Consider the following 121,896-nt stretch of genomic DNA (forward strand, 5'->3'; position numbering starts at 1 on the left):
TCTCGACGGCTGTTTTTTTGCCGTCGGATTCTGTTCCCCCAATAAAAAAAAAACATCTGTCAGAATCCGTTCCCCCACTCCCATTATTAGAGGTGTTGATGTAGTGGCCTAAAAAATGCTTATTTTATTTTGTATGGGGATGAAGCTTACCTGGGACCAGTCTAAAGAAATATATTTAGGAGTGTTTTACTTTTATTATGATAGGAAAATATGGGATTAAAAAAAGACCACGAGCCAGGACTTGAACTTGTTTCACCTAAAAATCCCCAGTTTTATACGTCAGTGAATTGACCACTAGGCTATGGGGGACTAAAAATTAGCAGCTTTTTGATAGATATTAGAAGATCCTCCTTGTGGTAAAAATACAGGGGGAACGGATCTCGACGGCTGTTTTTTTGCCGTCGGATTCTGTTCCCCCAATAAAAAAAAACATCTGTCGGAATCCGTTCCCCCACTCCCATTATTAGAGGTGTTGATGTAGTGGCCTAAAAAATGCTTATTTTATTTTGTGTGGGGATGAAGCTTACCTGGGACCAGTCTAAAGAAATATATTGAGGAGTTTTTTACTTTTATTATGATAGGAAAATATGGGATTAAAAAAAGTCCACGAGCAGGGACTTGAACTTGTTTCACCTAAAAATCACCAGCTTTAAATGTCAGTGAATTGACCACTAGGCTATGGGGAACTGATAATTAGCAGCTTTTTGATAGATATTAGAAGATCCTCCTTGTGGTAAAAATACAGGGGGAATGGATCTCGACGGCTGTTTTTTTTGCCGTCGGATTCTGTTCCCCCAATAAAAAAAAACATCTGTCAGAATCCGTTCCCCCACTCCCATTATTAGAGGTGTTGATGTAGTGGCCTAAAAAAATGCTTATTTTATTTTGTGTGGGGATGAAGCTTACCTGGGATCAGTCTAAAGAAATATATTTAGGAGTTTTTGACTTTTATTATGATAGGAAAATATGGGATTAAAAAGAGACCACAAGCCAGGACTTGAACTTTAGTCACCTAATATCATCTGCTCTTGAAGTCAGTGCATTGACCACTAGGCTGTGGGGGCCTTTTTAATTAACTGCACTTTGATAGATATTAGAATATCCTCTTGTGTAAGAAATACAGGGGGAAAAGAATCCGACGGCAAAAAAACAGATGTCGGAATCCGTTACCCCACTCCCATTATGAGAGGTGTTGATGTAGTGGCTTAAAAAAAAGGCTTACTGTGTTTTGTGTGTGGATGGAGGTTTACTGTCATCGTTTACATTTAAGTATTTGGCAGATTTTTGATACAGAGCGATGTAGATTGAATTTCATGGAACACATTTTGTATTCTTGTCAGATTTCAATTTACCTGGGAATTGAACCTATGACCTTGGCATTAGAAGCACCAATGCTCTACTGTTTGAGCTACAGGAAAGCTATTTAAATAAGTGCATCAGTTTAAGGAATAATTTTTTGGAGTTTTTGCTGTTTATTATGATAGCAGAGTACAGGATCAAGAAAAATCACAAACTGGGATTTGAACTTGTGTCACCCAAAGCCCTAGAGTGCTTAAAACCGGTGTAATGCCCACTAGGCTATAGGGATCGATATATCAGCAGCAGTTTAATATATTTAGAGATATGTTTAGGAGTTTTTGACTTTTATTATGATAGGAAAATATGAGATTAAAAAAAGTCCACGAGCCCAGGACTTGAACTTGTTTCACCTAAAGATCACCAGCTTTACATGTCAGTGAATTGACCACTAGGCTATGGGGGACTAAGAATTAGTTGCAGTTTGATAGATATTAGAAGATACTCCTTGTGGTAAAAATACAGGGGGAACGGATCTCGACGGCTGTTTTTTTGCCGTCGGATTCTGTTCCCCCAATAAAAAAAAACATCTGTCGGAATCCGTTCCCCCACTCCCATTATTAGAGGTGTTGATGTAGTGGCCTAAAAAATGCTTATTTTATTTTGTGTGGGGATGAAGCTTACCTGGGATCAGTCTAAAGAAATATATTTTGGAGTTTTTGACTTTTATTATGATAGGAAAATATGGGATTAAAAAAAGTCCACGAGCCCGGGACTTGAACTTGTTTCACCTAAAAATCACCAGGTTTACATGTCAGTGAATTGACCACTAGGCTATGGGGGACTAAGAATTAGCTGCAGTTTGATAGATATTAGAAGATACTCCTTGTGTAAAAAATACAGGGGGAACGGATCTCGACGGCTGTTTTTTTGCCGTCGGATTCTGTTCCCCCTATTAAAAAAAACATCTGTCGGAATCCGTTCCCCCACTCCCATTATGAGATGTGTTTATGTAGTGGCGTTTAAAAATACATATTTAATTTTGTGTGGGGATGGAGCTAACCTGGTACCAGTCTATAGAAATATATTTAAAAGTTTTTTACTTTTATTATGATAGGAAAATATGGGATTTAAAAAAAGTCCACGAGCCAGGACTTGAACTTGTGTGACCTAAAAATCACCAACTCTATTTGTCATTGAAATGACCACTAGGCTATGTGGCCCTAAGAATTAGCTGCAGTTTGATAGATATTAGAAGATCCTCCTTGTGTAAAAATTACAGGGGGAACGGATTTCGACGGCTGTTTTTTTGCCGTCGGATTCTGTTCCCCCTTAAAAAAAAAACATCTGTCGGAATCCATTCCCCAACTCCCATTATTAGAGGTGTTGATGTAGTGGACTAAAAGATGCTTATTTTATTTTGTGTGGGGATGAAGCTTACCTGGGATCAGTCTAAAAAATATATTTAGGAGTTTTTGACTTTTATTATGATAGGAAAATATGGGATTAAAAGAAGTCCGCGAGCTCGGGACTTGAACTTGTTTCACCTAAAAATCACCAGCTTTACATGTCAGTGAATTGACCACTAGGCTATGGGGGACTAAGAATTAACAGCTTTTTGATAGATATTAGAAGATCCTCCTTGTGGTAAAAATACAGGGGGAACGGATCTCGACGGCTGTTTTTTTGCCGTCGGATTCTGTTCCCCCTTAAAAAAAAAACATCTGTCGGAATCCATTCCCCAACTCCCATTATGAGATTTGTTGATGTAGTGGCGTTTAAAAAAACATATTTTATTTTGTGTGGGGATGGAGCTAACCTGGTACCAGTCTATAGAAATATATTAAAAATTTTTTTACTTTTATTATGATAGGAAAATATGGGATTTTAAAAAAGTCCATGAGCCCGGGACTTGAACTTGTTTCACCTAAAAATCACCAGCTTTACATGTCAGTGAATTGACCACTAGGCTATAGGGGACTAAGAATTAGCTGCAGTTTGATAGATATTAGAAGATACTCCTTGTGGTAAAAATACAGGGGGAACGGATCTCGACGGCTGTTTTTTTGCCGTCGGATTCTGTTCCCCCTATTAAAAAAACATCTGTCGGAATCCGTTCCCCCACTCCCATTATTAGAGGTGTTGATGTAGTGGCGTTTAAAAATACATATTTAATTTTTTGTGGGGATGGAGCTAACCTGGTACCAGTCTATAGAAATATATTTAAAAGTTTTTTACTTTTATTATGATAGGAAAATATGGGATTTAAAAAAAGTCCACGAGCCGGGACTTGAACTTGTGTCACCTAAAAATCACCAATTCTATATGTAAGTGAATTGACCACTAGGCTATGGGGAACTGATAATTAGCAGCTTTTTGATATATATTAGAAGATACTCCTTGTGGTAAAAATACAGGGGGAACGGATCTCGACGGCTGTTTTTTTGCCGTCGGATTCTGTTCCCCCAATAAAAAAAAACATCTGTCAGAATCCGTTCCCCCAATCCCATTATTAGAGGTGTTGATGTAGTGGCCTAAAAAATGCTTATTTTATTTTGTATGGGGATGAAGCTTACCTGGGACCAGTCTAAAGAAATATATTTAAGAGTGTTTTACTTTTATTATGATAGGAAAATATGGGATTAAAATACGACCACGAGCCAGGACTTGAACTTGTTTCACCTAAAAATCCCCAGCTTTATACGTCAGTGAATTGACCACTAGGCTATGGGGAACTGATAATTAGCAGCTTTTTGATAGATATTAGAAGATCCTTCTTGTGGTAAAAATACAGGGGGAACGGATCTCGACGGCTGTTTTTTTGCCGTCGGATTCTGTTCCCCCAATAAAAAAAACATCTGTCGGAATCCGTTCCCCCACTCCCATTATTAGAGGTGTTGATGTAGTGGCCTAAAAAATGCTTATTTTATTTTGTGTGGGGATGAAGCTTACCTGGGATCAGTCTAAAGAAATATATTTAGGAGTTTTTGACTTTTATTATGATAGGAAAATATGGGATTAAAAAAAGTCCACGAGCCCGGGACTTGAACTTGTTTCACCTAAAAATCACCAGCTTTACATGTCAGTGAATTGACCACTAGGCTATGGGGGACTAAGAATTAGCTGCAGTTTGATAGATATTAGAAGATACTCATTGTGGTAAAAATACAGGGGGAACGGATCTCGACGGCTGTTTTTTTGCCGTCGGATTCTGTTCCCCCATTAAAAAAAAACATCTGTCGGAATCCGTTCCCCCACTCCCATTATTAGAGGTGTTGATGTAGTGGCCTAAAAAATGCTTATTTTATTTTGTGTGGGGATGAAGCTTACCTGGGATCAGTCTAAAGAAATATATTTAGGAGTTTTTGACTTTTATTATGATAGGAAAATATGGGATTGAAAAAAGACCACAAGCCAGGACTTGAACTTTAGTCACCTAATATCATCTGCTCTTGAAGTCAGTGCACTGACCACTAGGCTGTGGGGGCCTTTTAATTAACTGCACTTTGATAGATATTAGAATATCCTCTTGTGTAAGAAATAAAGGGGGAAAAGAATCCGACGGCAAAAAAACAGATATCGGAATCCGTTACCCCACTCCCATTATGAGAGGTGTTGATGTAGTGGCTTAAAAAAAAGGCTTACTGTGTTTTGTGTGTGGATGGAGGTTTACTGTCATCGTTTACATTTAAGTATTTGGCAGATTTTTGATACAGAGCGATATAGATTGAATTTCATGGTACACATTTTGTATTCTTGTCAGATTTCGCTTTCCCTGGGAATCGAACCTATGACCTTGGCATTGGAAGCACCAATGCTCTACTGTTTGAGCTACAGGAAAGCTATTTAAATAAGTGTATCAGTTTAAGGAATAATTTTTTGGAGTTTTTGCTGTTTATTATGATAGCAGAGTACAGGATCAAGAAAAATCACAAACTGGGATTTGAACTTGTGTCACCCAAAGCCCTAGAGTGCTTAAAACCGGTGTAATGCCCACTAGGCTATAGGGATCGATATTTATCAGCAGCAGTTTAATATATTTAGAGATATGTTTAGGAGTTTTTGACTTTTATTATGATAGGAAAATATGGGATTAAAAAAAGTCCTCGAGCCCGGGACTTGAACTTGTTTCACCTAAACATCACCAGCTTTACATGTCAGTGAATTGACCACTAGGCTATGGGGGACTAAGAATTACCAGCTTTTTGATAGATATTAGAAAATCCTCCTTGTGGTAAAAATACAGGGGGAACGGATCTCGACGGCTGTTTTTTTGCCGTTGGATTCTGTTCCCCCTTTAAAAAAACACATCTGTCGGAATCCATTCCCCAACTCCCATTATGAAATGTGTTGATGTAGTGGCGTTTAAAAATACATATTTTATTTTGTGTGGGGATGGAGCTAACCTGGTACCAGTCTATAGAAATATATTTAAAAGTTTTTAACTTTTATTATGATAGGAAAATATGGGATTAAAAAAAGTCCACGAGCCGGGACTTGAACTTGTTTCACCTAAAAATCCCCAGCTTTATATGTCAGTGAATTGACCACTAGGCTATGGGGAACTGATAATTAGCAGCTTTTTGATAGATATTAGAAGATCCTCCTTGTGGTAAAAATACAGGGGGAACGGATCTCGACGGCTGTTTTTTTGCCGTCGGATTCTGTTCCCCCTATAAAAAAAAACATCTGTCGGAATCCGTTCCCCCACTCCCATTATTACAGGTGTTGATGTAGTGGCCTAAAAGATGCTTATTTTATTTTGTGTGGGGATGAAGCTTACCTGGGATCAGTCTAAAGAAATATATTTAGGAGTTTTTGACTTTTATTATGATAGGAAAATATGGGATTAAAAGAAGTCCACGAGCTCGGGACTTGAACTTGTTTCACCTAAAAATCACCAGCTTTACATGTCAGTGAATTGACCACTAGGCTATGGGGGACTAAGAATTAACAGCTTTTTGATAGATATTAGAAGATCCTCCTTGTGGTAAAAATACAGGGGGAACGGATCTCGACGGCTGTTTTTTTGCCGTCGGATTCTGTTCCCCCAATAAAAAAAAACATCTGTCGGAATCTGTTCCCCAACTCCCATTATGAGATGTGTTGATGTAGTGGCGTTTAAAAATACATATTTTATTTTGTGTGGGGATGGAGCTAACCTGGTACCAGTCTATTGAAATATATTTAAATTTTTTTACTTTTATTATGATAGGAAAATATGGGATTAAAAAAAGTCCACGAGCCGGGACTTGAACTTGTTTCACCTAAAAATCCCCAGCTTTATATTTCAGTGAATTGACCACTAGGCTATGGGGAACTGATAATTAGCAGCTTTTTGATAGATATTAGAAGATACTCCTTGTGGTAAAAATACAGGGGGAACGGATCTCGACGGCTGTTTTTTTGCCGTCGGATTCTGTTCCCCCTATAAAAAAAAACATCTGTCGGAATCCGTTCCCCCACTCCCATTATTAGAGGTGTTGATGTAGTGGCCTAAAAAATGCTTATTTTATTTTGTATGGGGATGAAGCTTACCCGGGACCAGTCTAAAGAAATATATTTAAGAGTGTTTTACTTTTATTATGATAGGAAAATATGGGATTAAAAAACGACATGAGCCAGGACTTGAACTTGTTTCACCTAAAAATCCCCAGCTTTATACGTCAGTGAATTGACCACTAGGCTATGGGGAACTGATAATTAGCAGCTTTTTGATAGATATTAGAAGATCCTCCTTGTGGTAAAAATACAGGGGGAACGGATCTCGACGGCTGTTTTTTTGCCGTCGGATTCTGTTCCCCCAATAAAAAAAAACATCTGTCGGAATCCGTTCCCCCACTCCCATTATTAGAGGTGTTGATGTAGTGGCCTAAAAAATGCTTATTTTATTTTGTGTGGGGATGAAGCTTACCTGGGATCAGTCTAAAGAAATATATTTAGGAGTTTTTGTCTTTTATTATGATAGGAAAATATGGGATTAAAAAAGTCCACGAGCCCGGGACTTGAACTTGTTTCACCTAAAAATCACCAGCTTTACATGTCAGTGAATTGACCACTAGGCTATGGGGGACTAAGAATTAGCTGCAGTTTGATAAATATTAGAAGATACTCCTTGTGGTAAAAATACAGGGGGAACGGATCTCGACGGCTGTTTTTTTGCCGTCGGATTCTGTTCCCCCAATAAAAAAAAACATCTGTCGGAATCCGTTCCCCCACTCCCATTATTAGAGGTGTTGATGTAGTGGCCTAAAAAATGCTTATTTTATTTTGTGTGGGGATGAAGCTTACCTGGGATCAGTCTAAAGAAATATATTTAGGAGTTTTTGACTTTTATTATGATAGGAAAATATGGGATTAAAAAAAGTCCACGAGCCCGGGACTTGAACTTGTTTCACCTAAAAATCACCAGCTTTACATGTTAGTGAATTGACCACTAGGCTATGGGGGACTAAGATTTAGCTGCAGTTTGATAGATATTAGAAGATACTCCTTGTGGTAAAAATACAGGGGGAACGGATCTCGACGGCTGTTTTTTTGCCGTCGGATTCTGTTCCCCCATTTAAAAAAAACATCTGTCGGAATCCGTTCCCCCACTCCCATTATTAGAGGTGTTGATGTAGTGGCCTAAAAAATGCTTATTTTATTTTGTGTGGGGATGAAGCTTACCTGGGATCAGTCTAAAGAAATATATTTAGGAGTTTTTGACTTTTATTATGATAGGAAAATATGGGATTAAAAAAAGTCCACGAGCCCGGGACTTGAACTTGTTTCACCTAAAAATCACCAGCTTTACATGTCAGTGAATTGACCACTAGGCTATGGGGGACTAAGAATTAGCTGCAGTTTGATAGATATTAGAAGATACTCCTTGTGGTAAAAATACAGGGGGAACGGATCTCGACGGCTGTTTTTTTGCCGTCGGATTCTGTTCCCCCTTTAAAAAAAAACATCTGTAGGAATCCATTCCCCAACTCCCATTATGAGATGTGTTGATGTAGTGGCGTTTAAAAATACATATTTTATTTTGTGTGGGGATGGAGCTAACCTGGTACCAGTCTATAGAAATATATTTAATTTTTTTTTAGTTTTATTATGATAGGAAAATATGGGATTTAAAAAAAGTCCACGAGCCCGTGACTTGAACTTGTTTCACCTAAAAATCACCAGCTTTACATGTCAGTGAATTGACCACTAGGCTATGGGGGACTAAGAATTAGTTGCAGTTTGATAGATATTAGAAGATCCTCCTTGTGTAAAAAATACTGGGGGAACGGATTTCGACAGCTGTTTTTTTGCCGTCGGATTCTGTTCCCCCCCTCTCATTTTTCTTAGCAGTGAGGTTCAAATACTCAACAAACTTTTGATTTCCAGTTGTCCGCTATAGCCTAGTGGTCTACGTACTGACATTTTACACTTTTGGGTTTTTGACGACCAGATTTCAAGTCCCGGGTCATCGTTTTTTTTTGTTTGTTTTTCATACTTTTGGGATTTTGACGACAGGTCCCGGGTCATCGGGTTTTTTTTTTTTTTTTTCATACTTTCCTATCATGGTTAAAAGGCAAAATATATTCTCTAAACTGATGGCAGTTAAGCTCCATCCACAAAAAAATTGAATCAGACTTTTTTTAGGCCACTTCATCAAAACCTCTCAAAATGAGGGTGGGGGAACGGATTCCGACAGCTGTTTTTTTGCCGTCGGATTCTGTTCCCCCCTCTCATTTTTCTTAGCAGTGAGGTTCAAATACTCAACAAACTTTTGTTTTCCAGTTGTCCCCTATAGCATAGTGGTCTAAGCACTGACATTTAATACTTTTGGGATTTTGACGACCAGAGTTCAAGTCATCGTTATATTTTGTTTTTTTTTCATACTTTTGGGATTTTGACGACAGGTCCCGGGTCATCGTTTTTTTTTTTTTTTTTTCATACTTTCCTATCATGGTTAAAAGGCCTGGGGTCGGCAATCACGCCGGCGTGATCTGGTCGCTTTTTTTCTTATCAGTGCAAAAGAGATTCAAAATACTTTGTTGGTGTTGATCTTACATTTAAGTGTTTTACATCATTCGATCCAGTTAAGTTTCTATTTTTTTTATGTATACTCACAATAAAAACAAAGTGTTGTGCCTTTCGCCAAATAAAGAAAAATAAACATGATGCGAGTTCTGCCTTCTCTCTGTCAGGGAAGTCCATTCTGAAACGCGTCCGAAAATGAACTGTAACTCAGCGAATACTTGTCACTCAGGAACGAGACATTTTTCTTTATGAAGCTAGAATTCTCTTCTTTTAAATGAAGTAATTTATATGAAAAAACACATATTCTTAGTTTATGTAATCCGTTTGAAACCAAGGAGAGGCGCAGTTTTTCGTTCTCTCTTCATTATTTTTAATGAGCTGATGCCGCCACGCCCCCCGGCGCTATTCACATGCTAATAGTTGAGGTGATCTATACGCATCGCACACGCCCTCCGATCAATGCCATGATGAAAACACGCAGTTTCTCGTCAGATTCACGGATAGTTCATCGCGTTTTGAGGATGGCACGCTTCTCCGGTAAAGTCTCTCTTCAGATAATTCTTCTGGACAGCGAGGAAGAGTTCACCTTTTCCTCAGAGAAACGGTTGCATCTCAGACGGAGAACGGCTGCATTTTCAAGAGCGAATTGATCCCACAGAGGATACAAGTTCGAGTAAGTTGTTTAGTGTTTATATAATTCTTTTCTGATTATATAGAACTTATGTGAATTTTCAGACTATATTTTGCTTAGTTTTGGTTAGCTTTTGACATCTTACAGGAAAGATTGCCTTACAATATCCCTAACATTCGTATATGGTCGTGTTTCAATGTGATATTACTCTCTAAACATATTTGTATTATATTTCAATCCGTTTTGATTAGCTTATGACACTGATTATCATGCTAAAAATACTGACTTTTGCGAATATCTGCTTAGGTGTAAATATGATTTCGTGCAAATATATTTCAGCCTCCGGTAAAATGTGATACTGTCTAAATACTAGACATATTTTTATATATAAATGTTCGGTTTTGGTTAGCCTATGACACACGCTAAAATATTGCCACAGATGATTGTGAATACAGGTGTAAATGTTTGAAATGCTCGAAATGCGTGCGCAGATAATGGCCATCAACAGCTCGTGATCTATGGCCCATAAATAGATATTTCTCCGTCCTATGGCCCATCAACAGATATATAGACTACATGCATTGTGCGTCCATACCCATTAATCGCCCATCTTTGGATAATGTATATGCTAACACAGTTGTTTTTATTTTTTTAGGAATGTGTTTGCATCACGCTCTCCTTCTCCAGCACAGTAAAGGGACACGACACGTTCAATTCTCAATCGAGAATGATGGTAAGTGCACAGACGCAATATTTTACTGATGAAATGTAATTGTGTTTACAATATACATAATATACTTGTCATAATATACAAGTAGGGCCTACCTATTCTTGTGTGAAATTACAAAATCGGTTGTCTTTTTCTTAATCCATGGCCATTAGTGATTGATAACGATAATAATACAGTTTCTTTGATTGTGTTATCAACAGATGTGACAATGAACATGTCCAAGCACCGGTCCCGAAGAGAGCCATGGCAGACAAGCAACAGGTCCAAGTCCACCCTGTCATGGAAAACCGAGACTGATGTTGACATGGTTGCACAGACTGCGTGATTCCTGCCCGGGAAACTGGACCGCAAGTGACCTCTGTTTACTCACATTCGCCCATGAGTCTGTTTGTAACAGTTTACACTACCTTTCTTTCTTTTTTTTAAAGGATGTGTTAAGTTATATTGTTAGGAAAGATTTCTATTTTGAATAAATGCTTTTCTTTTTAATAATAATAATAATAATAACTGTTTTTCCAACATTGATAATACCTGATTATCAAATCATATTAGAATGATTTCTGAAGGATCATGTGACACTGAAGACTGGAGTAAGGATGCTGAAAATTCAGCTTTGATCAAAGAAATAAATTATATTTTAAAGTATATTAAAATAGAAAATCATTATTTTAAATTGTAATAATATTTCACAATATTACTGTTGTTTCTGTATTTTTTATCAAATAAATGCAGCCTTCTTCCAAAAATATTAAAAATATTAAAAATGGTAATGTGTCCAAACGTTTGACTGGTACTATATGTTTATATATGTACGGTAGCACTGTGGTCTTGTGAGGCACAACATTTAGTTCCTCCACATAGAGGAATTACAATAAAAACAGATTAAAAAACAAAACCTTTGAATGTCCTCTCATTCTCAGATTCTCCTCTCGGCCCCACAGCACCGTGATGGGGGCATTAGCCATTGGGGGAGTGTCTATTGTCTCCCCTCATTCATATTCATGGCCATCAACACCCCTACGCATAAAGCAGTACTGGCACAAAAACTGACTTGCAAAGTTTAAATCATTATATTGTTGTTTTGTGAAAGAGTGATCAGAATGATTTTCACATCATTTTGTAGTAAACATTCTAGCCTACAAGAATGGTAACTCAAAAGTATTGTGCCAAACTATTCAGTATGAGTTATATGAGCTCATTGCAGTGACAAATTTTTTCCCAGAACTTACTAACCACGCATAATATTTTTTTTCTATAAAATGCAAACATGTAACTTCCATTTTGCTCACATATTATTGTAGCAGAGTTTGTGCTGCAATACAGCATAATTATGTGTTGGCCAAAGGTATGTTGTAAGTAGCTGAAATAAGCACAAATGTCAGGGCATGTCAAAACCTCTCAAGGGCCCCAAAAACCCCTCAGACCCCAGGGGGTTAAAAGGCAAAATATATTCTTTAAACTGATGGCAGTTAAGCTCCATCCACAAAAAAATCGAATCAGCCTTTTTTTAAGCCACTTCATCAAAACCTCTCAAAATGAGGGTGGGGGAACGGATTCCGACAGCTGTTTTTTTGACGTCGGATTCTGTTCCCCCCTCTCATTTTTCTTAGCAGTGAGGTTCAAATACTCAAAAAACTGTTGTTTGCTGTTGTCTCCTATAGCCTAGTGGTCTACGCACTGACGTTTAACACTTTTGGGATTTTGACGACCAGAGTTCAAGTCCCGGGTCATCGTTTTTTTTTTTTCATTTTTTTTTTTTCATACTTTCCTATCATGGTTAAAAGGCAAAAGATATTCTTTAAACTGATGGCAGTTAAGCTCCATCCACAAAAAAATCGAATCAGCCTTTTTTTAAGCCACTTCATCAAAACCTCTCAAAATGAGGGTGGGGGAACGCATTCCGACAGCAGTTTTTTTGACGTCGGATTCTGTTCCCCCCTCTCATGTTTCTTAGCAGTGAGGTTCAAATACTCAAAAAACTGTTGTTTCTTGTTGTCCCCTATAGCCTAGTGGTCTACGCACTGACATTTAACGCTTTTGGGATTTTGACGACCAGAGTTCAAGTCCCGGGTCATCGTTTTTTTTTTTTTTTTTTTTTATATATACTTTTGGGATTTTGACGACAGGTCCCGGGTCATCGTTTTTTTTTGTTTTTTTTATTTTTTTATACTTTCCTATCATGGTTAAAAGGCAAAAGATATTCTTTAAACTGATGGCAGTTAAGCTCCATCCACAAAAAAATCGAATCAGCCTTTTTTTAAGCCACTTCATCAAAACCTCTCAAAATGAGGGTGGGGGAACGCATTCCGACAGCAGTTTTTTTGACGTCGGATTCTGTTCCCCCCTCTCATTTTTCTTAGCAGTGAGGTTCAAATACTCAAAAAACTGTTGTTTCTTGTTGTCCCCTATAGCCTAGTGGTCTACGCACTGACATTTAACGCTTTTAGGATTTTGACGACCAGAGTTCAAGTCCCGGGTCATCGTTTTTTCTTTTTTTTTTTTTTATATATACTTTTGGGATTTTGACGACAGGTCCCGGGTCATCGTTTTTTTTTTGTTTTTTTTTATTTTTTTATACTTTCCTATCATGGTTAAAAGGCAAAAGATATTCTTTAAACTGATGGCAGTTAAGCTCCATCCACAAAAAATTTTAATCAGCCTTTTTTTAAGCCACTTCATCAAAACCTCTCAAAATGAGGGTGGGGGAACGGATTCCGACAGCTGTTTTTTTGCCGTCGGATTCTGTTCCCCCCCCCTCTCATTTTTCTTAGCAGTGAGGTTCAAATACTCAACAAACTTTCTTTTTCTAGTTATCCCTTGAGCCTGGTGGTCTACGCACTGACATTTAACACTTTTGGGATTTTGACGACCAGAGTTCAAGTCCCGGGTCATCGTTTTTTTTTTTTTTTTTTTATACTTTTGGGATTTTGACGACAGGTCCCGGGTCATCGTTTTTTAAATTTTTTTTCATACTTTCCTATCATGGTTAAAAGGCAAAAGATATTCTTTAAACTGATGGCAGTTAAGCTCCATCCACAAAAAAATTGAATCAGCCTTTTTTTAAGCCACTTCATCAAAACCTCTCATAATGAGGGTGGGGGAACGGATTCCGACAGCTGTTTTTTTGCCGTCGGATTCTGTTCCCGCCCTCTCATTTTTCTTAGCAGTGAGGTTCAAATACTCAAAAAACTTTTGTTTTTCCGTTGTTCCCTATAGCCTAGTGGTCAAGCACTGACATTTAACACATTTGGGATTTTGACGACCAGAGTTCAAGTCCCGGGTCATCGTTTTTTTTTTTTTTTTCATACTTTCCTATCATGGTTAAAAGGCAAAAGATATTCTTTAAACTGATGGCAGTTAAGCTCCATCCACAAAAAAATCGAATCAGCCTTTTTTTAAGCCACTTCATCAAAACCTCTCAAAATAAGGGTGGGGGAACGGATTCCGACAGCTGTTTTTTTGCCGTCGGATTCTGTTCCCGCCCTCTCATTTTTCTTAGCAGTGAGGTTCAAATAGCTACTCAACAAACTTTTGTTTTCCAGTTGTCCCCTATAGATTATTGCACTGACATTTAACACTTTTGGGATTTTGACGACCAGAGATCAAGTCCCGGGTTATCGTTTTTTTTTGTGTGTTTTTTCATACTTTTGGGATTTTGACGAAAGGTCCCGGGTCATCGTTTTTTTTTTTTTTTTTTCATACTTTCCTATCATGGTTAAAAGGCAAAAGATATTCTTTAAGCTGGTGGCAGTTAAGCTCCATCCACAAAAAAATTGAATCAGCCTTTTTTTAAGCCACTTCATCAAAACCTCTCAAAATGAGGGTGGGGGAACGGATTCCGACAGCTGTTTTTTTGCCGTCGGATTCTGTTCCCGCCCTCTCATTTTTCTTAGCAGTGAGGTTCAAATAGCTACTCAACAAACTTTTGTTTTCCAGTTGTCCCCTATAGATTATTGCACTGACATTTAACACTTTTGGGATTTTGACGACCAGAGTTCAAGTCCCGGGTCATCGTTTTTTTTTTTTTTTTTTTTTTCATACTTTTGGGATTTTGACGACAGGTCCCGGGTCATCGTTTTTTTTTTTTTTTTTTTTTTTTTTTTTTTCATACTTTCCTATCATGGTTAAAAGGCAAAAGATATTCTTTAAGGAGTAAACAGCACTTTCCTATAACAGTTAGATCTTAAGAAAATAAGTTTTTTTTCCTGCAGTGTAAGTTATGTATAAAGCGTCTTCATAGATGCGGGTTGTGCTAAAACCCAGCGTTTATCGAGTAGATAACTGGTCGAATCTGCAAACATAAGCATGAGATTGATGAAACGTTTTCAACCAACTCAGGACTATATTTCCTCTGCGTATTGGCCACTCGAGGGTCTTGTTTATCCACCCAAAACTCCGGGGAAATTATCGTTCTCCAGCCAACGGTGCATCGACCGGAAGTCAGGTAGCTGACTGTTACAGAGAAAGGGTTCCCTCTAGAAACAACTACCGGTGCAGTGCACTCACCCTCTCCAAATAAGCTGAATGTTCGTTTTATTTTGAATGCATGTCAACAAGACTGTAGGAGCCATTTATGTTTATTGTTGGCATAATATTTAATTTTGTTTGGATATATTTATATTGTTATTTTGGACACTAGGTGGCAGTGATTAGATGCACATGTTTGTATATAGGGGGCATAGGTTACAGGAAGTGGTAGGCACAGGTAGGGGGAGCACACACAGTTCTCACTTGATGTAATGGCAATCTTAGTTTTGCTGTACCTCTAGCCTTCTATTTCTTGTTCCTATCTTTGCCATTATACACAGGTAGGAGTGAAGTTTCAACGCAGACACACAAATGTTTTCCAGAGATTATTGCAGTTGAGGTTTGTGGTTTATTGCAGTAAATAGTACAAATAGATGAACATACCAGTTGATTACTTGTTTCCAGTAGTTTGCATGTGATCTGTGGCCTGGTGAGAACTGTGTGTGCTCCCCCTACCTGTGCCTACCACTTCCTGTAACCTATGCCCCCTATATACAAACATGTGCATCTAATCACTGCCACCTAGTGTCCAAAATAACAATATAAATATATCCAAACAAAATTAAATATTATGCCAACAATAAACATAAATGGCTCCTACACACCGGCCCCTAATTGTCTTATATAACAAATAACAATTACCAAAAATAATAATAATAAAAGGAGCTATATACATTACATAGAAAAGAAAAGGAATGTGTTGGCAATTCATTTTCTTTAGTGATTCTTTTTTTTCAAAAGTCATTTTTTGGGCCAGAGGTTCCAGAACATGGCAAGTGGTGGGATCTGGTCTTTACCACCAGTCCTTGTTAAATCTCAGTCTCTTTAATCAGACATATCTTTGTTATTGGTCTTTCCAATATATTGTTTTTTGTCTGAAGTCGAACGATACGCACAAGACCTTGTGCATCTGCTTTCGTCTCCAGTATTCTGCCCATTAACCAGGAGCCTCGTGGTGCAGTGGAGTCAACCACCACAACTATGTCACCTGGAGCAAAGTTCCTTTTTACCTTTGACCACCGCTGTCGTTCTTGGATTAAAGGTAAGTACTCGTGTGTCCACCTTTTCCAGAAGAGATCTGCCATGTATTGCACTTGTCTCCATCTGCGCCTTAGGTATAAGTCCTCTTTTACGAAGAGTCCAGGTGGTAGTATTGGCTTGGTTTTCAACAGAAGAAGGTGGTTTGGGGTGAGTGCTTCCAGGTCCATTGGATCCTCAGAAAGCTTTGTAATGGGTCGATCATTTAAAATTGCTTCAACTTCACAAATTAAAGTTTGCAATCCTTCATCATCCAGAACTTGTTGGCTAAGGACAGAGTGCAGCACATTTCGAACCATGCGGATCAAACGTTCCCATACACCACCGTGATGAGATCCTGCTGGGGGGTTAAAGTACCATTTTATTCCCTTCTGAAGCATAGCAGTCTGGATTTTGTCCTGATTCAAGGCATTGAGTGCTTCTCTCAATTGTCTTTCAGCTCCGATAAAATTTGTGCCATTGTCTGATCTTAAAGACAACACTTGACCTCGTCGACAAATAAATCTTCGTAATGCATGGATGCAGGAGTCTGTGTCAAGAGTATATGCAACTTCAAGGTGTACTGCCCTGCTTGCCATGCAGGTGAAGATTACGCCATATCTTTTAACAAGACTTCGTCCTCTCTTGATCTCTATAGGACCGAAGTAATCTACTCCTACATCTGTAAATGGAGGCTTGTCTGGTAGAATCCTTTCCAGAGGTAAGTCTGCCATTTTCTGTTCTCCAACTCTTCCCCGTTGTCGTTTGCATACAACACAGTCTGTTATGATCCTTCTTGCTGCTGAGTTAGCTTTGATAATCCAGTATTTTTTACGGAGTCGAGACAGCATATGATTTCTTCCTCCGTGGCCAAGTTGTTCATGGATATGTCGTAGCAATAGTGTGGATATGTGCAGGTCTTTCGAGAGAATAACTGGATGCTTGGCCTCTTCAGGCATTGCTAGTTTACTCAGGCGACCACCTACTCTGAGAAGTCCATCATCCAACACCGGGTCCAGTTTGTACAGATGACTGCTTCTTTTCACACAATTTTTACCAGCCTCTAGCGCAGATAGTTCTTCTTCAAAGCTTTGTCTTTGACTGAAAGAAATAACTGCACATTCTGCTTGCATCAGATCCTCAGGATTCAAACGCTGTCTTTGGAGTGTTGCTTTAAAAACTTGCATCTCCTTTAATTGGCTGGACTCATCTTTAAAGTTACTCACAGCAGTCTGGATCTCCTTTCTTTTTCTAGTCAGCAGTAAGATAGTTGTTTTTACTTTAAGTAGCCAAGCTACAGCTGTCATCAGACTTCTCCATGAAGAGAAATAACTTATCAGAGAGCTGGTAGGGTTCAATGGATCTTTAACAATGAGGTTGCTTGTGATGTCTTGCTTGACTTCCGGATCATTGGCAGAGATTGCAGTTTCCAAATGAGGTTTCTGCCATTCTCTGTCTGGTTGACAGAGAAACTCTGGTCCCTTGATCCATCTTTTGCAACTTAAGAAGCGGTTTGCTGTTAGCCCCCTAGAGGCTTCATCTGCCGGATTTTCCTTTGTGCTAACATATCTCCATTGTGACACATCAGTATTATCCCTTACAAAGGAGATACTGTTTGCTACAAATGTTCGGAAACGTTTGGTTTCGTTGTTGATATATTTCAGCACTGTTGTGCTATCAGTCCAGAAGATGGATTTGTTCAGCTGAAGCTGTAATTCCTTCCGAAGCATTTTGTCAACTTTGACGGCTAGAACTGCAGCTGTGAGCTCCAATCTGGGAATCGTTACTTGCTTTAATGGTGATACTCTTGCTTTCCCTATCATGAAAGCAACATGCACCTCCTTGTCGTTGTTTTCCAGCCTAAGATATGAAACCGTACCGTATCCACTCTCGCTGGCATCTGAAAAGTGGTGCAACTGTGCATTTCTGATTTGACCAAAGCTTGTGGGCTTCATGCAACGGTCCACTTTAAACTCTGTCATCTTGTCCAGATCTGCCATCCATCCTGACCATTGTTGAGAAATAGTTTGGGGTATGTTTTCATCCCATCCAAGGTTTTTTTTACAGAGTTCCTGCATAATCAGTTTGGCTGGCAGAATAAATGGAGCTAGGAATCCTAAAGGGTCGTATACAGAGCCAACCACGGACAAGATGCCGCGTCTGGTGTGTGCTCGTGGCTGTGCAGTAATTCTGAACATAAACACATCGGTTTCAACGCACCAGTGCAATCCTAGTGCTCTTTCCATCGGCAGGTTGTCCCTGTCCAAGTCCAACTCTTTTGTCTCTTTGGTTCTGTTTTCTTGTGAAATTGATGCCAATACTTTACGGCTGTTGCTGATCCACTTTGACAGTACGAATCCTCCCTTCTGGCAGAGAGCTGTCAGGTCTCTCACCATAAGAACAGCGTCCTGTTCTATGGACATGGATTTCAAACAATCATCTACGTAAAAGTTGTTCTTTACGGTGTCTATAACCTCTGCTGGAAAGTGAGTTTTGTTATCTTCAGCTGTCTTTCTTAGTGCAAAGTTTGCACAACTCGGTGATGACACTGCTCCAAAGAGGTGTACTTTCATCCTGTATTCGACGAGATCCTGCTGCACATCACCATCAGGCCACCATAGGAATCGCAGATAGTCAATATGTTTTTCTGACACTTTGACCTGGTGAAACATTGCTTTGATGTCAGCCATCAGGGCAACCGGCTCTTGTCTGAATCTGATGAGTACTCCAATGAGTGAGTTGGTAAGATCTGGACCCTGTAGCAATTGTTCATTGAGTGATGTTCCCTTGAAGCCAGCACCGCAATCGAAGACCACTCTTAAGGTTCCTTTCCTCGAGTGATGTACCCCATGATCTGGGATGTACCAGAGTTCCCCATCATTACGATTCAGTTGATCTACTGGTATCATTTCAGCATAGCCGTTGTCAATCATTTCTTTGAGAAAAGTTGTATATTCATTGTGAAACATCTCATTTTTACCAAACTTGCGTTTCAGGCTTTGGATGCGTTGCTCTGCTATGCAACGGTTATTTGGCATGCTGGGATTTTCTTGCTTGAAAGGTAAGTCTAGGCAGTAGTGACCATCTTTAATTTTTGTTGAGTGATTCACAATATCCAAGAATTTTATCTCTTCTCTGGACATTTCCTCTGTTTCCATGCTGGTTACTTCATTGAAGTCATGATTGTATTGTTTAACCAGTAGCTCGTGTAGATTCACAATAGACATTCGATTGACAGCAGCAACAGGGCAGCCATTCTCATCCCTGATGTTGTCTCCTCTCAAGGGACCATAGATGACCCACCCCAGTAGGGTCCTCACAGCGTATGGTCCATCCCCTTGGCTATTGACCACCTCCCAAGGTTCCAATACCTTAGAAGCATTTGTGCCGATGAGCAGGTCAATACCAGCGTCTATTTCATGAATTTTGACATCCTTCAAGTAAGGCCATCGAGTCAGGTCTTCTTGTCTGGGAATGTTCAGCTTGGAAACAGGCATGGTCTTATGTGTAAATACATTGGACAGTTGTATGAAATCATTTTTGTCCAGACTTGATATCTCTAAACCTGAGATATGATGACTGGTCACAGGTTTCACTTGGTTCATTGTACGCAGAAGAATACTAGCCCTTTGTCCTGTTACATTCAGTCTTCTCATCAAGCTTTCTGTGCAGAAGGTAGATGAGCTTCCATGATCCAAAAATGCATAAGTTTGCAACACTGTGTCTCCCTTGGGGGTCTTTACTTGTACTGGAACAATAGAGAAGAGACAGGCTTCTTCACCGGCCCCAATATGCCCACATGTATGAGGTGAGAGAACAGCATTGCTCCCAATTGATTTCTCATTCAGTTCGGTCTTCTTTCCCATGTCCTTTTGTTCAATGTGAAGTATTTCAGGATGATTTTTGTTGCACATGTCACAAGTCAAACGACTATTGCAGTCTTTGCCCATGTGTCCTACCTTCAAACATCCAAAACAGACTCCCCTTCTCTTTAAGAAGTCTATTTTTTCCCTGTGCATCTTTTTCCTGATTTGTGGACACCGCACCAATGTGTGACCACCTATATCACAGAACAAACAGGAATTTTGAGAATTAGTGGCAGATACCTTTTTCATTCCATTTGTTGTCATTTCTTCTTGTTTCAGTGTTTCTACAGGTGTTACAGTAGTTGCAAAACTACTTCCTCTTGGTCTCAGCTTTTCTCTTGCTTTGACAAAGGTGGAGCTTTTGACAGATGAAGTTGTCTTAGCATCCTGGATGTTTCCAAAAAGTGGATCCGACAATATCTTCACTTGTCTCTCCATGAAGTCTACCAAGTCAGAGAAACTAGCTCGCCGTCCATGTTGTTCCTGGAGCTGACATGCCCTATTCCTCCACTTGTCTCTGAGCTTGTAAGGCAGTTTCAGAAGAATGGTCTTCATACTGGAAGCAACATTCAACTCCTCCATATAGGTGAGCTGATCCATTACATTGCAACAACCTCTCAAGAATAATGAAAACGCTTGCAATGCTTTCACATCCTCTGGCTTGATTGCTGGCCAGGCAAATGCTTTGTCCATGTATGCTGTGGCAATCTTATGTTCATTACCAAAATGTTCTTTAAGTAGATCTTTTGCTCTTTTATAGCCCTCAGCTGAAGACAAATGTTGGCAGCTGTGGACTAAATCTTTTGGATGCTTTCTGGTGTATTGCTCTAGGAAATGCAGGCAGTCACTGTAATCATCTGTCTTTCTTTCCACTCCTCTCTCAAATGCCCGGATGAAAACTCCATATTGCAATGGATCACCATCATAAACAGGAATGTCTCTTGGTGGTAAAGTAGAAGAGAGATTTTGTTGAGCGAGAAGAGCTGTGATGTCACTTTGCCTCTGCATTATGTGATGGATATCACCTTGATTGTCATCATTAAATACAGGTTGTTGTGTTAGAGGAGTCATATCCTGAGCTCTAACAGATGGTCCATCACCTTTTTTCTTTGGTCGAACAACCTGTTGCTGGGAAGAAGATTCAGTTCCTATCCACGCATTCTGTCTTTGTTGCACTTGACCAGGTAGATAGGTGCTTGCATGTGGATTTAATTTGACTGACGTTTTCTTTTGAGCAGTTCCTTTTCTCAAATACGAGTTCATCCCATCAGATACTCTTGAGCTGTTTCTTGATTCCATTGATTCAAGTACGTTGATTTTTGCATTGGTAGCTGCCAGTTCAGTCTCTAGTTCTAGTTTTTCTTTCTTCCTTTTCAGTTGTTCTTCCTGTGCCTCAAGGTCATGCTTTTTCTGCAGAGCGGCAACCCGTTCCATGAGAGCAGCCTTTTCTGCTTGAGCTTTAATGCGAGCAGAGGATGTTGAAGATACACTTGATGAAGAACTTGATTTGTGGTTTGATTTAGGTTTTGACACATTAGAAACACTGTCATCCGGTCCAATGTCATCTGTGTTTACACTTTCAGCAATGGTGTGTGTTTTATGTCCAATGTCTGAAAACCACACCTTTACATCCTGTATAAAACCATCAAAAGCTTCCATTTTTGGTTGAAACCAGTGATTTTGCTTTTCAAGTTCATTTTCAGGCAGTGGTAACTTCACCAATGACTCATGATTTCCTTTGGCTTCATCACAGATGTTGATTAATTTAACCAAGTTAGATTGCACTTCATTTGCCTTCTCCTTTGATTTCATGAGCTCCTTCATTAATTCCATTGAACTCTTAGCTTGTTTACATTTCAAGTTTCTTGTTTTCTGACAGTTTTCAATGAACATTTCCAAACCTTTAGCAGTGTGTTTAATAACCCTTTTTTCTTTTTCAGAATCCAGTGCAACATCGTCATCTTGTGACCTAACGTCAGACTTGACATTAGACATGTTTCAATTTTAGCGTGATCCAGTAAACCACACGGCTGATGGCAGAATGTTTCAAACAGCTGATAATGTAGTGACAGTATAGGCTTTAGTCAACGTAATCCATTAGTGTAGCAGTTTCTGGTCACGGTTTCATAGCTTTCCCAATAAAGCTTAATGTTGCACATACCTCTCCGCCTGTGTGTTGTCGTTCAGAGTTTCCAATCTCCGTCAATCAGCTCCGCACAGGTGACGTCAATGTTCCCTTGATTGGGAATGGCAGCGTCCGTTTTATGAAAGAAAACAATCTTTATCCAGTTCCAATACTTTGGCTCAATTTTCACTCATAGAGCATAGTTCTCACTTGATGTAATGGCAATCTTTGTTTTGCTGTACCTCTAGCCTTTCACTCCTACCTGTGTATAATGGCAAAGATAGGAACAAAAGGCTAGAGGTACAGCAAAACAAAGATTGCCATTACAAAGACAATCTCTTTGTATGTTAAAAGAAGATATTAATGACTATCATATAAAGGCATTTAGCACATGTTGGCAAATGTGTCTGTGTCTGGTCTGTCCTTTATGTAGCTATTTTAACTAACGTTACAGAATTAGGAGAACTTTTTAATTCTTCATGAATAGTTCCCGATAGTCGACGTGCATAAATGTTACTGGCTGTGTAATAATATAAATAATTTATCAAACATTTAACATTAAACATGACCTTTGTTTTCGTTTGATATTTTTCCTGGTTGTGAATGTGGTGCTTAGTTGTGTATGATATTTTTCTGAGATTTATATATATATATTAATCATTAAAAAGACAGAAACAACCTAAAGGCAGACAAACTTTCTAGCACACGGTGGCGCTAGAGACACATCTCTGGTTTACATGCCTTCCCTTCAGGCGCGAGAGAGGAGTACAAGGACACAAGGTATACAAATTGTTCTTGTGGACGTTTTGGGGAAAAAGAAAGGGACAAGTATAGTTTAAAGCTACAACACCATATTGTTTTCTGATTTACCAATATTGTGATTTTGATATAGTGTTTTGAATGTTTCCACGCTGGTTTGCCAACAGTCAGACTCAGTACAAAATCTCAAAACACTGAAAAACAGACACTCAAATCAAACTATAAGATCTAGCCTACTGATTGATAATTTTACATGTTTTAAATTCAACAAGTTGTAACTGGTCTATGTTCATTTAGGTTTAGGCCCTACTTGCAAAGGAACAACATACCAGAAATGCAGCATTATCACTCCATTAGAGCCTCTTAGAAACTAAACTATTCATATCAGATTATTTAGCTATTTGCTACTTTGGTATTTGGCATAATGTATGCATTTTGAAGAAAGTGCACTGAAAGTAATAAACCTTTAGATGATGTAAGTGACCCGGCCTTCTTTGCCATGAATGTGAATCTGTAATGGATGGAGAGACCATAGCAGACGAGTAGGCTAATAAAAGAAATATGTTACAGTAATCTAATATGCATGAACAAGTTTGTGCCTAAGGGCCACATTTTCCTTTTGTTATGCTACATGAAACAGATGTTGCTGTTTGATTCAGAATGGACAATTATTATTTGTGATGCATGCATGCATGCTACTTGTTTTCTCTCCAAAAGGCTCAGGAGAATTGCTTGAGTAGTGTAAATGTAATTAAATAAAATGTGGAGTGTTGTATGAGGATGTAAACTGTGACAGGATCATTGACAGGCTGATTTGATTTGAAAGGATAACTGGGTGAAGTAAAGCATGCACCAGGTGACTGCTGTAAATAATGGCTGGCTCAAATCTCGGCAGCTAGCAGTGGTGCTTAAATGCCCAGGGGAGTGTTCATAATAATGGAAATGGAATTGAGAGGCCATGAGGACAGGTCTTTTTCTGATGTGAAGAAATGAAAAGAATTTGACCTGTATTTAGATCAATTTATAGAAGCTCAGTTTTGTTCAATGCCCAAAGCTATTAAAGGAGAACTCCGGTCAATTTGAACATTGAGCTATTTTTTTTTTGTAAATTTGGAGTGCTGTCAATACAGAGAACAATGACAAAAATCAGTGTCGCCTACACCGTGTTATCCTCTTTTTAAAATTTGCACCCTGTTGACTTCAATGGGGCAAGTTTTAAACCTGCTTTTAGCCTCTTAACATCCTTAATGTGTCATTACAAGTGCCCAGCCATGTTGAGTGATTCCTTCAGAGTGAACACGAGTGAATCTGACTGCAGTAGATGTGAAAGATATGAATAAAAATTATGTTATTTCAGCCAGCGAAAATACCTGTATTTACATCCTGTTTTCGGTCGAAGGCCAAAGTAGTCGATTGTCGAGTTCACGCGCATAGGTTTAGTTACCTATGAACACCTATGACCTATGACACCTATTACCTATGACTTCGACCGAAAACAGGAAGTAAATACAGGTATTTGCGCTGGCTGAAATAACATAATTTTTATTCGTATCTTTCACATCTACTGCAGTCAGATTCACTCGTGTTCACTCTGAAGGAATCACTCATCATGGCTGGGCACTTGTAATGACACATTAAGGATGTTAAGAGGCTAAAAGCAGGTTTAAAACTTGCCCCATTGAAGTCAACAGGGTGCAAATTTTAAAAAGAGGATAACACAGTGTAGGCAACACCGATTTTTGTCATTGTTCTCTGTATTGACAGCACTCCAAATTTACAAATAAAATGAGCTCAATGTTAAAATTGACCGGAGTTCTCCTTTAAATCTATATTACTAAACCTACTGGGGAACCTGCTCTTACAACGGAAGAGTTAACATGGAATCAACTCACATGAAATCAACATGAAATTTTATTTTACTTCCATAATCTAACATTCAACTGAAACAGGATATATATCAGGAACAGTGCTGGGCAGATTACTTAAATTGTAGTCGGTTATTGATTTCAAATTATACATGAAAAAAGTGTAGTTAGTAATGTAATCTAAATGACAAATTTTCGATTACTTAGATTACTTTTGACATAACTAGTTTATCACATTGTTTTGAATAGGATAATCTTGTACCATATTGATTAAAAAAAATACAAAGGGAAATAAAATATATTCCATTTTTTGTTTTCAACAGCATGAAGTGCATTAAATAATACATTAGGTCAGGGTTTCCCAGACTGCGGTCCGTGATGTAACTGCAGGGGTTTGTGAGTTTAATGAAAAGCTATTAGGTAAATTATGAAAATTGCATTAAATTATTTTAAAATAAAAAAATACTCATAAAGATTTTAACAAATTGTTTACCTACATGTCATATGACCATTAATCGACATCAGAGAACTGTGAACTTTATTTTATTATTATTTGTTTTTATTATTGCCTTCATTTTATTATTGACCTAACTTATTAACTTAAAATCTAAGGGCTTAAGAGGTTCAGCTGAAAATAAAGGAATCCCTGCATTGCATGTAAAATGATGGGAATTTGTATATTTTAATGTGTTTAAAGACAAAAGCCTTCCAAAGACAGTAACATGGTTATAGGACTCACTGAGTGATAATTAAAATAAAATGTAATGTGTTCGTCAGGAGCTGATTAGAAATGCAATGTTTAGAAAAACACTTGTTAAAAGTGAAATGATTTGTGTGGATCTAGTGATCCAAAGCTGTGTTCTCAGGTCTCAGTTTTCAGTCATATAGGCTCATGACTAGTGGCAGGTTGTAGACTATTCCACAAACCTTGAAGAACTTCTGAATGTAGGCCTATATAAGGAGTAGACTTTTATAGAAAGGAACATTTAAAACATAACGAAGAAGTTGAAACAATGAGTTGTGAATAATTTACGGGCATACAAATAACATGCAATCAATAGAAAAGTAACTGTAGTCTTTTAAAATGTAATATAATCTAATTACAAGAATATTTTTTTTGTAATCTGATTACGTAATCCAGATTACATGTATCAGTTACTACTCAGCACTGATCAGGAACTGTTACATACCCGAATGGAACCGGGTGTTTGGAGGAAAGGGTATGACAGGTTTTCATAGGCCAAAAAAGGAAAAGTCTATTTGGAGGTGGAGCAAGTTATTACATTTGGATTAAAAAATAAAAATACCAAGACAACCAAGTTTATTTGGTATAACATACGCCAATGAATCATGCACAATATGCCAAGAGTGTGCACATGCACATGGTAAATTTGAATTAGCTGTTGGTTTTAATATGCTTTTTACAATTAATTTACATTTATTTTGACCACAATAGTCATCAAAGCAGAACAACTTGTGTCTAAGAGGACACATTCAGTCACAGTACATCTTAGCTGCTTGTTCTTGCTTCCTATGTGTTTGTCTCTGCATTGAAATTCTATCAGTTTGCTTCTGTTTTGTTTTTTCCTTCCTCCATTAGCTGTTACTTTCCACTTACCCTCTTATCCCTCCTTGTCCCAGTTATTGATCTCACAACTCGGGTAAAATTGATCAACCAGCCTTGGGTTTGTCGAATTGTTACAGTTAGTCAAGGACTTGCACATCTTGTGTCTGTTATAATGAGTCGATTGTCGAGGATGAGGAGATGGTCTAAAACTAGTGACTCTGTAAATTACCAACCAGCCCTCGTATTGAATGCAGAAAGGATCTTGATCACTCAGCCTTCTCACATCACCGTGGCAACATGGATCAGTCTAACCCAGGAGAGGCTCAGAGGGCAGATTGGATGACACACACACACACACACACACACACACACACACACACACACGACTCGGTCGCTTCAAGCTGTGATTTGTAAAACATGTAGCAATCCTCAGTCCATTCACAGGTTATTTGATTGCTTGTTGAAAAGAGAACACTCTCATATAACTTCATCGCTTCTTTCTGTACATTAAAAACAGAAATAGGGCTTTCAAGGGTCCTGATTTTGTTAATCACAGACTTCATTATTGTCTTAATGGAGCTACACTCATATTTAGAATCAAGATTGTGTCCATACATGCTTGTGAGAGACGTGTACAATATGGAGGGATGTAAAAACTGCATCCTTCCCTCCATTTGACTGATGACTGTTAACTGACGAAGCCTCTCTTTACTTTATGAATAGTGCATGTTTTATGGAAGTTTGTTCACATTATTAGTATTTAACTGGTGGTTATACAGCACATGCAGTGACGTCCAAAGTATGTTGCTGTGAAGAAAAGGCAGATACTTTTGAGAGTGTAGCAGAAGAGTATGCAAGCTTTTTTTTTAACCATGTCATAAAATTGCACTATGCCACATCTTTACATGCAGTCTGTCACTGTAAATCATCCTGTCAATGATCCTGTCACAGTAAACACCCTCATATACACACTCCACATTTTATGTAATTAAAAGCAATTCTCCCTAGCCTATTGAAGAGAAAACACGTAGCATGAGTCACAAAGATGAATTGTTCATTTTGATTTCTTGCCATGGTGACTTTAAGAGTGTTTGTGTGCGTTCAGGATGTTCTGCTCCTCTCCCTCTGTTTGTTCCGGCTGAGGCCACAAAGACAAAGGATGGAGAGAAAGAGATAGATGAGATGATATAAAGCAGGTAGCTTCATGCAGTAGCTTTTTCTCTCCTTGTTTTGTCTGACAGCAATGCTCATGCCTGCCTCACTCCGCTCAGCATCAGAAAGGAATATTTTCCAGGGCATCTTTTCTCTCTATCTATATTTCATGTTTTTTTTGTGTTTTTTTTGGAAGAACCTCTCCCAGTGTGATGAGGGATTTCAGACGGATTTGTTCAAAGCCGTGTTGTGTTTGATGTGAATGAGGACAGTGTGGGATTTTTTTTGTGCTGTCCATGCTGGGCAAAGAAAATAATGAGCTTTAATTTTGCGGTTTTCACACATAAAACCATAATGAGAACTTTAATGAGCTCTCTCTCTCTCTCTCTCTCTCTCTCTCTCTCTCTCTCTCTCTCTCTCTCTCTGAATACATTTTAGATATGCGTTGTGTAGGAAAAACATGTCATTCTTTCCACTGTATCACTTGATCAGAAACATTTTTCAGAAGCAAAACATACTTATGAATTCACTAGCGAGTTTATTTAATCTGAAGAGCCCTTTCCTCGGTTCTTCTGAAATAAGGCAATTTCTTTTCATTCTGTTTCTCATTCATATTGTGTTTAAACATGCTTGCTAGTGACAGCAAGCTTAAAGTAATTTATCATGTGACGTGTGTGTTCACATATTCATTCACTCACACACATAGCTCCTCCAGGAAGAGCGAGCCAGCACAATCATTTTTAGCTCTGGCAGGGCAATATCTAGCAGGTGGGAGTTTTTGTTTTTGTTTTTTTTATCAGTAGGATTATGCAAGAAGCTCATCAGTGATGCATTGCAGTTACTGCTGGTATCCTCTGCCATTTTCAAGGCTGCCGAGCAGACAGACACTGGACCTGTCCATTCCTACTATACAGACATAATAAGACTGGGTACTGTGCCCTGCCGTGTCCACCAGTAACCACACAGAATACATTAATATTAACTGTTATGCAACAACAAGAGCGAGAGAAAAGCAAGGTAAAAGAAAGATGACTTTAATATGCTCGTATCAAGTGCTGCTGTCACCTGTGTTTGCACACTCTCCATTTTGTTTTCCATTCTCTCTCTCTCTCTCTCTCTCTCTCTTTCTCTCTCTCTCTGATACATTCATCAGTGTGTGTTCATTTGGTGTGGTTCGTGGGAGGTGCTGTTCGCCTGGATATCTGTCACTTCCTTGCTTGCTCTTGCTCTTGTCATCTATCATGTCTGACCATGTCTATAAATAGATCCATCAAATCTCTGAAGCAAACACATGAGAAATAGCACATTTTGAGAAAAGAGTTTTTATTTCACTCCAACATAAGGTTATTTGTTTCAAGCATTTCTGTGGGTTAAAAATAGATATAGATTTCAGTCTGTATGAAATCAAGAGTGTTATGCAGTAAGTCATACAGATGGATCAGATTTCAGTGATTAACAGTTATCCCTCTCTGGAAAAGTATCAAGCACAGACATTATGTAAATCCAAAAAGATGACGGACGGAACATTTTATAGGCTACAGCTGAATATGCAGCTGAGTGATTTGATTTGCCGTGTGGTTGAATGACCACTGTGTTGGTTTTAGCACAAAATATGCATTCCTTCCAAGAAGCTTAAAATTTGATGCATACAATTTGTTTTAGTGGCATTTGGATGCATTGGTTAGTGGAGAAGTTGTGGTTAGTATTTGTGTTTAAGAGGCCTAAATATTACTGTTATTAACGTCAGTTGTTCGGCATGTCATCTGTAGAATGTGCACTCCTGGTAAAATACAAATACATTTTCGGAATAAAACAGGGCAATAGAAAATATTTAGAAAAATACGGATAACCAAACAGTTGATGGGCCTCATTAACTTCCATAGTATTTTTTTTTTTTTTTCTCGATACTATGGAAATCAATGGTGCCCATCAACCGTTTGGTTATACCCATATTTTTCAAAATATCTTCTTTTGTGTTTTTGTGAAAGAAATGTATTCAGGTTTGGAACAACATGAGGGTGAGTAAATGATGACAGAATTTTCATTTTTGGGTGAACTATCCCTTTAATGAGACAAAATGTCAACATTTTACAACATCAGGATCTGTAGCCCGATAAGTGAAATACTTATAGGTCTCGAGTAATCGTCATAGTAGTATACATTTCCTGCTATTTATATATATATATTTTTTTTAAATTATAATTAGAAGATTGTGATACATTTACATTTTCTGTATGCGTGCATCTTGAGAAGAGTAAAGCTGCCGTATTGAGACCCTGTTTGTTTATTTAATTAGTGTGTTACTGTAAAGGTATAGCTATATCTGCAGTTAGTGAGCATGGCTCCATCATTCAACTGTGAGTGACAGTGGGACTAAGAGGATCCATAATAGCAGGAAAACAAAAATGTTTGCTATTAATCTTAAAAATTAAATATGTTTGACTGTTTTGCTATCTCTCTAAGTGTTCAGGATGGCTCCAACTCGGACCAGTTTAAAACAGCATTGAGTATTTTAAACACACATTAATAACAACACCAAAGTTAAATGCAGCACTGCTTACATTAAAATACTCTAAACTACTGTGTAACAAGTAGTTTAGCCTTTACCTGCAGAGAAGTTAGTTTCATATTACGAAATGATAAACAGCTGGGTTCATTCATTAAATCTACTAATATTTAGTATATTGGAGAACTACATATTTTTGCACAGGAATAGAGTACTATTGTAAAAACCCAAGGACATTGTGTATAGGTGGTGGTTTGGAGAATATTAACATTCTGTGTATAGAGGATGCCACATTGCAATTTGCTTGCGTGGATTATCTAGCATCTGTTTCCAGTGCTGCAGGCCGGTGCCGGAGGTGTGGAGCCCCAGCATGCAGCGGCCCAGGGGGTGCAGGGTCCCGGGACTGGCCAGGTTCAGTACCTCCAAATCCACGCTGGATTTAGCCAGTAGCTCACTGGGCAGCTCCAACATCATCATTTCGTTCCAGACCGGATTCATCTTGTGCTTCACTCGCCGCGTCTGCTTCTTCTTCAGCTTGGCATTTTGATGTTTCAAGGTCAACTTTACTGATAGATCTATCAGAGAACATACAGGTACAGTACTCTCTTTATTACAACTAAAATATTGACATTAATATTGTATGTACTGTATTTATTTATTTAGGACAAGCGGTTTTGAAAATTGATGGATATATTGAATGCGTGTACATGCACAATACCGGTCATATAATAAAGATTTTTGAATGTTTATTTTTTATTAAAAAAAATCTGTAAAATCTGTTATATTATGAAACATTATTACAATTTAAAAGAACTGTTATATGGATATATCCATATAATATAATCCATGTATTTTCCTGTGATGGCAAAGTTTTCAGCAGCCTTAAGTGGAATAAATTACATTTTAAAATATATTAAAATATAAAACTGTTCTATCAGTTTGTAATAATGTTTCACAATATTATAGATTTTTGATTAAATAAATGCAGCCTTGGTGACTTCTTTGAAAAACATTCAAAATGATTAATACAAATTTTGACCAGTAGTTTATTATTGAGCTGTTGAATCTCTTTTTCACTTCCATCTTAATAGTTGATTTGGAATTAATTATATTGTTCACATTGATTTGAGTGTCGTTATGATGGTGTGTTTGTGATAAATACCTATGTTGTCTTTCAGTTTGTCTGACTGAAGTCCTCTAGCCTTCATTACTACCACCCCAAGTCTATTGGCTGCTGGCAGATAACTGAGCGACAATAGTAGCTCTCCAGCTGATGATGTCACTTCCTGCTGAAAAAGAAAACTTTGGGTTGAAAGTCTCGAAATGCTTCTTGGGTCAAAGTTTTTGAATGAAATTATTGCCGTTTAAAATAAATTTTTGTGTCAGGCAATTTTACTTTTTAACTCTGTGTTCACATAAAAAGAGATTTTAGAATTTGCATATCATAATTTCTCCTCGCAGGGTTAATGAACTCGACTTTTGATTGCATAGAGAATCATTTCATGCAAATGTTTAGCAAATGACCAGTTCCTCTCTCAGGGCAAAAGGTGGTACTTTTAATTGTTTAAATTGTTAGCAAAGCCCTCCGATTAAACACTCTGAATTATGGTATTTCATAACCATCATGACCTTTTCCAAATCTGCCCCTGCATTCAGTCAGCCCCACTTAATCATCTGCATGAGCAGAACATGACATTTTACTGAAATATAATCTGGTGCTTTTGATTCAAGTCTGACCAGATTGGATTTATCAAACCGTTGTGTTTGATATTATTCCAGTGGGGATGGACACAGTGACAAATAATACTGATAAATATTATTCAAACGAACAACATGGAAAGCTTTAGAGTACTGCAATCATTATTCATAGTCATATTAGCATCTTACGCATCTTAAACCCTCTCCTGAATAATAAAACATGAGTCATATGATAAATAAGAGTACACACAATAATAAAGTGTGAACATCTTGTCGTATATGAACATTCTGAGTGGTGCTCATTTTAACCTGCGTCATCCTCTTCATCCCTGACACGTTACACACTGTACATGTAAACAGACACACACACACAAATCTCTCTCTCTCTCTCTCTCTCTCTCTCTCTCTCTCTCTCTCTCTCTCTCTCTCTCTCTCTCTCTCTCTCTCTCTCTCTCTCTCTCTCTCTCTCTCTCTCTCTCTCTCTCTCTCTCTCTCTCTCTCTCTCTCTCTCTCTCTCTCTCTCTCTCTCTCTCTCTCTGCTGTCCAATAGTTAGTAATTCCTGGCATGTCTGTGTGTGTGTGTCTGCTAGAAGCAGATCTCCTCTGGGGGGTGTGATGACGCAGATAAAAATCTCCTGCACTGGAGGTCTATGACATCATCAACAGATAGCATAGCAGTGGGGGTGGAATACATGTGTTTATGTGTCTCTTTAAATCTATGAGTTGGGACCCACGAGACTGATTTTAAACAAACAAGGTATGGAGGGAGTACATGCAGTCTCCTAAAATAAACTCAGATCTATTCTCCTACCACCTCTTATGCGCAGTATGTGGAAGTCCAAAAGAAATGTCTGAGCTATTTCTAAACTGTCAATATGTGCACTTTGCACTTGTAGAAATACAAACACAGTACGCATCCCATAATAAAATATTCATCTCACACCAAGTGTGTGACCATGGCAATTGAAAAGTGTGTCAAAAGTAGGCTATATTACCTCTAATGCTGTACTGTATATGTTTTCGTGTTTGTATGTTTTAATATGTTTTCACTTGCATCAGTAACATTCCAACACAGAACTCCAGCATGATTGCCTGGCTGACTTTTTTCAACTCTCTGTCTACAAATATATATTTAACGGTTTAACGATTCAGCCCTCTGAAATACTCTATTCTGCTCGGTCAAATGGGATTTAGCGGGCACATATTTGGGTCATTCTTGCAAAGTGGTGTCTACTTTGCAACAGTTTAAATAAACTTTAAATACCAATAAATCATAAAATGTTTGCATATTTGTATTATGTTTGCTTTGGTAACTTCCGGATTTTACATATTTGAATCTATATTTGGATAAATAAGGTCTTATTTCCAAAATGTCCCATGCTCTTTAAATTATCATGATGGAAGACTCCATTTTACAAACGGCTGGATTTATACTAATTTGTCTGTGGTGTTACTGCCTCTCTTTGTGGAAATAGTGGTAACACCACAGCACAGAAATAAATAGTTACCAGTGCTTATACGCCTAACCACTTGTGTTTAATTAAAATGTATTAAATGTATCAAAATGTCCTTATAAGCTTAAATTTTACTGAATTTTAAATACATACCGATAAATGTTATTTTATACATATACATATACAATTTATGCCTCTCATTTGCCACTCTAATTAAAGAATGACTCACACTGATGAGGTTTTGTGATAATGACCAGCTGACAAAGTTCGTATGACTATATCGTGAAGCCGAATTTCAAAGTGCTAAATATGCAACGGCCATGTTATGATCTTTTACAAAGTCTTGATTTTGTTTTAGAGGTCTACTAGAATAGTTTTTCATGCTTGAATGTTCAAAAAAACAAAAGTGCAAAAGTGGCTCCCGTCCAGCGCCTGTAAGATGATGGCAGCTCTGGCTGTTAAGCCTCACAGTGCCGCTGGATACCGTCTCCACCTTGCATGCAACGGCCATCCTGGAGGCCAAATTGCTCAATGTTGTTCTATTCCCTGACCGAGGGGACCCTCGGCACTGATGCACTGGCACACAGCTGGCCCCGGGGCCTACGTAAATATGGATAGTGGATGCAATCGCCTTGGTGTACCAGTCCTCTCGGGGTGTTGCCTCCTCATGGGCGTAGGCGCACGGTGCCTCTCTGGCAAACATCTGCAGAGCAGCGAGCTGGGCAACACCTTACACATTTGCGAGCTTCTACAATATCCGGGTGGAGCCAGTCTCCTCGCGCGTATTGGGTACAAACAGGTAATGTACTGGAAGACTGGCTCGGTGTCTCGCTTGCGGCGCCATTCCCTCTAACAGGGGGAGACGAGCGCCTACTTGCTCCTACCCACACGACTTTGTGAGGGTAGTTTGCCAAAAGGCAGAGGTGGAAAGTCCAGGGGTCAGAAAGTAAAAGTCCTGCCATATGTTTATTCCACCCATGAACTCAGTCAGCTGATTTCACTAATTAGTTCTATCTCCTGGCTGAAAAACTGTGCTAATTAGCAAATCCAGGTGATTGGAACAAAATACTGAGGAGGACTTTTACTTTCTGAACCTGGACTTTCCACCTCTGCCAAAAGGGCACGTGGCAGCGTACCATCATCTGCATCTCTAACACTCGTAACACAGTTCAGTGGCTATGACACTTTCCATAGGGACCCCATGACGTCAGTCCGACATAACGTCTCCGTTCCCTCTTTCAGGGAACGGCGGTTACATTAGTAACCTAGACGTTTTTCGCCTACTATAGGGAAGTATCCAATTTACTAGACCAGTGTGTTGTGATTAGTCAACTGCTTCCAGCATGTTTTGGAAATTACCATAACTGTAACTGTAAATATTTTAATGAGGAATATTGTGACGTAAATTCCTGGAAGAAAACTACAATCGAGGTGTTTCAGGGAGTTCAGAAACAGTGCTTACTGATATAGAGAATGACTCTCTTTGGAGGGGACTTTGTTCTTTGTTACTTTGCAGACCCTTTTCATGCTCAAACAGCAACATTACACATAGTTGAAAATTAAAAATTAAGCATAATAGGTTCTCATTAATGTTCACTTGTGGACATTTGTAAGCAATGTTCCTCACCTGTTTGGGTGGCTGTAAGTCAACCCAGCAGTCAGCGTCCAACATTATGCTAACATCAGCCAGCTTAAAGCGCATCGTGCCCAGAGTAGAATTATGGGAGAATCGATCACAGCAGTGAAGGGAGAGGGCCACTTCTCCATCTAGACCATCCGTGTCTTCTGTGCCCTCCACAGGGAGGGCGAACACCAGCTCCTCTTCCCACTGCACATGTGCTGCCAGCTTGTGGACTGCTGTGTGCGCGTGCTTCTGCTCTTCAGAGACACTCACACACCCTGATATATATCCCTCACATCCTGCATCCACTGATATATTCTCCGCTGCGGAAAAAAGGAGAATATGAGTCATATTATAACAAGGAACAGGATGACAAATTGAGCCACATGAAGCTGCTCCAAACCTCAGCGGCACCAAGCATATCTCTTTTTCATAACGCCTCACTTTTCATTCCTTTCTACATCTCAACCAGCATGACTGATCATCTCTCTCTTTCCTCTTTGGATGTGCAGAATAGAGGTTTTGAGTTTAAAGCATATTTACTCTCATTACAGATAATGATGCATATCAATCATGGCTGCAACTATTGAAATGGTAATTATGTGATTAAGAGGCTTTAAGCTGCCTGAAAGAGGCTTTTATTTCTCTCAAACATTGGTTTAATCACAGAGAGTTTTGAATATCAAATTCTCCCTCTGGTTCAGCAGACCAAAAACGCTGTGCAGTGACACTAAAAACACTACACACCTGTCTGTCTGAGTCATAAGAGGATTACAATTACAACACCAAAGCCTGCTTTTTACAGATATCTGCACATGTTGTGTGACCTTCTGATGACCTTAAAACTGCTCCTCTTAGAGCTTCAGGTGAAGTGTTTGTTAAGGCTTTTTCTTTCTTTTTCAAAGTCAGAGCCAGGCTTCAGATTTTGGCTAGTTGTAGTTCTAAGGATATGGTGTAGTGTATAATGGGCATATTCTCTGACTTTTTTTTAGCTTCAGACTATCCTGTCAGAGGATCCTGTTTCTTTTTAAAGTGGTGGTAAAATACCATTTTCACAAGATGTAAAATAAATCTATAATGTCCCTAGAGTGTGTGTGTGAAGTTTTAGCACAAAATACCCCACAGATATTTTTAGAAAGCATGTTAAAGTTGTCACTTTTTGAGGGTTTGAAAAAACACACCGTTTTGTGCCTGGCCCTTTAAATGCAAATGAGCTGCTGCAGAGGGCGGGGTTTCAAGAGCTCATGTGTGTTAGAAGCTGCGATTACCTCACGCAGACACACTAAAATGACAGAAACTGTTCTGCCTTTAATGTTAAAACGGAGTCAGACAAAGATGGAGAGACTCAAGTAGAAGTGACTGTAGAATGCAACAGGACGTCTCTGAATGGTTAGTTGATGAATTTATGTTGCTGATGTGGAGTTAACCATCTTCAATTAGGATATTCTGTCATGATAATCTATAAATCGCTCGTATAGGAACTGTTGTGAGATGCACACAGAGTGACTTTCTATTATGTGAAAAGATGGATGCTAAAGTTTGAGCTGACTCAAAAATGTACTCTTATACAACAACTTTTCCTCTTCTCAACATGGACTGCATGTTCCCGGGAGCGGGGTTTATGTACATTTTAGGCTTGCTGATGTCACTAACCCGTGAGGAATATCATGTAGTCCCTACCAGCCGTTTGTTGTAGTCCTTTTCTTTAAAAGCAAATATCTTCCTTTGCTTTGAACTTTGAGCGTTGTAACTTTGCAGATGTTGTTTATGCTCAAACAGCAATATTACACTCTAACTAAAGTTAGAAAAGTGAAATCATACTTTAACTTTACCACCCCTTTAATAAATCTGTTGATCCACAAAACCAACATGGCTTCAGAAGTTATCATACGATCAAAGTTATCATAAATTATCATCATCAAAGGGATGCTACACAATATCCTGAGATTCACCTGCGGTCCACAGGTGCCCCACTATCTTTCTAGAAACAGTAGATGCATGTTTGTTACCTTCTACAATGCTGATGTGTAGCTCTCCACTCTCTTTGTGCAGACTAATGGAGAAGTGCAGTTTAGGATATAGGATGGAGCTACTTGTCGTCATGGCACCGGTTTGCTCAGATGTGCAGGGCGTTTCATCTGCGGAAGCTGATGTAAAGGAAATAAATGGAAGTGTAGATTCAGTTCTGAGTAAATAGAGACTATTTTAGGAGAAGGATTCTAACTAAAATCCTTTGTATTCTTGAGACCAGAACAACATGATAGACTAGTTAGTTCTTATTTCTCTTTTTGTATGCATTATTGGTGGGGATTTTTCAGTGACTCTTTCTGTTACATTGATAAGCTAGTTGTTACTTGCAAGTGACTGCTTTTCTAAATAGAGTCATGGAATCATTTACTCATCTGATTCAATTAATATCATTTGTTTATTATTCATTTGTTAGAAGCTTGAAGACATGTAGTGTCTGGAACTGTTTTTCATTGGTAGATCAAAAATAGACAATGTAAATGGGAATAGTGTGACCAAAAATGTAAAAATACATAAAAGCAATATACTCGGCACATGCAGCACGACATTCAGTACAACAGCAAACATGTTATTAAATTCTTCGAGATAGATAGCACTCACTTCTCTTTATCTCTTTCTTTCTCTGCATCTGCTATGGGTGGATAAAATGAAGTCTTTCTCATAAAGGAGGGCCTTGATCATGAATTATAATGATGTAACCTTTACTTATCGTGATAGATACTGTGCGCTATGAGTCAGACCAATATGCGTATGAAAGTATAACGATAGCCTCCGGGCAAAATCTGTAGCTACAGATTTTAACAGCATTAAAAATGTTAATGGCCGAAATTTCAGTTAGCGTCTAATCTAATAGTTCACAATTCTAAATTTTCAGCTCCATATAAAGTCAACCTCAGATTTACTGATTTCAGACTGACTGAAATAACCTGGTTTCTCACACTGGCTGAAGTGGACTGGAATGCACAGAGAAACCAGTCACACACTCACACACACACACGCACACAAAGCCTCCACCAGTGAGATTTTAGCTGTCATCTGCTTACCTTGCCACGGGAGGGAGAAGACCTCACGTTTTGTTGCCTGGTTACAGGTGTCGAGCTCGGCAGCAGACATGTCGTTGGCAGCTCCATGTTCTTTGTAGTTTATTACCTCTTGAGAAGTGACAGAAGGTTTGGGCCGGTAGATTTCAGGGAACTTCAAAGATGCTTGAGGCTGGATGGGTTCGGTGCACTTCTGCACACTGAACTAAAACATGTACATGAAGAGAGAGAGAAAATAAAAAGTATGAGCTATACAGGGAAATAAAATGATTGGTTAGAGAATGGATAGGTAAAGGTAGTTGATTACAGCACTTGAAACATTAAGTATTCAACCTGCTCAGAAACTTCTTAAAATTATAATGGAATTCGGAAAATATTGATCATGCCAAGTAATACCATTCCAGTAAAATTTGATCTTAACCAAAAAGTATATTCAATAAGTATGACCCAATCAAAAAATAAATAAATAATAACTTCCATTCCCAGAAGAACTGAAGATAACAAAAAAAATAATTCCAATTATTCTTCCATACTTAAACATTACTCTGATTTGATTTGAACCACCTTACAATGTCATAGATATGAGACAGGGGCATTTTACTAAGGGGCATTCTGCTGGCTGGATTCAATGTGTAGAGAGTCTGAAAAAACATGCATGAATGAAAAATCAACACCAAACTCCATTTCCCCCAGGTGGGCAGTTAACATGCTGCAATAGAGTGCACAGAGAAAGGAGCGAGAGAGGATATTCTTATATTCCTCTCATCTTCCCCCGCCCCCTCTTCATTAATAATAAATACTGGTGCAATGAGACTGTGCTCACCTATTTTACAATTCGATATGAAACTGACCCTAATGCTAAATATATACTGATATACATGCACACATAGTCATATGATCCTTAGATACTTAAATTCTGTCCTCATTGTGGTGGTGTTTTAGAGAAAATCAGCAAATGAGCTAAAGGATCAGTTTTTGCTCATGCATTTGCCACTGATGCTCTTGTCTGCCCCGCAGCTTACATTTTAATTGGGTATATCTTTAAAAGAGGTTCAAAGACTTAAGATGAAAATCTACTCTCTCACAATCATCATCATCATGTCTTTCTTAAATGGAGATAATGATTATATAAAGCCCTATGATTTTGCAGAATCCAGTCATAAATGTATTGTATAATGCTTAATGTTGCCGAATCAAATAGGGATTTGTGCACTGTTCCAGTGGTTTGATGTGGGTGTAACGTTGTCTGTAGCTGTAGTTAGCGCACAACGCAGGAGATTCAAAGAAACAAACAACGTTACAGAAGACTGAACCTCAGAAATTATTTTTGTCACCTATTCTTGTTTTAAAATGGACTTACCAGCAGTTTGTTTCCATAGTTACTGATTAGTTTCACCTGCATTTCATTTAGCTCCCTTTGTTTAACCTGCGTATATATAGTCCATACATATCCCTTGTTTTGTTTGTCCAGTATTGTCTTGTATTGTTTATGAATGAGCTGTTACACTATCCTGTGTTATCTGGATTGTGTCATTTATTTGGATTAAAAGACTGCAGCAAATCCCTTCCTCTGTTCATCATTTTCCTGAATGTGACAGTGTGGCCCTTTTTGATATTTTGTTATTTGACATTTATTTAATTCACACACATAATCTTGCCTGTATGATTTTTTTTTGGAAGGTAACAATGTGATGATTCATGATTGTAAATATACACATACTATGAGAGGTGTGTGTGTGTGTGTGTGTGTGTGTGTGTGTGTGTGTGTGTGTGTGTGTGTGTGTGTGTGTGTGTGTGTGTGTGTGTGTGTGTGTGTGTGTGTGTGTGTGTGTGTGTGTGTGTGTGTGTGTGTGTGTGTGGTTCAGGTATACAGTTTTCAGGTAATGTGATATTTTTAGTCCCCATGAATAAAACAGCTATATCACACTACATTATGTTTTTTTAAAATGCAGTGTTAGGGTTAGAGGATAGAATATACAGTCTGTACAGTATAAAAATAATTAAATCTGTGGAAAGTTTTAAGTGTGTGTGTGTGGGGGGGTTGACAACATCGTGATGACCAAATGCCAATCAGTGATCCCCACAAGAAAGACACCTTCATTTGTAAAATGTTAAAATGCAGTATATAATATTTCAGTAAGGGAGATAGGAAATATCATTAGCTCAAGATAAATCCAATTCAAGTCAATGGAAAGCCTCCGGCATGACTGAAGAACAATCATATGTGTATGTGCTGCTATGTGAGTCGTGACTCTAGACTGTTTCAGGGAAAGCTTAGCAGATGCAGAACAACACCAGCGTGTGAGTGTGAGTGCACACGAGCATCTCTGTCTGTGTTTTTGTGTATGAATGACAGTACAAATCATTTTTAAACTAATTACCTCTTATAAAAGCACTCTGGAGAAGATTCTAATACTAACATGCTTGTCCCTCACCAGTCCTTAACCTCTCTGTTACTGGATGAATTTAATGTTCTTTGACACAATCAGAGTTCTGTGAGAGAGCTGATCTGATTTAAGAAAATTGATGGCTGATTTTCATCCTTCTCTTTTGATTTGCAGCTCTGCTTATGTAAATATTTCTGCCTCGAAGAGATAGAAATGATATTCTATTTTCCATGACCACCTAGTAAGATGAAGATTCAGAAGAAAATAAAAAGAGACACTTTGGCTCTTTTTCTAATGACTATTTCTGGTTTCTCTCTTTCTCTTTGTATCTTAAAGAAACTTAAATATGTTGCTCCTCATTAGAAAAGTATCAAGCATTCCTCAGAATTAACTTTATTTACAATAAATATATATCATGAAAAAATGATGTGATAAATATCACAAAAAAATCATTCATGTCAACGAAAATGTCTGAAACTGTAATTAAAACCATCCACAAATCATCTCACCCCAGTTTTTCTGATCCTACCATGCATCAGTAAATAAGGTGTCACGTGGACAGATACATTGGCCATTACATTTGATTTACTAGTATATTTGCATCATAATGTTACCTGTGGATCATTCCATAATTACATCCAGTAAAGAGTTCTTTAGATACATGCAAAGAAATCCTTTTTAGTAGCCTACAGTATCACTGTTTCTGCCTCAGAGAGCTAACCTGTGTTATGTAAGCGCCACTTCAATCCTTCCACCCAGGTGAGTCAGAACATTTCACTCGTTGAATATGTCTCATCTCTGTTAGTGTTTTTTGTTCTTTTAATAAGCTCTTTCTTTTCAAATGTCAAATCTGATAGCTGGTCTATGGCTGTGTGAGTGAGTGTCAGTCTTACCTGTGTCAGAGTATGCAGGATACTAGGTTTGGCTTTCTCTGGATCAGTCTCGTCCCCTTTCTCAAGTTTCCCCTTCTTACAGCTCTTACAAAGCAGGGAGAGACCACACAGTGTCAACACTCCAGACACGGTACCCAGCGTAGCCCCCAACAGCGCTGTCGCAGACACGAGCATTCCCACCCAGAAACAGACACCCAAACACACCGAATGAAGTGAAGAGGAGAAAACTGGAGGAACAATCCACTCTTCAATGTGCCTCCATGGTGAGAGAGGAGGAAAGAGGAGGAGAGTGGAGAGATGCTAGAGACATAGGGTGGCACGTGTGTGATGCACTGTCTGAAACCAACTCAGCCAGGCAGACGGAGCAAAAGGGAGAGAGAGGAGGAAAGAGAGGCAGACATAGACAGAAGGGAGGTAATCAAAGGGGAGGGGCTTAGATGTCTGGCAACCCCTACTCAATAAGAAGAAGTCTGTCACTGCAACCCACCCCCTTCATCACCAAAGTGGCTGCACGTCAGCCTTTGCGTCAGAGCTGCATGAACTCACCTTCACACACTGGGTGTGCTGTAGCAGAGCTTCATATTCACACGCAATATAGAAAGATTCTTAAAATAATGAGGAATGAAGCGTTGGAGTGTTGTTACGTATAAGGCTGTTTTATTTCCGCATTTGGCAGGTGCCTTAATCCAAATCCAAATCAACCTGTACCTTTTGCATTTTATCTGTTCATGCATTCCCTGGGAAACGAACCCATGACTTTGGCGTTGACTGCTTATTACCTTTATTTGATATCATACATTTTTGTGATGCTGCTTGGTACCACCACAGGAGCGAATGCGCACTAGTTTTGGGAATACACTTTACTCCCTTGTGTGCAAATATGTGTGCATATGTTGAAAAATTAAGAATATCACATTCTTATTGACACATTGTTTTTTCTACACTTCTACACATTGTGTGACTTATAATAACAGAAAAAGCCTCTTCTCTGATGCTTTCACTATAGGACAAATCTTTTGGACAGATGCCTATAGGTATTTGTCATTGTGAAACATCAAAGAAAAAAGAAAGATGAGGAGAAAGACATTCTCTTATACAGACTTGGACTGTGTCTGTTATGTAGGCCTATGCCTACAAATAATTTAAAGCATGACATTCTGATTGAACATTAATATAATTTCATGAGGCAAAGCCAGCCTGGCCAGGTCTTACTACTGTTTTTGGGAATATTTGTAAGACTTTTCCACTCTTGCCTAAAGATGGAGCTGTCTGTTATCGAAATGCATGAAGCTGCAATGTTTGATCGCTTTGACCTTGAGAACGCCAGAGAGAAAATGGATCTGTGACGCCATCTTGAGGTGATATAAAAGGTAAACGCCTCATTGCCTACCTGAATAAATGACAACAATTGTCTTCACATAAAACAACCCTTGCTATTAAAGGCCATATATCTTATTCTGCGGGTTGATGTATTAGTCATTTTTAAGAAGCGGTTCCGTTAAGAAATACGAGAACTTAATGATTTATTAGACGTTCGGTTCCGTTAACGCTTGTCGAATGTGCATTCCGCCGGTATAGACAGACGGAACACCTCGAGTCATTAACCCTACCAGGCAACGTGCACCGCAGGATACATATTATTTAATATCTTGTAGTTTTTGTTATCATTATCACAGTTGAGTCTGTTTGAAGTTGTATGTGGGTCACATTACTTTTTTTCAAATGTTCTGTGCCTGTTTAAGCTTAACCTAAAGCCAACACGTCATGGTTCTGGACATTCTGACTTTTGTAGAAAGTAGTAGCCTAGGCAAGTATTAATTTTACTTTTCTAAAGCAAAAAAAAAAAAAAAAAAAAAAATGCTGTTATTTCCCGCATTTTGAAAAGTCTGTATCCCCTAAGATATGTTGCCACATTAAGAAAAAAAGGATTATTCACAGTAGGCTGACAATGAGTGATGTCTCAAGGTAAACTAGTAGAAATCTCGTTCCAGGGCCGGGGCCCTTATTGAAGTTCATTATAGGCCCTCCTGGCCCCCTGTACACAGTCCCCCTTCTCAATATGTATTTTATGTTAAAAATGTAAAAAAATGAAAAATATAACCAAAGTCTTCAGGACTACTTTTCCTTCAGGAAAATTACATGTTATATCATCAATTACATTATATTATTTATTAGGGATGGAGCTAAACCCTGCAGGAGAAGTTGAAGAGTCAGTTAAACAGTGTAAAAATACAAGAAATGGGTATATGCCTCAGTTTTAGGACACTTAGACATGTCATACATGCAGTGCATTTTGCATATTATTATTAATTTTTGCATCAAATAAATCATACAAATATTGATGTGACTTGTTTATAGCCTACCCATAGGGCAATGTATTATGTGAGATAGAACTCATAAAATAAAAGTTTATCAAATATCTAAAAAAAATCCTTTGGATATCTTTTAAACTTGTTTTAGTTCAGATTATATAAAAAGTGACATGAAATGAATTTTCGACTCTTGCCTGTTTAAGGGTTAAATGCTACTCTGGCAATGTTTCACACATTAACCTATTCAGCACAACGCAGCTATTGCACATCCAGCCAGCAGTGTAGTCATATTCCCTGAGCAGATTCTTTTTAGGGAATGACTTATGAATCAGTCAGAGCTGTAAAGGAATTCCCAGTAGTTTATTGCTTTCATTATGCTGAGCTCTAAATTAAAGTGTTAACTGTTTTTTTCATATGACTGTATTCTGTACATATAACCTACAGATTATTAGATTTGTTGAAATCTATGATCTAGGCCTATTATAAATTAGACTAATGAATACATTATAGCCTATGTTTTGTAGACCTATTTTTAGGGCCAAATAAGTGCATTTATGCTGCCTAAAAAGCCAAGTCTGTAAACACATTGTTTACATTGTGTTAAATGTATTACTGTTTTTTTATATAGCCTGTACAGATAGGCTATTTGTTGTGTTGATCTCATCAATTGGCAATATAATTGCATTTTTTGTTTCAAATATTTTTTCCACAAAATAATGAAAAGGAAATAAAACGTATAAGGAACCGGGATAGGAGAGAACCCGAAAACAGATTATTTAAATAGCCTACCTTACTAGAACACATTTTCATTTGGATAACATTGTGGCGACATGTGCGCAATATTTGATAACAGAGCAGCGTGCGGACACGCCTTCTTGTCATCGCAGTCAAGGGGGCGGGGCTTCGCGTCTGCATTCGCTACCAAGATGGCAACGTCCATAGCGCTCAGCCTGGATAACTTACCGTCTGATCCCTTATTGCTGGTGCTGTCATTTCTGGACTTCCGAGATTTGACCAGGTAGACATTTATCTTGAACCATGCCGTTAGTCCGTGCAATTGCAAATATGTTTTAAGCATGTTTGTTCCTTGAATGAGCTTGAAAAATAATATCTGCTCCACAGTTAGCTGGCAATGCTAACAGGATAACGTTAACAGTTAGCTTATGATATTACTCAAGCAAGTTCTTTTGATAGACAGTCACGATTTTACCACGATAATACCACGATAATGTCAGTTTTCAATCATTTTTTATAAAAAAAGACCCTAATCTGTGTGAGCTGTTACACCCGATCATCTCATGCATCTCATGCTTGAAGATAGAAGTGCATGACTTCATGTAAGTTGACAGTATAGTGCAATAAGTGGAGACAGGGAACACAAAAGCATTATTTCTGCTGCAATCGCACGCTGATGGTAGCTGCTCGTGTTTTGTGGATCGTAAGTTGAGTTGTGCTTTGATGATAAATATTTTGGTCTGGGAAATGAGCAGGGAGGATCACGTGACGCTGGTCAGCTGGAAGTTTGCGTAACACCGCCAGTGCAACTAAGTTTTCCTCATTGTTTGTAGAAGCTACTGTAAAGACAGAAGCTTTACGTGCGCCTTTTTACACTGTTCTTAACTGAGTAACGTTAATCCACCATAGCTTTAAGTTATGTAAAGTTTGCATCCTCAAGAGGCTGAATGTTTAGTGGTGATTATTCCGTTTTTCAGGAATTTCTCTGTTCCTTTACGGTGGTGGTGGTAATAATAATAATAATAATACAATTATTCAAATACTCAATCATCACTTGTCATCAAGTTTTAAAATATACATCATAACATTTACATTTATTCATTTGTAGATATTTTAATTGGGACTTACATTGCACTCAAGGTCTCCTAACAATAAATATTTTGAGTCATTTTTTTCCCACCTGGCACCTTTTTACACTTGTGTTTTTCTGGTCAAAAATGACCGGCCTACAAAATATTGTTTAAAATCTCTTATTACTCTATATTGGCGCCAAATATTGGATTCAATCTTTTCGTCAACTTGTTTTCAGGTTTTGTATTTCTTTGTCTAGCTACTGATTGATCATATGCCTCATTGATCTGAGCTTATATTGGTCAAAACTGTGAATGAAAAAAAATGTATGGGGGAGATTGAAAATAAGAGAAACATTTAGTGTTTGGGATGGCACTAGCAGCATGTTCATTATGTTCACATATGTACATGTGTGTGAGAAGAGAGAAAGGCCTCAGACCTTTGCATGTGTGGACACACACACACACACACACACACACACACACACACACACAGACGTGCGCACAAGCAAACTATTTGGAGTATTTCTGGCTTTCTTATTTACAAAGATGAACTTTATCCTCAGATCAATGAGGCCTACGATCAATGAGTTTCAAAAATCATTACAAAACCTGCCCTAATTGAAAGAAAACAAGTTGACAAAAAGATTGAATCCAATATTTGGTGATAATATAGCATAACAAGAAATTTATAAGCTACTTTTTTGTATGTACTTTTTTGACAGGGGAACAAGTGTGATGTTGTTCTATTTTGTACAAAATAAAAGCATTTCAAAGCAAACTTGCTAGCACACTAGTGTGATAAAGTGCAAATTATTTCCATATTTGGTTGACAATTGAAAAATGTATTGACAAATAATGTTTTTTTCACTCAATAACTGAGGTGCATAAGCTCAGATCAATGAGGCCTATGATCAATCAGATCCAAAAGGAAATATAAAACCTGTCCTAATTGAACGAAGGTAGCAAAAAGATTGAATCCAGTATTTGGTGATAGGCTATATAACGAGCTATTTACACACAATTTTTGAAAGGCCGGCCATTTATGACTGGGAACATCAAAGGTGTATGAACCGATTATATTTATATTTTTTCAAGATCTCAAGTAGCCTAGTCGAAAGTTCCTGTTGTACCGAATCTGGTGTGTTCTTTTCTCAGCTGCAGTTTTGTAAGTCGTCGACTCAGTGAGCTGACAGGCCATAACCCCCTATGGAAGAGACTTTGTCAGAAGCACTGGCTCCTTACTGAGTAAGCGGACTCAAAATGCCCTTAGAATAATTTGAGTAATTTATGACATGCATTTTTTTCATCTTTTTGTTGCATTTTTTATTTTTAGATTTTTTTGTAATTAAAATATGGTGTTGAATTTTTCAGGGCAGACAAAACCCATAGAGGCCTGTCCTGGAAAGAGCTGTTTCGGGAGTATTATGCTGATCTGGGCCGTTACATTGACTACTACAGCACTCTCAGGAAAGCTTGGGATAGCCTGAAAAACTACCTGAATCAGAAATGTCCTCGAATGATAGCTTCACTTAAAGGTCTGTCCACACTGTTACTAATCCAATCATATTTTGAAAAACTATGGGTGTTAATTTTGTTTTCCTTTCTCTGAGAAGAGGGAGTAAAGGAGGAAGAGCTAGAGGTCATTGAGGCCCAGATTGGCTGCAAACTTCCGAATGACTACCGTTGTTCATATAGGATACACAATGGACAAAAACTGGTGGTCCCTGGGTAAGACTTCTGAGAATATACTTGATAATTTCAAAAAACGATCTAAAAGTTTTTAATTTACTTTTCAACTCTTCTTTTCAACAGGCTGATGGGCAGCATGGCTTTGTCCAATCACTACCGCTCAGAAGACCTGTTGGACATTGAGACAGCGGCAGGGGGCTTTCAGCAGAGGAAGGGGATGCGGCAGTGTCTTCCACTCACGTTTTGCTTCCATACCGGCCTTAGCCAGTACATGGCCCTGGAGAGCACAGAGGGACGAACGCGCAGTGAGATCTTCTATCAGTGCCCGGTTAGATCACTACCCTCAGACCACAACAAACTACCATGCATAAACACACACTCATGCAAGGCTAGTGAACCATTCTGAAAGTGAAACTGATGCAGATCATATTTTAAGGAGGCAGCCAGTGGTTATATAGTAGCTAAAGACCAGATGGTAAATGTTAAGAGCCTCCCTGCTTCGTGACTCGTGACTGATAGGAGCTGAAGCAGTTCACCACATCAGATACGATTCTGCTTGTGCAGGTCTCCGCTAGATAAGAGAGGATTTTTTTCTTGCAACGTTGCACTTTGACCAGTGAGGGGTGCTCTTGTCGTCTTGTCTAATGCAGCCCTTCTTGCTCATTCTGTTTTACGCTTTTTCTTCACAGGATCAATTGGCACAAAATCCCTCTGCGATTGACATGTTCATTACAGGTAACAAAGAAGAAAAGGCTGCATTAATGCATTGTTTTGTGGACCGATTCAGATTATATGAACTCTTCTCTCCTCTGTTCTTTTTATCAGGTTCTGACTTTACTGAGTGGTTTACCTCCTATGTTGACAATGTTGTAACAGGAGAATACCCCATCATTCGAGACCAGATCTTCAGGTGGTCCAACTTTTGTTATCTTACACTTAGTGAGAGAAATCACAAAAGCCTATTATAATGCCTCTTTACATTTTACCCCCTTTATGTTTGTTCAGATATGTTCATGACAAACGCTGTGTGGCAACCACTGGTGACATCACCGTATCAGTCTCTACCTCCTTCCTGCCAGAGCTCAGTTCAGTCCATCCGCCACACTTTTTCTTCACCTATAGAATCAGGTACTACATAAATGCACACATGTTAATTTGGCTTTGGTAATCTAAATCAAGCTATTTGTGTTTATGTTAATTAAAAAAATTGTGAAAAAACTAAACAAATATATATATATGCAGATTTTTTTTTTTTTTTTTTTCATAATTTCACCAATAAACTGACTCTTTTACAAAACAATTGATCTATCTCTAAATATAGCAACATTTTTACAGTAAAAGCAAATGCTATCATTTTGGCATTGGACTACATAAAGACTATGAAACAGAGAAATATTCTCATAATTACAGATTTGAAGTCATGTCCCCAAGCAATGTCATCCCTTACGAATGATCACCCTGCTCTTGTAATGATTTTTTATAAACTGCTTGAACTAGAGGGTTGTCAATTTAATATCTGATTTTGTTGGGTACCTGGACACTGTGGAATCAAAGAAAATTAGGAAGCAGAGACAGACAAAATTTGCACAGTACCTCCTATTGATCTAAAATCAATAATTCATTTCTATATTACTAACAAATGGCAAACAGAAAGTGATTTATAAATAAAGGGCATTTACTATGAACAAACTTCATGAAATGTTGGAAGAAGTTTCTATCAAATCTCAATCTGATGGGACAATATTGTTTATACCCGTTGCAGAATAGGCAAGTTTTTAATACTAGGAGAAGATCTGCCAACATGTTCTTTCTGTCAAAACTCATTATCAGTGAAGCATGTTTTATTAGATTGTGCTGGGTTTAACCCTGTGAGAGAAATTTTTTATTCAGTTAACACGTTTGAATAAATTGTAAACACCTGATATAGTTTTACCATCAATTTATCTCACCATGAAAATAGCCCCAGAAGCTGGCGTGGCAAACAAACAAAACAATTGAGGTCAAATGCTCTGAACAAACATGTAATCCTCTGACGTGATCCTGCCTGCCATTAAAAATGAACAGAGACGCAAACAAGCTGTTTAAACAGGATGCTTCAAAGTAGATGTTCATTTGTCTTGATGTCAGCAGACTTGAGCGCACCAGAAAATGCATCTGTGCATTTGTATACTGTATCCAGTGTAGACAGCATCAGTGATTATAATGGATTCTATTTGCTTTTGATGTGACTTAAAGGTTGTATCAGCGATTGTGGGTGACGTCACTTCTGTATGTTTGAAGCGAGATCCCAAACAAACCAAGTTAGCTCGCCCCACCCTTACCGTTTCGTGCATCATGAAGAAAAACGATCATGCTCGCGCATTTCTTAGCTAGAGCTACCCAAGTTTAGTCGAGCTTCGCTCATATTATTTCAAAAAGTATATTTACACACAGTTCACATCCAAACAAGTCAGCACTAGCAGCTACTCACCTGTTTTTTTTTTTTTACTTTAATTTCTTTCCACCGTTCAAAAGCCTTCCCGATCACCATACACGAGCGCAAAAACTCACAACACCCAGCCCCTGTCGGTGTTTGGTTGGAACACTGTTTATTTTGGTTTTGAGTGGTTGGTGAAACCAATTGTTTTTGTGTGCAAATCTCAGAGCCTAGGCTGCCTACAGAGACGCGTTTTTTTGACAGCTTGCTTATGGGGCGGGCAGCTAGCGGATCGTTAGGAAAGATTAGATGAATGTGATCATTTATGTTTGGGCCTGAAATCGCTGATACAACCTTTAACATTCGTGTCCAATGTTTGTTCAAACGGCGTAAACTCATAAAACGAATTAGTTCAAGATGCAGTAAAGCCCTGCAATTTTTTGTTTTGAGATGCAAAACAGTTCTGCTGTGAAAATTTGCATTAATTTGGAAAAAAAAATTGATGATAAAAAAAAGGACAATATTGACGGCATTGACCGTAAAATTACTAAAATGCAACTCACAATGTTAACTTAGGGTTTATTGAACTGTTTTTCTAAGTCAATATGACATTTGCATCATGATGATATTCAGGAATAAATATAAGATAAATATAAGTGCATTTGGTGTATAACCCCACATCAAGAAAAGTTGGGACATTTTGTAAAATGCAAGAATCTGTGATTTTGATAATTTTCTTTCAAGTGTATTTAACTAAGAAAAGTACCAAGAAAATATTTCCAATGTTTTCACTGGACAACTTAATTGTATTTTTTGTAAATAAAAACACATTTTGATTTTGATGGCTGCAACACACTACAAAAAAGTTGTGACAGAGGCAACATAAAAGTGAAAAGAAGTTAAACTCATTTGAAACATTCCACAATAAGTAGGTAAATTGGTAATATGTGGTAAAGGAGCATCTCAGTATTTCCAAGCAAAGATGGGTCATGGGTCACAACTTTGTGCCAAATATCGTGAGAGAATTGTCGAACAATTCAAAAATCACATTTCTCAGTGCAAGATTGCAAAGAATTTAGGTCTTTCACCATCTACCACACATAATGTTGTGAAAAGATTCAGAAATCCAGAGACATCTTTGTACATGTAGGTCAAGGCAGGAGACCTCCGTTGAATGTGCTTCACCTTTGAGCCCTCAGATGGCACTACATGAGAAACCATCATGCTACTGTGTTAATTACAGCCACGTGCTCAGGAGTATTTTAGAAAACCGTTTTCACTTAACAGTCTGACGCTGCATTAAGAAATGCCACTTGAATCTTTGTTACACAAGGAGAAAGCTATACATCAGTTCTATGCAGATATGCCACCCATTTCTTAGGACCCAAGCTCATATCAGAGTCCACATTTCAGCTTGTTTTTTTTGAAAAACGGACATTGAGTTCTCAGTCCCAATGACTGAACGAGGGACCATCCAGACTTTCATCAGCGACAGGTGCAAAAGCAAACATATCATTGTATGGGGTGCATCAGTGCAAACAGCCTGAGTGACTTGCATTTGTGTGAAGGTACCAGTGACGTGGAGGTGTATATTGGGATTGTACAGACACATTTAATGGCATCAAGGTGACATCTTTCCTGCTAAGCAAGACAATGCCAGGTGTCATTCTGCTTGTGCTGCAACAGAGTGGTTTTGTAGACACTACACCATAGAGTGGATGTGCTTGACTGACCTGTCTGCAGTCTAGATCTGTCTCCTACTGAAAATGTATGGCCCATGATAAAAAGGAGATATCAGACAACAATTACCATGGACTGTTGAGCAGATGTCAGGCAAGATTGGGCAAAAAATCCACTTGCAAAACTGCAACAATTAGTTCCCTCAATTCCCAAACTATTAAAAAGTGTAATTAAAAAGAAAGGTTATGTGACACAGTGATAAACATGTCTGTCCCATTTTTTTTTTGGAGTGTTACAGCCATTTAAAAAAATTAATTTACAAAATACAATTAAGGTTTTTTAAGACAAAAACTCATGGGGGGAAATGGCTCTGTATATCTTGCATTTAGGCAGCATTTACTCACATTAAATATGACGTAATGATATCACTTTCAATGTGAAGGCATGTTTTTGTTTGGATTTTGCAAAGCAAGTGACATAATAATGGCAACTTGCGTTTTGTTAAAACACTAATTATGATATTATCATAGACCATTCATATCGCACAATCCTACTGCCACGCCTCATCTATTTCTTCTCCCAGTGCTGCTGTCTAACCAAAAAGTAGAGATGTCAGTGTGGAATTTGTAAATAAAGATCAAGTTGCTGAAATTATCAAGCTGCTTTCTGCTGTAACTTGCTGTAATGCAACGCAGCTTTACTAAGACTTGACATAGAATGATACAATGAGCTGAACCTATGACCTCTGAGCTGTGCCATGCAACAGGATTGAGATGGCAAAGTCGGCCCTGCCAGAGAATGCATGCCAGCTAGACAGTCGGTACTGGAAGATCACGAATGCAAACGGAAATGTGGAGGAGGTCCGAGGCCCTGGCGTCGTGGGTAAGAGCCCATCCCTGTAACTAGTAAACTAGAACAGTTCGCACTGGTAACAGATATGTTGAATTATCACGATGAGACATTCTGACAGTATCTTTCTGACCATATAATTCATAGTGTGACAATCGCACTACTTTTTAAAGAATGTCCTGCATCTCTTGTTTTTTTGCGTGTGATGTACGTGCAGGCGAGTTTCCAGTGATGACACCCGGTAAAGTTCACGAGTACGCCAGCTGTACCACGTTTTCCACCACTTCCGAGTACATGGAAGGCCACTACACATTCCACCGGCTCAAGAACAAAGAGGAAGTGTTTGACGTATCAATCCCACGATTCCACATGGTGTGCCCACCATTCCGTGAGTCAATGGTGCGGTCGGTAAGACGCTATTTATGTCTTTCTGTTTTATCCAAGAAAAATTTACATCCAAGGTGCTTATGTGTGTACATTTGCCATTTTAGATCCCTCATTCTGTCTTTTTCTCTCTCATTTAGAGCTCAGTCAGTGAGGTGTCTGCTCCTTTTGATGATGACAATTCATCAGACACAGATGACTATGAGGAGGGAGAAATGCGTGGCATGAACATGGCTGACCCAGGAGGGCGCTGCCCTCGGCACATCTGATACACTTTTTCATGCCCCCCGGCCAACACCCGCCCACAGATACTGATGCCCAGACACTCTCGCACAAACAGGAGAGCAGGACAAACGGAGCTTTTAGGCATCCATTGTTTATTGTGATCGCCTTTGTGCCTGTCACCTCTTTTTCCAGTTTGTGAGGGCATGTGTCTGGTTGTGGCGTGGTTGTGTCTGTGCGCGCCTGTGGACGTGTGAGATCATTGTATGCGTGTTTGAGTCTGCAAGTGTGTTTTGTGATTGAGTGGGAGTGAGGGAGTTTATTGAATGTGTGTGAGATTCTGTGAGATTGGTTCTTCTTGCCTAGGATTCACAGTGACCTGCCACTTACATAAAGGGATAGTTAAGCCAAAAAAAAAGATTTACTCACCCTTATGTCGTTACAAACCTGTATGTCTTTCTGTCTCCTGTCAAACACAAGATTTTTTTTTTTTTGTCCATGCAATGAAAATCAATGGTGTCCTGTGTTGTTTTGGACCCCATTGGCTTTATTGAATGGATACAAAGTTCTTAAAAATATTTTCTTTCATTTTCCACAAAAGTAAGGTATACAGGTTTGGAACGACATAAGGTTGATTAAATAATGACAGAGTTTTCATTTATTTTTGAACTATCCCTTTTAAAACCTTACAATTGCATTAAGAGCATGAGAAGAAAGTATGACACTACTGTTAGCATAAAAGCACACACACACTGAATTGGGAATATATATTGCATTCTTCACAGAAAGGCAAAATGGAATCAATCCCATTCATTTCCTTCACAAGGCCTCAGGTATTGTGTAGCGTGTATGTGCTTGTGTATATATGTTTCTGCTTGTGTCGTCTGTACAGAGAGTTTCGGGGGCAGGCTGAGTTGTAAAGTGAAACTGACTTATTCAAAGATGAGTAAAAAGCACATAGACCCAAACCAGCCAGTTCACGCAAACATCAGCTAACCTGCACGGTCATTACTTTCTCTAGTGCTCTGTGTTGGTTAGCTGTACTGAGGTGCTGATGTCCTGTTCTCAGAAACGTACGGATGCATGTAAACAGAAGGTCAGTTAGAGCACATTGGTGTAAAGGAGAATCGTTTTAGATCATCTTAAGGGCTGGAGGTTACGCAGACTCCTGTGAATAGCAAGATAAGAGAATTTTATAAGTTTATGGCATTATTATGACCCTTTCCCTTAAAGTCCTGTGTAAGGTAAATGATCAGAAAAATGTCTTTGTTGTAATTTACAGCTCAGTTTTTCAGACTGAAATATTGGCAGACTAAAGAATTTCTCAGCTTTTTTCTCCCTTCCTGATAATGGCAATGTAAGTTAATCTTGCCTAAAGATATGTATGATTTCGATTTTCATGTTTATGACTGCAATTTCACATTATCATCTTTGTAAAATAATGCTGTGCAGTGGGATTTTTCAACAGTTTGCTATTATGTTCTCTGGTTATCCCTATTGAACCTCTCAGATTAGTAAATAACTCTTGTTTTTTATTTTGTATGAGGTTTTTTTTATTTGGTGTAAATAAAAAAAGTAATGGTGTATCAATACCGTGTTTCACTATCACATTATTTCACATTCGCCTTGTGATCAGGATACTTTCTACTATCTAAATACAAATACGCCGTTGATCAGAATATTTTTCTCCAGCCAGCCACAGTACTATTGTCTCATGCTCTGGAAAACCTCTGTTTGAAAACACTTATTGTTCTCACAACACAAAACGTAGAGTCATTTCTCTCACTCTGACCCTAACCCAAACCCTCCCTGTGAGTGTCAGTTGTCATGGCAACATGTTGACGAGCCCTTGTTGTAGTAAGACTGATGTTTCTTTGTTTTGGCCCATATCTCTCATCTCTTTACTCATTCATTCTGAAAGGAAGACATTTCTGTAACTTATCTCAAGTACTTTCACAAACAATAGTTTTGCTTAATTCCCTCAAGTGACCCTTATGTAGCCCCGCCCCCTTTTCAGCGCTGCCCTCGTTGTTTTCTGTTTTCTGTCTTCCGGTTTGAATTTTAAAATCTTCCCAGTCGACTGATATTTGTTATGATATCTGCCTCGAACATTACAGAGCTCATGTTAACTTTTGTTAACTCTACAATAAGTAAATCCACTTCACCAGCTAAATACTCTTAGACAGCGATGCAATAGAAATATACAGATCTAGGCCTACTGCAAAAACTGAATTTCAAAGACAACATTTAAAAAATGGCTGCACACCAGTGTATTTATTTTGGACACCAGTGTATATTTAATGGCCCTTTTTTGCCTAGATGTACTGAGTAATTTTGATCATGTCTGTTTATGCAATGAAAGTATAACAAAAACAGCTCTTTAAAATAAATGTTATGTTCCACAGAAATAAGACATACAGGTTTGTAATGACATGAGGGTAAATGATGACAGAACTTTCATTTGTGAACTATCCCTTTAAGATCTCACAACTGAATTTTGACAGCCTCACATTTTTCATCGGTTCTTGTGCCACCACAGAACAAATCCTTATGTGACCCCATGTCCAGTAATGGCCCATTCAGTAAGCCATGTCTTCTGAAGCATGACCTAGATGTGGTCAAGGGGTTGTGGAAGAATTAGTTTGTATATTGCATAATTATAGTATAAAAGATTGCTTATACATAAGAACATTTTATGCTGATTCACCATTTTATAAGAAGGGAAAGGCATGTTTAGGAAGAATAAGCGACTGATGTGTATGTATTATAAAGTGTTGTGGAAATTATCAATATTCAAAAACCTGGATGAAGGAGACAAAGTCGATTCTCAAAAGTTTAAACAAAGTATTTTATTTCATGCATGAAATAAGACGTTCCCACACAGACAGCGTCTGATATGAGAAGGCCCATGGCATTCTCACGCAGAGAGCATCTGACATGAGAAGGCGAAGGCTAGTCCCTTTCGCCAATGTTATATACCCTAACACATCCTGTGTAAAAAAAAAACTTGTTACCTTAAACCCAGACTTCTTAGCTCATGGTCTCATGTGCTCATGATCTCATGTCCAACTTTATTTCTATCTAGACAGAACACTTGTCATGTCAGCAAAAAGTTTCCTGCTTTTAGCTACATATCTTAACTGCTGATCGAAACTGCGCACACACATATTGTCAGCCTTTACATGACTCAGAGAAAGTTTGTCCTAACTTTTAACATTTCTAAAAGCTTGGTTTTGTATCTTTAATAATGTGCTTTTTGCTTATATGATTATATTCCTTTAAATGCTCATGAGTAAACAATACATCTTCAATGTTAATAAAAGTTGTACCCATCTAAAAGTAAAAGAACTCATTAAAAAGTAAAATTTCCATAACAAAAGTCAGTGCTGAATCAACAGGGAAGCGTCAACAGATCATCAGAAAAGGTTAAACAAGAATTGTTAAGAGAGAAGAAGAATAAAATAAGTGAACCGATGAGAAAGACATTCTTTGTGTCTTAAAGGAACAATATAAACATTGTGCAAGTACGTTGAACGGCAAGATTTTGGCTCCTGGCTGGTTAAACAGGGATGGAAAATGTCATTGTACAAGAGTGAAAAAGATTAACATTCAGCTTTTGACTACAGGAATTGAAGAGTTAAAGAAATAGCAATGTACTATCAATATTACTCTACTAAAATAGCTCTGTTTCAGGGTGACTGTCCCTGCTGCAAATGTATAGTACATTACTTTGTGATTAATCAATTATTTGTGCATTCTTATAGCAATATTATTTATTTTTAAACCCATAACATAATATATTCGATTTAAATATTTTAGGACAGTATGTAATAAAAAGGACACAAAAGACTCTTTGAAGAGCATTGTGGGCGTGTTTAAAGAAGAGTGATCGGGCTCAAGCTCTCCAGTTTTCAGACTGGTTTGGATGTCTCTCTGGTTGGATTCCTTCTTCACACTGAGGTAAGACTGCAGAAGAGTAACTGGTCAAGATAACAGCACACTGCTTAGGGACAATCTTTGCTTGTGACCCAGGCTGATTTGCAATTTGCATTAAACGCATTTAATTTTTCCATAGACATGTTTTTTTTTAAGGTTATGGTAGACATTTATGATAAAATGTGTGACGTTTTATTTATTTAAAGTAGCCTATTGGTTTATGTTTCATACAACTCTATTAAATGTGTAAGATATATGTTAATACTATACATTTTTACTAAACTCTGTAAAGAAAATCAATTAATTCAAAATGTAATAAAAGTGAGACAAGCTGCAGTGACTCTAAACACAATTTAGAGTCTAAACTCTTTTAGAGTTTAATTTAGAGTCTAAACACAATTGACTCTAAACAATTGAAAAATAAAACACAGGCATATATTAAGAGCAGGATCAAGTATTTGTGAAGGTCAATTTTAACAGAGTTTGAAATGTGTTCTCAGAACAAGAGTATTTTTTCATAAATGTTACGTCGTAATAATGCCATAAATATAAATATGTTACATTTATGTTAATTGTTATATGTATTGTTAATTATTATATTAGGTTGTTCATACAAGGCTGAATACATTTCAAAAGACAAATAATACACCAATATATTCTAATTATGTATAAAGCTAAAATATAAAATAACAACAACAATAGGTTGCAGTAATAATGGTAGTAGTTAATATAGGTCAGATCATTGGCCAAAACTGGATTTACCTTAATTATCCATTACTTAGATGACCCACAATTCTTTCTCTTACCAGGATTATGTTAGTTGTCTAAAAAAATAAAACTCTGTCATCATCTACTCAGCATAATGTTGTTCCAAGCTTGTATAACTTTCTTACTTCTGTGTAACACAAAATATGCTATTTTGAAGATTGTTGGTAACAAATCAGTTTTAGTGACTAAATTGACTTCCATTGTATGAACAAAAACAACAACATTTCTCAAAATATCTTAATTTATGTTACACGACAGAAAGTTATACAGGTTTGGAACAAAATTGGGGAGTAAATGACATTCTTCACACCATTAAGCATTTTTGAGCACATTACTGAAGCAACTAGGTGTTCATCACGTGAACCTGTAATAAGTCTAAACATTTGGTCTAATCATAATCTGAATGTGAGGGCTTGAGACCATGTTGGCATGTTTATAAATTAAATTTAGGATTATTATTTTTTAATCTAAATTTATGTTGAGCATTCAATGGTATCAGTAACATTCAGACAATTTCTCTCTCTCTCTTCCACAATTAGACTGGTAAACTGAAGGCATCATGAAAGCTTCTGTTGGAGTGTGTGTGGTGTTCGTTCTGGCTCTGCTGGAGTTTGGTATGTATTGCCATTGATCCTATTTTCACAGTGTGTTTTTATCCTATTTTGGAGTCGTATTCTTGCAAAAAATTAAGTTCTCTCTGTCCATGTGTCTCTTTAGGCTCTGCAATTAAATGTTACCATTGTAAGGACTACTCGGGCTCATGCTCTAAAATTCGAGACTGCTACTATGATGATGCCTGCGTGTCCGTCTACGAAAGAGGTGTCAGCTCACTCATACTTTTAAAAAAAAATCTGTAAAATGGCCAAAATGGCACAACCATTCCAATGACCCTTTGACTTTTCATGTTGTTTTTTTAAGGTGGCGACACATACAGGCAGTGTATAAAGTACTCTGATTGTAATCGCAACGTCGTCGCTGAGAGATTTCCCAAACTTTCCAGCTTCAAGTACTCCTGCTGTACCTCTGACCTGTGTAACACAGCTCCTGTGTCAGTGTCCAGCCGCTCTGTGGTGGGAATACTGCTCTCACTAGCTCTCTTCTGGTGGGGTGTCCTCTAACATCACAAACACTAGGGCTTCTGCATTGTTCCTTGTAAAGCTGGTAGTGGTATCATGCAGTGAGAATGCAGAGATCTTCTATATCTTGAGTTAAGTGGTCAAAGAAGCATTCACAGCTTAAATCTCAGCTGTATGTTAAAACTGTGTGTGCTCAATGCTAAAGCTTGTAAGCTAAAGCTTGTAATTTTGATTTAATTTTGCACTTAATAGTGAAAGGGAAACTGTCTGATTATAATTTATTGTTAAAATATGGCTCTCATTGTGTATGTGTACTCTTTCACGGCTAATCCTTTTATCCAGAAAAGTGGTTCAACTGAGTGGGTTGTGAGGATTCTGATGCTGAGATTTTTCAAAGGTTAATGTGTCATATCACTGTCATTTGCATAAATGCCCTTTATAGGCTACTACCTGCTTTTCCTCATGAATGTCTATTTTAAAACTTAAAATCTCTTGAAAAACATTGTGTGATGTAGACATGCAGTCTTTTCAGTGTAGGCCTAGCTTCTTGTTACCACTATAAGCCAGCAAATCTTACTGAACCTTTATGCGACCAATAAAAGGAACATGCGGTTTTATGCTAATTGAGAGTTTGAGAATTCTGTGAAATATTTATGATTGCATGTGTATCTCGTTGTTTCTAATTTATCTGCAGTGCTATAAAGCACACACACACACACACACACACTTTATCTACAGTGTTCCTGATTCATGGAAAGTCCCAGACTGCTAATATTGTGCAAACTTTTTTTTCAATAAATATACATAATTTTTAACATTCTTTCTTTCTCAGAATTCCAAATCGATGATTCTACCACAAGTGAAAATCAACAAGACAAGTGTAGCCCACACTTTTCACATGTAACTCGATTTTTACCTGTTTTGTCATCATTTTTGGAGAGTCTATGCTTGTTAGTGTAGTGAGGGAAATAGGAAATGACCCTCTTGTAGTGTGGATCACATCTTCCAAACTGGCATAATGCACCCAAATGCTTGACTTCCACAACAATCTATGACTTATATATTCTCCATCTCTGCCATCACATCCTCCTTGATCTTCAACTTCTTCCTTTTTTACTATGACCTCATTTTTGATGCACTGCTGTCACTATCATCAATACTTTCTGGAAAAGGTACAGCTTTTCCCCTTTGTTTTTAAACGTCAACTTAAAACTATAGGCAAAAAGGCTATACTGCCAACCAGTTCTGAACAATAGCAGCAACACAGAAAATAGGCATCCGCTAAAAGGACTTTGCCATTTATGCATGACGCACAGATTTTTTGGTCTTTGAGGTTGTTTTTACAAAATGTGCATTAAATGACCAAAAACCTTAGAAAAAAAAAACATTTGGATGTACAACTTTTTTAATTTATTTTTATTACTCATATGGGGCTTTGACAGCATGTGACCTAACATGTGCTAATAATGTCTCCTTCGCTTTCTTGTTTCCAAAAATGTCAAGCACATGGTAAATAGATTTGAATTTCATTGGTGAAAGGGGATGTCATATAGCCTGGTTCTACCCATAGACAGTAGGTATATAAGAGGTTCTACCAGACTCTCGTACATTTCATTTGTACAGAGAGTCTGGCCTCTCTCCATTGACAAGCGTTAACTTCCTTGAAGGCGGGTATTCTGTTGAAGTTTAAAACTATTGGATCTGCCATAACCAATCGCTAACATTTGGTCGTGATGTATGTCAACTCAAACTAGCGCACAACCTCAACGTCATCGTTCTCAGCCACTCCCTCTGTTCGCTGATTGGACCGGTAAAAAATGTACCTGAGAAAACCAGGGATTGAACCACCAACCTTCCGGTTTGTAGACAACCTACCACTGCCGCCCAGACGTAGTACTGAAGGAAAATTAAAGTTGAGCGTATAAGTAGGAGGGCGGAGCCAGGCTTAGGCTAGATGTCATATGATAGAATTGTTACTTTACTTTTTGGCTGAATATTATGCTATATTTTTGTATTTTAAATGAAATTGCAGAGGGTTAAATTAAACACACCTGATTCACACATGATCATTGTACTATACATTGAAAAAGATTGCACTGCCATAATAACAATAATTATAATAATACAAAAAATATTGTCATAAATGTGTTTCAAAATAGACATAAATTAGTTATTGCTGTTAATTGTTTTCTATAAATCAAAGATTTGTGCAAATCCGCTGTAAAATAAAAAATGTGGATCTCTCAAATCTTGGGATGTGGATGTCTTCAGTCCCTTTATTCAGTAATTTGCTGTACTGCACTGTTAAATGAGTTGCACCCTCCACAGATCATTTTCCCCACGCTCATGTCACTTTCCTCTTCCTGGAACACAAAAGGAGATATATCACGAAATGCCCTTTGGCCATTCAGCAAAAGTGCATTTTTATTACTAGCTATTTAGCAATTTTGCTTGCAATAAATGAAAAGGAAAGCTATAGGCTAATGATCCGTTTCTTAAATAATTCTTAAATTATTGTTAGTTTATCCTGTTTTCCTAACATGTTTTGCATGGGGTATGACAATTTATAGTTTGACCCACTGCTTTTGGATCAGAGTGTGTTTAACTCATGTCATACATATGACCTCATGACTTCTTTATAGACCCTTACTGTTTGTACAGCTGAGATCAATCAGGGGCAATAGAGGAAAAATGAATGTCTTTCTGGCACTGAGAGGCTAGTGTGAAAATGTGTATTCTACTTCTACATAGGCTATGGCATGCAGTAACCAAGGCTGTCACTTAAAATCACCAGGCATGAGATACAAAATCTATTGGCCTCCTACTGGCTCAATGTTTTTTGTTTTATTGAGTAATTTGGTACACTATAGTTCAAATGGAGGTGAAAATATTTTATCTGTAACACTGCTAATAAAACTCTCATATGAGCAAGTTCTGCACATATTAGGGCTTTTCACACTAAACATAGTTAACCCTAGGTCTTTCTAAACCCCGGGTGAACGGAATCCTGGGTTATCTTGCTTCACGTTTCACATTGTATACTATACCCGGGATTAACAGTTAATCCTGGGTATTCATAAACTGCCAATTCACACTGCACATTCCTAAACCCCGGGTTCAAATCAGTTACTGACTGGACAAACCCAGCACGTGACCTGTTTACATAAAGGCTCTATCATTGCGCGTCATCATATTACACATCTCTGACTGTAATATCAAGTTTTTTTCTGAGTTAACTTTTTGAACTATAAAGAATGACGGTCTCTTCTTCACTCCAATTATCGCCTTTTCCATCGCCGTTTGACATTTTTCCTATCACGCAGAAAAACCTGGGGTTAAGCGCAGTGTGAAAAGCCCTATTCATTCCAGTTAGTTTGAGAAAACACAATTGCATTTCTAAATATTTGCAGTGTGTCCTTGTGTTGCCTCATAAATCGCTGTCCTGTTGACCTGACAACAAAATTTTCTTCAAGACAAAAGACTTTCCCTTTTTTTTTTATTCTTATTGAGACTCTCAACATGCAAAAACACACAAATCCCACAGTAGGGAATCCCTGACTTTTTGAAGTGTCTAAACAACACTCAGACTGTTCAAACTGGCCCTCAAACATGCAGCTGAGCTCACATAGAACCAACACAATGAATGTAGGCCTATTGGTTAAACAGTGGCAGGTGAACAGTTCACATGAATGTATATCAGGTTATGTGACGTGAGACTGATTGATAATGAGATTTGTTTCCATACATTTTAACTAATTGTATTTCACTTTAATTTGCTGTGTTTATTTCACATTAATTATGGCATGTTTATTGTTTATTTTCTGAAATCCACCCAATCAAATTACTTTGTAACTCGGAAAATTTCTTACACTACTTACCCGTCTACCACTCTCTGTGCCAGAAAATTATAAAAAATTATAAAATACAGCAAGTTTATGTGATTCTATTCTCTGAAATTAACAGGATAGAATTGTTGAGAAATTGTTACTTTAGAGCTTTAGGAAAGTACATATGTTGATAAATAAAAAAATGTTGTATCTATTAATGTGTTTCAAATTTAAGGAATGTGCTGATATGCAAATGTATGCAAATAAACAGGTCTACCTCTTACTAGTCTTGGTATAAAATCACCCTCCAGTTTGATTCAATGAACACAGTCTGTACAACAATGGGCCACTCATAATGTCTTTGATTTACTGATCTCCCAATGTTTTAGGTAAACCATTGTTTGTGAGAATGCATATTATATTTGCTAATACAACCTCATGTCTGTATTTGCCAGAGGTTTTCTGTTTGCTACGATGAAAGACATTGTCATGTGTATAAAGCTTCTTTCAACCCTGAGGTGTTCTGAGTTTGCTTAGTCTGTTTAAGAGCAGGAGGACTGTTTGGATATCTCACAAAACTGCTGCGGGGTGGTCCTGTGCGAGAGGAGGAGGACAGAACAGAAACGGGAATGGACACAAAGAAGAGCAGGTCTTTAAAGAGCACTTCCCCTGTATGTGAGAAACAGAAGGAAGCATTCAATTCTGGGAGAGGAAAAAGTTGGGAGAGAGATCAAGAGAAAACCATGTTACAGAGTGACTTATGTTCTTCCTTCAAAAAGACAATCTGAAAACAAAGAGAGATTAATCGCAAACAAGGAACTGGGGACATTATAACAGAAGCAGAAATAAATCCTTAAAGCAGGTATGAAATTCTTTGGTTCATGTTGGATTTTCACCTGAGCATTGCTTTTGTGAAATAGATTTTATTGCAGCTTTTCCTATATGTAGTATGGAATATATATATATGGAATTTTTTCTTCTGGTTATATTAGACAAAAGAGAAGGTTTGTCATATAGTGATCGATTTAAAATATATTCTGTTTTATTTATGTTTATTCACTTAGCAGACACTCTTATCTAAAGTGACATTACTAGAAGTTTATCATGAGCCACATTGTTTCAAGCATAAAATTGATAAGTACACAAGATAAAGTTAAATGCAAAAAGTGTAAAACTGCATGGTCAAAAAAAGTCGCTGTTTGTATTTAAACATGCAAATACTTAAGAGTCTACGATCAATTATTAATAATTATTGCAGTGATTAATATGTTTTTGGCATGTTATATGTTTGGCAACAATTATTTTAACCCTAACTGATGCAGTATACCTTTAATGTTAAACACCTATGTTGGAAGATGTATCCCATGGCCACATTTAAGGATGGCAATAAATTACATTTAATCATTGAGCGGACGCTTTTAGCGTAAGTGACTTACAAATGAGGAGAGCAACTGAAGCAATCAAGCCAACAATAGGGCAAAAATATGCAAGTGCTGTGAATAATCCCAGCTGTCTAGCACAGTACATGTAGCCAGATTGTTTTTTTAAATTAGTTTTAGAATAGTAAGTGTTAATATTAATGGGTCAAGTGTTCAAAAAAAAGATGCGTCTTCAGCTGTTTCTTGAAAATGGCTAGAGACCCAGTTTGACAATAAAGAGTCAAATCACTGGAAAGAATGGTTCAGGGAGCATGGGGAACCATTTTCACACATGAATTGGCCACCACAGAGTCCTGACTTTAACCCCATTAAAAGTGTTTGGGATGTTTTGGAGTAGACTTTAGTGGTTTGACTCTTCCATTGTCAATATAAAATCTCAGCCAGAAATGAATGCAACTCTTAATGGAAATAAATGTTGTGATGTTACATAAGTGTCGAAACAATTCCACAACGAATGCACAGCACAGTCAAAGCTAAAGTAAGTCCAGCAACATATTAGAGTTTGTGACTTCTTTTATGCCTGTGCAGTGTATATAAGCCACTGTGATACGGTTGTTTACGAAGAAATAATATAAGTTCTTTCTCATCTATTTTTAATGCACAGTTTCTAATAATCTTTTTTCTTCTTCTTTTGTCTATTAGTGATATCCCACAGAAATCGAAGAAGATTGAGGAGGAAGGAAGAGTCACTGACTCTTTCAGCTCATTCGTGGGAAACTTACAAATATAGATCAAACAAGAATCCGGGGGAAAAACAAGGATAAAGTTCATCAATAATCGCGTTTCTTGAAAATTATCACTGCAAAACATTCTAACACTAAGACTCAGAAGAATCTCTCAGTTCTGTCTTTCCTGCTCATGTCATTTACTTGCTTTCTGCAGTAGGTGCAAGTGTGTGGCTCTCAGATGTCTGGGTCTCTGCCCTTCCCTTCACCCTCTCCCTTTCCCTTTCCCTTATGCGACTACAGTGAATGGTCTCCAACTTGGGTGCTGATTCCGAGTGTGTACCTCTTGGTGTTTTTCGTGGGCTCGCTGGGTAACGGATTAGTGCTATGGGTGTACCTGGACCGCCGAGTGAGAGGCCGCGGGAGGATTGGCAGCTGCTCTAAATCTTCCCAATCCTCTGATCCTCCTCCTTGCCGCTCCACATCTTCTCGTTCAGTGACTGAGTCTTTAATAGCCAGTCTAGCATTGGCTGACCTGGCCTTCGTCATGACCCTGCCTCTGTGGGCGACGTACACAGCGCTGGGCTACCACTGGCCCTTCGGCCAAGTTCTGTGTCAGGTGAGCAGTTACATCGTGGCACTGAACATGTACGCGAGTGTGTTTTCTCTGACTGGGCTTAGCGTTGAGCGCTACTGCGTCATCATACGACAGAGTGGCAATGGACCAAAGCAGGGACGGTCAGCCACACGTGCCAAGTGGATTGTGGGAACCGTGTGGCTGACGGCTGGAATCCTGGCACTGCCTGCTCTGCTTCTACGAACTGTTAGGGAGGTGGATTTGGAAGTGGGGGCTGATGGCGACAGGCAGGATGAACATGCGTTCTCCTGCTTGTGTGACATGGACTACTCCAGTTTGATCTCAAGTGAACTAGACCCTGCAGCTTCAGAGCAAGCGGAGCTGATGTGGTCAGCAGCTTTGGGGTTAAAATCAACTCTTCTTGGCTTTCTGTTACCCCTGGTAGTGCTTCTGCTCTGCTACGGCTGGCTGGGGCGTCTCCTTTCCCGACACTTCAGCCTAGGCCTGCGCCCCGATCATACGCGGCAACGCAGGCTCCTCCGCATCATCATCACCCTTGTGCTGGCCTTCTTCCTCTGCTGGCTACCCTTCCACACTAACAAGACACTCTCCGCTATGGTGGAACTGGGCATCCTTCCCTTTTCCTGCAGTTTCGACCAGTGGTTGGTGGCGGCCCATCCATACTCCATCTGTCTGGGCTACATAAACAGCTGTTTGAACCCTTTGCTGTACGCTTGCTGTGACCCAGCACTCCGGAAGCACTGCAGCGGTCTGCTTGTGTGCTTATGGGTCAAATGCAGAGGTCAGAAGGGAGGAGAAAAGGAGCAACGCAAGAGTTCACCGATACCATCTGGGACACATGAAGTGACAGTTAGTAGAGATGAGCAATGAAGAGAGGCAAACAGATTGATTTAGCAAACAGATTCTGGGACTGAGCTGGACCATTTCTGTAGAAAAATATAAAAAAAATGTTTTACCCATTCAGCTGTGAGATTTAGCATGAACTTCACCCCATCAACAAAACAAGTTTCCAACAGAATGTGGGAACTGATAAGACAGGATTCAATTAATGTTTTCCCGTGACATGTGCAGAGGAGCCAACAAGTTTTAGATAAAATACACCTGTACTTCCCATCATAATGATGCCACTCAAACTGTTTGTGCAGTGGGGGCATGCTGATGAATTATGATTTTGATTGCCCTTATATGCAATCCTTTTTACATGAAAAATAAACATTTGAGAGTCTTTTTAGTCATATCATTGACTTATAGGATCAATAGGCATTTATTTTTGAATGATTAAATGTAAGTTTTTTTTTTCTTAAAGATCATATATATATATAAGAAAAGAAAAAAGTTAAAATACTTTCTTCCATCCTAGCAATGTAGGTTCTAGGTTGTAATCTTTCCTCTTTGTCTGAGGATCTCAAGCAGCCTTGGCACAATGCAGCAGCATTTGTGAAACCAATGGCATGAGTTTTGGATGGGACTAATTGTATGACCAAAGGCAGATTGGGAGTGTTTAAAAAATTACAAACTACACTTATGATGTGAAAAATGGGAGAGCTTGATTACAAAATTAGGATCATTCACTACTGATATTCCTAATCTCGTATAATAGCAGTGGAGATATGCAGAAACATAACATTTCATAGAAAGAAGGCACAAACAAATAATGGAAAAAAGTGTTTTACTGAATTGAAAGACAAACATAAGGTTAACTGAAAATGATTCCATAAGTCATTACTGTGAGGCAGTACACTCTAAATTTGGCTGATCCGTCTCTATCAGAACCAGGTAATTACTCAGAACATTACTGGATCTTAGCAGCACAGGTTCACAGCTGTGCCTGATCCTGCTGTTGGACCACTTACACGCTCACACACACTTGCACACACATATGCGGGTGCACACAGACACACACACACACACACAGCCATCCACTGCATTAAGCATAGTACTGCAGATTGGCCTTCTTCTTCGCCTGCACCTCCAGAATGCCCTCCATGTAATCCTCGTGGTTAAGTTCAGTGGCCCCACGCCGCAAAGCAATCATGCCCTAACACACAAAATGGAACAATACATGTGTATTTAACATCATGTAATAACAATCAGGAGCAATGACTATTCCCATAAAAACATTAAGTAGAGCATTCAATTGTTAGATTCAGATTCTGTTTTGCTAGCAAAACATTTTTTGTTTTAGGTTTATTTGTGCATTAAAACAAGTGATAGTCAGATGGGTTGTATCTTGCATTAAAGCATGTAAAAGGCCAGAGTACTTTTTAGTACACGTGTCTCCCCTTTTTGAAATCTAAACTTATCACACAAATGACATCCGAGTACAGGGCCTTAACCACAATGCTTACACCACCACACCAAAAAGATATAAGCAGTAAAGGTAAATTAATAAAAGGTTGCAATGATCATACTTACAGCCTCAACACACACAGCTTTACATTGAGCTCCATTGAAGTCATCAGTACAGCGTGCCAATTCTTCATAGTTCACATCAGGGCTAAAGCACACACAAAAAGTTATGGGATAATGCGATAAATGGTGGGAGAGAACAAATTTTTGCATTTTTTAGAATTCTAAATTAAATTTCCATAACAGTGGCACTTTAGTTTAACAGATGGACACTTGACTATCATGCAAAAAAACCAAAAAGCAATAAAACATTAAATAAGCTCTGGAAGCTCATCCAAGCTTGTTTTGCAGGTTCAACTTCATGTCCTGCCCACAATAACTGTGTGCTAAGAGCTGCACGATTAATTGTTAAAATATCTTGATTCAAACAACCACGCGATTTTAATCCTAAATGATAATGATTCACCCGTGTCTATTAAACCTATGACAAAATCACACTGGAACATTAAAATCTGTGTTGGCGCTGCTGCTGACCCACAGAGAGCCATTATCATGTATAAGTAAGAAACAGCTTCACAAACACTCTTTTCATTTTATAGTTTGGATATAAAAACTGGTGTCTAAGGTAGCGATCAAAATAGAGCAAATCACCTATTGAAAGTAACATGGTTGCTTCGAAAACGATTGTATCGATTACCGGTACATTGAGAAGTGCAGGTACGCAACAGACAAGTGACTGTTGGTGACACTTCATTTTATTTGTCATTGAATCATTTATTTAAGAGATTTGTTCAAAAACACTGATTCATTCAGCAATGAAACAAGTGAAGTTTTTTTTTTTTTCATTACAATTAAACATGTAATAGACTATGTGCACGTTAGCATATGCTACTTCCGTCTGCGAAACCGATAGGGGGTGTCTAGTTTCCGGTAGCCTGATGGACGAGGTAGTAGAGGATGTATATTCCGACAAGAAGGCTACAGTACCCCACGTTGTGTAATCCCCTTTCTCTGGTTGTGCAGTCATTACTGCAGGGGCTCAGTGCAGCTTTCACTGTGTCATTGGGAGAGCCCTATTCTCTTGGAGATAATCCTCAGAAAACGTGTAACGTCAGTGGGAATTCTACTGTAGTGACATTGCAGCCAAAAGGATGCAGCGGGACATGCATATCTTCAAAGCAGGGAGAGTGTAACCCGGATAATCCAGGCTACAAGTAAGAGTTGAAAGATGTGTAAAAAGATGGGAAAATTAAAAAGAATAGAGAGCCTAAGTCCCTCCCCTTCCGGTCGACCACCATGGGACCTTATTTCGGAAAAATATTGTATGGTAGTCAATGGCGAGAGACAACAAATATTTTGATCTCGTTTGAATTGTGCCCTGAATTACACATATGATGTTTGTCAATTTAAAAGATACATTTTAAAGTCAAGAAAGTCGCAGTTTGATGTAAAACTGTTGAGGTATAAGACTGTGAAAATACGTAATTACAAAGACTACAAACCCAGAAGGCGCACATGCGACGTCATACCTTTTCTCTCAATGAATGAAGCTAACTTTACTGAAGCTAACGTCTGTCATTTTTTCTATAGTCTTACATTATAATCCTAACGTTACGCCGTCATGCCTGACTCGTGTTTTGAGCCAGAATACACACATACGAGCAACGGATCTTGTGACGTAGGCTACATAGTGCGAGACGAGAGATGTAGTTCATCGAGCGATTTTCACATACAACTAAACGTTACTCTTCTGTTTTATGACAAACTGCGACTTTCTTGACTTTCATATTTACCTTTTAAATTGACAAACATCATATGTGTAGTTCAGGGGACAGTTCAGACGGAATAAAAAGATAAGTTATCTCTCGCCATTGACTTCCATACATATTTTTTCCGAAATAAGGTCCCATGAGCCGGAAGCGGAGGGGCGGGACTTAGGCTCTCTATAAGAGAGAAAAACGAGTGCTTTAGAAGAGAAAGTGTTTCGTCCAATCATTGATCGCGCTGCATTGATTGACACTCCAACGAGCCAATGGTAGCAGCCCACTAAGACTGCGCCGGCGACACTGCCGCTGTCAGAGACATTGAGAGAGAGAGCGAGTCAGATGAAGCAGGATCTCCAGACACTCCGTATCAAAGGATAGATGTTGAGAAAGAGAATTATAAATGCAATCAAACGATTACAGTTATGAGTGAAAGTGATAACTTTGAAGAGCTGACGACGAAGTGAGAAGACAGAGAATCGAGAATAAAAGCCGATGACTTTTTTGCCTTGGTGAGTTGTTTTCTTATATTGACTTGACATTTCACAAGTTTTTATTTTATGTTTTAGGTCCATTGCGAACGATTAAACTAACTTAACGCCGGTTCACTGATGTAAACAAGACGGAAACCGTAAACGAAGTACCCAATTTCCACCCTCAAGCCGGAAGTTAGCATTTTTCTCGTGCACAGAGCGAATTACATTAAATACAATGCAGTAATTACTGGTAATATTCTGCCAGAACCTCTAGTAATGTACATGTTATTTTATTTAGTTGTCTGTTCAGAATCGTGATACTAAATGTAAAATCATGATTCTAAATGTATCCAGAATCGTGCAGCTATACTGTGTGCTCTACCACTACACAAGTGTCTCATCAGTGGATGACCATTTAAAAGCAAATGCATAAAAGCAAAAGCTGAAACTATTGATAAATAAAATCTATATTTTCTCATCACAACACCTAAGACCACATTGAGATGCAAAAGAACAAATGTTCCATACCAGACGTTCATCTTGCGCGAGTGGATCTGCATAATGCGAGCACGGGCCTCCTCGTTGGGCATGGGGAACTCAATCTTACGATCCAGACGACCTGAACGCAGCAGAGCAGGGTCAAGGATATCCACCCTGTTAGTGGCGGCAATCACCTTGGAGGAAACAAGAAAAAACAAGTTACACCACAAGGCTGACAGGCCCATGTTTGTGACAGAGTAGCATATGGGCACAAGTGTGTACCTTCACTTGCATGTTGGGCTGAAAGCCGTCTAACTGATTGAGCAGCTCCAGCATGGTCCTCTGCACCTCTCTGTCTCCGGCCTTCTCACTGTCAAAGCGCTTGGTGCCAATAGCGTCTAACTCATCGATGAAGATGATGGAGGGAGCTTTCTCTTTGGCGAGAGCAAATGCGTCACGCACCAGTTTGGCACCATCACCAATAAACATCTGCACCAGTTGAGGGCCAGCCAACTTCAAAAATGTTGCCTGAGAAAGGACAAAAGTAAGGTACAATTTGAGACACCAAGACAAAAACTGTAGTGAATGTTAATAAGCCACATTAAGGATATTTGGTATCCATTATAAAAGCAGCACAGCACTGATGGTTCTCTCTCGCTCAGAGACACTGCACCTTGGTTTGGGCTGCACAGGCTCTGGCCAGCAAGGTCTTTCCTGTGCCTGGTGGCCCATACATCAGCACTCCCTTTGGCGGTTGGATGCCCAGATTCTCAAACTTCTCTTTGTGGTTCATGGGCAGAACAATCGCCTCCACCAGCTGCAAAGAGAAAAGCAGTGAGCTCAGCAACTGCCAAACTGTCATTGTGAGCAACTTCTGGTGACTGGAATGAGGCCATTTATCAGCCAGTACCTCTTGGATCTGTTTGTCAAGGCCACCGATGTCACTGTACTGCTCTGTAGGCCTCTCATCCACTTCCATGGCCTTAACTCTAGAGTCATACTCAGTGGGTAGAGTCTCCAAAATCAGGTAGGAGTCTTTATTCACACCCTGCAAACAGATCCAGAAGCACATTCAACACATTTCTAAGCAAAATAGACAAAAACAACAATTTAAGAATGAGTATCCAGAAGAAATCGGTCAAGTGAAATTAATTTTCACTTACCACAAGATCTCCAGGTTTCAGTTTCTCAGCATCCACCAAACCAATCACAGGCAGGAAATAGGTCTGCAATTACAGCACTATATATTAGTGATGAACATAAATACATTTTTACAGAAACGACAAAACCAAAAATAACGTTTTGGTAATTCATTTGGGTAACTGAACTTGGTATGATGTAGGGGTGCACCGAAATTTCGGTCGCCGAAAATGGCATTATAGGTTTCGGGCCGAAATAAAAAAGCCAGCCGAAAATGTCAACCGAAAATGAATGTCAACCGCGCCCCTCCCATCCGCGCACAAGCGCTTGGGTTTCACTCACGGTCGAGCTGTCACTCGTCACCCACCCCACCCCACCCCGCCCCTCCGTGCTCAAGCAGGTTTCACTCACGGTCGAGCTGTTTGCAGTCTGCAAAGATTGAGCATGTCAGCGGTATGGAAGTATTTTAAAGTTTCAGATGAGGACAACCAGCGCCGCCGCTCCCACCACGCGCATGAGCTGAGAGGGCACCAAAAAATTGCGTAATGAAAAATCAATAATTATAATGGCGATATTATTTCAGTATAGAAATACAGACATCCCAAATCTCCCGGAAGTTCCGGGAGTCTCCCGCATATTGATAGTGGCTCACTGATGCCCGCAAAATAGTTAAAATCTCCAGAATCTAGAGCGAGCGCGCCCGCGAGACAGAGACTGTGCTCCAAACCGTGTAGCGCGTGCACGGCAGAGAGGGAGAGAGAGCAAGAGACCGCGCGCGTGTGCCTCATGTAATATAAAATATATATAATATATAAAATATTTTAGGTTTTGTTATGTAACTGTTAGTGGTAATAAAAGTTTGATGATTATTCTATTGGTTTGTGATTTTTTTCATTTCAGATCCATTAAAAATTAAGCAATATAAATAAATATATATTAAAGTTTTTAAAAGAAGCCATTTTCGGCTTCAGTTTCGGGGGGTTTTCGGCCAAGTGCATCCTAAATTTTCGGTATCGGTTTCGGCCCAGAATTTTCATTTCGGTGCATCACTAGTATGATGTTCAGGGCGTTGTGTAATCGGGTGACATATTAAACCAATAATTGTAAAGTTTGGCAACAAGCAGCCTCTCAATATCTCAGCCGATCAAATATTTATATACATCCAAAACATAATGCCTTATTCTGCATGACTATACTCTTCATCCCTTAATCCTACCCAATACCTAAACTTAACTACCTTACAAACTATTAATAAGCAGTAATTAGGAGTTTAAGTAGCAAATATAGTAGTTAATAGTTAGTTATTAGTGAGAATTGGACCCTAATCTAAAGTGTGACAATTTTCAATTTCAGATTAATATTTTTGGTTTCTAAAATTTCAGTGAATCACTACTGTCATACATTTTAAAACCCTTAAGACAAAGATATTAAAAGCTAAAACCTACACAAAAGTACTGGAAAATGTTTGTAAAGAAGAAAAAAAGCATGATGATAAGCCACAGAAAAACAAGACTGCCGCTATTCATAAAATCTATTCGACTCACCTGCCGTGTGGAGGTTTTGATGACGGCACACTTGCCCTTCCTCTGCGAGTCCAGATCAATGTTGGCCCCATCCTCTTCCTGGTCATTAGGATCTACATCCAGCAGCTTCCATTCAAACATACAACGCATACAAACTTTAAATCTCGTACGCAGACAGAAAGGCATTTATAAAGCTCCCCACTGCCCCGTTCAGGCACATATTTTTACCTCTATGACGTTAGAGACGAGGTAGGGCAGAGTCTTGTTCACTTTGATTTTCTCTGTGTTTTCCTTGATCTTGTCTTTCATGGCCTGCAGCTCATGAGTGACACGCAGAACCTCACTCTTCATGATCTGAAATCATACACATTATAATGACATGCAGAACTGCATGCAGACACTGAAAACAATTATCTGCAGCACAATGAATATGATTTACAGTATGAAGGGTAACGTTACCTTAATCTCACTGTCCAAAAGACGAGTCCTCTGAACAATCTCTTCAGTGGACATCTTAAGAACTTCCTCGCCGATGCCATCCTGTAAAATACAACGAGCTCATGTGTGAATACGGGTTGAGTGAAAAAGAATATACTTTATTTATTAGCACATCTGCCTGCCTGTGCCTGTAAGGTTATGTTTCTAAGTCTTCCAGACCCTAACCTCATAAACGTCAGATATCTAACTTAATCATACTACTGAATAGGAATACTCGGAGAACATCTGATCAAACTTAATGAGCAGAAGAACACATCGATTCCCATGATCACCGTTAGCTTATCTCTGCTAATGTTATCCTAGCAAGCTATCTCCACACTTTTACTTAAGATGTAAGTTATTGTGATCTTCCTGTAATTTTGGAACGAATTACAATCAGAGTCGATCTGTCATTATTTATCACGCTGCATGATCGTAGGGATGAACGCACGCGCTTATAAAAAGGGAATGAAGCGAAATGAAATTCACTGTGTCATGCTATGCTCTTCCATTAGAAAACCATCAAGACACAACGCCCGTGCTCAAACATAATTTAAACACGTGTCTTTCAACATACAGCATGTTTCTCCACATGTATACAACATTAACCAGTTTTGGAAAATAGAATTGAACCTAAAAATATATATAAAACAGACCTCCACCTCATCCCAAACTGATCTGTCATTCAGCGACGACATCTTGAAATACTTCTTCTTCTCAGGAACGTGTTGTGTTTTTGTGGATCACGTCAGTGAGCATCACTGCCCCCACCTGGCGCGGGTGAAAACTGCTTGGGACTCATCGGTATGGTATAGGGTCTCGTTTATGAAACACGAGGAGAAAGAATTAGATCAGAGATCTTAAAACCCTTTTCAGGCCAGTATTGGTGGATAGAGACAGATTAAGCAGCACTCAGTAAGTTTTTTTAAATAAAAAGTAATACAAAATAAAAAGTTTTTTTAATAGAACAAGGCAATTGTTCTATCCAGACTAGATTATTGCAATGCTCTCCTGGCTGGTCTCCCAGCTTGCACTGTCAAACCTCTGCAACTGATCCAGAATGCTGCAGCTAGAGTGGTTTTCAACGAGCCGAAGAGAGCACACGTCACTCCCCTCCTCAAAGAATTGCACTGGTTGCCGGTTGCCGCTCGCATCAAATTCAAGTCCTTGACGTTTGCCTACAGAACAACCACTGGCACTGCTCCCCTGTACCTAAACTCATTACTTCAGACTTATGTGCCATCCAGAAACTTGCGCTCTGCAAGCGAGCGGCGTCTTGAGGTGCCATCTCAAAGAGGCACAAAATCTCTTTCTCGGACCTTTACCATGACTGTTCCCTGCTGGTGGAACGGTCTGCCTTACTCAATCAGAGCTGCTGAGTCTGTAGCCATTTTTTAAAAAACTGCTGAAGACCTATTTTTTTCGACAGCACTTCATCCAGTAACACTACTCTTTCTCCACTATTCTATCTTTATATAAAAATAAAAATAAATCCTGCGTTAGATTGAACTGCGAAGGGTCATAGCACTTACATACTGTTGTCCTACTGTTAGTTTAATTGCTTCTATTGCTCTCATTTGTAAGTCGCTTTGGATAAAAGCGTCAGCTAAATGAATAAATGTAAATGTAAATAAAAAAAAATAATAGTACTTGTTAGTACTTTATAAAGTACCAATCATATAATTATATAACTTGAAGAGGGTTTAGATCACATGACTAACAATTTGACCACATAAAAAAATTCTGAGTGCAGTAAATCTAGCCAAAAAAGCATATTGCACCATAATACTATTTTCCTGTGTTTTCCCAGGCATTTAAATATTCATGTACAAAGCCATATAAATGTACCTTTCATTTAAGTTTTACTTAAGCAAATTTTTTTAATTCTCATGTCTACATTTAGTATTAACTACTTCAGCTTAGCTTGATTACTAATAATTTGATTTAATGCATTTTCCCCCCACAAACATTTTACATTATCAAACAATTGGTAAGACCCCTTGTTGAAGACCCATAGTTGTTAATAAATAGCTATTTAATAAATCATCCCTCATCCGCATATTCTTGCTCGCATCATATGTAAATAATTATGGTATTTCCAGTTCTTGTTAATTGCATTTCATTTACCCTGTATTTATTTTCTGCACAATGATAAATAAAATGAAAGATGAAAGAAACACAATGTTATAGCTATAGTAGTTGCTGTATGTTTAGCACTAGTCTGTTGTGCAGATGATGGACAGACACAAAGACCAAAAAAAGCATTCTCACATTTATTTGGGTCCATTTGAATGTCACTAGAAATAAAAATTAACTGTTTCTGACTGGAATGAAGCTCTGATGGAGACGTGGGTGGAAGTCGACCTCCACACCAAACACTGTCCAAACTCACTCACTGATATGAAGCCACAGAGGCTTGTGTGTCAAGATGACCAAGGTGAGGGTCAAACACATCAGGTAGACAATACAGTGGCTCAAAGTGCTGCATAAACTTCCTCTCACATAAACACAAGTAAGTCTGTTATTAACAGGACAGAGAATTTCTTGTTTGTTTGTCTGTCAGTCAGTCAGTGCATGAACCAGTAGAGACAAACACAGATCTAGAATTACTGACGAGCATTATGGTCGAGCAAAAAAATAAAACAGTTGTAAGGGGCACAGATAGTCAAGAGCGCCCTCGAGAGCGTCGCTGAAATTATACTGCGATTTATTTTACTTGATTATGTATACAAATCCCTGGGTATTAAAATAAAGCTCTTCATGTTTTCAAATCAATGCAAATCACAATGTAGTGAAAAGGTACTGATAAAATGAACAGTAATAATCCTGGAGGCTGATTCAGACTGATTATCAAAAAAAAAAGTTTGTCGTCTTAAACAAGTGCATACGAAGGATTAGGAGTCCAACTTTATGGGTCATCTCAATTATATTATCATTATTATAGACTATGCTGATAGCTTCCCATTCAAAAAAATCTCTTCTGCTCAATGGCATACATCTTCCCGGCAGGCAACTTCCTGAAGAACAGACTGTTGCCTCTGCTCATGTTGCCCTGAGACACACAAGGAGAGAGGGGGAATCAGAATTAGATTATCTGAGTTTCTTCAAATGGTAACAATTTCTAATAACCTATGTGAAGTGTTTTAGGAAGTAGGTCACTTCTAGGCATAGTGGTCAATAAAATTTTGCTAAAGTTGTTAAAGCTGTTGCTAAAGATGTTCTGCCACTCATCCAGTCAACAGATGAACTTATTGGATGACAAGAGAAGAAACTCTTTTTGGTTGTTTTATGCAGTCACGTAGTTAAACTCATTATTACAGTAGTATGGTGCTTTAATTCTATTAGCCCTTTAACTCGATTAGCCTAGTCAGATTCCAATTAACTTTAGAAGGTCATTAGCAGAAGAACGGAGACATTCAAGAACAGTTAACAAAACTCAAATCCCCATTATAAGTAACTTGTTTTAAAAAGAAAAGAAAAGAAAACTGCTCACCTCTCGGCTCAGGTGACCCCAGCAGTGGAGCCAGTTGGGGTAAATGGCAGCATAAGGTGGCAGACCTCCAGCCAGCCTGGGTCAGATCAGGAGAAACATTACTTACAAATTATTATCTGTATACCTGCATTAGTCTTAAATATGGTAAGGATCAGTTCAGCAAATACAGGTAGCCTACATGCCAGTAGAAGTAGTGAATAATTGATAACTATAGTTACAGAACTTGATCATGAGGTGAAAGCTTTTAACAAGTTTAAGATTAAAAGCTTCTTATGAAGCTAAGAAACCAGATCTCTGACTATTGACTCACTATGCATGCAAATCTCCTTTAATTTCATTCACAAACGCTTCCACTAGTCACACAAAATCCCTTACCCACAGTTATTTACTGCCATCAGGTTGGACACCAATACAAATGGATACGTCAGCATACTTGCAAAAAACTGAGAAAATGTCAAAAAGAAAAAAATTGTTAGAATGAGAGCAATAGCAAACCCTAGTCAGTCAATCAAAACAACCCTCTACAAACACATTAAAAATAGATTCACCATTGGCTAGTACATTTCATTTATTTTTTTACTCGCCAGACACACACAGACCCACATATATAAAGCAAAACATCTCTCTCCAATCAACTCTTTCAGCTGACATCTGGTTCTCAAAAAAAAAACAATAATTGTCTCGTGTTTTCTACTTCTATATTTTAATTTAGGAAAAACGCTTTATTATAATTTGACTTATATTCCACGCCTTGATAAATGAGCTTGGCATTCTTTTCCGTCAGCCCAAGTCTTTTAATGAGTAGGTGGTGCCCTAAGCGCTTACTAGACAGTACACAAAATATATCAGTGCTGCGAGTAAAATAACTGCCGAGTAAAAATCCAACAATTTACCAGCCAATGGCTATTGATTGACAGACATTATTTAGTCACTTAGCTCAAAATTTGGTAGAATATACTAATTATTTACATGCTTTGTAGAGGGTGGTATCAAAATAGAATCAAACGATACTTTGCGCTTCCCAATGATCATTAGGGCTGTCACTTTTGTGAAAAAGATTTGAGACATAAGTGTTCATTGAATCGATTGTAAAATCGATTTTTCATGTCTAAAGATGTTTCCATTTTCAACGCCAAATATAGGCAAATCCACGGACAACTAACAGGCATTAGGTCGAATGTACAGAGGGCGCTTGAGACGCGCACAAGCAAGCAATATTTCTGATGATTTATTGGCGTGAAGTTTCGTGCACAATGACAAACAGGAGTGCGACATTCTCGAAAAATAAGTGGACTGCCATAACATCAATGAAAAACATTACTGCAGGCTTCAACATAGCTGCGTTTACGATTAAAAATCTCAAACTAATTTCACCTATGTAGGCGATTGTAGCACGAATCTGTATTTGTATGTATGAGATTGTCTGAATACCGGCAGAATTCACATTCACAAAAAAGAGACACATTAAGTATAATTTGCTGTTATTGTAACTTCTGTCAGAGAGTTTGAAGCCTGCCCAGATGAAGAATAGGAAATACAGTGCAAACGAACTGGTAGTTCCATGAGTCTTTTATAAATGTTTGCTCTCTGTTAAGCACACTCTTCACACACGTCAAAGAGCAGGGAAAAGAAAACACTCTCAAAGACGCTACAAATCAAAGTGTAAGTAAACACATTATAATAAATCAGCAGTATTCTTTCTCTTTGCGCGAGCATTCTCACTCTCAGTGTATGTGCGCGCTCACATAAGAACAGCACGCATACAATAACGTACGCCATAGAAGTCATCTTAAAGGTATATCAACATTCATGTCATGAACACTACTTAAAACTAGGTGGCCGTTACATTATGTGTGTTTGTCAGAGCCTGAAGTTGCTGTGTAATGCGCGTTCGCTGCAGGCGTATCGTGATGAGGTGGACGCGCTCCGAGATAAGGCCGTTAAAATTGATTACCCATTTTCATTTTCGAAACTTGGGTTGGCTGGTCCGATCGATTGTGCAATCGATTTTCGAACGTAAAGTGACAGCCCTACTGATCATGTGAATAGCTTGTGTCAAGACGACTTACCCCGGTCACAGCTTGAGAGCAGTTCTTGATCTCTCCTGTATGACTCGTCTGAGATAGGCACAACAGGATAATCGACTCAGTATACACAATGCAACTATGATCGCTACATATGTACAACTGTTGTTCTAGCAGAACACTATGCAGTGATGAAACAATAAATACAGAAAAATTAAAAGTATCTCACATACTTATAAAAATGAATATTTGTACAAATCTAGGTTCCAGATGCTTTATTGTTCATACATGAGTTGGTGTGTGTGCTTACGTACCGAGTCGTCTATGGTGTATGTGTTTATGAAGTGAGCAAGCATGTTGCAGATCCACAGGGAAAGAGCATCACCCAGTAAACGAGGAATGAGGCCACTGTGGGTTGACAAACACATAAACAGTGAAGTTAAAGACTGTTTGGATAAGTTGTAAGATTGCTTGACAACATTCAGGAAAATGTTTCATGTAAAACCCATTTAATATTTTATTTATTTAGCACTTAAAATGACTAGTACATTTGTGAGGTTAGACTGATTTCCCCCCCACACACATTTATGCTTCCTCATGCATTTAGAAAATCACAACTTTAGAAGAACAGCATCATGAGGCAAATCACAGACTACATGATTTGAAAGTGTCAATTTGCACTTACGCAAAAAAACCCAGGATTCCCTCTTCCCTGTAGATGGTAACTATGGAGTCAAAGACGCCACTGGAAGAAACAAAAAAATATGAAATTTGTGATGGAGAGAAGAAATCGTGAAAACCCAGAAAAGAAAATGACTGACCTGTATTTGGCTTCTCTACCAATAAATTGGACCATGCACCTGAGAGTGATCACTGTATGGAAAAAAAAGACAACAGTGACATTCACAGAGTGAGAGAAAAGTGAGACTCAAATCACAAAACATGTAATTTATTGTATTACCGGTAACTGTATTTACCATGTAAAGGGTGCGTGACAATTGTAGCACATGAGCGTGCAATCATCTCTTTAGTGGTCTGAGAGAACAAATAAAACGAAAGGAAAGTAGAAAAAAACATCAAAAATACACACAAAACATTTCAGACGACAATGATTGGTGCAAACATGACAGCCTGTTTTGAAATATTTTCTATACGTGTTATTCAGTCACATCAGACTTGTGACCATGTGAACAGGCTGAAATTCTGCTTTATGCATCTCACCTCATTTACTACATGTTGCAGTGAACCATCCTCTGCTTTCTGGCCGCTTCTCACCATCTGAAAGGGCGAAGAAATGAGATGCATGCTATTATACAACAGTGCAACAGTCTGGAGCAATGAAGCCAAAGTTTAGAAAGAAAGAAAGAAAGAAAGAAAGAAAGAAAGAAAGAAAGAAAGAAAGAAAGAAAGAAAGAAAGAAAGAAAGAAAGAAAGAAAGAAAGAAAGAAAGAAAGAAAGAAAGAAAGAAAGAAAGAAAGAAAGAAAGAAAGAAAGAAAGATGCATATGCTGGATTGAAGCACTAAAATAATACTTCTGAAAACATGCATGTGTTCCTAGTTCCTACCTCAATTTTTTCCTCCTGGCACTTCTGTGGGTTATAACAAAAGGTTAGAGCCATATCAAAAGTATAAATAACCTCTGCTCAACTGTGCCCAGCCAGAAAATTACAAAAGTCACATTGCAACAGTCTGAACAGCACAGCCAGTAACACTCTGCACAGATCACAGTTACAGACACCTAACTAAAGGCTGGAATACACATGACTTACACAAGCCATCAAACACTTGCTGACTTAATGTTACAGAGAAAACGACAGGATGACAGGATGAGTAATCCTTGAACTTCCAGACTTTCAAGCCATTCGAAAAACAAAACAACTTCAAAGAAATATGTGCCTCGTCGTTGCTATAGGATATGAAAACAATTCAAAACGAGTTCTAAAATCAGCTAAAAATATGATCCAAATGAATGGAATCATAGTCTGAATATAGTAATAATAATGATGATAATATACAGTTTGTGTCCATCATTCACTACATGATTTTCTGCTAAATCAATCAATTCAGACTTCCCAAAATCTGGAGACTGGCTATGACTTCCATCAACTACCAGCTACACATTCAGACGGCAAATGGGGGGGAAATCTGGGGAAAAGTAGTGTATTCCAGCCTTAATTTACATCACTTTACATGCATCAATCCTAAAAATTATATGGTATCTTTCCTACAGTCAATACATTCTTAGCATATACTGTAACTGTATGATAAAATTCCTGTCTATTTCTATTCTTAGCAGACACTTTCTTATCAAAGAGGTTTACAAGAAATAAACCTCTGAAGAACCTGGTGTGCATTTCGTACCTGCAAGACTTTACTGTGGACAAGGGTGCCAATGGTCCCAGCACAAAGCCTTGGAGTGAGACCCTTAAACAGGCCTAATTTCCCATCGATTTTGATGATGTGTTTGGCTGAAAGACATAAATGAAAGCATAAGAAATGCATGCATTTTCCAGAATTTCTAAAATTACATTGGAGACCATATAAATGAACGGCAATGTAGACACACTGTACAAGCAACCATTCACTTAATCTTACCATATGCAAAGAGCCCTGGAAGCTGGTACACTTGTCGACCAAACATATTCCTGCCTAGAGTAGGAGGAAGAGGTTCATGTCCAACCTATATTTGCAAAGATACAAAAGATGAAGTTAGTGTGCCATTAAAGACGGGTGTGAAATTGATACACAATACATTTAATTGTCCCTGAAAGTAAACACATGTAGACACAAGGCAGTAGTGTTGTTACAATATCTGACTTGGAAGAAAGAAGAAATATTACAATACTGTGAAAACATGTCACAACATATCAGAAGTAAACAATGTCAAATTGGGTATAAACCTAATTTAGATTATACAAATAAGAAAAGGATTGTGTTATTTAGAAAATATAGCCTACATTTTCTTTTACACAAAACAATGGGGTGACATCTGTGCTTGCCAACTACACCATACATTTGTTATCAGACTGCAATACAGTGTTATGTAAAGCACACAGCCTTACTGTTATCACAATATCCTGCAGCAAAGTTCAAATCAATAGCCAGAAAGACAGACGTGCTTTACCACAACACTAAATGACACCAGACACTGATGTGAATATGCAGTTCGCGTTGTTTTCAGGGGGCAAAGTTATACATTAGAATAGTACGAGTTGTTGGTATACGTGCTAAAATTGCTATAAAAATTAGTCATGACAGACCTTAAAGGTTGACCTTTCAGAGCATTAACTCACACATTAGATAGACAGCGGTCAATAACCCTGATAAAACATTTAGGAATAACGAGCATCAACACCTTCATCCCTGCAAACACATGTACTGCACACAAAAATGCTCGTGTCTGAAAAGGAAATATTACCATATAAACAGGTTACTGTTAACAAACCAACTGGCTAACATTTATCAACATGCTATCGAAACTGCTCGACAGCAGCGCATGTGCAGTCGAGAACTTGCTGCTGGTGTCATTTTTGCGTGTAATGTGTAAATCTTACCTGAACTAAAACCTTGATGTACATAAGAGGGTGGGAAAGGACTGTCAGTCCAGACCCAAGGAGGACTTGGCCACATGTGTCCGCCATTACCAAGACAATCCGAAACGTCCCCCTCCTTGACAGAGAAGGATGTTACGTTCGTGAACGAATCGTTCTTTTTGAACGAATCTTTTAGGTGAACGAATCGTTCTCGTTCACGTAATCCATTGACTCATATTTCTCGTTCACTGAAAATTCCTTCCTCCACAGCAGCGCGGCGCTATTAGCAGCTCGTTAGTGAATGAAATGAATGAGAATACCGGGTCGATCGGTCATTTAGCATGTGATTCAATCCAATCTCAATCAGCAGAAAGCGGATGCAAAACGCAATTATAACTCAACGTTTAATATAATCCCAGATTTATGAATGTGTCTGACCAAACAATTAAAATGTTATGCAAGAAAACCTTGTGCTTTTTAACGATAATTTATTTTAATTAAATTCTTTTGTAAATACGTTCGTTGAGACATAGCACAAAATATTCTATTTTTTGCCACCTGCTGGCGTATTTATGTAAAATGAAGAAATTTTCACTGAACGAATCTGAACGAATCATTTTGGTGAACGAACTGAAAATGAACGAGTCTCTGGAAAGAATCAAAATTTCCACCACATAGGCTACGCACAAAACAGTGTTGCCAGATCTCTCTCTCACACACACACACACACAAATCTACGAATAAAATAAGCAATTTTCCTCACGAACAATATAGGCATCAACAGTCGATCTCAGTTTTTTGAAAAGTCGATGACTGCCAGATTTAATTGAATAATTTACCAAAAATGAAAAATGTTTCACATTCAGCCTACAATCTATGAAATTAATGTTTTTCTCTCGCTCGCGCCAACACAACTGTAATGGGGGTAAGTGAGTGAGAGGCCAGAGAAAAGCTAAAACAAATTCAGCGGATTAATGATATTATGTATTGCTCCTATCTCCTATAGTATCCAGCTGCAGACCCGCAGCACCACCAGTTTCAGAACCCCAGCGCCAGAACCGGAAGCAAGGGGCGGAGCTTACGTTCTAACACCAGCGCCAGAACCGGAAGTGAGGTGCGGAGCTTACGTTCTAAACCGAGTAACGCGTTTTGGACATGGTTTTGGACATAGACAGTATATGGTTTTGGAGCGTAATTTGCTTAGACACAAAACGGTATACTTTTATTACACACGAAACGTCATACTTTATACGTATGTTATAATGATACATTAAGGTACAGAAACATTGGGCTTCACCATATTTTTAATATCGTGGTCCGTTGTATGCATTTATATTTACTATGGTTCTTTTTTTATAATAATTTTTACAATGTATTTACCTACATATTGTAAATACAGTTGTTATGATAACACATTTATTTCTATTTGTATATAGAACAGTTAAGCTGTCATTTGTAACTATACAAGAATATAGAAACTATTTAGTTATTTTAGTAAAATGTTCTTATTAAAGTGGTACTACTTACAAGCAGGAGTATGTTGTTTGTGCACCACAAACTGACACTTACCAATCAGGTATTTCAAATAATTGTAAACTAGCATGAGAGAAAATGCCACAAACTATTGTAAAGTGACACACACCATTGTTAAAGTAATTATGAAAACTGTCACCAATCATTCAGAAGTGTGCTGGACCTTGACACTGGCTTTTCACAATGCAGAGTAGTGTACATCTGTAGATCCTATATTATAATGTGGATACAGCAAGTCAAATATTTGAACAAAACATTTGGGAATCTCCAGAAGGAATATATATTAAATTAATTTGTAGTTATTGTAGACTAATCCCCAATGTTTAGTCAATGGTAGCTTATACAATGTAGCCTACACCTTTTTCAGTAAGCAGAGACAGAAAAGAGACTCAACAAATATGTAAGTTGAAGTAATGAATATTTAGAATAAAAAAGGAAAAATTACATAAAAGCAGATCATCATTCATTCAGCGCTGTGTTGTGGTTGCGCTGTGTCACGTGACAAGCAGTGACGCGTCACCATGGAAACCATAAAGTGACAGATTCGAAATAACGGTCTTCTTGAAAAACTCACGCTGGGGGGGTCAATTAGAATATTTTAAACTTACGTGTGAAAGGGTTAACATTCTTCAAATTAGTGAAAATTCTGTCATCGTTTACATGCTTGTCTCATTGTAAATAACTCCGCCCCTCACTTCCGGTTCTGGCGCTGGGGTTCTGGCGCTGGGGTTCTGAAACTGGTGGTGCTGCGGGTCTGCAGCTGGATATGTCTCCCTAGAACCGCAGGCGAGGACAGTGGTCGGTCATACTTTCGTGAAGTACCTAAGTAATACCCGATTCGGGAAAGAATAATACAAATAAAAACTAATGCTAAAAAACGCAAACCATTTCCTATATTTATAAGTGACTTATTAAAAAACAAGAACAAAGTCGCTTATAAAAAGCAGACATGGCAACACTGACATCAAGTGATGATGACGTTCTCGTCTACATTGATCACCTGACTGGAAGCTTTTTCTTCGTTATCCGGGCCGGCAGGTGGCGCACTCTTACATCACATTAAAGGCACAGCTGTATGCTACAGAAATTAGGTCTATAATGAGTTTTCTGGGTCCCTGCTGCCTTGCTGAATGCTCATTGAAGTAAAAATAAAGTATTTTATGAACAGAACAACGCTTGTCAATAAGAGTTCTTTTCGTTTACATAGTCCGAGTAAGGCTGCCCCAGAGTTGGGCTGCCCTAGTTCTGTGCCTGTTTCTAAGTCTGCGTAAACAGGCAATGCCTTACAAATGCAGCACTAAAATATGGCCCAGCCAATCAGCGCCTGGGCATGCAGGGCAGGGCACGTGCAAATGGGCCCGGAACATTTGGGGGCCCGCAGCCAAATAGATAGAGGGAATTCATTTTTAATTTGTGGGTCGGCCTCAATAAATATACTTTTTGTATGCATGGCATGTGCAGTAATTTCTTTTTTCTCCGTAATTTCTAATTTCTCCGTAATTTCTTGTGTGCATTTGTTATTTTTTGCACCCCGGGGGCTGCCGCAGAACTACCCCGGTCATTTTCACTGCATCGCCGCGCGAAATTAAAAAGAGAAAGCCGTGTGTGAGAGGTTACTGTTGCTTCAGCGAAGCGCTCTTTTTCAAAACTGAAGCTAATAAAAAAAATTGCGAGCACCATGTCGCAGAACATAATCTTTTTCATTTAAAATGCACAAAGCTGTGATTTAAACACCAAGGACATCGTGGATGAATTTGACGAAAGAAAGGCCTGGAGAATGCAACTAAAATGTGATTTTCCATTTTTGGCTGCTGTGTCAAGATCGTTTGATTGCATTAGCCTATAGTCTATAATTGACATTGGCTGAGCATGTTATTTTAAACATTTTTTTTTTAGTTCCGTTGTGGTTGTCAAAAGTTCTTGGGTAGAGTGTGTTTTTGTTTGTGGTATTTTTGATGCGCTACAGTGAACGTCTATAAATGTCTCTTCCATGCAGGGCGGGGTTAGGGGCCCCTGTACAATTTATTTTACATATGGGCCCGTGGTGACTGACTTGCTACCACTGAACCCAGCTAGCTTTAAACTTTGCTATTTGCTATTTTCATGACATTCATGCTGTATAGGCCTATATTTTAATTTTTTATATTTATGTTTTATGTTTTAATATTATGTTTCTGTTTTATAATAGCCTTAGCTACTTTTGTATTTAGACCTAAAACATTCTTTACATAATTTATTAAAACAAAGACACCAGCGAAGTAAATGAAAAATAATTTAACAAAGTAATGGTAAGGACATCCCCAATGGCATAATAATCTTAACCAGATTCTCAGACATTGATATTAATAATACAACCTGAACCTTACAAAATCTTCAACTTTTTGCGATAAAGGTTTTAATAACAATTTTATAAGAAATTTCTTTAATGTAGGATCCAATCCTCCATGTAAATGGCTTAAACCTCATTGCATATTCTTGCATTTGGACATTACCATATCAATATGTTGTTTCTAATAAAGTCAAATAAAATAGATGTTATCCTGTAAATGCAGCCATTGGTAGACATATTTATACTGTTTGTGATAAACATACTTTTTGTAACACATCATTTGTATATCTGGAACATTTATTTTTGTATTTCCCTTTTTCTATTTTTTGGACTGACTTTAAAATATATGAAAACATTTTTTTTAACAGAACTCTTCATTTGGAACCTCATGACATTTTACTTAGTTTTAAAAACCAATGTGTTTTCTGAAAAAACTAAATTCTATTATTAATCTTTTAATTATTTTGGCAAAGTTTTATAAGACAAAACTAACTCAAAAGAAACCCTCATATATTATCTTTTATAACACCGATCTCACAACACTTTGAAACTTTTTCAAACATGAGATCACAAAACAAAAAGGAAACGTCATTTTATTTTTTAATAAAAAATTAAATGATCATTTTTTTAAGCTTTTCAAATTCATGTAACTGCCCTAATATTATATAGCATTTTCTATCTCAGTATTTTTTTATTTTATTTTTTTTTACATGCATCTTCACTTGATATTTTAGTTGTTGTTGTTATTCTTTGTTTTATACACTCTGAACTTGATAACTAACGCCTTGTATTTGTCTTGTATTTTTTGCATTGTACATACTGTATCTGTAATTGATCTGGGGGGAAAAAGACACCAGGAAAATCTTAGCTGATTTCCCCTTATAAAGTTAAAGTATGTGTATCATTTTGATGCAAAATTGGACTGAATGGGTTAATGCTGTGTTATAAGCCTGGTGCTCAAGCTACTCTTTCATCAGACAGAACTGTTTATCTACATCTCTGAATCATTAAGTGGTTTCATAAATCGTCTGAGATTGTCTGTAAATTCTATTTTGACAGGTGGTGGAATTACATTTTAATGGAGAGCATTTAAGAGACTAAGCAGGGAGCTGGAGTCATTCTGAACATTTACACCAATGTGAGGTGAGTGTCTTTTCTATTGATCTCTCATTCAACAGGGATGAGATATACAGAAATGTTTATAATATGAATGAATCAGAGGATGTTTCAGTTTACATTTCAGAATGCAAAAAAGTGATTTATCAAGATCTAACTAGACAATTTAAACAATCATAATGCACGTATAGGCCTATGTGCATGAAATGCTCAGCAGTAAAACATTTCATACATTGAGTTACTTTTGATTAATCTAAGGATTTATGTCGTTTCTGATCTCTTTTCTCATGGAAGTATTTTGTTCAAAAACATATAGGCAGTTCGAAAAGGAGAAACCAGCTTTTTTTCCCGAGGCAAATCTCCACTTACCAAAAAAAAAAAAAAAAAAAGATAGAATGAAATCAAAAAACAAAATCTAAGTCTGATATACCTATTTACTTTTCCATTAGAAATAACATTTTCTTTGCCCCACATGTATGTATCTGTAGATGATCCAGAACAGCTTTCATTATGTTCCTGTTGATGGTGGTCATCTGTCTTCTGCTGGGCTCTTTTCAAGCTCAGAGTCATGCTATTGAGGTAAGAACAGACATAGGTAATAGGTGAAGAATAGGTGAAGTGGAAAGCAACATCAGTAGCAGTCTCCTGTGAACGGTTTCATTTTTATTCAGGAGATTCTAACCATCATATGTTCAAAAATGTTATGCATAAACAGGATATCTTTGAAAAGAGCTCTGAGGAGGAGATTGCTAAGAAATTATTTTCAATAATATGACTAATGGCCATGAGCAGTATAATTAAAATCTTTATATACTGTTTTATTAACACTGTAATAAACTAAAAATGGTTCTCAGATAACAGCACTGAACAAGATGATAAATCTGTGTCAGCTATAATTGCAAGGGCCAACAAACATGCAGGTAAGCGGACATGCTATTTGTGGAATGTGTTTTTATGTCAGCAGCTCAATAAAGAGAAGACATTGATCATTAATAAAATAAGGAAAGGAAATAATATTATTAACTATCCTTGATGAGGAACGTAACATCTTAGTTTTGTAATTTTGTCAGCAGTCCAGGGCTGTTCCTTCTCTGTACAAGCTCATTGTAATGTTCCCAGACTTAGCATGTTGAGTGAATTTCTGTGCTTCATACAGGACAGGGACTGGATGAGCCCCCGGTCATGTTTGGAGACATCGCTGTAGCAACAGGCTCAGAAATAGATCCATGCACAGCTCGTGGGTGCAAATGGCAGAGAAGCTGGAAAAGTGGAAAAGTCCCTGTGCCCTATGTCATCTCTGATGAATACTGTGAGTGACCGCTCTTAGCTCACTCAAAACCTTGTACTACAACATAACTGTTCAGGCCATTTTTCATATCTGAACTCTCCATGCAACAGCCTCCCAGGAGAAGGATGTCATTTTTCAAGGCTTGAGATCTTTTGAGGAATCGACCTGCATTCGCTTCATGCCTCGCACTAATCAGAGGGACTATATCAACATAGAGTCTAATTCAGAGTAAAAATCAGATTTGCATTTATAAAACAATTGCTGTTGCTCTATTTGTGCTTAAATTTACTGTATAAATTGGAGCTTTGTATTAATTGTGATTTTTAAGATATACAGATTTATTTACTGCAGACTCAACCCAATATTGTTTAGGAAAATGCAAATGTTCCATGAAATCAAATTATTATGCTAGCCTACATCTGTCTATCACAGGAACAATGGCCACTTGCTTTGTACACTTCAGATTGAATCTGTTTAGACTTGGTTTGAAACCAGAAAATTTACATTTGGTTTTGTATTAAATTGGTTACATTTAGTCGAATAAAGGCTTTAGATAGTATGATTATAGTATGTAAATGTTATGCTGCATGGGGAAGTGGGTGAAGCTCTAGGCTTGTAATCGAACATTTCCTGCTAGTTGATACTGGAACAAACCAAGCCTAAACAAACTACTCGTCCTGCCTATAAATTTGATACAGATTTTTATTTTATTTTATCACTACGGGGTAGATACGCGAATTTTCCACAATGCTTTATCTGTAGAGTGGTAAAGGGATCCTCCATAGGGGCTAGTGCACTTGCCTCAATAGTTGGCAATAAGCTACTCAATCAAAATAGTAAACACAAGTACAAGGCAAGAATACTTAGAATATTATACTTTTAAGTATATCTCGATCAACAAGTATAGGCCAAATATACTTAGACTTTCTGTCAGTAGCATATACGTCAAGACCCAGCAAACACAGAACGTAGCCTACCTAACAACGTTTTAACAACATGGCCAAAAGGTTGCTATAACTATGTTGTGTGGTAATGGTTGTTACAGCGTTGTCATAATGTTGACATTGAACCACACCGTTCAGAGCCATTTGCTTAAGGTTGTGCCGAGGGTGTCTGGACAACCACTGGACTACATCTGTACTCGTCACTGCCCTGAAGCGCGAGGCCGTCTCATTTAACATCAAGCAAGTATACTTGAGAATTGCATTTAATTTACGTCCTCAGCTAAATAAGATACGGAATTATACAAACACAACCTACAACTTCCTTGTCTAATGTGACATATCTCTGGTCAGGTATGACACATTTTTAACTTTATGCCAAAAGTTATAAGCCATAATGTAGCCAAAATGACTTTAATCGTGAGTAATTGATTTCAGCACTCCTTGTTGCACGTTAATGTGTTTTCCTTTTTTTTGGAAATGCACAAATACATTTTTTTTTTTTGGTAATCGCTCGCACACCTGTCTATTTTTCTTTTGATTTGTCGTCTCATTCGTTTCTTTGCTAGATGTTCTCATGTCTGCTCGTGCTAGTTAACGTTAGTCACTCCCTATATAATGTTTTTTTTTATGTTTTTTTTTTTTGTATGACTTTTGGAAGTGCAATTTGATTACCAGTTTTAATAGTTGAATTATAACCTTCTACGTAATTTTTACTCTTCAAAGTGTACTCGAAAAGTCTCTAAAGTATGTATTTGAGTTTTTAAGCAGAAATAAGAGATTAGAGAATGTATTGATTTTTTAATATGACTGAACATTGTTCCCCTATGATTGCTATTCACTGTAATAGGGCAGGAGTACAACTTTGACAAAATCAAGACTAACAATCTGGAGACTGCGACTACAGCTCTGTGATGCACTATGGAAGGCAAGTTTTGCTGTAGTTTAGTCACACACACACACACACACACACACACACACACACACACACACACACACACACACAAAAAAAAAATATATATATATATATATACGGTACATCTTCTCTGGATACCCCAAAACGTCTGGTAGGGTAAACAAGTGTGCGTCTGGAATGTGTTTGATACTGGAGTGTTTGTGTGGTTTCAGGTTTGCCTTCTCAGAGAGCCAAACATCATCCCTATTCCTCCAGACAATAAGGTGTCTATTGGCCAACCTGAGAAAATGAGTTCAAATTATATTCTGCGTATTAACACACTATACTGCAGTATGTCTTAAAGCAATTAAAATTATGAAACTTTTAAATCAAGCTTTGTCAACATAGTGTGAAAATGCTGTCTTCTTTGAATAACATTGATTAGGAAATGCATTTATATTTTGTATGCATACATGGATTAATGTTTAATTTTTCAGAATAGGACAAAACTTAGTCTGTGTTATTATTTGGAAAACTTTGAAAAATGACATTTCACTCTTCACAGAGGACAAAATATTTTACAGATTCAGTTTAGGAGTGTGTGATTAGCATAATTTTACAAACCTTAGAGTTGGTGCTTTTTTAATTCACAGTTTTTAAATAATTTGAGGGTTGCAGCTTTTAGGTAGTTTGGCATGTAGATGTGATGGAATGTTCTATAACATACAGCTGAATAAAATAAATACATATTACTCTTCCTCTATCTTATGGTTTGTGTGTGAGCTGGTGACCAGCCTTCTGTTTTTAAGCCATATATAGTGTCTCCAATATTGAAAGGTTGCGCAAGGTCCTCTTCTTTTGAAATGAGGGTCTGTTAAATGGTGAAACGTGATGGAGCAAATGTTTCAGATTAATCTGTAGAGCCATATAGTTTGTGCAAGGCATCTTTTGAAATGTTTCCACATCCTCTTTAGGAAGAAAAGGTCAATCACTTGACTCAACGTCTGGTTAACAGTGGACCAGAGAAATAAAAGCTTCCTCTTTGTAAACCAGGTTTGTGGTCTTCTGTGGGGAGGAATTGCAGTTTGATTTGCTAATTTGGTTTGAAAATGTTTTCCAACAGCTTACAACGTAAAGAAATGAAGAAAAATAGTTGATTGTGTTTCTGTCTTAATAAAAATCTACAGACATTTACCTATAGAAATAATTAGTTTAATAAATAGTGTTTTCCCAAGAGTGGATCTTTATTTAAAAATAAATAATTAAATATTATTTCACTCAATTACAAACACCACTGTGTATAATTTCTAACAGACAAGGAACGTGTATATATTTTATTCATTATATTATTTTATTTTATTTTATTGTAATTTATTTTATTTTAAGTGAATACATTTTAAAATAAAATATGCAAAATTATATGTATTAATAATAATAATAAAATATATAATAATGTACTTCAATACACTCTGTATACTTTAAGATGATCTGCTGAAGTTCAAACTGTGCATCAGAATGGGAAAGAACGGTGATTTTAGTGACTTTGAATGTGGCCCGATTGTTGGTGCCAGACGGGCTGGTCAGAGTATTTTAGAAACTGCTGATACTGGGATTTTCACGCACAACCGTCTTTAGGGTTTACAGAGAAGGTTCCACAAAAGAGAAAACATATGATACAGTGTGCGGCAGTTCTCTGGGCGAAAATGCCTTGTTGATTCCTGAGGAGAATGGTCAGACTGGTTCAAGTTGATAGAAAGGCAACAATAACTTAAATAACCACTCATTACAACCGAGGTCTGCAGAAGAGCATCTCTGTATGCACTTTGAACCTTGAAACAGATGGACTACTACAGCAGCAGAAGACCACACTGGGGGCCTCTTCTGTCCGCTAAGAACAGGAAACTGAGGCTACAATTGGAAAAACTGCTGCAACATTCAGATGCTAGGGTCAGAATTTGGCTTAAACAACATGAAAGCATCCATCCTGCCTTGCAACAGTTCAGGATGATGGAGGTGATTAAATGGTGTGAGGACATTTTATTGCCACACTTTGAGCCCCTTAGCACCAATTGAGCATTGTTTAACATCAGAGCCAGCAACAAGACAGCATGAGTATTGATGAAGAGTAGTGTTGCTGTCCATCCCTTTATGACCACAGTGACCATTTTCTGATGATTACTTCCAGCAGGATAATGCGTCACAAAGCTCAAATCATCTCAAACTGATGTCTTGAACATAATGAGTTCACTACTCAAATGGCCTCCAAAGTCACCAAATCTCAATCCAATGACGCACATTTGGGATGTGGTGGAATGGTAGATTTGCATCATAGATCTGCAGCTGACAAATCTGCAGGAACTGCGTGATGCTTTCATGTCAATATGGACCAAATTCTTTGATGAAATGCAAAATGAAGTCTTGGGGACAAAATGTCACAAAAGATATTAAACATATTAGGAGCCGTATGATGTACCTCCTCTTGTGGATTGGCAGACATCAACCCTATAAGATTTATTTACAACATTACAGCACAAATAAAAATCATTAGTTCTAAACTGAATGACTAATTTATGCGTTTGTACAAATATAAGCACATTTCTGCTTTTAAACCATGTGGTATTTTATCGCTGGATTCATGAAGGCTGGGCTATTGCAAAGAAAAGGAAGTTAAGGCTCTCAGAAGAGTATATAACTGTCAGCCCTCTTTGACCCAGAACATTTTCTCAGAAAGCTCTCATCATGTACTTGTTGGTGGTCATCTCTCTACTCCTGAGCTCGGTTCCTGCTCAGAGTCGTACTATTCAGGTGAGAACAGACAACAATATGCCATCAATATCTGAAATATAAAATGATAACATCAGCGTCGTCCCGTATAGACTGGCTTTTCATTTCCACTGGTTTCTAATACACATTTGTTTAAAATTCTAAAACAGGATTTAATTGAAAAGATCCCTGGGAAGACTGGTAAGATGCACAGAAAGAAAGAAAAGTAACTTGTAATTGTGTAGTGTTTTATTAATAATTTACTGATTCCCATCTCAGGTAACATCACAGAGAAAGATGATATACCAGTGTCAACTATAATTGAAACCAAAAAACATGCAGGTATGAGTTTGAAGGCTAAAGGCATATCTTTTGTGTAGCAGTTCATGGCAGATTCCTTGGCTCTCCTCATCCTTTAAAACATTATATCACCAGAATCAACATACTGAATTATTGTGCATTATTCTATACCACGCAGGACTGGGACTGGATAAGCCTTTGATCATGTTTGGAGACATCGCCGTACCAAGCGGGCTCCAGAATGCAGATCCATGTACCGCTCGTGGGTGCAAATGGGACAGAAGCAGAGATGGATTAGTCTATGTGCCCTACGTCATCGCCAACCAGTACTGTAAGTGGCAATGTTAACTAAATATATCTCTTCTGTACCACATGTTCTGTTCAACAGTCTATTCCTTCCACAGCTCCACAGGACATAAGAGTGATTGAAACGGGTTTGCAGTCCTTTGCACAGGTTTCCTGCATTCGATTCATACCTCATCAAGGACAGAGGAACTTTATTCACATACAGTCTAATTCTGGGTAAATCTCTGGATCCAGGGCTCCTTTCTATTACATTTCTGTGTTTATAGTAAAAGTGCTTTCCCTTCAGATAAATATAAAACCTGATGTGTTATGTGGTCCACAGATGCTATTCATATTTGGGGCGCCAAGGTGGAGGGCAGGTTGTTTCTCTCCAGCGTTTTGGGTGTGTCTATCACAGAACTGTGCAGCACGAACTCCTTCATGCTCTCGGGTTCCATCATGAACAGAACCGCAGTGACCGCGACAAACACATCCAAATCCTTTATCAGAACATCATTCCTGGTATTTTTGTTTAAAATTCTTTGGACAAATGTTTGAAATTAGGCGGCATTCTGCTGGCAAACCTTTCCAGAGCATGAGTTTTAAAAATGAGAATTCCATACATAGATTTCTGAAACATGATAAAAATGTTGGTGCATGAAAGAAACACTTTAAATAGTAAAGCTTTTTATTTATATAGTACTTTTAAAAACATCTGTTTATAAAGTGTTTGTAACAAACAACAGAAAACATGTAATATGTATTTAAATTATATGATACATAAATATGAATATAAATAATATGTATAAATAATAGTACTGTATATAGAATGGAAAGTAGGCTAAGTGAATTAATATCAAGACGTGATTAAGATTTAGAGATAAAGATAAAAAAGAACAAAAAATAAGAAAACAAGATGCATAAAACATTGCATATTACATTTAGTCACAATATAGTCTAGACTCTCTAGATTAGACTTCACTGTGTTTTTACCAGGTTTACATTTACAATCGTTAATACTTTCCTGTGCACTGTGTAACAGAACGGCAGCACAATTTCCGTAAAGTAGACACCAACAATCTGGCTACTCCCTATGACTACAACTCTGTGATGCACTATTCAAGGTAAGCGTTCTTGTAGTTCAGTGACATTTTTTTACTTTTTTTTTTTTTTGTGGTGTATAGGCCTATGCTAAAAACGTAGTAAACCGTTTTTACTGTTGTTTCTTCATGTGTGTGGTTATAGGTACGCTTTCTCTAGGAATAATGAGCCAACCATGATGCCCATTCCGAATGCGAACGTTTTGATTGGTGAAGCACAACAAATGAGCCCCAATGACATCCTACGCATTAACAGACTCTACTGCAGTACGTACAGTACAGCTTTCCTGTCATTTAAAAAAAACAAAAAAATCATTTGTTATTCCGTGCTGAAAACTCCACCTTAAACCTCTATGCTAAGCATGTCTGGTAGGCTGGTGGTCTTTATGGGATTTATTATTAACTCTTAATCACAACAAAATCGTGTCTTTCATTTCATATATTGCTTTTTTTTCCTCCTCAGGTTGAGAAACTGCTGCCGGGCTGTATGAAGAACATTTTCTGTTTCCTAGCATTCTTTTTAAGCTTTCCATTTTTGCACATCATAGTGTCAAATGATTTTACTTATTTTATTAACATCCTAAAATCAGATAAGATAATGACAAATAATTAATGATAATAAAAGATAATAATATTATCAGATGCTTGTGACAAATCAACAAAAGGAGAAAATAATGTGAACTCAAAATGTTATTTTAAACAAGTAAATAATAATAAAAAGAATGCAACACCCCTATTATTGATGGCTTCTGTGTCTTTTGTTTTCTATTTTGGCAATCCTTTTTTCAGTAGTAAAGCTGGTGAATGCAAGTGTTGTTGTCTTGATATTAATATCAAAAGAATGATTTGTGAAGGATCATGTGACACAGAAGACTGGAGTAATAGCTGCTGAAAATTCAGCTTTCCCATCACATGAATAATATACATTTTAAAACACTTTAAAAGAGAAAAAATATTATTTTAAATTGTAATAATATTTCACAAAATTACAGTTTTTACTGTATTTTTGATCAATAATAAATAATGTGCTGCCTTGGTGAGCATAAGAGACTTCTTTCAAAAACAAATGACAGAACAATGTTGATAAATGAAATTGATAGTGAATTGGCTACAGGCACAAATATAGTTTTAACAAGTGTGACATATCCCTTTGGAAACAGATGTGACCACCTCACTCTGGTCAAATATGAGTAAATTATGAGTTTGTGATTTGTAAAGTAAAACCTCTGCATGCCTCTTTCAAACATGTTTGCCCCTTTGAATGTAACAAGTAACAGATGCAAATGGGGAGAAGGAACAGGAATCAGTTGAGTGGAAGAGGCTATCGACATCAGGATAAAAGGCAAGGTCACATACTATGAGTCATCATATAAAGCTGCTTTGAAACATTCAGTATTATATAAAGTGCTATATAAATATGTATTACAGTATTTATACATTGTCATGTCTTTCAATTACCCACAAAACCAATTACCATGCAACACTCTCCAACATGATCAACATTACATTTATGCATGCAGACACCATTCATCCAAAGCAACTTACAAGGGATACATTTGATCAGCTCGTACATTCAAACCCATGATTTTGGCAAGTGTTTTAGTTATGCCACACGTTGTATGGGGAAAAAGTTCACAAAGAAGAATAAATATTTATGCACAAATCCGATCTTTTGACCATATCAGATTTTGTGGCCCGCCTGTTTACATTCACTTTAGACATGACCAGTATCCAATATTTGTGTTTACATTAATTCCCACCCAAAATGATTGTAGGTGATCGCTTTACTATGCAAATCATTATTATTATCGTTCTTGGTGTGAACAGGTATTAACCAACTGCAGGTAACTACTAATTATTATTACAATTATTATTCACAATCACAAATAAAATGTGTATATACTTTCTGCTGCATTCAAACATTTTATAATAATTCGACATAACATGTAACATAACATTGTAGGCAACTTAAGTAATTAAAGGACATTTTAGAAATGAGTAATGAAGAGAAACAGTAAAGTGAATTTATTGCACGTCATTCAATAATAATTTGGCTAGCAACATCTCTAGATACGCAGGGGTTTAAATGTAGCAAGGTACACAATAGGATTCTCTTGATAACTGAACTACAACATCTAAACTAATGGATGATTACATTCAAGAAAGAAAATTAATAGGAAACAACACAAGGATGACTGGATACTAAATGAAGTAAAGACTCTGACTGTTTCTGGTTTGTCAGCATGTGATGGCACCATACTGTGACAGGGAAATACACACCTGTTCTTCAGTGAAGATTGCAGGTTACACAAGACTGAACTCACTGAGTAATGAAAAAAAAAACACTTGCATGTTTATCATGTTTTCTTTGAACGTTTCAAAGATAATGTTTTGAGCATTCCCCACGTCTGAACATGTGACTGGAGATATGAATTCAGGACTCATAAATTGCTGCGGTCACAACTAAGAAAAAATTCAAATGCTTTTATATTATATTTGCATAAAATATGACTCAGATTTGAGCTGATAATTATAGATTTGACTATGTTAGTTGGCAACAGCAAAAATGTATAAAAAGTAGTTACCTGCAGTTGGTTAAGGCCTATTCACACCAAGAACGATAACTACATAACAATAACTATATTAGTGTCCACACCAATGCACAATAACATTGTGTTTATTATAAGTGCACGTTGCAGTTCAGTCATCTGCCGCTTTAAATGCTCGAGATCAAGGTTATAGGCATCAGATAAGGTGATATATAAAAATATTTATTATTTATGGTGATTAACTTTTAAAATATAATATAATTTTTTTTATCATGAAAATAAAGTGTTTTAAGAAGAGAACCCATACGTTCTGATGCATTCATAAGAGTTGTTTATGACACATGCTCCGGGAATTTCACACCTGTTCTTTTTCAAACAAGGTTAAACAAATCTGAACTCTTTTGCCCGTATTTGTCAAGATCATTTTGATATGGACTCGAACCAGGGTATAAAACGTGTTGCTCTGAAGCTTGAGGGACTATTCTTGAGGTGAGAATAGTGGTATGTTTGAGGTGTCTGTTCAAATGTATTCCAATTTATGAAGTGGATGGATTTTTTGAGCAACATATATTTATTGAAATCTTAAATATGTTTTGTACCATTTCACAAGGTTATGGTGTCCACTGGAACTTTTTATTTAATTTTAAAATTATACTTATCATGGCTTTGTATTTTATTTGAGATTTCAGGTTTCACATGACCAATATGTAAATTCTGTCTCACCAAACTGCTGTGCCCTGGTTCCTTCTGCAGGTATTTTATCTCTCTCTTATAGGTCTTTGGCTGCCATGTTTGTTACTAGGGTTACTTTTGGCCTGTTGGCCCTGCTGGTCTTGTCCATCGAGGGGAAGGTAAAACACATAATTATACATGCACACGTATATACTCTGAAAATTATGCATGACATTTCTTTTTATACTAATTCATGTAATATTGAAGAATGTATTATGCTTTGATTTCACTTAATGTGTAACTACTTATTTTCTATGTCCATGATGTGTGCGGTGTTCTGACTTAACTCACATTCAGCCTGGTAAGTCAAATACTCTAGAAGCTCTGTGAGATTGTAAAAAGCTTTGAGCTGAAACATTAAATAATTCAGCAAAGACACAGTTACTACTTGACGAATTGACTGAAGTAATGGTGAACGTGTTGATGTGCTTTTACAATAGTCGAGGACAAGTCTGCTGAGCTGTCTGTGTCTGAACTGCTGCACAGAGCCAACAGAGGCATTGGTATATACGCACTCACCACTTACTCACCAATAGACATCAATATGTTGCAATTGTCCTTCATTAAAAAGTCCAAAATTAACTGTTTACATGTTAGTTCCTGAAGCTGATGAGCCCAAGCTAATGGATGATATTGCTGTGAATGAGAAAAATGCTGATCCCTGCACCTCCTACGGCTGCCTCTGGTCCAAATACAGCGACGGCAAGATTTATGTACCTTACGTCATCGCCAACCACTACTGTAAGTCACTAATATTATGATTTATGTTTTTGTAGGCCAAATTCATGAAAGTACCTTTTGCATACTGCTGAGATTTAATGAAAGGATGGGTAACACTTTACAATAAGGTTCGTTAGTTAACATTAGTTAACTACATTATTAACATGAACTAATAATGAATAGCACGTATACAGCATTTATTAATATTTGTTAATATTAATTTCAATATTTACTAATACTTTATTAAAATCTTGTGCACATTAGTTCATGCACTGTGAACTAACATGAACTAACAATGAACAGCTGTATTTCTATGTTAACAAAGATTAACAAATACAGTAACACATGTATTGCTCATGGTTAGTTCATGTTAGTTAATACATTAACTAATGAACCTTATTGTAAAGTGTTACCAAAGGATGTAACTCTCCACAGTAGCAAACTCTGACCTCTTTGCCCTTTCAGCTTCCCGTGAGCTGGAGATCATCCAGCGTGGTCTGGACTCTTTCTCCTACAGCACTTGTATCCGCTTCTTCCCCCGCAGCAATGAGAGAGACTATATTAGCATTGAGTCTCGCAGTGGGTACATAACACAACTAAAACCACAATCAGAAAAACCAACACAGAAATACTTTCAAGATAAGGCAGAGACAAGGCGAAAACTATACAAAACTCTAAATGAATTACCATCAAAATGTATTTTGTGATGAAAAGTAAATGATGAAGAGATAATATCTAAGATCTCTGTCTCACAGCTGCTACTCGTACGTTGGTCGTCAGGGTTATGTCCAGACTGTGTCTCTGGCCCGTAATGGCTGCCTTTACCACAGCACTGTGCAGCATGAGCTGCTCCACGCACTTGGCTTCAACCATGAACAGACCCGCAGTGACCGTGACAATCACATCCAAGTGGTCTGGGAGAACATCAGTGATGGTATTGTTTTTGTTGAAAGAAGAATACATGTATATAGTGTTGTAAGGATCATTTATTTAATACAATAGATTTCTAGGTCCATCTGTAAAAGTTGTGTTTGCTCATCAGACATGAAGTACAACTTCGACAAAATCAACACCCTGAACCAAGGAACTGCCTACGACTACAGCTCTGTGATGCAGTACGAGAGGTGAGTGAGCTCAAGAGGAGATGAGGTTTCTCTCAGTGTTCCAGATTACAATCTAACGGCATCCATGCCACTTGCTCTATCAGATATGCTTTCTCCAAGAATGGCCTTCCCACTATGATTCCCATTCCTAACAATAACGTTGCGCTGGGCACATCTTCTGAGATGAGCCAGAATGACATCATCAGAATCAACAGGCTCTACCAGTGCTGTGAGTGTAACGACACAAACATTCATTTCTCTCCTTCTCATTCTGGAACTCATGCTTGCAAAAGAAAAAATAAATCAATACACATTAGAATTAGAATTACATTTGGACATTTCAAAACATGACCAAAATGTCTTTTATTCACATTAAAATTTTCAGTTTTTTTTATTTACATATTTAAATGTAAAGCTTAATTAAATGAAATTTGTAATTTAATATATTTTTATCGACCTTGATGATTTTGTCATTCATAGGAGCAACAGAACTTGCCTTCAGCACCCAGATTCGCAGCCCAAACTACAACAATACTTCACTCAAGTATCATGGATGGTGTCGAGTTCTGCACTTACTTGAATCACCAATAAATTTTCAATCAAAGAGAACATCAAACCCAGTTGATTTTTTAAGACTCTGGCCTGACTGACTGTGTGACAAAAGGGATAATTCACACTGATTTAATAATTATAAACAGTGTGAATAATCCATTTTCTGATGTCTTCCGTTTGCTATTTTAAAAATGACAATGTAAAGAAAACTACAATTTTAATAGTTATATTTTATTTAATTGACGTGGGAATTTTTTTACAAACAGTTTCCAAAAGTTCAGTAGGCCAACCATATTCATAAATTAATGTATTTAATGAAAGTTTGAAACTGTTGGGTCATATTTGGCTTAAAATGGCATGCTTACGTCCGTAAACACCTTTCCAACCCTTGTTACCGTCTGCAATATCAAAATACAGAAACTTCAATGCTGTTGCACCGAATAACTTGCTTATTCATACCAAAAGCATAATTGAGAGTGTGTTTTGTTTTTATACAACAGTATAAACATTTTACATAAAAAATAATAATAATAATAATGAATAAATTATTCCCACCCACTTTTACAACCACTTTTTTATTTATTTATTAAAAGTGGTTGTGACCAGAGATATGGATTCTGGCCTCATAAATACATATCACTTGGGGTGACCATTTTTTATATATATATCTTTTATATCCCCCCCACAATAACTACAAATTTGACAAAAAATGTTCATTGGCTAACAGTCAGAAATAACAGTCATGGTATTTTATCTTATGATGTTTAAAAAGTATTTGTACAGTATTTATTCATTTATCAGTTTATCATGAGGGATGTAAATTCCTTATTTTACTCTGTGAACAGATTTTGACTGTTGTGGTTTAATATAAATATGACATAAAAACATAATCTTCATGATTTCATAATTTTTACCACATACAACCAGGAGGAGACTAACATGAGGTTGAATGATGTTGATCACAACTAACTCTGTAATGTCGGACATGACTCAAGTCTTTACCTCATCACTTGAGATCTGACTCTTCTTTAAAGGCTAAAGGTAGAGATCGCTGAGAGTTCAGACACACTAGAGTATGTCACTGATGTATGTTCTCATTCAGAGCTCACCACAAAGAGTATAGGCCAAACTCTGCCCTCTAGCTTGAGAGAGGGCAGATCCTCATGTTTTCTGCTAAGAATCATCCAATCACGTGGAGCCCCGAGCAAAAGGGTGCCTGCATTACACTACATCAGATTTGAATTAAAAGGAAGACACGCAGGCGTGCTCAAAGCATAGCAAGGGGTAGTGTCAGGGTTCTGTCACTTCTGTCTGGTTTATATCTTGGTTTGGGGACAGAGCTCTGACACTCCCGGTTTGTAATGTGTTTGTGTATAGTCTGCTTTGTTGTGAGCACATGGCTTGTCATGTATTTCCTTGTGCCATGTGCTCTCCTGTCAATTGTATAGCCCCTTCCATCTTGTTATCTGATTATTGATTAATTTGCCCCACCTGCCTTCCTCGTTACCCTCTTTTGTTTGATTCCCTATTTAGTCTCCCTGTGTTTGCAATCTTGTGCTGGTTCATTGTCCATGTGTTTCCTGTTCCTGCCAGATGCCTGTCTCGTTTTCTCCCACGGGGAGTTTTTAATTACTTAATAAATATCCTTATTTCTGCACTTGAATTCTCGCTTCACTGTTTCACCATTCTGTGACTAAATGGCTGTTCCCTCAAATAGTGCCCTATTTAAAGGCTTTTTTGGCTTTTAGTATGAATTTGTTAACAGTAAGGCTAAGTTAGTGTGCACCAAAACAATGGCAAAATTCACATTTAGAACACCAAACTCAACGTTGAAAATGAAAATCAGGTTGATGTCAGAGTCCAACGCCAGATTGACATTAATCCCCAACGTTGGACAGACGTTGTATTGTGGTTATAAATGAAAATCGGGTTGACGTCAGAAACCAACATCAGTCGGGTTCTGTCGTCAACCCGACTTTCATTTCCAACCAAAATGCAACCCCTGCAACCAAAATCATCCCCTGACTGATGTTACCTTCTACTCAAGGACCTTGACAGAATTGTAGTGGAGTAAAAAGTATAATATTTGTCTTTCAAATGTAGTGAAGTTAAAGTAAAACGTTTCCAGGAAAAATTATACTCAAGTAAAGTACAGATACTCAAAAAGTGTACTTAAGTACAGTACTCAAGTAAATGTACTTTGTTACTGTCCACCTCTAGGCGATAGGAAAAAAGCCTCGAAGCTTCCATGCTCAACCGTTTCTGAAACGGGGACTCCGGTCCGAGCCACCACTACAGGACAGCCCAGAGCCTATAGACTATAGAAATAGCCTTAGCTAAGTTCATAGCACTATACATCTAGCAGCCGAACATAGCTTCAAGGCAACTCCAAACCAGACCTGAACACAAGCCTAAAGGGAGCAGCATACCAAAGGGAGGAAGAATTCTTCAGCAAGAATATCAGACTAAATGAGCTGGAGAGAATGCTGCTAAACGTAATACAAACCATTCCGCAAAGCCCCAATCTGACCTTCAAGTAGCCTTGGCTTCACTACCCAATATGACAGTTTGGGGATAACGACAAATGAGAGAGTGGAAGTGCTTCATTTTGGATCGGAAAATGAATGCATCTCAAAGAAAGCATTATAAGCTCCCATCAGAGCCGAACGCGTTCTGTATAAATGCTTAATTGAGGCTCAGATCAATGAGGCCTACAATCAGTCAGTTTAAAAAATAAACACAAAACCTGTACTAATTGAAAGAAAACAAGTTGTTAAAAATATTGAATTCAAGATTTTGTGATAATATAGCACAACGTCAGATTTATAAGCATTTTTTTGTAGGCTGGTCATTTTTGACCAGGAACACCACAAGTGTAACAAGTGTAAAAATCCCTCAAAAGTTAAAAAGAATAATCAAAAATTAAGTCTGTAAGTTTTAGTCCAATGTGATAATATTAACTAAAATTTTTGTGAAAAAGAACATCCTCTCCGGATCAGAATGACCCAAACACAAGACAATTGTTAAAAAGCACCTATTTTTTCTTTATTACTGTAATACATAAGATTTAATAAGAAAGGTAAACCATCAGCTCTGATAGATCATCAGGTTTGTGTCTGACGTGTGATCCTATGAAGCAACAAATGAGTGAATTTCACACCTGTTCTCTTTCAAACAACGTGTCAGCATGTTCACTATTGGCCATATCTGTAAAGATTGTATACCATCTAGGTATAAAACCCATATGGCCATATTTGCACTGGCTATGGAAATCTAAGATAACTGGTAGGTTTCCCATCTTTATTCAAAGTAATTTATATTTGAGCAAATTATCACATTATTTGAGCATCAAATGAGAAAAAGCACAGGTACATGACCATACAGTAGCCTATAAATTATATGACCATACAGTAGCCTATAAATTAAAATTAAGATGAAAATGTTTGGTGACCCATTTTTATCAGATATTCTCTTTGCATCTTCTTTGCGGGTCTAAAGTATTACAGCACTACACAAGTAATCAGAAGTTATGTTGAATATCAGTGTTATGCTGTTACTTTTTTACAAACAGTGTTTGCATGTCCTGTTTATAAACCAAAGTAAATATTTTGCTCTGACATATTATGATATGAGCCCTGTGATGGACTAGCCACCTGTCCAGAATGTTTATATGCCTTTGCCCTGTGACCCTATAGGATAAACGGGTATACAAAATGGATAGAAATGATAATATGTTGATAAATATTAGTATAAGAACTGAACTGACCTTCATTTGAGGCATTCTGCCTAAAAAGCTGTGGCCTGGTTCTTTCCACAGTTCTTTCGACACAATGTTGCCAAGGTCGCGACATTGTGGCCAAGGTGACTTTTGACCTGTTGGCCCTGCTTCTCGTCTTCTCTGTTAGAGTTGAGGAGATGGTAAGACACACACACACACACACACACACACACACACACACACACACACACACACACACACACACACACGCCACACACACACACACACACACACACACACACACACACACACACACCATTATTGCATTATGCCTGCACCTCTATGATACTAATCATTACTAATGTAACAATGAAGAATGTAAAATAATGAGTTTTGTCCTTTTCCATGTGTGTGGTGTTCAGACAGTATCAGAGCCGTTAAATATGTTTTTTAATGGCTCTGTATTTAGGTATATGTAAGGTGGGAGGAGCCTGGATTTCGAGTTCTGGAGTGAGGTGCTACTGGAGTTCCTTGATTATTGCAGGAATGAGAGAATAGTTCCTAGTCACATTGGCCTAAAATCGCAACTTTTAATTTTCTGTCGGTCTACACGATGTACAGAAGAGTCAAATAGGAAAAATATCGAAAACTCTTTGGTCATTTTTTTGAGAGAGATGCTAACGGTCTAATGATGATTCAATGATCTATGCTTGCTAAGCTATGCTAAAAGTGCTACCGCCAGACCCGGAGATCGGCCGTTTCGAAAACGTTTAACTCGAAAACGTGGATTCGGCCGCCCCAGCTAACAAAATTATGTTCTGAGAACGTTGTGGGAACGTTGATTTGGAATGTTCTAAAAACGTTGAAATGTCCAGTTTGCTTAACGTTGCTGGAATGGTTTCTTAATGTTAGCAAAACATTGCTGGAACGTTAGCATAATGTTGCTGGAACGTTATCTTAAGGTTAGCATAACGTTGCTGGAACATTAGCATAACATTGCTGGAACGTTAGCATAATGTTGCTGGAACGTTATCTTAAGGTTAGCATAACGTTGCTGGAACATTAGCATAACGTTGCTGGAACGTTAGCATAACGTTGCTGGAACGTTATCTTAAGGTTAGCATAACGTTGCTGGAACGTTAGCATAACGTTGCTGGACCGTCAGCATAACGTTGCTGGAACGTTAGTATAACGTTGCTGGAACATTAGCATAACGTTGCTGGAACATTAGCATAACGTTGCTGGAACATTATCTTAAGGTTAGCATAACGTTGCTGGAACATTAGCATAACGTTGCTGGAACATTATCTTAAGGTTAGCATAACGTTGCTGGAACGTTATATTAAGGTTAGCATAACATTGCTGGAATGTTAGCATAAAGTTGCTGTAATGTTAGCATAATGTTGCTGGAACATTATCTTAAGGTTAGCATAACGTTGCTGGAATGTTATATTAAGGTTAGCATAACGTTGCTGGAACATTCTTAAGGTTAGCATAACGTTCATGGAACGTTATTTTAAGGTTAGCATAACTTTCATGGAACGTTATCTTAAGGTTAGCATAATGTTGTCGGAACGTTCGCATAACATTGCTGGAACATTGGCATAACGTTGCTGGAACATTATCTTAAGGTAAGCATAATGTTCCTGCAACGTTTTCCCCCAAAATGTTATTAACAATACAACATTCAAAGAACATTAAAATGTCCACTGTCTTTCATGTGAAAATGTTATTTTAAGGTTAGAAAAACAATTCTGCACCATTCGTTCAACTTAATTTTTTTATTAAAACAACCATGTGAATTATAAGCGCACTTTTACATCACATCAAAAAGTAGAACATTTCATATGATTATCATACATTTTAAACGCTACATAATAGCTTAAAAAAACAACTACAAATATTTTCATGTAAACATTTAAATGAAATGAAAACTGTTTAAGGGTTAGTTCACCAAAAAATTATGTCAGTAATTACTCATGTTATTCCAACCCCGTAAGACTTCCGTTCATCTTCAGAACACAAATTAAGATATTTTCGATGAAACCTGAGAGAACAGCACCAGTGATCGTTCCAATCACACAGAACGAGCAGTGATCTGCGTTTTATGTTGGCTGCTAGGCAAACACAGAAACAGCTGTCCTGTCAGTCAAGTAAACGTCAAATCAGCCTTTTATTAACTTTGTTTACTTTCTGTTAACATTACGATTCCTGAAGTCGTTAAGCTCCTGGTAACCCGCGAGAGCACCACAAGTTTATCCTCCATCATCACACTCTCCGGCGTTCAAAGCAACTGTAGCTTTCATCACTACAACGGAAGACCCGCCTCTCCATTCATTCAATTGGACAGTGGAAAAAACACTTTTACCGCTCGGAGTTGATTTTTTTAAACTCCAAAAACGCGAGGCGCCTGAGGTGCATAAACAGCGCGCAGAACGCGCACTGCCATAGAAATCAATTGAAAAAAGGCACCTCTCACTGCCAAAATCGCATTAGGTGTGATCGGCCCCTAAATCAGCTTAAAATAACGCATTTATCGATTACATTGTTTCGCCACAAGGTGGCAACAAGTGACAAAATGTATTTGTTATTGAATCATTTATTAAAGAGAATGTAGTAGTATGATGCTTTTGAAATAAGTCAGAAAGGCGTTTGCTGTTCTCTTCTCAGGCGCTCGTGTTCTCAGCGCCGCCCGTCAAAATAAAAGTCCCGCTTCCAAAACGTCGGCCAATCAGAAAAACTAATCGGCCAACGCCGATATTTGAAAAATGCCTTATATCGGCCGATATATCAGCCTGGGCGATATATCGGTCGACCACTAATTGTCCCAGCCCTAGAGTTCACGAGATCAGCGAGAACTGAGAAGATGACGCAGATGGGTCTCGATGTAGTGCGGCACTTTTGTTAACTCACTCAAGAGGCCCACAAAAATGATTGTCGTTGCTTGATAAACTTAAGGTTGAGCCACTGTAGTCACTTGGACTATTTTAACATGTCTTTACTAACTTTCTGGGCCGGCAGAATGAAATTGCCTAGAAGCCTATGGAGGAGTGAGCCAGCTCTCATATTTCATCAAAAATATCTTAATTTGTGTTCTGAAGATGAACGGAAGTCTTAAAGGGATAGTTCACACAAAAATGAAAACTCTGTCAGTAATTACTCACCCTCATGTTGTTTCAACCCCGTAAGACTTTCCTTCATCTTCGGAACACAAATTAAGATATTTTTGATGAAATCTGAGTGCTGTCTCACTCCTCCATAGGCTTCTTGAGGGATTGAAACTTGCCGGCCCAGAATAGTTATTAAAGGTGCAATGTGTAATATTTCTGAGGATCTATTGACAGAAATGCAATATAAGATCCATAACTATGTTTTCAGTGGTGTATAAAGACCTTACTTAATGAACCGTTATGTTTTGAGTCATTTATATCTACATAACCGCGGGCACCCCCTTCTATGAAGCTCGACATATTGTGACGTCATGTTTCTACCGTAGCCGACAGCGAACAAACAGCGCTACAGAGCGTTTCGTCACTAACTTGAATGAGAAGCTGCAGAAAACACATATTGTTTAGGACAAGAGCCGACGGAGGGTAAATCTAAAAATCACGGGTCAACATCGGTGTGGCTTTTCACTGATGGAAGGGAAAAGCTTTCCCTTTCACTGAGGGAAAAAGGCTTTCAAAGCGACGCCGAAGTTGCCTGTTTTCTGCTGGATGGGTAAGGTATTCCAACTTTAACATTGCAAATGAAAACTGTTGTTTCATAATGTTAGCATTACCTAGAAGCTAGCCATAGACACCGTGTGAAGTGACTTTTCCCTTGTCAGTGGTGTAAAATATGTAGGTATATTGTTTCATGTAACTTAGTTATTCTCCCTCCCTGTGTTATGGCTTTTCTATGTGGGGATAAATGTGCTGTTACGTTCGTGAGACAATCAGCTGATTAGTACTATTGACTGTAAAACACTAACATTAGCCTACAGCATAACAGTTCATACTAGCCAGCTAAACTAATCTGTTAGTTAAATTTTGTAGTTGGATAGTTTCATGTGGTTCTTCTCCCTCGCTGTGTTGTGGGTTTGCTATGTGGGGAGAAATGTGCTGGTTACGTCGGCCACCGTAGCTTCTCCTTCCAGTTTGAGAAGGGAGGGATGGGCCGTAAGTGACTGGCTGTTTGCAATTCGCAAACCTCACCACTAGATGCCTCTAAAAATCACACACTGCACCTTTAAAGACATCGTTAAAATAGTCCAAGTGACTACAGTGGCTCAACCATATGTTTATCAAGCGACGAGAACACTTTTTGTGCGCAAAAAAACAAACAAAACTAATGACTTTATTCCACTATTCATTATGTTCTCCGTGGGCCTAAGTGTGTTTACGTAGTATAACTGCACATAGTATATCTGTGTTGCACGTCACCACGTAGGCTCACCATTGGCCGACGCTGGTCATGTGTGTGATGCGTGTGACTTATGGAGGAGTGAGACAGCTGTCAGATTTCACGAAAGTCTTACGGGGTTGGAACAACATGAAGGTGAGTAATTACTGACAGAATATTCATTTTTGGGTGAACTATCCCTTAAATATAAGTAGTGTGGGTGTGCCAAACTAGCACTGTGGTCCAGTCTGTGGTCCAGTCTCTTCATGCCCCGTCTGTGGATAAAAAACAGATTGACTGATGTTACTAAAAATTGGTGAATTATTATTTCATAAACATTTGATAATAACAGTGTGGCTACTCCATAAATGTTAACCCTAAAGTTATTTAGACTGTGCTTTGAGTACTATAAATTTATATTAGTTTTTTTCCAACTGCAAACACATGTTTTCAAAACGATGTCACCCTTTTTCAAAACTCTACACACAATTCCCAAAACTGCACACACAAAATGCCTCACATCTCCTTCAAAATGTAACACTGCATTCAAAATGCCATAATTACATGACAGAATGAAGCATTTGCATCAAATGGCAAACACTTCTTTCATAATAGTAAATTTTTGGATATACCATGTAAACACTGTTGTTCTATATCTAAAGCACTCTGGTCTTTCATAGGCTTATATCTTCACTTCAATACAATGTTCTACAGTGACAGTAATCTGCTGAGAGCGGGAACAAGTACACTAAACACCAATGCAATGTAGAAACATAACATGTTTTTTAGGCCAAACATTACTGTTGTATACAGTAGCATACAACACAACCATAAACATATGTGAACCAAAAGTATATTCTTTAGAATACAGTAAAGAACACAATTGTGTGTGTGGGGTCTCTGTCCATTGATGGCATCAATAGTTCAAAACATCTGACCTTTGACCTATATGTGATTGGTTAGTGATCAGTAAAGCAAAGTGTTTTCACATGTGAGGAGTGTTTTTTTCTCATGCAACAGTACATTCCACAACAACATGCTGGCACGCTGACAAAATTTTCGTCTTCGAGCATAGTACGGGGATAGTTTCTCTCACCTTAGAGCTTCAATTCAGAGGTCAATGCATCCAACGGCTGTCCTGTAATGGGATGATGTCTGTTTGGTATGCTTTGGCCTTGAGGGGGAAGAACTAGTAGAAGCTTGATGCTCCGCATCCGCCAGTTCAGACGCCCGTCCCATTGGAAGTCTCTGTGGGAAAAAAACTGTAAACCACACAAGATTAAAATGTAGCTTACAAATGTTATACAATGGAAAGGTTCAATAACACATTGTAAAGGATTAGCTACACCTGAAAAATTAATGAACTTCCATCATTGAGGGGAAAATAAGATAATGTGCATCAAAATTCTGTGTAACTTTACCTGCTAAACTTTTCTAATTTGTACTAATTTGCCATACTATGGAAGTAGTAATATAATACTTTCATTGTATGACAATAGCAGCATTGAGAAAGGTCTTCTTTGAAGCTATTATAATAAAATTATAAAAATGTATAAACCAGGGCTTGGCATTAACGTTAACCCTGGTCTTGTACTTGTCCTTTGGACAAATAAATCGTTCATTCACTTGTAAAAAAAACAAAAAGTAGCTTGTCAATGAATATATACATTTTTTGAAGTAAGGTTATTCATCTGTGTGTAACGTGTGTGTGTGCGCGCGCGCGCGCGCTGTATGCTTAACGTTAAATTAAAAGAGCACATTAATATGAAAACGGTGATTCAACTGACTTGGAATTAACGTTAACTTACCTGTGAATTAAGCGGTTGCGTGACATTCATGTTAATACTAGGCATAAATGGCATTATAAAACCCCAATTTGCCCTCCTGTAGGGCATTCCGTCATGTGAAAACTACGAAATAACCGTCCAGTGAATACTTTTAAGTTAATTAATTTTAAGATAATTTAGTTTACTTCCATTCACATTGAAAAATTGCCACCAAAACCTTTACAAAATCGTTAATCAAGATTACAAGCCTAAAGCCTAAACTTACAGCTAAAGTCTAACAGTTGAGATGCTAACAGACTTTTCCCGAAGACACTAAACCATTTCTATAAAGTAAATATTCAACGGAAGCGTGTTATTTACATGAAAGAATGTGTCAGAAACATTTTTATGTACTATTTGTGTAATTTTGGGGACTAAACTTACCTGAAATTAGCGAAACCAACAGTGAGAGACAGAGTTGCTGCTTGTCGTCAGTTGAGCTCCCCGCCCGTTTCCATGGTAACTCCAGTTCAAATCTGGTTCAAAAGCAACTCGAATGTTCAGTGCGCGCGCACATTAAAATACGTAGAAGTCACGCAGCATTTACATGAAAGAAGAAATGATGGAGGGAATTATTTGATAATCAGATAAAATATCCTGAAATGTGAGGTTAACATTAAGTGTATAGACTCGTGGCCATCACCAAACTGTTAACGGAATAAGAATATGAAGCATTGAGTGTAAAACAATGTTTACAAAGTCATTTATAATAGGTTATAATAGGCTATAATATAATGTAATATAGTCTATAATATTATATAGCTTTATATAAATGGTTAACGTGGTGTATAAATAAAATGGCTAAACATTTATTAAAAACTAAACATGATAAGGCATGGATATATTTTATGAAATATAGGCTACACAATATGTACACAATTTACAGATGTAACATGAGGAACAATTTAAAAGGTTTATGTTCAATGTATTTTTTAAATAATATATGTTCAAAATGTATTTCAATATATTTAACAGAGCTTCACATAATGTGAATAGCATATCTATAAATTACAGGAAGGTCTGTCTGTCTGTCTGTCTGTCTGTCTGTCTGTCTGTCTGTCTGTCTGTCTGTCTGTCTGTCTGTATACTGTTAACCACATATCTCTCGAACTGTTAGTCCAATGGATTTCAAACTTGACAGGTTTCTTGCTACGGGCACGAGTAAGTGCAGTGTCAAGTTTGACGTTGTTTGTATTAGAAATGCAAAAGATATCGCTAAATATATCGGCAAAAGAAGGTAATTGTTTAAAAATAAACATTCTGACATAAACACTCTGTCAGCTAAACATTTAGTCAGCTACACTGTTTACTTCTGAATATTGTATTTTATTCACAGCTTTTCTCGGAGTTCACTGTGTAGCCTGCTCCCTGAATCGTGTAGTTAAATTTTCCATATTTATTGTATGTCATTATGTCAGTATCAGTATTTGCTTTCATGCACAAATAAAAATGTCACTGAACTTTTGCTGTGTGATTGTAATGAGCCTAACCCAACCCTAACCCTAACCCTAACCCTAACAGGCACTTTGCCATCAACTATAGTAACCTATTCGCACACTGTTTGCTCAAGCGTAGCGTTTTCTCTGAGTTACTGTGTGTAGCCTGCTGCCTGATTCGTCACGCTTATTCATTTGTGGATGTTAACTGAATCTGTAAGTCAGCTATGCTGTTTACATCTGAATATTATATGTACTTCTCTGGTGCGCTTAATGTTATCGCTACTGTGTAATAGTAGCTTATGCTATTAACCAACAAAACATATCATGTTCAATGCGTTCACAATCTCTTTCACAGGCATCATTTGTAGCCTATACACAAACTGTTTTTGCTCAAGCGTATAGCGTTTTCTCTGAGTTCACTGTGTAGCCTGCTCCCTCAATCGTATAGTTCAATTTTCCACATTTATTTTATGTAATTATTTCAGGATCAGTATTTGCTTTCTACCATACACAAATAAAGATGTCACCGAACTTTTGCTGTGTAATTGTAACAATGAGCACTCAAACACACCAAAACAACAATTACTAAAAACACACACAAAAATTTATTTTGCAGAGGCATTTTGCACTAGTTAATATACAATTATTTATAGCGCTATAAGTGCTGGTTTATTGGGGTGGTGTTATAAACTACTGTGATGTTTAAAATGTTTATATGGATATATAGTCATACAAATCTAGTGATTGTAAACTAATGTTAAGAAGCACACATTTATTAAGTGTAGCCTACTTAACATTATGAGAATGTTCAGCTAATAACATGTTCCCAGAACGCTGTATGACAGCCTAAATATAACATTCATAAAATCATAAAATACTAATAACATTATAAGGACCTTCGGAGAACGTTGTTCTAAGAACGTTTTCAATTAACGTTATGAGAACGTTCATCAATCACGAAATAACGTCAAAAAGACGTTCAAAGAACATTGTTCCAAGAACGTTTTATATCAACGTTATGAGAACTTTCATCAATCACAAATAACGTCGAAAAGACGTTCCAAGAATGTTGTTCTAAGAACGTTTTCTATCAACGTTATGAGAACTTTCATCAATCACAAATAACGTCAAAAAGACGTTCCAAGAACGTTGTTCTAAGAACGTTTTATATCAATGTTATGAGAACTTGCATCAATCACAAATAATGTCGAAAAGACGTTCCAAGAACGTTGTTCTAAGAACGTTTTCTATCAACGTTATGAGAACGTTCATCAATCACGAAATAACGTCAAAAAGACGTTCCAAGAACGTTGTTCCAAGAACGTTTTATATCAACATTATGAGAACTTTCATCAATCACAAATAACGTCAAAAAGACGTTCCAAGAACGTTGTTCTAAGAACGTTTTCTATCAACGTTATGAGAACTTTCATCAATCACAAATAACGTCAAAAATGCGTTCCAAGAACTTTGGTTTTAGAACGTTTTCTATCAACGTTATGAGAACGTTCATCAATCACAAAATAACGTCAAAAAGACGTTCCAACAACGTTGTTCCAAGAACGTTTTCTATCAACGTTATGAGAACGTTCATCAATCACAGATAACGTCAAAAAGATGTTCCAAGAACGTTGTTCCAAGAACGTTTTATATCAACGTTATGAGAACGTTCATCAATCACGAAATAACGACAAAAAGACGTTCCAAGAACGTTGTTCCAAGAACGTTTTATATCAACTTTATGAGAACGTTCATCAATCACAAATAACGTCAAAAAGACGTTCCAAGAATGTTGTTCTAAGAACGTTTTCTATCAACGTTATGAGAACTTTGATCAATCACAAATAACGTCAAAAAGACGTTCCGAGAACTTTGGTTTTAGAACGTTTTCTATCAACGTTATGAGAACGTTCATCAATCACGAAATAACGTCAAAAAGACGTTCCAAGAACGTTGTTCCAAGAACGTTTTCTATCAACGTTATGAGAACGTTCATCAATCACGAAATAACGACAAAAAGACGTTCCAAGAACGTTGTTCCAAGAACGTTTTATATCAACGTTATGAGAACGTTCATCAATCACAAATAACGTCAAAAAGACGTTCCAAGAACGTTGTTCCAAGAACGTTTTCTATCAACGTAATGAGAACGTTCATCAATCACGAAATAACGACAAAAAGACGTTCCAAGAACGTTGTTCCAAGAACGTTTTATATCAACTTTATGAGAACGTTCATCAATCACAAATAACGTCAAAAAGACGTTCCAAGAATTTTGTTCTAAGAACGTTTTCTATCAACGTTATGAGAACTTTGATCAATCACAAATAACGTCAAAAAGACGTTCCGAGAACTTTGGTTTTAGAACGTTTTCTATCAACGTTATGAGAACGTTCATCAATCACGAAATAACGTCAAAAAGACGTTCCAAGAACGTTGTTCCAAGAACGTTTTCTATCAACGTTATGAGAACGTTCATCAATCACGAAATAACGACAAAAAGACGTTCCAAGAACGTTGTTCCAAGAACGTTTTATATCAACGTTATGAGAACGTTCATCAATCACAAATAACATCAAAAAGACGTTCCAAGAACTTTGGTTTTAGAACGTTTTCTATCAACGTTATGAGAACGTTCATCAATCACGAAATAACGTCAAAAAGACGTTCCAAGAATGTTGTTCCAAGAACGTTTTATATCAATGTTATGAGAACGTTCATCAATCACAAATAACGTCAAAAAGACGTTCCAAGAACGTTGTTCCAAGAACGTTTTCTATCAACGTTATGAGAACGTTCATCAATCACGAAATAACGTCAAAAAGACGTTCCAAGAACGTTGTTCCAAGAACGTTTTATATCAACGTTATGAGAACGTTCATCAATCACAAATAACGTCAAAAAGACGTTCCAAGAATGTTGTTCTAAGAACGTTTTCTATCAACGTTATGAGAACGTTCATCAATCACAAATAACATCAAAAAGACGTTCCAAGAACTTTGGTTTTAGAACGTTTTCTATCAACGTTATGAGAACGTTCATCAATCACGAAATAACGTCAAAAAGACGTTCCAAGAATGTTGTTCCAAGAACGTTTTATATCAATGTTATGAGAACGTTCATCAATCACAAATAACGTCAAAAAGACGTTCCAAGAACGTTGTTCCAAGAACGTTTTCTATCAACGTTATGAGAACGTTCATCAATCACGAAATAACGTCAAAGAGACGTTCCGAGAACGTTGTTCTAAGAACGTTTTCTCTCAATGTTATGAGAACGTTAATAACGTTATATGAACGTTCCGAAAACATTATTTTAATAACGTTTTGTACTAACATTTACACAACTTTTAAAGAACGTTAGTGAATGTTCTGGGAACGTTCCCTGTTAGCTGGGGCGGCGCAGAGTTGCCATGGAAACGGCGCGGGACCACTGCGACTGGTAAGCAGCAAAACTCCCTCTCTCGCTGTTGTTTTCACTGCTTTCAGGTGAGATTAGTCTCTGAAATAATAATACACACAACTGTTGTTTACTACACTTCTCTTACTTGTAATTGACACGCTTCTGTTGAATATTTACTTTATAGACATGGTTTAGTGTCTTCGGAAAAAGTCAATTAGCCTCTCAACCGGTTTCAGAAGAGGTAACGTAGGTAACGGCTTTTTTATCATTCAAATTTGGCTGGGTGGCTAATAACACATTTTCTGTGGTGTGACAAACTCAGAACACTAGCCTACTTAATTTTGACTTTACAGGGACTTAATGTAACAGGTATTTTTCTATGGGGACTTTTATTTTGACGGGTTTTCCTTTCTCCGGCGTGTGCGCGGCAGCTGAAAAAGACGTCTGGGGAAGAAGAAGAGTGAGCAGTGTTACGAGGCAGACACGCCATGATCGCTGTATGAGAAGTCGACATTGTACGGTGGCCGAGAGAGCTCAACGCGCTGCAACTGAAGAAAACACATGCAAAAAAAAAAAAAAACACATGCAAATAGAAAAAAAACACATGCAAATAGAAAAAACACATGCAAATAAAAAAACACACATGCAAATAGAAAAAAAACACATGCAAATAGAAAAAAACACATGCAAATAGAAAAAAACACATGCAAATAGAAAAAAACACATGCAAATTAAGAAAACATCTTCATCAGTTTCACAACACACGTGTGCTCCAAATACTCACAACACAACCAAATACAGAAACGCGCTGCAAATAGAACAGAAATGTTTCCGGGGAACCCAATAATTGACGGACCCGGCTGTTACGTGCTTGGTGCTTACTGCTTATAGCTACTTTCATTTTATTTATTATTATTTTATTTTTTTGCAAAACATACAGAGATGACACGTTTATGACATACAACTTTGTATACAATATACAAAACGTATTTACAATATGTTCAATGTTATAAGAATACTAATCAGATAAGAACAATGAGCTGAAGACTCAAATAAATAAATAAATAAAAAGATAGAGAAAAAGAACATGAGGGAAAGATATTAATCTATACATCAGTTACATTGTACACATTTTGTCATGTTACGTTAAAATAAGTTTCATAAGAAATGTTAGAATGCAGGGTCCAAATATGAGATACTCACACACAGATATAACGCATATTTTAAAAACTGTGTTGTATAAAATCTATATTTATTTGCAACAGTTATGTTAACAGCAATAAAACTATATTTCTGGTAAGAACAGCTATTCAGCTGATGGACACCGCGCTGCGTTGTCATGGGAACGTCCCAGGTGAAAATAATGAGGAAATTACGTTGTCTTTCGTTGCTCCCTTCATCAAGTCCCGTTCCAAGCGGCTACACAAGTGCCCTGCTCCCTCCAAAGTCCCCACTTCAAGGGCTCTACCGTCTGCCCTTCTAAGGGCGTAGGGCATAGGGATGCTCACGAGCAATAAGCACGTACCAGCCGGGTCCGTCACTTATTGGGTTCCCCGGAAACATTTCCGTTGTGTTCTGTTCTATTTGCAGCGCGTTTCTGTATTTGGTTGTGTTGTGAACTTTTGCAGCGCGTTTCTGTATTTGGTTGTGTTGTGTGTTGTGAAACTGATGAAGATGTTTTCTTAATTTGCATGTGTTTTTTTCTATTTGCATGTGTTTTTTTTTATTTGCATGTGTTTTTTTCTATTTGCATGTGTTTTTTTCTATTTGCATGTGTTTTTTTTTATTTGCATGTGTTTTCTTCAGTTGCAGCGCGTTGAGCTCTCTCGGCCACCGTAACATTGTCTACGCTGAAGCTGTAATTTAGGACAGCGGTGCACGGTCAGATTACGTTTCGTGAGTTTAGTGTACACTTGTGTGAAACTGGAGACTCGGTAGTTAAAGCAGAAGTTCGGTTGATTGCGTCATCGGATGGAGAACGGTGTTCGAGACTGGCCGAGAGCACGAGAGAGAGTTGCTAGAGCCGTGAGTTTTATCCATAACACTTGTTTTTTTCTGACTGAACGCATTTTTGAGAGTCCTGCTGTTTTTAAGTCATCCATGAACTGTGTCGAAACGAGAGACGTTGATGTTTTTTGCTGCGAATCATTTAAAGTGCACTTGTTAGTGCGCGAGAATGCGTCTGTGAACTGGACGATCGGTTTTGAAAGAGTGATTCTTTTTTTTTTGTAGTTTTTTGAAGAGACTGACGGCCGATTTGTTTTTTTGAAAGACATTTTTTGAGATTCAGATATTTCAGTCTGCGTGCCGCGTGCGAGCTGAGCTGCCATTTTGTTCCTGAGTTTTTCTGGGCCGCGCTGAAACTTTGCTTGTGTTTTTTTGTTACCCTGCCATCCTTACGACATCTCCCTGCCCTGTCTCTGTTTATTGCTGTTCATTTTGTCATTGCAAGTCATCGCAAGTCATCACAACAAGTCATCGCTTCAAAGTGGTCGTTTCCAGACTGGTACAACAGTTCCATACGCACACACACAAACACGAACGTTTCACTGAACCGAACGAGTGTTCGCATGAACTGTCGATTTGAACTGTGTTTGTGATAACTGAGTCGAATGGGAACTGAATCATAAATTGATTCAAAAGAATCGTTTAAGTGAATTCAAGGTTATCTATGTGAAATGAGTTATGTGAAATGAGTTATGTGAAATGAGTTATGTGAAATGAGTTATGTGAAATGAGTTATAACTGACATTGTTTTTGGTTAAACTTTTCTGAGGTGTTGAAAGAGGTTTGTCTTGAAAGTGTTAACCATTTGAAAATCTTCCAAGAAAACCAGAAATCTCAAAACTGTTTTTATTTTATTTTATTTTACTTTATATAAATAAATCCTTCCAGGACAAATATAATTTTCTAAGGGAAGGAAAATAAACTACTGATTGTTAATCTAAGATATTTGACAGTTATTTTGAATTTACCTTGGGGTAGGGGCGCCTCACTTGCACTATTAGGATTAGGTGGGTGGGGATGTGGATTTAAATCTATTTTTCACCACATGCACTTCAGGAAGCCATCGTACATACTCACCTGAAGCCTACACTCCCTATTCCTGTAGTATATTTAAAAATAGTGTAAGGTAAAACGTATATACACATAACGTGCATATTGAGGCTCAAAGCACTGGAGTGGGGACTAAGATCCTTTCGCTTTTAAGTCTTCCAGGGTAATGTTTTAATTTTCCCCTACGAGGCGAGACTTACAGTCCCGTTACATTTGGCGTCACGAACAGGATAGAATTATACTGTATTTACTTTTTTTGTGTGTGTCACAAGTCCCAGGCCTACAAGCTGAAGAATGGCAGAGTTTGAGGAACTGAAGAGGGAGATGGCGGAGATGCAGAGGCGGTTTGCCGAGCAGGCGGGAGCACTCGACCAAGCAAGAACCGAACAAAGAGAAGCCCTGTCATTAGCAAGAGCTGTCATCGAGCATCAAGCCACCGCTCAAGCACCCCCAGCTGCCATTTATATTTCCAGGGACAGGAAACTTCCAGAGTTCAGTGGCCGTTCGATCAATACTGGAGAGTTAAGCGTTGAAGAATGGGTTGCCTCAATGAAATCTGCCTTCCAAGTGATGAGAGTACCTGCAGAAGATCGTGTAGAGTTGGCGAAACAGCATCTCAAAGATGAAGCCAAAGCAACTGTGAGGTTCATGTTAGGTGATGGTGAAAAATCTACCGACGATATCTTTCAAGTTCTACTAGACACCTATGGAGACAAAGTGCCGATTGGAACCAGACTGAAAGATTTCTACGAACGCAAGCAAATGCAAGGAGAGACGATACGCTCATACGCATATGACCTACAAGAGAGACTCCGCCGAGTTCAGCGCAGAGAGCCAAACAGAGTTCCAGAGGCCGAAAGTGTGTTAAAGGAACAACTTGTCCTGGGCCTTCGAGATGATTTTCTGAGGCGTGAAATGAAAAGGCGAGTTAAAGAGGATGCAATGTTGACTTTTGTTCAGGTAATGCAAGCTGCAATCACTTGGGCTGAAGAAGAAGAGACTCAAACACCGGACTTTCCAAAACCCAGCCCCCGCGTCAGAGTAGTAAGCGCTGATGCAGAACAAGTTTCCTCCACATTAACACTGGAAAAACTGCATGAAGCTATACAGAAGATCGCCGCCCGTCAAGATGAACTTTACCAAGCAGTACACAGTAATAGCAGAGTCCAACTTCAACAGAGCCGTCCTAAAAGACAACCCTTGAAGGACAGTGATGGTCGATACATCTGCTATTCATGTGGTGAACCTGGGCACACTAGCAGGTACTGTCCACTAGGTGCTGAAGCAGTTAAAGTGACTGATCAGTCCCGACGATCTACAGGGATGGCTGGACCTAACAAAGGAAACGTTCCATCAAGTACAACTCAAACCAGCCCTGGGCCATCTATGATAAGAAGTCATACAGCTGAATGGACTGACGAAGTGACAGAGACGTTGAAAAGTGGTGCATTTGGAGATTGTCTAACTGTTGAAATTAGAATAGCTGGTGTCAAGACAAACTGCTTACTGGATACAGGCTTAGAAGTGTCCACTATTACAGAGTCACACTTTAGGAAGCACTTCGGAGAACAAGAGCTGAGACTGTCATCTGCTCACTGGGTTAGACTCACCGCAGCTAATGGACTTGACATTCCTGTTCTAGGATGTTTGCAAGCTGATGTGGAGTGCATGGGGAAGGTTCTCCCGGGGAAGTGCATCTTTGTGCTGACAGACACAAGCCCACGAGCAGAGGAGATAAAGGGACTTTCAGGAATCATCGGCATGAATATCATCAGTGAGTTTAAGTCATTGTTCGTCACAGGAGAGAATGTAAAGTCAGCCAATAAGTTTGGACAACCTGCAGAAGCAAAGATACGAAGGGTGTTAGCCAGTGTTGAGAAAACAGAAACCCTGAGTCCTGATGGCAAGATTGGGTTCGTCAAAGTTGGTGGAAAACAGGCCATCACCATCCCTCCGCTAAGTGAAAAGGTGTTTGAAGGTCGTTGCAGAGTGCCACCTAAAGTGAAGTGCCAGGTACTAATTGAGGCCACCACTGGTGTGAGTCTACCCAAGGGGCTCTTAGTGGCCAATGTGCTGACAAAAACTGAGGGTGGTAAAGTTTCTGTACGGGTGATGAATTCGAGCGAGCGGACCATCAGACTTAACCCAAGGTGCAGAGTGGCGGTTGTGTCTAAACCACGGGAGGTGTTAACTGAGAAAACGCTGGAGTTTGAGGAGGAGGAAGGGACACTTCATGTTAGACGAGTGGCGCATGTTCAAGCAGTCAAAATCTCTGACAACCTGCCAGTACCAGTTCAGGTTAATTACGAAAAGCTCACCCCTGCACAAAGAGAGGAACTTAACCAGTTGTTGGCAAAGTACAGAGACATATTCTCCAAAAGTGACAGTGACTACGGGTACACACAGTCAGTGACGCATGACATTCATACTGGTGATGCTCCGCCAGTGAAACAGAGGCACTGTAGAGTACCACCCCATGTTTTCCAAGAATTCAAGAAACACGTGCAGGATCTAGTTTCGCAAGGCGTACTTAGGGAGAGTGCGAGTCCCTGGGCATCACCAGCAGTGATAGTTGTGAAGAAAGACGGCACTGTGCGCTTCTGTTGTGATTACAGAAAGCTAAATGAAGTCACATGCAAAGACGCCTATCCCCTTCCCAGAGTGGAAGAATCTCTGGATGCACTGGGGAATGCACAGCTGTTCTCCACCCTAGATCTTACGGCCGGCTATTTCCAGGTAGCTGTAAGTGAGCGTGATCGTGAAAAGACAGCAGTCACCACCCCGTTTGGACTGTTTGAATGGACGCGGATGCCATTCGGGCTGTGCAATGCACCAGCCACCTTCCAGCGCCTTATGGGGGTAGTGCTCGGGGATTTGACATTTGATGTCCTCTTGATATATCTGGATGATATTATTGTGTTTTCCAAAGACTTTAAGAGCCACTGTGAGAGACTAGAGCTGGTCTTTGATCGACTGAATCGCCATGGCCTAAAGTTGAAACCAAGCAAATGCTTTCTCTTCAGATCTGAGGTAAAATTCTTGGGCCACGTGATTTCATCTGAAGGAATCAAAGTCGACAGTGAAAAGGTTAGTGCCTTGGATGCTTGGCCTGTGCCTAAAAGTGTGAAAGAAGTGAGACAATTGATGGGATTCATGAGTTATTACCGGCGATTCGTACCAAAGTTTGCTCAACTGGCGAAACCATTGCATGCGTTGATGGGCAGCAAAGATAAAAGAAGAGCCTCTGAACTGTTCATTTGGAGTAGCGAATGCCAAACTGCATTTGACAAATTGAGACGATGCCTGATGTCACCACCTGTCCTTGCTTACCCCGACTTTGGCCTTCCATTTATCCTCACTACAGATGCGAGTCAACAGGGCATCGGTGCTGTATTGAGCCAAAAGCAAGGGGGAGCAGAGCGCGTCATTGCATTTGCTAGCAGAGGACTGAGAGGGTCAGAGCGGAACGACAAGTACTACAGTGCATTCAAACTGGAGCTGTTGGCGCTCAAGTGGGCTGCAACAGAAAAATTCAAAGAGTACTTGATGTTCTCCAAGTTCACTGTAATCACTGACCATAATCCACTGCGTTATCTGGAGACCGCAAATCTCGGTGCAGTTGAGCAACGCTGGGTGGCCCAGTTAGCGGAGTTTAATTTCGAGGTTTTGTATAAGCCTGGACGACTGAACACTAATGCGGATGCTCTGTCGAGGATTCCCTCCAGTGAAGTTCCTGAACAGGAAGACACAGAGAAGGATTTCA

General features: G+C 38.1%; 8 protein-coding genes and 3 long non-coding RNA genes across 16 annotated transcripts; 7 read left to right on the forward strand and 4 right to left on the reverse strand.

The window, feature by feature from the left end:
* Positions 1-9,273: 9,273 nt before the first annotated feature.
* Positions 9,274-12,047, forward strand: LOC306992440. Its single transcript, XR_013796285.1, has 3 exons — positions 9,274-9,982; positions 10,596-10,673; positions 10,871-12,047. It is a non-coding gene; the product is annotated as an uncharacterized lncRNA (long non-coding RNA).
* Positions 12,048-29,602: 17,555 nt separating this feature from the next.
* Positions 29,603-41,647, reverse strand: syt13 (synaptotagmin XIII). 2 transcript variants are annotated; one of them, XM_079591851.1, is made up of 6 exons: positions 41,176-41,647; positions 37,899-38,100; positions 36,837-36,974; positions 34,834-35,150; positions 31,217-31,343; positions 29,603-30,629 (listed from the first exon to the last, which is right to left on the reverse strand). In XM_079591851.1, exons 1-6 carry the CDS (start codon positions 41,347-41,349, stop codon positions 30,319-30,321), a joined length of 1,269 nt encoding a protein of 422 aa, XP_079447977.1. In that variant the 5' UTR covers positions 41,350-41,647; the 3' UTR covers positions 29,603-30,318. The 2 variants fall into 2 exon arrangements, with proteins under 2 accessions (XP_079447977.1, XP_079447978.1); XM_079591852.1 differs by having other exon boundaries at positions 31,217-31,340; positions 41,176-41,482.
* Positions 41,648-44,367: 2,720 nt separating this feature from the next.
* fbxo3 (F-box protein 3) lies at positions 44,368-54,127 on the forward strand. Of its 3 annotated transcripts, none has more exons than XM_079591506.1 (11): positions 44,368-44,505; positions 46,451-46,540; positions 46,667-46,830; positions 46,909-47,023; positions 47,108-47,312; positions 47,674-47,719; positions 47,810-47,894; positions 47,990-48,112; positions 51,847-51,962; positions 52,147-52,337; positions 52,454-54,127. In XM_079591506.1, the coding sequence occupies exons 1-11, from the start codon at positions 44,414-44,416 to the stop codon at positions 52,580-52,582; spliced, it is 1,356 nt and encodes a 451-aa protein (XP_079447632.1). In that variant the 5' UTR covers positions 44,368-44,413; the 3' UTR covers positions 52,583-54,127. The 3 variants fall into 3 exon arrangements, with proteins under 3 accessions (XP_079447632.1, XP_079447633.1, XP_079447634.1); XM_079591507.1 differs by having other exon boundaries at positions 44,389-44,505; positions 52,147-52,328; XM_079591508.1 differs by having other exon boundaries at positions 44,389-44,505; positions 52,147-52,317.
* A 2,310-nt stretch (positions 54,128-56,437) lies between these two features.
* Positions 56,438-59,135, forward strand: cd59a (CD59 molecule (CD59 blood group) a). Its single transcript, XM_079595616.1, has 4 exons — positions 56,438-56,495; positions 57,779-57,853; positions 57,957-58,058; positions 58,158-59,135. Exons 2-4 carry the CDS (start codon positions 57,799-57,801, stop codon positions 58,355-58,357), a joined length of 357 nt encoding a protein of 118 aa, XP_079451742.1. The 5' UTR covers positions 56,438-56,495; positions 57,779-57,798; the 3' UTR covers positions 58,358-59,135.
* Positions 59,136-64,487: 5,352 nt separating this feature from the next.
* aplnr2 (apelin receptor 2) lies at positions 64,488-65,714 on the forward strand (the record flags this gene model as incomplete). Its single annotated transcript, XM_079585197.1, has 1 exon — positions 64,488-65,714. One exon carries the CDS (start codon positions 64,488-64,490, stop codon positions 65,712-65,714), a length of 1,227 nt encoding a protein of 408 aa, XP_079441323.1.
* A 782-nt stretch (positions 65,715-66,496) lies between these two features.
* psmc3 (proteasome 26S subunit, ATPase 3) lies at positions 66,497-74,262 on the reverse strand. The gene is made up of 11 exons (XM_079639495.1): positions 73,709-74,262; positions 73,035-73,115; positions 72,804-72,929; positions 72,597-72,701; positions 71,076-71,138; positions 70,823-70,960; positions 70,586-70,729; positions 70,195-70,440; positions 69,961-70,106; positions 67,260-67,341; positions 66,497-66,882 (listed from the first exon to the last, which is right to left on the reverse strand). Exons 1-11 carry the CDS (start codon positions 73,748-73,750, stop codon positions 66,772-66,774), a joined length of 1,284 nt encoding a protein of 427 aa, XP_079495621.1. The 5' UTR covers positions 73,751-74,262; the 3' UTR covers positions 66,497-66,771.
* Positions 74,263-74,924: 662 nt separating this feature from the next.
* mtch2 (mitochondrial carrier homolog 2) lies at positions 74,925-83,201 on the reverse strand. The gene is made up of 13 exons (XM_079600262.1): positions 82,124-83,201; positions 81,165-81,249; positions 80,931-81,037; positions 80,135-80,158; positions 79,791-79,847; positions 79,547-79,604; positions 79,391-79,442; positions 79,255-79,314; positions 78,884-78,977; positions 78,615-78,662; positions 76,921-76,988; positions 76,546-76,621; positions 74,925-76,104 (listed from the first exon to the last, which is right to left on the reverse strand). The coding sequence occupies exons 1-13, from the start codon at positions 82,208-82,210 to the stop codon at positions 76,018-76,020; spliced, it is 903 nt and encodes a 300-aa protein (XP_079456388.1). The 5' UTR covers positions 82,211-83,201; the 3' UTR covers positions 74,925-76,017.
* A 3,781-nt stretch (positions 83,202-86,982) lies between these two features.
* Positions 86,983-88,001, forward strand: LOC306991969. Its single transcript, XR_013796200.1, has 3 exons — positions 86,983-87,107; positions 87,569-87,659; positions 87,935-88,001. It is a non-coding gene; the product is annotated as an uncharacterized lncRNA (long non-coding RNA).
* Positions 88,002-92,920: 4,919 nt separating this feature from the next.
* On the forward strand, positions 92,921-95,390 carry LOC306991943 (low choriolytic enzyme-like). The gene is made up of 9 exons (XM_079600274.1): positions 92,921-93,009; positions 93,138-93,168; positions 93,247-93,309; positions 93,446-93,598; positions 93,672-93,789; positions 93,896-94,074; positions 94,595-94,676; positions 94,798-94,919; positions 95,116-95,390. The coding sequence occupies exons 1-9, from the start codon at positions 92,944-92,946 to the stop codon at positions 95,118-95,120; spliced, it is 819 nt and encodes a 272-aa protein (XP_079456400.1). The 5' UTR covers positions 92,921-92,943; the 3' UTR covers positions 95,121-95,390.
* A 2,287-nt stretch (positions 95,391-97,677) lies between these two features.
* Positions 97,678-100,372, forward strand: LOC306991953 (low choriolytic enzyme-like). Of its 3 annotated transcripts, none has more exons than XM_079600283.1 (9): positions 97,678-97,702; positions 97,955-98,052; positions 98,374-98,436; positions 98,531-98,674; positions 99,119-99,236; positions 99,409-99,587; positions 99,696-99,777; positions 99,861-99,985; positions 100,237-100,372. In XM_079600283.1, coding segments are annotated over exons 4-9 (624 nt in total). In that variant the 5' UTR covers positions 97,678-97,702; positions 97,955-98,052; positions 98,374-98,436; positions 98,531-98,556; the 3' UTR covers positions 100,239-100,372. The 3 variants fall into 3 exon arrangements, with proteins under 3 accessions (XP_079456409.1, XP_079456410.1, XP_079456411.1); XM_079600284.1 differs by having other exon boundaries at positions 97,678-97,690; XM_079600285.1 differs by lacking the exon at positions 97,678-97,702 and having other exon boundaries at positions 97,973-98,052; positions 98,385-98,436.
* Positions 100,373-105,695: 5,323 nt separating this feature from the next.
* On the reverse strand, positions 105,696-110,723 carry LOC306992430. The gene is made up of 3 exons (XR_013796282.1): positions 110,620-110,723; positions 109,506-109,671; positions 105,696-108,684 (listed from the first exon to the last, which is right to left on the reverse strand). It is a non-coding gene; the product is annotated as an uncharacterized lncRNA (long non-coding RNA).
* Between the last annotated feature and the right edge of the window lie 11,173 nt (positions 110,724-121,896).

Source organism: Phoxinus phoxinus, assembly GCF_949152265.1.
Source record: "Phoxinus phoxinus genome assembly, chromosome: 2".
Lineage (NCBI taxonomy): Eukaryota > Metazoa > Chordata > Actinopteri > Cypriniformes > Leuciscidae > Phoxinus > Phoxinus phoxinus.

What these genes read in the sequence shown, in the direction of transcription:
- syt13 (XM_079591851.1), bottom strand. Translation starts at nt 41,349, where the DNA reads ATGCTCGTGTCTGCGACAGCGCTGTTGGGGGCTACGCTGGGTACCGTG. An exon ending in CTTCTCCCTCCCGTGGCAAG is followed by an intron (nt 36,975 to 37,898) that starts GTAAGCAGATGA and finishes CCTTTACATCAG; the next exon opens with CTTCCGCAGATGAAACGCCC. An exon ending in ACACATCAGCATTGTAGAAG is followed by an intron (nt 35,151 to 36,836) that starts GTAACAAACATG and finishes TTTTTTCCGCAG; the next exon opens with CGGAGAATATATCAGTGGAT.
- fbxo3 (XM_079591506.1), top strand. Translation starts at nt 44,414, where the DNA reads ATGGCAACGTCCATAGCGCTCAGCCTGGATAACTTACCGTCTGATCCC. An exon ending in ATTCGAGACCAGATCTTCAG is followed by an intron (nt 47,895 to 47,989) that starts GTGGTCCAACTT and finishes ATGTTTGTTCAG; the next exon opens with ATATGTTCATGACAAACGCT. An exon ending in GTGAGTCAATGGTGCGGTCG is followed by an intron (nt 52,338 to 52,453) that starts GTAAGACGCTAT and finishes TCTCTCATTTAG; the next exon opens with AGCTCAGTCAGTGAGGTGTC.
- cd59a (XM_079595616.1), top strand. Translation starts at nt 57,799, where the DNA reads ATGAAAGCTTCTGTTGGAGTGTGTGTGGTGTTCGTTCTGGCTCTGCTG. An exon ending in TCTGGCTCTGCTGGAGTTTG is followed by an intron (nt 57,854 to 57,956) that starts GTATGTATTGCC and finishes GTGTCTCTTTAG; the next exon opens with GCTCTGCAATTAAATGTTAC. An exon ending in CGTGTCCGTCTACGAAAGAG is followed by an intron (nt 58,059 to 58,157) that starts GTGTCAGCTCAC and finishes TGTTTTTTTAAG; the next exon opens with GTGGCGACACATACAGGCAG.
- psmc3 (XM_079639495.1), bottom strand. Translation starts at nt 73,750, where the DNA reads ATGTCGTCGCTGAATGACAGATCAGTTTGGGATGAGGTGGAG. An exon ending in TTTTGGACAGTGAGATTAAG is followed by an intron (nt 72,930 to 73,034) that starts GTAACGTTACCC and finishes GTATGATTTCAG; the next exon opens with ATCATGAAGAGTGAGGTTCT. An exon ending in TGAAACCTGGAGATCTTGTG is followed by an intron (nt 70,961 to 71,075) that starts GTAAGTGAAAAT and finishes ATCTGTTTGCAG; the next exon opens with GGTGTGAATAAAGACTCCTA.
- mtch2 (XM_079600262.1), bottom strand. Translation starts at nt 82,210, where the DNA reads ATGGCGGACACATGTGGCCAAGTCCTCCTTGGGTCTGGACTGACAGTC. An exon ending in TCCAGGGCTCTTTGCATATG is followed by an intron (nt 81,038 to 81,164) that starts GTAAGATTAAGT and finishes TATGTCTTTCAG; the next exon opens with CCAAACACATCATCAAAATC. An exon ending in GCCAGGAGGAAAAAATTGAG is followed by an intron (nt 79,848 to 80,134) that starts GTAGGAACTAGG and finishes TCGCCCTTTCAG; the next exon opens with ATGGTGAGAAGCGGCCAGAA.
- LOC306991943 (XM_079600274.1), top strand. Translation starts at nt 92,944, where the DNA reads ATGTACTTGTTGGTGGTCATCTCTCTACTCCTGAGCTCGGTTCCTGCT. An exon ending in AAAGATCCCTGGGAAGACTG is followed by an intron (nt 93,169 to 93,246) that starts GTAAGATGCACA and finishes TTCCCATCTCAG; the next exon opens with GTAACATCACAGAGAAAGAT. An exon ending in TGAAACCAAAAAACATGCAG is followed by an intron (nt 93,310 to 93,445) that starts GTATGAGTTTGA and finishes TATACCACGCAG; the next exon opens with GACTGGGACTGGATAAGCCT.
- LOC306991953 (XM_079600285.1), top strand. Translation starts at nt 97,990, where the DNA reads ATGTTTGTTACTAGGGTTACTTTTGGCCTGTTGGCCCTGCTGGTCTTG. An exon ending in CGTCATCGCCAACCACTACT is followed by an intron (nt 98,675 to 99,118) that starts GTAAGTCACTAA and finishes TTGCCCTTTCAG; the next exon opens with CTTCCCGTGAGCTGGAGATC. An exon ending in TCTGTGATGCAGTACGAGAG is followed by an intron (nt 99,778 to 99,860) that starts GTGAGTGAGCTC and finishes TTGCTCTATCAG; the next exon opens with ATATGCTTTCTCCAAGAATG.